General features: G+C 41.1%; 2 protein-coding genes across 2 annotated transcripts; one reads left to right on the top strand and one right to left on the bottom strand.

Annotated features, from left to right (window-relative positions):
- The first annotated feature begins 15,731 nt into the window (after positions 1–15,731).
- scg3 (secretogranin III) lies at positions 15,732–46,851 on the top strand. The gene is made up of 13 exons (XM_059952785.1): positions 15,732–15,828; positions 16,804–16,856; positions 17,031–17,037; positions 17,262–17,282; positions 17,382–17,597; positions 17,787–17,929; positions 20,372–20,536; positions 25,881–26,064; positions 28,100–28,216; positions 38,372–38,455; positions 38,566–38,679; positions 45,130–45,213; positions 46,573–46,851. The coding sequence occupies exons 1-13, from the start codon at positions 15,732–15,734 to the stop codon at positions 46,689–46,691; spliced, it is 1,404 nt and encodes a 467-aa protein (XP_059808768.1). The 3' UTR covers positions 46,692–46,851.
- Positions 46,852–52,157: 5,306 nt separating this feature from the next.
- On the bottom strand, positions 52,158–108,002 carry lysmd2 (LysM, putative peptidoglycan-binding, domain containing 2). The gene is made up of 3 exons (XM_059952786.1): positions 107,632–108,002; positions 71,447–71,778; positions 52,158–56,864 (listed from the first exon to the last, which is right to left on the bottom strand). The coding sequence occupies exons 1-3, from the start codon at positions 107,824–107,826 to the stop codon at positions 56,801–56,803; spliced, it is 591 nt and encodes a 196-aa protein (XP_059808769.1). The 5' UTR covers positions 107,827–108,002; the 3' UTR covers positions 52,158–56,800.
- Between the last annotated feature and the right edge of the window lie 17,394 nt (positions 108,003–125,396).

The raw sequence follows: 125,396 nt of genomic DNA, 5'->3' as shown, positions 1-125,396 counted from the left end.
TGCATTAATTAAAGAGGAAATCAGTATAAGCTGCAGGGAGAATAGGCACACACACACATCAAAAATATCAGCAGAATAATGACTGAATAACAGTTTTTAATTTCTTGAAAATCAAAAGATCTGTAGATGATGACATTAAGATACTGGAAATGCTCAGGTCAGGCAGCATCGGTGAAAGGAGAAAACGAAGTTAATGTTTCAGGTTAGAGAGTTCTGTCAGAACTGGGAGAGTGAGAAAACATTAGCTTTCATTTGCAGAGATGATTGAGGGAAAGAGGGGTTAAGGGTGGATTGGAGAAAGAGAATATCTCTGATCAGATAAGACCAGGATATAGAGGTTGACTCCAGTGACCTCACAGCTGATTGGCTATTGGCTTTATGTATGAAGCTGCAGAGGAAACAAAGGAAGGATCATATTAGAGCTGAGAACGGCAAGTCAGAGCTATTAACCCTGAAAGAGAAAAAGGCTGGAAACGCCCTATAGATCAGGAAATGTCTGTGGAGAGAGAGAAATCTGAACTGATGTTTCAGATGAAAACCTTACAGTAGAAACAGTGCAAACAGAAATCAGAATCAGGTTTATTATCACCAGCATGTGATGTGAACTTTTTAAACTTAGCAGCAGCAGTTCAATGCAATACATAATCTAGCAGAGAGAGAGAAAAAATAAAACATAATAAATAAACAAGTAAATCAATTACGTATGTTGAATAGATTATTTTTTAAAATGTGTAAAAACAGAAATACTGTACATTAAAAAAAAGTGAGGTAGTGTCCAAAGCTTCAAAGTCCATTTAGGAATCGGGTGGCAGAGGGGAAGAAGCTGTTCCTGAATCGCTGAGTGCGTGCCTTCATGCTGGTGCAACTATGGAAGATTTTGAGTATATTTGTTGACATGGCAAATCGCTTCAAACTCCTAATAAAATAGAGCTGCTGTTTTGCCTTCTTTATGACTACATCAATATGCTGAGACCAGGTTAGATCCTCTGAGATCTTGACACCCAGGAACTTGAAGCTCTCTCCACTTCTGATCCCTCTATGAGGATTGGTATGTGTTCCTTCGTCTTACCCTTCCTGAAGTCCACAATCAGCTCTTTCATCTTACTGATGTTGAGTGCCGGGTTGTTGCTGCAGCATCGCTCCACTAGTTGGCATATCTCACACCTGTACGCCCTTTCATCACCACCTGAGTTTCTACCAACAATGGTTGTATCATCAGCAAATTTATAGATGGTATTTGAGCTATACTTAGCCATGCAGTCATGTGTATACAGAGAGTAGAGCAGTCGGCTAAGTACACACCCCTGAGGTGAGCCAGTGTTGTTAGTCAGCAAGGAGAATATGTTATCACCAATCCGCACAGATTGTGGTGTACTGGTTAGGAAGTCAAGGATCCAATTGCGGAGGGAGGTATAGAGGCCCAGGTTCTGCAACTTCTCAATCAGGGTTGTACGAATGATGGTATTAAATGCTGAGCTATAGTCGATGAACAGCATCCTAACGTAAGTGTTTGTGTTGTCCAGGTGGTCTAAAGCCATGTGGACAGCCATTGAGATTGCATCTGCCATTGACCTATTGTGACGATAGGCAAATTGCAATGGGTTCAGGTCCTTGCTGAGGCAGGAGTTCAGTCTAGTCATAACCAACCTCTCAAAGCATTTCATCACTGTTGATGTGAGTGCTACCGGGTGATAGCGGTTAAGGCAGTCCACATTATTCTTCTTTGGCACTAGTATAATTGTGGCCATTTTAAAGCAAGTGGGAACTTTTGCCTGTAGCAGTGAGAGGTTGAAAATGTCCTTGGATACTCCCACCAGTTGGTTGGCACAAGTTTTCAGAGTCATACCAGGTACTCCACCTGGATCTTCCGCCTTGCGAGGGTTCACTCTCTTTAAAGACAGCCTAACATCGGCCTCTGAGACAGAGATCACAGGGTCACTGGGTGCAGCAGGGATCTTCACAGCTGTAGTTGTGTTCTCCCTTTCAAAGCGGGCATAGAAGGCTTTGAGTTCATCTGGTAGTGAAGCATCACTGCCATTCATGCTACTGGGTTTCACTTTGTAGGAAGTAATGTCTTGCAAACCCTGCCAGAATTGCCGTGTATCCGTTGTCGACTCCAACTTTGTTCGAAATTGTCTCTTCGCTCTTGAAATAGCCCTCTGCAAATCATACCTGGTTTCTGGAACAGGCCTGGGTCACCAGACATGAATGCCACAGATCTAGCCTTCAGCAGATGATGTACCTCCTGGTTCATCCACGACTTTTGGTTTGGGAATGTACAGTAAGTCTTTGAAGCCACACACTCATCCACACAAGTTTTAATGAAGTTGGTATCAACTGTAGCGTACTCATCCAGGTTCAAAGATGAATCCCTAAATACAGTCCAGTCCACCAATTCAAAGCAGTCCTGTAGTCACTCCTGTGCTTCCCTTGTCCAAACTTTCTTGATCCTCACTGCTGGTGCTGCAGTCTTCAGTCTCTGCCTATACTCAGGGAGTAGAAGTACAGCCAGGTGATCAGACTTCCCAAAGTGAGGGCGTGGAATAGCACAGTAGACATTCTTGATGGTGGTGTAACAATGATCCAGTGTGTTGTTTCCTCTGGTATTGCAAGAGATCTGTTGATAGAATCAGAGATATTAGATCTTTTGTACTTCAGCATTGGGTCCCAAAGGTAGGAGATGACCAGAGAGGGGAAAAGTCAAAGTCAAGTTATTGTCAGAGGCACACGTATGCAGAGGTGTAATGAAAATTTTACTTGCAGCATCACAGACACAGATACACAACTTTCACAAAAAAACCATGAACTAAATGTTTATCTTTCAAACATTCTGTTCAGAACAAAATTATGAGGGGCATAGATAGAGTAAATGCAAGCAGGCTGTTTCCACTGAAGTTAGGTGAGACTACAACTAGACATCAAGGGTGAAAGGTGAAATATTAAAGGGGAACATCAGAGTAATGAGACTGTGGAACGAACTGTCAGTACATGTGCTGGACGCGATTTTGATTTCAATGATTAATTGAAGTTTGGATTGGTACATGGATGGCAGGGGTATGAAGGGTATTGGTCCAAATGCTGGTTGATGGGACTAGGCAACTTAAATTGTTTGGCATGGACTAGATGGGCTGAAGGGTCTGTTTCTATGCTGTAATTTTCTATGACTCTACAAACATAATACAAACAAACATCGAACGTTTATTCCGCTCCATAGATGCTGCCTGACTTGCTAAGTTCCTCCAGCACTTTGAATGTGCTGTTCAAGGTTTCTAGCATCTGCAGAATCTCTTGTGTTCCATTGTAAAGTGAAGTATCAAAGTGGTCACAGTGTTGCTATACTGAGGTGGCGGAGTTCGGTGCTTGAAAGTAAATAGCTATTCTTGGACCTGGTGTTGTGAGAATTCAAGGTATTGCACTTTCTAGTAACTGCAAGGAGATAGAATAGTCCAGATGGTGGACCTCTTTCATATTGCCTCCTTGAGGAAGAGCCTTCTGATGTGATGGAGAGATGTGCACATGATGTATTGGGTCACGTTCACTACTATGCGTATGCAAGCATCTGCTGTTTAACCTTATCCCTTCCCACCATACTCCTCAGGAAGTAGAAATTGACTTGCACTTCTTTCAATGGAATCTATTACATCCATTGGGGATGTATCTACAGTGGAGAATCCAGAACTGATCAGGTGTCCACTCTGCAGAACGCTTTCAAGGAGACTCCGGAAGTCAGGGGGTGTGTTGCAAGTTGGGCCACGCCTGGAGTATTGCATAGAGTTCTGGTCACCCCACTATAGGAAGGCTGTTGAGGCTTTGGAGAGGGTGAAAAAGAGGTTCACCAGAATGCTGCCTGGTTTAGAGGGCAAGTGCTCTCATGAGAGGCTGGATAAACTTGGGTTGTTTTCTCTGGAGCGCCGGAGGCTGAGGGGAAGATACGATTGAGGTTTACAAGATTATGAGAGACATAGATAGAGTGGACGGACAGAATCCATTTCCCAGGGTTGAAATATCTAATAACAGGAAGCATGCATTGAAAAGAGAGGAGGTAGGTTCAAGGGGAACATGAGGGATGCCTGGAATGCGCTGCCTAGTGTGGTGGTAGACACAAATACAATTGAGGCTTTTACGAGATGTTTGGATAAGCACCTGGATATAAGGAAGATGGAGGGATATGGACATGGTAGAGATAGGAGGGATTAGTGTTGGGGTGTTTTTGATTTGCTCTTCAGCTGGTTTGGCACAACCTTGTCGACAGAATGGCCAGCTCCTGTGCTGGACTCTTCCATGTCCTGGCGGGATACTTGGTAGTGTGGAGGAGCAGAGAGATCTGGGGGTACATGTCCACAGATCACTGAAAGTTGCCTCACAGGTAGATAGGGTAGTTAAGAAAGCTTATGGGGTGTTAGCTTTCATAAGTCGAGGGATAGAGTTTAAGAGTAGCAGAGTAATGATACAGCTCTATAAAACTCTGGTTAGGCCACACTTGGAGTACTGTGTCCAGTTCTGGTCGCCTCACTATAGGAAGGATGTGGAAGCATTGGAAAGGGTACAGAGGAGATTTACCAGGATGCTGCCTGGTTTAGAGAGTATGGATTATGATCAGAGATTAAGGGAGCTGTGGCTTTACTCTTTGGAGAGAAGGAGGATGAGAGGAGACATGATAGAGGTGTACAAGATATTAAGAGGAATAGACAGAGTGGACAGCCAGTGCCTCTTCCCCAGGGCACCACTGCTCAGTACAAGAGGGCATGGCTTTAAGATAAAGGGAGGGAAGTTCAAGGGGGATATTAGAGGAAGGTTTTTTACTCAGAGAGTAGTTGGTGCGTGGAATGCACTGCCTGAGTCTGTGGTGGAGGCAGATACACTAGTGAAATTTAAGAGACTACTAGACAGGTATATGGAGGAATTTAAGGTGGGGTGGGATGTATGGGAGGCAGGGTTTAAGGGTCGGCACAACATAGTGGGCTGAAGGGCCTGTACTGTGCTGTACTATTCTATGTTCTATTTCCAGTTACCTCTCAATTAGATTCTCCAACACGCACACATGCACGCTAAATATAAGGTAGCTAACATTCTTTATTTGATTTCTGCTGGTAGATTTGCCTTCTCTAATATTAACTTTATTTCCTTCTCTCTCCAACACTGATCTGGTTGGCATTTCTTGCGTGCTCATTTTGGTTTAAGCAACAGCTCTGACCTGCACTTCACAACTTTAACTATTCCCTTTGTTTTCTCTCTATGACTACTCTTGTCAGAATCAGAGTCACGTTTAATATCGCCAGCATATTTCACGAAATTTTTTAACTTTGTAGCAGCAGTACGATGCAATACACGATAATATAGGGGAAAGACTGAATTACATGAAGTATATCTATATCAAATAATTAAATTAGTGCAAAAACAGAAATAAAAAAGTAGTGTTCATGGGTTCAATGTCCATTTGAGTCACTGAGTGTGTGCCTTCAGACTCCTGTACCTCCTTCCCGAAGGTAATAATGAGAATAGGGCATGTCCTGGATGTGGGGGTCCTTAATGATGGACACCTCCGTCTTGAGGCATGTCCTGGATACTATGGAGGCCAGTGCCCATGATGGAGCTGACCAATTTTACATCTCTCTGCCGCTTACTTGGATCCCGTATAGTAGACCCTACACCAGACGGTGATGCAGCCAGTTAGAATGCTCTCCATGTAGACATTTTTGAAGTGTTTTAGGTGACAATCAAAATATTTTCAAATACCTAATGATACAGCCACTGTCTTGCCTTTATCTATTAAACAAACAGCTTTGTAGACACTGGGATCCACTGGACAGCATTAGACTCATCCACTCAGAGATGCATTCATCTTCCTCTCTGTTCCCAATCCCCCTCCTTCCTCACCCTCTGAAATTGAAAACCACTTTCTCACTTTCCCAGTTATGATGAGGAAACATCAACTCTTCAAAGGATTCCAAGTACATTTATTATCAAAGCATTTACAACCCTGAGGTTCTATGCTAGAGTCGGTTATCAAAGATGTAATAACAGCACATTTGGAAAGAGGTGAAATCATCGGACAAAGTCAGCATGGATTTGTGAAAGGAAAATCATGTCTGACGAATCTTATAGAATTTTTTGAAGATGTAACTAGTAGAGTGGATAGGGGAGAGCCAGTGGATGTGGTATATTTAGAGTTTCAAAAGGCTTTTGACAAGGTCCTACACAGGAGATTAGTGTGCAAACTTAAAACACACGGTATTAGGGGTATGGTATTGATGTGGATAGAGAATTGTTTGGCAGACAGGAAACAAAGAGTGGGAGTAAACAGGACCTTTTCAGAATAGCAGCCAGTGACTAGTGGGGTACCGCAAGGCTCTGTGCTGGGACCCCAGTTGTTCACAATATATATTAATGATTTAGACGATTAAATGCAGCATCTCCAAGTTTGCGGATGACGCGAAGCTGGGCGACAGTGTTAGCTGTGAGGAGAATGCTAAAAGGATGCAGGGTGACTTGGATAGGTTAGGGGAGTGGGCAAATTCATGGCAGATGCAATTTAATGTGGATAAATGTGAGGTTATCCACTTTGGTTGCAAGAACAGGAAAACAGATTATTATCTGAACGGTGGCCGGTTAGGAAAAGGGGAGATGCAACGAGACCTGGGTGTCATTGTACACAAGTCATTGAAAGTGGGCATGCAGGTACAGCAGGCAGTGAAAAAGACAAATGGTGTGTTGACATTCATAGCAAAATGATTTGAGTACAGGAGCAGGGAGGTTCTACTGCAGTTGTACAAGGCCTTGGTGAGACCGCACCTAGAATATTGTGTGCAGTTTTGGTCCCCTAATCTGAGGAAAGACACTCTTGCCATAGAGGGAGTACAGAGAAGGTTCACCAGATTGATTCCTGGGATGGCAGGACTTTCATATGAAGAAAGACTGGATCGACTAGGCTTATACTCACTGGAATTTAGAAGATTGAGGGGGGGTTCTTATTGAAACGCATAAAATTCTAAAGGAATTGGTCAAGCTAGATGCAGGAAGATTGTTTCCAATGTTAGGGAAGTCCAGAATGAGGGGTCACAGTTTAAGGATAATGGGGAAGCCTTTTAGGACCGAGATGAGGAAAAACTTCTTCACACAGAGAGTGGTGAATCTGTGGAATTCTCTGGCACAGGAAACAGTTGAGGCTGGTTCATTGGCTATATTTAAGAGGAAGTTAGATATGGCTCTTGTGGCTAAAGGGATCAGGGGGTATGGAGAGAAAGCAGGTACAGGGTTCTGAGTTGGATGATCAGCCATGATCATACTGAATGGCGGTGCAGGCTCGAAGGGCCGAATGGCCTACTCCTGCACCTATTTTCTATGTGTCTATGTTTGCCTTCCCACAGACAGCCACGAAACAAGGTAAGCTATAGAACCTGTACAAAGAAAAACATCAAACCCCCCCCCCTCCCGCCCCAATTCTGGCACTAAAAACAAATCACACAAATGGCAACAAAAAAGAATGAGCAAAACCACAGAATATTAACACAAAAAAGAAGGAGTCCATGTTCAGTTCAGCTCAGTGTTCATGCCATCACCCTGATTCCAAGTCACCCAGAAATAGCAACAGAAAGAGGAGTGACCAGAACTGGAAAACATGTCGTCATGCAAACCACGTCCAGTCCACAAACTGCTTGCTCCAGCACCACCTTCAGACAGCATCGACAGAGAGAGAGACCATTTGAAAGCAGGGAGCTTCATTCAGGAACAGCCAACAAGAGGGAAAGAGAGAGAGAGAGAGAGAGAGAGACCGACCATCGCACGTGGACGCCTTCTCTGGCGGCAGCGAGCAAGAGGTTGTTCAACGATGCTGAACACTCACTCGTCTCGATGTTTTCAGTCTTCCTTGACACTTTAATCAGCAAGAAATCTTTCTCTTGCCGCAGATACTGCCTGACCTAGTGAGAGTCCATGCCATTTTCTGGATTTTTATTTGATCATTTCTTTGTTGTTGATAATATAGGAGTATCTGGCCAAATTTCTTCCCCATTGCTAAGTGATGTAGGAAGTGCTACAAGATGAAAGTGCTTCTACAGTGCTGTTGGATAGGATAAGAAATAATAAAAGACAAGAGATGATAGGATGGTGTGGTGCTCCCATGGTTTCACGTGACCCTGATTGGGGGGCAAAGTAGGTGCTACTCTTTGCCCGAGGGTGACCTGCAGGCTAGAAGAGGGAAGAAATGCCTTGCAGAAGAGACATATCCACCACCCACCTCCCAGAATAGCTTGGACAAATGACTCCAGCATGTTTAACTGTTACTCCCTGCAGCCAGTGTGCTGGAAGGGATAAATGTTTAGTCATGTCATTGGGGAAACTAGCTAGGTGAGCTGCTTTGTGCTGGATGATGTCAAACTTCTTGAGAGTTGCTGGCATAATGCTCATCCAGGTGAGAGAAGAGTATTCCTCACACTCCCAACTTGTGACCTGTAAATGGTGGAAAGGCCTTTGAATGGCTGTTCAGATTCACGAGTTCCCTGAGTTAAGACAGAAGACATTCATTACAGGTAACTAAGTTAACTATTTATTTACAGGACCAGACAAGCACTAAGCATTCGGTAAACCCTTCAAATTACACCCAGTTACAAATACTTAGTTAAAATGTGTGCTCGGAAATTTTCTCACTGCAGCACCCTTCACCAGTCGCGACCCAGTCGATCGGTGACCCAGGGAGCAAAAAATTCGACTGAATGCTTTCGGCCCGCTGCATTTATACTGTGCCGGTTCCCTGATGTCATCAAACAGCAGCCAGTGGAAGGGCTGCAACCCCCCTGAAATGGGCCAGCTCCTAGCTAGCACAGGGAAGCAGCTTTCAATGAACAGTAAGGTTGCCAACTCACTGCAACATACCACCCCTCGAAAGGCGCAATACCGTGACATTTGGCCGCGGGCTAGTATAGTCACTGCAGTTGCCCCAATACAATACACACACAACGTAACTCAATGATACTCAGAATTATCAGCCTACCTGTTGCTACCCAGTGTATGATAATAGCCCATCAGCCTCCAATGCCCCAAAAGGCCACTGACTACCCCCTGGGATATGGTAGCTATGGAGCTGGTCCTCCACTCTCCTGATCTTATTTACTGACTGCTGGAATGACCAGCCAGGCAAATTACACTCTCAGACCCATCGGGGATGTAGGTGTCACATTCCTGACCAGTCACAGCACAGGTACCGCCTTTCCCTGTGAGCGGGTAGCCCACGCCATCCAATCACGCAATAGCCACCGTGTCAGCTGACACGCTGGTCAGTGTGTCCTTTATACGCTTGAGCACCACGGCCGCCTTGCTGGCCAGCATCTCCATCGCAGAGGCCATGCATATCCGCTCCTGGAACAGGGGGTGCCTATCACCCAGAGCCTTTCTGCCACTGTGATACGCACCTGACTGTGCCGACCCTCGTGGACAGGGTGCTATGTGTATGGTACCACTCACCTTGGATAGCAGCAGTCATACCGTCCCGTGGGGAGCCACGGACAGGCCCAGGAGCCGCATGGCCAGTGTTCAGAGAGTAGCCACTTCCACAGCACAGTTCGGTGTTGACACAGTCATCCCAGGATAGTCTCCCGCTCACACTCGCTGTGCCCACTGACTGCTTGGACTTGAGCTCCTCATACCTCCTGCACCAACACTTCCCCTTCCCTGCTGGCAGACAGATTACTCTGAGCTGGGACCACAGGATTAGACAAGTCATGGGCAGGGGAGCACCAGCCCTTAAAACACTTTAATCCACCAGAAATCACTGATACTCGAGTTCTTTAAGGCCACTCTCAGACGATGGGGTGAGGTTGGCTGGAGAAGACTACTCCCTCTCGGCTTCCCCAAAACAAGATGCTGAAGCCCAAGAGGCTGAACAAGTTCCTCCTACAGTCCTGTTCTCCTTCGTTAAAAGCGATCGGCACCAGCGGTGTCCCTTTCGCAGTGTGGGCTGGCACCCTCACGCAGATCCAACACTCTGAAGCTTTGGTGGGATGACGCAATCGATAGGAATGTGATGTATGATCTGACACCAACCTCCACCATCAGTACCCACCATGTTGCCATTCTGTAATGTAGGGAGCCACACACTCACTCCCTCCTGGTTACTTGCTAGGTATTTGGACAAGTTATCCCCTTACCCCAGTAATGCCACCCATCATGTACTCCCTATTCTGTGCACCACAATCTCTCTTTCCCGCCCCCCCCCCCCCCCACTTTGGCGGCCCTTCCCTGATTCCTCCTCCAACTCCGCAGCTCCACCTCTTCCACCTTTGAAGGACCTTACAAAGCTGGCACTGCCGGGACAACGTGGACGCTCCCGGGCCTGCTGGCTGCCAGTTTGGGACGTCCACCGCCTGCTGCAGCACACTCAGCCACCCCTGAAAGATGGGGTGCGGGGGCCAATAACTTCCTTTGTTGTCTCAACGGCCTGTCCATATGCTCAGTCACCCTGGTAATATGGGACGTGGAACAACCCTGCAGCCCGCTTCTGGAAATGTGAGCCCTTGTCTGACTGGGTCTGCCCGAGCAATCCCATACACGGATGACAAGGGCCTCAAACCTTTCACTGTGCTTTCCTGGTTGACTCTTGAATTTGTGTGCGCCATTGTGAGCACTGACTGTTTCTTGTTCTGTGTGGCAGAGGACATATAGTCCACTTGCCATACCTGACCAACCCTCGTGCCCTTTTGGAAGCATCCCCAGGACGATGGGCTGGCGACCCCCATGCCGGGTCTGGCCTGTTCTGCCACTGCTGCATAGTCGGGAGGATCCCCAAGGCTCTCATCGACCTTTTCTTCCCCATCCTCACTATCCAGCCAAACCTCCCCCTCCATCAGGTTCACTAGGGCTCGGATCCTCACAGGGTCTGGTCGCTAGTTAGCCCTGCAGGCAGCCTCTAACTGCTACCCCTTTACAAGTGGACACACCGTGTCTGTACTTCCAACGCTTTAGCTTGAGCCTGTGCTGACCGGGCGGACTCCCCCCCCCCCCCCCCCCCGGGAACACATCACTGGTTTAACATTTCCACTTCATTTCTCGATCTAACTTTTCTTCCTCCTTCGCTGAGATTGTCTTGTACTGCCACTTTACTAAGGCTTCCAGCAGACCTCTGGCTCCCCTTCCACTCAGGGGACCCTCCCTTAATAAGTACAGGCGCGGTTTGGTGTCCCATTTTCACCTCGCGAGAGTCAAGCTTATCTGACCAGTCTATTGGCTTAATGTGGTCCACCAGTAGGTTGGCAAGACTCCCAAATCCTGCACTGTTGGTCCACCCTGGGACCCAGGACTCAACATTCCTCACATATGGGGGGGTGGGGGTGAACCAAATCAGGTTCACGGATTTGGTGACTGGAGCCAGATGACACTCAATACCAGTAAGTAGGTTAACTATTTCCTTATAGGACAAGTCAGACATTAAATGTTAAAGCCTTCAATTTACACACTGTCACAAAAAATTATCTAAAGTGTGTACTCGGCTTGTCTCTCTCTGTACCACGCTTCCACAGCTCTCGTGGTATTTGTCGCAACCCAGCCCATTGGCAACTCAGAGAGCAAAGAAAAAGACCAGGTACTTACAGTGCACTTGATCTTTACCCTACCAATGCTGTGACATCATCAACTGGCAGTGGTTATCAAACACCAGCCATTCGAAGGGCAAAGTTTCCCAGTCCTGACTTTATGATGAAAGGAAGGTCATTGATGAAGCCGCTGAAGATGGTTGTACCAAGGACTCCAGCTTAACAAACTCCTGTTCTGAGGCTGGGATGACAATACCAACAACCACGACTATCTACTTTTGTGTGACTTGTGACTCATTCCACTAGAATGTTTGTTATTCCCACTTCTTGGCGTTTTTAGTCATTTAGCTCAGCCTGTTGGTCAGGTTGCATTGACATTCCTAAGCTGTTCATTATTTCATTTGTGCATCACATAACCCATTGAAGAAATAGAAATACATTTCCTGGTAAGAATGGTGAGTGACATGGAGTGGACCTGGGGGGAGTAATATTCCTAAAGATAAAAATGAACCAAAGGTCAGGCCATTTTCATTTCCTCTGTAAATATCAATAGAGTCTTTACATTCCAGTTTTCTCTGCTGAAACAAAAAGCATTCTGGGGATCCTTCTAACATGACCAAATAGCTCTTCTCTCCTGATTCTAAGCAGTAAGTTATGACAGAATTTGAGGACATGTCACATTTGAGTTTGATCCTGTTTGTGGATTTACATTTCAAGTACAGGGCTTTGGACAGTAATTAAAACAGGGAATACAGATTGGTTCCAGTCACCTTCACTGAAAGATGGCAACTGTAATCACAATGTGCTGTCATGATGCTTTAGTTTTTTTAAAATATAATAATACATTGAGCATGGAATGAATCCATCTTCAATAATCTTTAGACTTGTCAACATGGGTAATGCCAACAGGCTCAATAAATTGATTAGAAAGTCTGCCTGTGTTATAGGAGTCAAACTGGACACACTAGAGTCTGTGGTAGAACAAAGGAACCTAGAGAGAACCTTGGCAATTCTAGACAATGTTTCTCATCCTTTGCATGCCACCTTGGCTGAACAGAGGAGCACTTTTAGTAATAGACTGAGACAACTGCGCTGATCCAAAGAGCGCTATATGAGGTCATTCTTACCCTTGACCATTAGGCTCTATAATGAGTCAACCAAGGAAGTGATGACCCCCCCTCCTGTTAGACTGTTTGAGGGAACTTTTTTTTAAAATTCTTTCTTACTTCTCTTCTAATATTTGTATATTTGCATATCTGTGCACTTGTAATGCTACTATGACACTATAATTTCCTTTGGGATCGATAGAGTATCTATCTATTTCCTTTGGGATCAGTAAAGTATATATCTATCTATCTTATTAATTTCACTCAGTTGCAGTTCACTCAGTAACATGAATTTTAAAATTTCCATTATTTCCTGTATTTTAAAGATCCGTTTTCAGATGCTGGGGGTGCAGCATTGGTGCTGGTGATGAAAAAAGACTAAATAACCTCATCAAAAAGGCTGGATTCATCCTTGGCTACAACCCAGACACTTCTGAGTTAGTGGGGAGGAGGTCACAAAACAAACTATTATCCATTCTGGACAATCAGGCACATCCTCTCCATGACCGACTGAATAAGCAATGGAGCCCCCTTTCAAACAGGCTCACTCAGCTCTGCTGTCACAAGGATCATTACAGAAAATTGTTCTGACTAAATGCAATATCCATATACAACAGTTCATCTCTGTGTACCAGGAGAACAAACATTATAGTACAATAGTCTCTGTTTTATTATTTGTTCATTACTATTGCACATTGAGAAATTATTGTATATATTATTCTGTACTTTATTAGTTATTATTATTATTGCTAAATGTGTTTTTAAATGTTGATCCCAAGTGGGAAATTGTCAGTAAACAACTTATTATTATTTTTAAGCTGATGAAATCCTTATTCATGACAAATTGTTTTAAAATCTGCCATCACCTTCCTGCATTTGTTTCCATCATAACCAATGATTCTGACATTGATACGTACAACAGAAAGCAATGTGGATGAAATATCTCATGTGTTACAGAGAGTTACCAAAATGTTCTCCTTTTTTGTATATTAAACAGTTCCATGTAAGTTTTGTGACATAATAGAACATAATTGTGCTCGGATTTCCAGTGGATTTCCGAAAATTTTATTTTTTCTTTTTTTCTGCTGACTAATGTTATATACTGTAGTTATACTTTTAGTTTTCAGAACATCTGTTACATTGATTTTGTGCATTACATGTGGTTGATGAAAATTTGTAATCGTTCCTTAAGAATATAATGTATTTTACTATGAAGTTATTCTTAAATGCAGTCTTTTTGTTTCAGAATACTTTTAACAGGTAGGTGGTTGATAAAATATTACAGTATTTATTGCCTTAAGTAAGTTTGCCTTGGAGTGTCTGCCAATTTGTTAGATTTACTGAAATCAAAATAAAACTAACGAAAAAAAGATGTTTAATCTACAAACGTTGGCTCATTAAACAGCCCTTTATTTCCACATAAGACATACAGTACTGTGCAAAATATATATAAAACTATGGTGCCTAAGACATTTGCTTTGTACTGTGTTTGTCAATGTGGAGTGCAGGGATGTAGGACAGGTGTCTAGGAGTGCCAGGTGTGGGGGTGTGGTGTGGGTGCAGACACACCCAGTCCTAAAACACCAGGCAATGTCATTTGATTCCAAACAATTGGTTAATTGATCTTTACAGAATGTCTCTTTGGTGCTTCCTGTTCCCTCCTCTCTCCTTTCCCCTTTTCCCAACCATGATTTCCCTCTTCCTACTCCCTTCACTCTCTCAGTCCACAATAGAGGCCTATATCAGAATCAGGTTTACCATCATTCACAAATGTCATGAAGTTTGTTGGTTTTTGTGGCAGCAGTATAGTTCAATACATAAAATTACTATAGTTCTGTACAAAAGTCTTGGGCACCCTAGCTCTATATATATGAGTCTAAGACTTTTACACCTTACTGTAGAAGCAGAATTAGGCCATTTGGCCCATCAAGTATGTGCCACCATTCCATCATGGCTGATTAATTTCCCATCTTAACCCCATTCCTCTGCTTTCTCCCCATTACCTTTGATGACATGACTAATCAAGAGCCTATCCCACCGACAATTTTTTTTTTGCCTTAGTTCAGTTCCTTTTATTATTTAATCACCTCCATCTCCTACCTTCCACCATGCTCAGACTACCACCATTTCAGAAAGTTTCCCATGTTGTTTCGCTACCCTCAGTTCCTTCCTTAACTCCAGTACCATGAAAGCTGCTCATCTCTAACAGCATCTACTTTCTGATAAAGATCATCAATCTGAAACTTTACCTCTCTTTCCTTCTCAGCGAGGACTGCTTGTCCCGCTGGGTGTTACCATCGCTTTCTGGTTCTATTTCAGATTTGGAACAATGTTTTGATCTTGTTGGAAACATTACACCTGTCCCTAAAACAAACGTTTCAAAATGTATAATGTTTTTTGAAACTGAGACTACATACTACTATTACGTGTGCATGGTCTATGAAATGTATCCGACAATTGTTTTCTACTGGAACCCTTTACGAGGAGCATTACTTGTGTTATAGCCGATATGAAAGAGTTGGGCTTGAGGAGAATCGTATCAGTATCGTTTTATTCACTTATGCTACTCCTTTCGATTACAGATAGCAACTGACTAATAAGATTTCAGCAATTGTAGTTATTAATCATCGCCAGTTAAATATATTGACCGAAGAATAATCAAGGGCGCGCTGTCAAGGAAGTGTTTCTAATTTGATTTATTACGTGCGGCATCTTTTGTCACGGATTTGTCTTTGCAAATATGGAAAATTAATAAAGGTGGCTTGACTGCAGGAAATATTGAGGTGGACAGAGAGTGAAATGGAAATATCTGATCTCTTTCCATGGACCAGCTGAGCTGAATTGTGTGTGTGTGTGTGTGTGTGTGTTGAGTGACGCAGGTTGGGAGGGAGCTGACGCACGAGCTCAGATTTGCATGGAGTCCACCTCCTGTGAACTGTCAAAGAGACCAGCGCCAGTATCCAGGTCCGCCCATCGCCATAATAGGTCCTTGTCGCTGTCCAGGGTGCTGAATCGGACGCTGGGTTTTCTGCACGAAGACTTCCTACTGGAAAGCGCCGGCGAGGCACCTCCGTACCCCTCTGTTCAGCCAAAATCTTCCACAATGCCTTCCAAATACACCGCATATATACTCTTCTTGCAGACAATTGCATTGGTGGTACATCAGATCAATGCATTTCCGATGCCTGAAGGACCGCAAGGTAAGAACCATTACAGATGCGGTAAAAAAAAAATTCTGATCAAATAGAGGAATACGAATCGAGAGTATAAATGATCACTATAGTGGCTTAAAACACCAAAGTTAAACTCACCGGGTACGTTTTCTTTAAATGTTGCGTCCAATCAAGTCCTTTGTGTCTTGTTGGTAGAACGGTGCTGAAATACCGTACCCTAGGGTGTCATTGTTTGCGATTTTTTTTCTCGGTAAATCTAGTCAGATTACTCCCTTCCTGTCCTGTGTTGTGAGTTATAATAGCACTTATTTCAAATGAAATTATCAGGAGTTTTTTTTTACTGGTTGATAAATATTTCAGCCTATTCCATTTTCGGTACGGTTCGTGGAATCTTGGAAAATTTATAATTTCAAAAGAGACCGTTCGGACCGCTCTATTCGTGCCGGTCGGATTGAGGTATCAATTCGTCGACGCGACTCACCGCATTGGAAATATTTCAGTTGCATCGTCGAACAAATTGAGGATTTGTAAGGGTTAGTAATTCACAGTCAGTACTGGACTATCAGTTCGCAGTGAATTGAGGCCAACGGCTGTGGGATATGATTCTCTGTTAATCTTAAACTAATTAAAAATCGCTGAACCAGCCTATGACAAGCATCGCTGACAAAGTGAATACTCTAATCAGTAGAACCGCCACGGTATAAACTAATATGCAAATAGGCTAAAAGTTAACAGTCACACTAATGCCAGTAACATCTATAGGTAGTATTAGGGCTTGGTGACAGTTTCTACATGTCAAACCAGTGGTAAGGACGTGTTTAAATCAGATTTACATGCATTTCAGTTGTTTCCAGCTATCGCCAATATTTGCTCCATTTATCTATAACCAACATAAATTATACCTTGTACTTTAATAATTAACATCTTTAGGATCTGTTGGCTATCCCGGGAGATATACAGTTTATCCAGATATTCTGCTCACATTTGTTCTATCCATTTCAGACAAAGCAGTGTCTAACCGGGAATTGTCAGCCGAAAGACCGGTCGAAGAACAGGTAAAACATACACTTTTGCTTAAGCATGAGGTTTGATTCTCGGTTCATCTACTACATAGAGAAATGCTTTCGTAATTATTTCATTGACGACGCTGTCCCCCATTCTAAAAAAAAATAACTGATTTTAAATTATCCCTTGAAATCGTTAATAGTAACACACACAAAACGATGGAGGAACTCTGCAGGTCGGGCAGAGTCTCTGGAAATTAATAAACAGTCGACGTTTCGAACCGCGACCTTCTCCAAATAAATTAAATCAAGTCCTTTAGAGATAACTAACGCCACGTGATGATGATATTCTACATAAATTTTTGTTTTGGAATTCCTTGAATTTGTTTGGGAGAATCTGCTGACACATTGTAAGTGTTACATTTCTCTTCCTCTAGATAGCGGAGGCTGCACGAGTCGGTCAATCCACGTCTATAGGTGAGCGCAATGTTGCTGAAATCACTGTGCAACGCGCAGCAGACATCGTCTTCTTTCCCGCTCGTTCCCTGCTCAACGATCCATTTCATATCTTTACAGAGGACAAGGTCCCGCTGCAGAATAATTCGTTTGCAGATGACTTCATGCTGCTGAAATCGTTGGCGGAAAAAGAGAGAGAGATGGAAGATTACATCACCAAAAACTCTCCAAGCGACCCCTCTCCTTCCCCGGTCAATGTCGATTCCACCAAGAGCAGGAGACTGGCGGAGGATTATGACGATTCCACAAAAAATGCAATGGATTACAAAGATGAAGGTCTCATCCTATTACCGTCTCTTCATTCGCCTTTAATGATATATAGTGTTATCTTCTCTTCTGGATTAATTTAGTCTATATATGGTCTCGACTTGCTGGTTATATACTTACAATTACTATTTAGTAGTTTCTATAAATAGACACTGCCTTAAAATATAATATGTGATCCAAAGTTGTTTCTCCTTGCAGATGACCCAGATGGTCTACACCAACTGGATGGGACACCCTTAACAGCTGAAGATATTGTCCAGAAAATCGCCAGTAGGATCTATGAAGAGAACGATAGAGGGGTGTTTGACAGGATCGTTTCCAAGCTCCTAAATTTAGGACTGGTAGAGTTCAAAAATTTGAGAATACATTTACAATGCTGTCAAAAAAGAGAATGCATTTAATAGCCTTTCCTTTTGCAGGCAGAAATTAACAGGGGATTGAGCAGTAGGGTAATTATGCATCAATTCTAATGCCTGATTGAAAATCATACCAGAAGACCATTGTTGCCTCCCTGACCGTTCATTAGTGTGCTACGTGTGCCTCAAGGAATTTAGCAGAAAGCTGCAAGTAAATCATAGTTACATTACAAATTGAGAAGACAAGAACAATATAAGCTATACAAGGAACAAGACCATAGAAAAGTTCATTAACCCTCCCTGCCCTTCCCCCTCTCCATGATTTAACATTAACAGCTGAGTTTTAATTATTATAAGTTAGGTGGATACCAACATTGCAATAGTACAATTACATTTAAACATTTTCAGGGTATGGTTTTTCTTGTATTTTGTTTTCTGCTTTAAGATATTAGACTAAGAAAATTGTAAACATGTACCGTGCTCACAGTACACAACTAAAAGGAAAGTGATATTGTGGTTTTGCAACTTTTTCTCTATTCCACTTTTCAGCTCTGAGTAATTTCTGGGCTCTTCTCAATATTTTTCTTCCTTCTCTCTCTGTCCTAAAACAGCTTTATGTAAAATGCATTCTCATCTGCCTTTCTGTTCTTTCCCCCTCTTTGAGTGTTTGCTACCTGCCCCTTTCATTCTCTTTCAGAGATTACAGGTACTTCCTGGAGTATAGGAGAATGAGAGGAAATTTGGTAGTGGTATACAAAATTTTGAGAGGTATAGATAGGGCAAAGGCAAGCAGGCTTTTTCCACTGAGGTTGGATAAGACTAGAACTAGAAGTTGTGGATTAAGGCGGAAAGGTGAAAAGTTTAAGGGGAACATGAGGGGGAACTTATTCACTTGGAGGATGTTAAGTGTGGAATGAGCTGCTGGTAGATGCGGATTCAATTACAAAATTTAAGAGAAATTTGGGATGGATGGGAGAGGTATGGAAGGCTATGGTCCTGGTGCAGGTCGATGGGACTAGGCAGATTAATAGTTCTGCCAGACTAGATGGGCCAAAGGGCCTGTTTCTGTGCTGTAGTGGTCTATGACTCTATCAGTGGATTTCTCGATTTTCTTGTCTGTGCCTGGTTTCATTTAAGTAAAAGAAAAATTAATAATATCAATATCTTTAGCACTAATTGAATTGAATAGCAATAAGATTTTGACCAGAGCCATTTCAAATGTACTAATAATAATTATAGGAACCAGCTTCACACTGTCACAATTTAATATAGATCCCTCAGTTTAATTGCAGCTGGAAGTCGCTCATATCCCCAGTTTTTAATCATGGAAAAATACCACAATATGCACTAAATAAGAAAATCCAGGATTCAGCTCTGCTTTCTGCTGAAATGGGAGCAGAGACGTAACTGGAAATATTGGCCAAGAATACAGTATTAACAGCCTCATATGATAACCAGTCCACAGATAACTAGCTGTTCAAGTTTCACAAGTCTGTTGAAATCTAATACATTAAAAACAGACCTACGAAATGTGAACAGCTTTGTTCTCATACATGATAGAACTTTACAGCACAGCATAGGCCCTTTGGCTCACAAAATTGCACTGACCCTTTATGCTACTCCAAGATCAATCTAACCCTTCCCTCTCAGATGGCCTTCTGTTTTTCTTTCATCCATTTGCCTCTCTATGAGTCTCATAAATGTTCCTAATGTATCTGCCCCAACACCACCCCTAGCAGCACATTCCATGCACCTACCACTCTCTGGAAACAACCTGCCTCTGACATCACTCCTAATCTTTCCTCCCAGCACCTTAAAATTATACCCCCTTACTTAGCCATTCCCCCTGGGAAAATGTCCATGGCCATCCACTCGACCTATGCCTCATCATCCTGTACATTTCCACTAAGTTGCCTCTCACCCTCCTTTCCGAGGAGAAAATCTCTAGCTTGCTCACCCTATCACCTTTCCAATCTAGGCTTCAACCTGATAAAAAAGAGAAAATCTGCAGATGCTGGAAATCCAAGCAACACACACAAAATGCTGGAGGAACTTGGCAGGCCAGGCAACATCTATGGAACAAGGTGCAGTCGACGTTTCGGGTCTCGCTCCTGGCCTGCTCAGCTCCTCCAGCATTTTAGGTGTGTTGTGTCAACCTGATTAATCTCCCCCGCACCCTCACTAAAGCTTCAAGATCCTTCCTATAATGAGGCAACCAGAACTGAATATAATATTTCAAGTGTGGTCTAATTGAGATGTTACTGTGCTGCAACATTACCTCACCTTCTGCCGAAGTGCTGTTAGTTTGTGCCACAGAATGCCACAGCACAGACTAATTCTATATACACATGAAACAATTGGGGCAAAATAGGAAATAAAGAAGTATTGATATTTATACCTGAATGTGTTGATATGCTCTTCTAACAGATAACAGAAAATCAGGCTAACAATCTGGAGGAAGAAGTTGCTGTTGCTCTGCAAAAAATTATTACCAATGAAGCTCGTAAGAACAAAGTGAGGGTTGAAAATGATGATTACCCTGTTGAGAAGACAAATGAAGACTTGAGTGAAGGAGAAGGGGAGAAGGAAGTGGTAAGTTCATTAAATTAACAAGATACAACCTCACCTATGTACAACCTCCCATATAAATGGTATTTATGCACTCAGTGACCATTTAATTAGTACTTCCTGAGTGTATGTTCATGGTTAGTACACCTGTTTGTTAGTATAATTATCTAATTAGCCAATCATGTTGCAGCAACTCATTGCAGACATGATCAAGGGGTTCAGTTGTTATTCAGACTAAACATCAGAATGGGGAAGAAATGTGATCTAAGTGTTGTTGACCAGAAGGTGTAGTTTGAGTATCTCAGAAACTGATGATCTCCTGGGACTTTCATGCACAGCAGTCTAGAGTTTACAGAGAATGGTGTAATAAACAAAAAGCATCTAGTGAGCGGCAGTTCTGTGGCCGACAATACCGTGTAATGAGAGAGATCGGAGGAGAACGGCCAGACTGGTTAAAACACAACAGCGGTGTGTGGAAGAGCATCTCTGAACGCACGACACGTCAAACCTTGAAGTGGATGTACTACAGCAGCAGAAGTCCATATACACTCAGTGGCCACTTTATTGGGTACAGAAGGGTACCACTGAATGTAAATTGTCATAATAGTGAAAAATAGTACTTGTTTGATAGCATCTATCTATCCATGATATTTGCAGAAAAATCAGTAGAGCAGATTTTAATATTTACACGGAAAAGGTGAGATCAAAAAGCATCAGTTATTGGGCGCTGTTAGAATTTAGGAGAAGACGCTTTTACAAAAGTAGAACAGTTTGTTCATCAAGGGAGCCACATGTTTTACACCTTAGGTTTGGCAAGAAACCACAAAGGACGTTTTCATTCACGAGTCCTTGGCAAGTAGATAGTGCAAATTCTATCATCCTTGAAGTTTGCATAATTATCCTCATAAATTACAGAACACAGGAAATATATTAAAGTAACATTAAAAAACATGAAAGCATACCCTGATTAATTAGTTTGACATAAAATGTTAGGTATCAGCCATGGCTCAGTGGGAAGTACTCTCACATCCTGGGTTATACATACATTCAAGCTGCTCTCATTAACTCAGGCATACCTTCTGAGGCATTATCTGTCCCGGATAGCAACTAAAAAATATTCTATACAGCTGTTTAGAAGAGGAGCCATTTTTTCCTGCTCTCCCTTAATCAACTTCGGTGAACGGATTACCGAATAATTTTTCCCTGCAGTTAGTTGCAGGACTTTGAACGGTATCCTTCAACTGTGATCACATTTCTGAAAATATGCACAACATGGAGTGTGGTGCACTCCAGGACATCAAAGAGACTGTGAACTTACCCTAAAGGTATCTTTTCTTAACTTATGTCTTCAATACTGTTAAATGGTATGGAAAAGAAAAACACTGCAACACTAACGTGACAGGCAGAATAGATAAAGGAGAGTCAGTGGCTGCTGCTTATTTGGATTTTTAGAAGGCCTGTGACAAGGAGCCACACATGAATGCTTAACAAAATAAGAGCCTTGGTATTATAGGAAAACTACTTAGAATGGATAGAAGATTGGCTGAATGGCAGGAAGCAAAGAGTGGGAATAAAGTGGGCCTTTTCTGGTTGGCTGTGCCTCTGGGGCCGGTGTTGGGGCCATAACTTTTCACATTTTATGTCAATGATTTGGATGGAGGTTTTGGCTTTGTGGCCAGGTTTTGCAAATGATACAAAGATGGGTAGAAGGCCAGGTAGTGTTGAGGAGCAGGGGGACTTGGGCATATTGGGAGAATCGGCAAAGAAGTGGTAGATGGAATACAGAGCAGAGAAATGCATGGTCTTGCTCTTCGGGAAAAGGAATAAAGGTATGGAATATTTTCGAATGGAATGAGGAGACAATTTTTTAAAAATCAGAGGTGCTGGGCTTGTACTTGCCGGCATTTAGAAGAATAAGGGATGATCTTATTGAAACCTATTGAATATTGAAAGGACTTATAGAGTGTATATGGAGGGCATGCTTCCTTTTGTGGGTGAGTCTGGCTCCCGAGGGCACAGCCTCAGAACAGAGGGACATCCATTTGGAATACAGATGAGGAAGACATTTTTTAGCCAAAGGGTGGTGAATCTGAGGAATTCATTGCCACAAGCAGCTCTGTAGGCCAAGTCATTGGGTATATTTAAGGTAGAGGTTGATAGGTTCTTTACTTACCAGGGTGTCAAAGGTTACAGGGACAAGGCAGTAAAATGGGTTTGAGAGTGATATCAAATTAGCCTTGATGAAATGGCGGAGCAGACTCTGTGATCCAAATGGCCTAATTCTGCTCCTTTGTCTTATAGTCTTATGACTCCTCTCTGAGCCAATTCAATGCAGAGAGCTGATGAACAAAGCTAACAAATCCCTCATAGGAATGGAAGAAATATTGACATTAGACTTACTGCATTTCTGTACAGGTCATTTTTGGGTGGGAGAAACTTCAAAACAGTTATTGCCTTCCTTAATGAAAATAGTGACCGTGTAATAGTATCTATCAAAAAACATGCCAGTATTTTATTTATGTTCTGATATTAAAGCATTACCATCTGCATTTATATGCACTTTCTACTGCTGATATCCAATAAAAACCTATGCATGATTTTGCATTCAACTTGAATTGGAGTATAATGTCAGCTTTCATTTGGGAAATAGTGCAGTGGTTTAAAGGAAACATGAAACTACTCTTCAAAGGAGCTCTGCTATTTTTATACTTCCTGAGTTAGAGCCTTGTTTGTGTCTGAGAAAGAGTAAGTCACACAGTTACTCTCAAGATTCAAATTTCAAAGGACAATAGTCACCAAAGTACTTAACTTGACTCATCCCCAAGCCATGGAGTGCATCCAGCCAGTTTATTACTTCTCCACGATGACCTGATTAGGTTAGTATCATCTGGGGAAAATTGCAGATATGTACCCAAGTAAAACCATTCTGTCATACTTTGTTCAACCAGCTGCCCAAGATCATTCTTAAAAATTATTTATTTTATGGGATGTGGGCAAGACTACTGAAACAAGCATTTATTCACCATCCCTAATTGCCCCTGAGAAGGTGGTGAGAACCCAGTTTGTTGAAGTTCTCTAGTCCTTCTGGTGAAGGTGGTCCCACAAAGCTGTTGGGTGTAGAGTTCTGGGATTTAGACTGAGTGACAATGAAGCTACAAGGTTTTACTTCAGAGTTAGCGCCGATGGGTCCTGGAGGGAAATCTGTCTGTGTTCCTGTCCTAGCGTATCTGCTGCCCTTGATATTCTTGCTTGTAGGGAATTGGGCAGAAGTCACACACACAAAATGCTGCAGGTCAGGCAGCATCCATGGAAGTGAACAAACAGTCGCCGTTTCGGGCCGAGACTCTTCTTCAGGACCGGAACGGAAGGGGGAAGATGCCAGAATAACAAGGTGGAGAGAGGGAAAGGAGGAGGAAAAGGTAAAAGGCTGGAGAGGAAGGAATCTGATGGGAGAGGAGAGTGGAGTATTGGAGAATGGGAAGGAGGAGGGGATCCAGGGGGAGTGATAGGCAGTTGAGAAGAGGTAAGGGGCCAGAGTGGGGAAAAGAAGATGAGTGGAGGGTGAGAGAGTTTTTTTTACCAGAAGGTCGGGGGCTTCCCAGATGGAATATAAGGTGTTGCTCCTCCACCCTGAGGGTGGCCTCCTTGTGGCACAAGAGAAAACTGTGGATCGACATGTCGGAACAGGAATGAGAATGGCAATGAAGTGTTTGGCCCCTTTGGGAAGGGCAGATGCTGGGATATGGAGCAATAAAACCTGGCTGCTGGAAGAATTCAGTGTGTCAGGCAACATCTGTGGAGGTAAAGGGATAGCGAATATTTCAGGTCAAGTCTCTGCATCAGGGCAGAGTGTGTAGAGGGGAGATGGCTAATGTATGGAGATAGGTGAGGCAGGATCTACCAAACTTTTCCCTTACCTCTTTATCCTGATCATCTCTCATTTAAAGTCTCACTCTGATGCAGAGCCCTGACCATACTTTTGCCTCTACAGCTGCTGCCTGGCTCACAGAGATCATCCAACAATTTATTTTCTGCTTTGCACTAGCCCAGTGAGGAAATGCAGTGAACTTTGGAGATGGCACTCCTTGTGGTTTTGGTGTGGCAAAACTGAGGAGAATGAATATTTATTGTGTCGATCAAACAGAACGCTTTGACCAGCGTGGTGTCAAACTTCTTAACTGTTGGTGGAGCTGCTCTTGCCTTGTGCTTGGTTAATTGAGTGCCAGGAGATATATCATTCATTGCAAGAGTCCTGATACAGGATTTTGACCTGAAACAGCCTCAACGTCTTTCTTCCCCCAGGTGCTGTGGGAACCAATTGAGTTCCTCCAGTGGATAATCTGTTGCTCCAGCTTTTTGACCTGCTCTTGTAACCACCGCCTTTATGCAAAGAGTTCCTGTTGAATTTCTGTTCAATGGCAGCCCTTAGGATGTTTATACTGAGGAAATTAGTGGGACTACTGCAATTAAACATCAAAAATAGTTGCTTAGACTTGGAGATGGTCATTGCCAGGCAAAAGCACAAGACATGGTTCTCATTTTCTGAGGAGATGTGGATGGAGTTGAACATCATTTAACTAAAAATAAACATCCCCATTTCTGATCTTATGATAGAAGGAAGAAAGAAGCAGCCATTGAGTTGAGGATGCCGCTATGAGGAAGTTCTGGTCTGGGATTATTATGGTTTGACCTTTCAAAACCATAACCACCTGCCTGTCCGCGAGATACATATATTTCTAATCATTGGAATAATTTCTCCATGATTCCCATTGACTTCAGTTTAACTCAGTTGATGCCACAGACAGTTCAGTGCTGCCATATCAAAGTAAATCTCTCTAACCTCACCTCAGGAATTCAGTGCTTTGATCCACAGTTGGCTGTGATAAGGTTTCGAGCTCTGATGAAATACAACCAGACCATTAGGTTTATAATCATTTTCCATGATTTAAATGCTTTCTGATTTTACTCTAGGTGTCGGCCTCCGTTAGTCTCAATAGACCATGGATTTGCACCTTGGAAAGTTAACAGGGCGCAAGCTTGTTTTTTTTTAAGCAGTGTTTTTTTTATGGAAGACCGGCAGTTGCCCAAGCTCCCCTCTCCACACCACCAATGTTGTCCGAGGGAAGGGCACTAGGACCCATACAGCTTGGCACCAGTGTCATTGCAGAGCAATGTGTGGTTAAGTGCCTTGCTCAAGGATATACACACAAGCCTCAGCCAAGGCTCGAACTAGCGACCTTCAGATAACTAGAACAATGCCTTAGCCACTTGGTCAACGCACCAACACACAACTCTGGGTAGCCTTGTGTTGATACCATACGTTTTTCATCAGAGTACAGCTAATTCCTATTTTTTCACCTTTTCACAGAGAAAAACAAAACCTACAAAGAAACAAAATAAGTCTGTGAAGGGGGAGAGCAACAGTGCTCCAGACTATGGCTGGGACTTGGACAGTAACAAGAACCAAAGAGGGAATGAATTCACTGCTGAAGGCATGGAAGATCTTCAATACTTTCCAAACTTCTACAACCTGCTGCAAAGTTTGAACACAGGTAATTCCATAGATATACATTCAGGGTTAGTGAGTTATGGGCTTGCAATGTTGGCACTGGAAGAGTGGCAACACTCATGGGCTGCCCAGCACAATCCTCACCGATTTGATTTGACACAATGACGCGTTTCACTGTTTGCTTCAATATTTTGATGTACATGTGACAAATAAAGGTAAAATTTATCCTTATCTTTATGTTTGAGATATCAGGGTGGATTTTGTAATGGAATTAATAGCGAACAAAGCGTGTTCACTGTTGTTAATTGGCAAACGAGGCAGCAAATTCAAACCAAAGGATATGCATAGTTAAAGTGCAAATATGGGCTTGCTGATTGAGAACCCTGATCAAGCAAGAACGCTACTTGCACTAACAGACACCAATGTCTTCTTTCTTGTTTGAATTTCTAATTCCTCAGAAAAATCATACCTTGTCCAATGTAAGCAAATGTTTTTATGAACGTGCTTTCATTTCCTGCCCATGGTCTCTGTTGTACTGAAAATTAACTTCAGAAATATGGTCTTTACTTATTATGATATAATTTTTAAAAAAACAAAAATGTAAGTAACTTTGTTTTCTTGTTTCCTATCCCACTCCTTTACACTTCTACTAATTTCATGTTCTCTACTTGATTTGAATTGAAGTAAACACTCTGCACCTCAATAATTATTTTTCAACACACACACACACAAAGTGCTAGAGGATCTCTGCAGAACAGGAAAAGAGTAGGTGCTCCATCTGCCAGAAAAGAACAGGATCTCCTAGTAGCCATCCATTTCAATTCTACTTCCCATTCCCATTTCAACATGCTAGCCACAGCCTCCTCTACTGCCGTGAAGAGGCTTCTCTCAGGTTGGAGGAGGACACCTTATATTCTGTCTTGGTAGCCTCCAACCTGATGGCATGAACATTGATTTTCCAGAACATCCAGTAATTGTCCCCCCCCCCCCTTCACCATTCACTATTCCTGTTTCCCTCTCTCAACTTATCTCCTTACTTTCCCTTTATCTCCCTCTGGTGCTCCTCCCCTTTCCCTTTCTTCTTTGGTCTTCTGCCTTCTCCTATCACATTCCCCCTTCTCCAGTCTTTTATTTCTTTCACCAATAAACTTCCCAGCTCTTTACTTCACCCTTTCTCACTCTGCAGGTTTCTCCTATCACCTACCATTTTGTACTTCTTCCTCCCCTCCCCCACTTTCTTACTCTTACTTCATCATTTTTTCCCGTCCTGATGAAGGGTCTCAGCCCAAAATGACGACTGTTTACTCTATTCCGTAGATGCTGCCCGGCCTGCTGAGTTCCCTCCGCATTTTGAGTGTGTTGCTTTGGATTTCCAGCATTTGCAGATTCTCTCATGTTTCTAATTATTCTTCAATCTGGTTGCTTAAAGATGTATGCAGGTGCTCAGATTGTTTGGTCCAGGATCCCTTCCTCAGCGTGCTACAAGTTTTTCACATATTGGCACATGGAGCCCACTGAAGGTTAAAGTCAAGTGCAAGCTGAATTAATGCCTAGTACCATTCATTTACTGCCAAGCCCCAATATGTGATTCATTAAACTCAAAATTCATGTCACTGATTCAATTATTTAAGAAATGCAGTATTAACGTCAAATTGTTATGCAGCTACTTGAGCTAGCTCTGGGAAGTGATCACACAATTGCTGAAAGGATTTAACAACCTTTTCACAAAAGTGGAGTTCTGTCACTATCACTATGACCACATAAAAATTGATAGTCAACTTTACGATACATTCCAGTATTAAAAAGGAAGCAATATATTCTAGAATCAATACATTTGTGATCTATAATCACAATATTATCTTAGGCACCAGCCTTCGGCTATTTTATTTCTGTATCAACAGCTTTTTAATTCCTGTATCAAAAGCAATTAAATAATTTCAATTTAAATAACCCTTTTCTGGTCAAAATATTGACTTGCATAATTGAAAACTACATCAATATTTCTTCTGAATTGGTTTCAAAATTTTTCAGTTCATACATTGCGGATTTAACACAGCACACATTTTTATTTATAACAGAGCAAGATGCAAAGGAAAAGGAAACTCTGGTAACTATCATGAAAACGCTGATTGATTTTGTGAAGATGATGGTAAAATATGGAACAATAAAACCAGAAGAAGGCGTTTCATACTTGGGTGAGAATACTTATAAAATTATACATTGATGACATTGTATCTTTGTGTTCGGGAAAACAATGGAACAGCACTTGTAAGTGCAGTGAGAATATGATGTCAGTCTGCTCTGTAATGAGCCTTGGCTGAAATATATAACGTTGGTCCTTTCTTGTTTACACATGAGGGTCAGTGAGAATTTTTGTAAAGTTTCCTCTTAAAGATTTCGTATTTCTCCCAGGAAACTAAACGGGCCCATTAATGTTAATTGTATAGAGCCTGTTCAAACAACTGTGGTGAATGGCTCAATAATCCTTAGACCATTTATGTTTGGATTCTATCTGATGTTTTCATAAACAAGCATAGAATGCTAAATTCACTCTCACAATAATTTTCATCTTAAATTCTAAGGTTCCAGAATTTGTTCCAAAATGAAGCATGATCAGTTCATTTCCATGGCCTGCTTCTCTTGCGAGAGGTTGTGCACAGTTCTATGCAAATATTATAGCTTTTCCCTTAGTACAGATACTCCTCAGGGACCTTAGACTGTTCAGAATATATACTAGTGACAGTGAAGACAAGACACGGTTTAATTTGCCCAGGGTTGCTGATTATTGACAGGGAGCTGGTAAATGAAGAAGTGTGGGTGTTGTGAGGAGTCTGCAAAGAGATATAGATAGGTTTTGCAAGCAATCAAAAAGTTGGCAGATTGAGTAAAATGTGAGGCTATAGAGACTGGCAGGAAGACAAGTGAAGACAGAACATTTTCTGATTAGTGCTTATGTACAAAGAGATCTTGTTTTGATTATTCATTAAAGGGAATTAAACATTAGGGTGCAGTGATAAATTGTGAGGTAGGGTGGTATATGGCCTTTATTGAAATAGAAATAAAGTGCATAAGTAAGGAAGTCTTATTGAGATTTTACAGGGCTCTGATGAGACCTCATTTTGAAAGTAGTGTGCAAATTTGGTTTACTTATCTAGGAAGGATATATTAAATCCAGGGATGAAAGGATTGTCTATAAGGAAAGATTAAGAAAGCCCTGTACTTACCAGAGTTTTAGAGATGATCACACTGAGACCTACAACGGGACTCAGAGAGTCTAGCATTGCCTCTGGATACAACGTCACGTTGAGATGAGATTTTTTTTAAACACAGAAAATTATAATTCTTTGGAGCTCCTTTACCTCAAGGGGCTATAGATGGGCAATTATTTATAACTTTCAAGGACAACATCAATACATTTCCTGGATTAGCCAGGAAAGTGGATTTGAGACAGAGAACCGGTCTTATCATGTGATGAAATAGACCCAAGGGAACTTCCCACAGCTGCTTCTATCTCTTATGTTCTTATAATTCAGACAAAATGTTAAATAGCATAAGTTAAGCAATGGCGAATAATTGCTTTAAAGTCATAAGGGGCAACAACAACATGGAGAGGGATTGGTGGAAGGGGTTGAGATAGTGGATGGGTTGTGTGCCTAAGGAACGACCTAGCTTACAGATTTTGAAAAACATTTGCGTGCAGCGAAAGAACTACTCTTGTCATAACTAAAGTATAATCTTATAACCAACAATTATTTTCAAAAATGTAATTTTTTACATCATTGTAAACTGCAAAAGCCAATCTTAAGTGAAACCTCATTTTTATTTCTTTATTTAGCCTTAAATTTGCTGAGTAATACATGCATTGTTTTCAATGGATCCCTGCCTGTTCTTTATTATTTCGAGCTTCCAGTGTAATAGATCAAAGTAATGTGAAGTACTTGGCAAATGCTATTATTAAAAATACTGCATTTATGGATCCTGTTTACATATAACCATTATGAGCAAACATTTGTATTATGATTGGCCTTACTAATGCCACAATAACTGCAACACATTCAGTAATAATTCACGTTTTGCTTCAAATTGTGCTGGCAATTGAAACTACTTTAGCATTTGTCATGTTCAATTAATTAATTTTTATGCATAACATTTGACACAGTCAATATATATTAATGGAAGTCTTTTGTTGAAATTGGGAAAATTGAGATGAGCAGGGAGGTCCCAATGGAAATAGTGCAAAACCTCACAGGTGTTGAACACTGTAAAAGGCAAATCGGAGGCAAGCAGCAAAATTAAGCTTTCAAGGCCTAGAAGTTATAGAAGAGAAGAAACAATAAGCTGGGCAACATAACTTTAAAGCATTGAGATCAAACAAGTTACTGTAATAAGGTTGGGTTTATATTCTACTACAGTGAAGAGCAAGGGCACAAGCCTGGATATTAGCAACATTAAAGAGCAGTGAAGGTTATGCTTTAAGTGGTATCAAACTCTAGTGAAACTCAGAACATATGCTTATGCAGTCTGTTGAGTCAGGGTAAAATAACTTACACTCCAGCATTTTGATGCTTATGTTTGATTTCTTTAAATGCTTAACTCTTCCTTTTGGAGAGTGAAGTCTTGATCTAGTGGCTAGGTGGTTGAAGATAATTAGAGGGCAAGATCAGCTGCATGAACTTAGCATGTGCAGGAGCACACAAACACACACACACAGGCAGACACACACGCACACAGACAGACAGACAGACACACACACACACACGCACACAGACACACACACACACACGCACACAGACACAGTCTCATGCCTGTACCACACCAACCACACATGCACATAGATTACATACATTGACACAACAACCCTCTTATACCCCAACCCCCTCCCACTGCCCCATCCTCATAGTTTCCCTCCTCCAGATAACTCTACCCCTCAAAACCCTCCTTCAATCCAGGTTCTGTAATATCTCTTTCTCTTCTTCCTTTCCACCTCCCACCCCACCCACTCTTTTCTCTAACCAAGTATGACTTACCGGATGAAGCCCTTTTTTTCCCTCTCAAAGCTATGACAGATATGAATGGGCATGGGTGTGCAGTAGAGGGACATTCAGAAGTTCAAAGTAAATTTATTATTGAAGACCATATATGTCACCGCATACAAACCTGAGATTCAGTTCGTACTCAATAAATCTAATGAAAGGGCACACCAACAGGGTGGACAACTAATGTGTAAAAGACAACAAACTGTGTAAATACAATAAAAAGGAAATAATAATAAATAAATTTATTGAGTTACAGTGTGGAGTAAGCCCTTCTGTCCCTTTGAACCACACTGCCCAGCAACCCCTCAATTTAACTCTAGCTTAATCACAGGACAATTAACACTGCCCAAATTAACCTACTAACTGGTACGTCTTTGAACTGTGGGAGAAAACACACATGATGCCTGGGAGAATGTAGAAACTTCTTACAGGCAGCAGTGGGAATTGAAACTGGGCCATTTGTAAATCATTGTGTTGACTTCTATGCTTCCATACTGCCCTAAAGTAAGCAACAAATATTGAGAACATGAGTCCTTGAAAGTGAGCCTGAACATATCAGGATAAAGAGAAGAAAGCCCCTGAAGGTAACAAGTCTAAATTAATTGCACAACTTTCATTAAAATAAGAGAAAGGCTAGAAAGTGTGGTCTTGACGAAGGGTCTCGGCCCGAAACATCAACAGTGCTTCTTCCTACAGATGCTGCCTGGCCTGCTGTGTTCCACCAGCATTTTGTGTGTGTTGCTTGAATTTCCAGCATCTGCAGATTTCCTCGTGTTTGCTCATACATTTACTGCTCCTTTGAAATTTTCAGACACTTGGGACATTAAATGATGGCCAGAAATCCTTTTCACCTGTATAAAAACAGAAAATGCTGGTGATACCCTGCTGGTCAAGCAGTATCTGTGAAGAAAGAGAGAGTGGAGCATTCAGCATTTGACTGTTTCTCAATCTTTAGCCAATAGTAGTCTCTTTTTTTTCTGCGTTTTAAATCTCTTCTTATTCCAATCACATTCAATCAAAGCAAACATCATGTGGCTGAAATCATTTACTGATCTATACGCGTTAGAGTGGTATGTTAGTTTAGTGGTTAGCACAACGCTTTACAGTACCAGCAACGCGGGTTCAATTCCCACATCTGCCTGTAAGGAATTTGTACGTTCCACGTGGGTTTCCTTCGGGTGCTTCAGTTTCCTCCCACAGTCTAAATACGTACTGGTTGGTAGGTTAATTGGTCATTGTAAATTGACTAGGGTTAAGTCGAGGGCAGCTTGGTGGCACAGTTCAGAGGCCCAGAAGAGCCTGCTCCACACTGTATCTCAATAAATAATAAAATCAGCAAGGATAATTCCATTGTTAACTGCTAAGTAATTGTATTGTTAAGTAAAAGAATTATCCCAGCTGATTCAGAAAGCTGAGGGTTCACCCATCCGTTATCATTGGTGGTTTCTTCCTCAGAATGGGATTCGGGTTACAATTAAATTCAGATCAGCAACACTCTTTGTTATAGTGATTTGCTCACTCTTTGTAATAGATGCATCCTCCAGCAGGTCGAGCAGCAGCTATGGGAGGAAGGGAATTGGCAAATTTAACTTGAACATTTCAGGTGGAAGACCAGTCCTAATACAGGACTGTGACAGATCCACTGAGTTCCTCCAGCTGATTGTTTGCTGCTTTGTTTAAAATCCTATCGTGTATCTCTGGCAAGTGCAACTAAAACAAGGCATTGCATTGCCAGAAATTAACTGCAGTGTTCATCTGTACCGGGGAGGGGGGGATGGGGTGTGGGAACAGCTATTTCCTTACAGTCTACTTACCACATACGGCTGCAGTTTCATTTTGATTCGGAAGATTTACAGCTTAATACATCAAACCCCATAAAAGCCGATCATTTGAGGAACGTAAAGAATTATTTGACATTAATTCCAATTAGCATCCAGCATATCGCTTTAAAATTCAACCCCAGAGCACACAGGCATATTAAGCTATCATTGGTAAATATAAAGCAGGCATATATTACTGGAATAGATAGCAAGTTCATATTAAATATTAATTTTATCAATACATATGCTTTGCAGTTAACTCTTAAACCAAAGGACTTTACAAGAGCTATCTTTCCTTAACCATTATAAAATGTAATGTTTTAAAGCAAACAATGCTATATTGTAATTTACAATTGTTTGCAACTTCTAAGCTAATTATTGAAAAGAGATGAAAGAAACATTATATAAAAAGTTTAAAAGATAACAAATAACAAAACATGAACTATTTCATCCTATACGTAAGTAGGAAGATTTCCCCATCATAGCTATCCCCTGACATAGGATAGCCATGATGATTTTTGTTATATTGTGTTCTTTATGCTTACAGTGTTGTACTTTTTAATACTGTATCAGATCTGGAGTAAAATCATTTTGTTCTCCTGTACACCCGTTGATGCACCATCAATAACTCTCGGAGACGGGAGGAGAATGATAGGCTTTTATTAGCTGCAAGAAACGACCACACAACATCCTGGAGACTGAGGGAGGAGCGGTGCCTCCAATCGCCTTTATACCGGGGTCTGTGGGAGGGGCCACAGGAGCAGTCAGCAGAGGGGCATGTCCAGACAGGTATATGTACTTCACCACACCCATTTAGTGAAGAACGACAATAAACTATCCTGAATCTTAGACACCAATTATCAGTTTTACCCAGTTGGTAGTACTGCCATTTAGGCTAATTTTAGGAATTTGAGCTCGAGATCTGACCTGACAAAGTAATGGATTATGCAGCAAGGCTGCATTTTTGGAGAGACCTTAATGCAGGAAAGACTTTAATCCGAAGTATAAAATACTTTGTCTAGCATCTGAGCACAAAATAACACTCACAATTGACAAAACAACGTCATGCATTGTACTTCAAAGATTTTAAGTGCTGCTTTTGAGAAGGAGAAGTGATGCCCTTGCATACACAAGAGTGCCATTGATGAGATACCACACAGGGGACAGATGGAGAAGATTAAGTCCCATGTAATGAGATGTGCAGCGCATGTAATTACCAGTAGATTGAAGGTAGGAAACAGAGAAAGGCATTTAAAAGCAATTTTTCCTTCAGGTTGTAAATAGATACAGGTTTTGCACATCACTCTACGCCACATGCTTACAGGATAAGGGCATTGTTAGCTAGTACAGCAGATATTGCCCATCTCTAATTAATGCCCAGAGAGGCTTCAGATCTGATACAATGCCACACAGATGGAAACAGACTGTCAGGGATCTAGAATGATAATATATTAGATGTACAATATAATGAAAAAATGGAGCAGAAGAGACTTTATTTCCATTAAAGGCTGTGAACATGTGAAATATTCATCTAGAGCTTGTCAACAGGGGTAGACAATGTGTCACCACAGCGATAAATTAGATAGATAGATATAGGGAAAAGGAGAAAAATGATCGTGGAGCAGGGAGGACAAATGCTTGTGTGATGGCTATCCGCATAAACCAAAGTGGCAGTATCAATACTGCAATTTATATTCAATTCTAAGTAGGTGAACTGCAGAGATGGTTGACAGAGCATTAGATAAGAACTTATTACTATTTATTTAAATGAACTTATTTTATTTTGTGTTTATTATTGTAATTTATAGTTTATGTATTGCACTGTACTGCTGCTGCAAAACAATACATTTCATGAACATTTACCAGTGATATTAAACATGATTCCGAATCATATCTAAATGTAAATCTTACCTTAAATATCTTCCATGTGCATTCGTGCCTGATAATGGGCCAATGCATTTTAAAACATTGTTTAGGTACATCAGAGTGACAGAGAATGGAATACTTTTGATTTCCTGCACCAAGAATCAAGAAAGCATTTCCAACCCAGCCAACGGACAAGTTCACAATGACTAACCGTGTGCCTCAGGCACCATACCAGACACCCACATACTCAGCAATTCAATACTCTCAACACCAATCACCTTAGCAATTTCACTCTGAAATTCAATACTTAGTAAAAATTTGAAACAGGCTTGTTTTGTAGCCCCACATCCCCAGAAACTTGATATGATTCAACCAGCGCCTTCAAGTGCCTGTTTGGGCAGCACAGTCATACAGCAGGTAGCTTAACACTATTACAGCACCAGCAACCCAGGTTCAATTCCTACTCCTGTCATTCTCCAATGACTGTGTGGATTTCCTCTGATTGCTCAGGTTTCCTCCCCCATTCCAAAGACGTATGGGTTAGCAGGTTAATTGCTCCTATGCTGTGGTGTAATTGGGTGGCACAGGCTCATTTGGCCAGAAGGGCCTGTGACTCTAAAATCTCAATCTGAATCTAAAAGGTAAAGTAAAATAACAAGTTGAGCAGTAATGTAGAAGCCATTTGGCCCATCAAACATCAGCTTCTTGAATAGTAACTATGTCCATTTTTATTTATTTACTTATTGGGATACAGCACGGAACTGACCCCTCTGGCCTTCCCAGCCACACCACCCAGCAATTCCCCAATTTTAATCCTAGCCCGATCACGGGACGATTTACAATGACCATTTAACCAACTATCTATTACGTCTTTGGACTGTGGAGAAAACTGGAGCATGCAGAGAAAACCCATACAGTCATGGGGAGAATGTACAAACTCCTTACAGACAGTGGTGGGAACTGAACGCGGGTCGCTGATACTATCAAACATTGTTCTAACCACTACACTACCATGCTGCCCTGTTTGATTTAAGTTTGAATGTTACACTGTAACTTATGCCAAATACTGAACTACCCAAAAGCCAATCTTCTTTCTTTGTAGAGTTCAATCAGCCAGAAGATACAAGTCTTTTATCTTATTCCTGAATTTATTTTCAACACCGACATCAATAATGATAATACTATCTGCAAATATTAACCATATACATCTTCACACAGATTTAATTGATTCCTGTATCATGATTGCATAACCCAATGAATACAAGTTAGTTGAATCTACTAGCTGTGAGATTCCTAATATTTTGCTTATGTTGGAATAAACTTGTATACTAAGATGTCAAGCTAACATTACACATTTATGAACTCATTGTCTGAATGACAAGTTATTGTTGTCTTATACACAGTAGCATATTTTCAGTAACGGTTTTTGGAGATCAATAGTAATCAAGGAAGGTTTATATTTAAATCTTGAAGCACCACAACCTTGACTGAGGTCAGAGTAGACTCCATAGGTCAAATGACCTGATTCTGCTCCTGGGTCTTATGAACAGAATGCAGGTTTTGGCAAAATGGAAGGAAATGGCTGGGAACAATACTCTTTAGAAACCCTCTTTGTAATCAGCAAACATGAATAACATCGGCTCTGACTATCAACACAGCCCAAATAGGTGCTATCAGAATTGGTTGAGCAAGGTCAGCAACTTGCACTGCAATTGCTAAATGGTCAAACAACCGTTTTACCATGGGATGCTGGTTGCTATGGGAACCAATGTGCACGGCATGGTCTTACCAGGAATCAGCAAATAAAAAGCATTAGTTGCCAAGGTACTGGTCCTTTATTTATCTTCATACAAACCTTCTATTTAAGATTCAGCCGGTACTGAATAACAACAGTGACTCACCTGCTATCTGAGGTTTCAATGTCCACTCTTTAAACAATTACTTTTATTTCATTTTGTGGCAGTGACATTTACACCAGCACTTTCCAAACTTGTTAGTTTACTCATAAGGTTAACCTGAAACTGAAATGTGAGGCTTGAAAATGACTTTGAAATGCTATCCCTCATCGTGGTCAATTAGCCTTCAGCTCTCACAAATTTGCAAAACATGAGTTAAGATTTAACTTTTGTACCCTTGCTAGATAAAGTAAAAGGGATATTTATTTTAACTTAGAGCAGGGTACTAGAAACCTCAACATGATGACAGATAATATGTTAGAGCAGGGGGCTGGACTGTTATTTGAGATAGATGGTGGAGGAGTTGTTCCTCCTTAGGAACTGGCATTGGAGAGGGTTCAGAAGAGTTTCACAAGAGTAACCCTTGGAATGAAAAGGTCGACATATGAGGAGCTTTTGATGGCTCTGGGCCTGTACTAGCTGGAGCTTAGAAGAATGAAGGGAAATCTCATTGAAATCTATCAAATATTGAAAGGTCTAGATGGAGTGTATGTGGAGAGCATGTTTCAAATAGTGAGGGAGTCTAGGACCGGAGGGCATAACCTTAGAGTGCAAAGATGACCCTTTAGAATAGAGATGGGGAGAAACCTTTTCAGCTAGAGGGTGGTGAATTTATGAAATACATTGCCACATATGGCAGAGGAGGCCAAGTCATTGGGTATATTTAAGACCATCGTCCATAAGGCATAGGAGCAGAATTAGGTTATATGGCCCATTGAATCTGCTCTATCATTCCATCAAGGCTGATTTATTACTCCTTTCAACCCCATTCTCCTGCCTTCTCCCCACAATCTTTGATGCCTTACTAATCAAGAATCTATCAACTTCTGCTTTAAATATACTCAAAGGCGGCCTCCACAGCTATCTGTGGCAATGAATTCACCACCCTCTGGCTATTGAAATTCCTCCTCATCTCTGTTCTAATGAGATGTTCCTCTGTTCTGAGACTGTGCCCTATGATCCTAGACTCCCCCACTAAAGGAAACATCCAAAGCAGAGGTTGATAAGTTCTTGATTAGTAAGGACATCAAAAACAGAGAAGGCAGGAGAATGGGGTTGAGACCGATAATAAATCAGCCATGATGGAATGGCAGAGAGATTCAATCCTATGCCTTTTTGTCTTATGCAAGTGAACGTTTGTAGGGGAAAAGGACCCCAATGTAATTCATTGTCTGGAAGAATGTGTGTGCTACATTGTCAGGATAACTGGAGCTGAACAAAGTCTGCATCTTGGACCCTTGAGTATTAATCAGAAGCCTGGAATCTCTATTTGCATCAGCCTGGTCAATCAATCTAGAAGCTTATGGTGCTGTTACTGTAAAGCCGGGCCATTTATTCCTGAAGATCTGGGAAAGGCATCAAGATGGCATTAACATCATGTAACTCTAAATGCAAAGATGCAGATTATGAGTCGGTAACAAAGCAACTACAAAACTTGAATGCGATCCAGAATCAATTTTTCATGTTTCACTGGGATTACGTAAAAGGATCTATTTTTAGACAAGGGTAGAAGAAAAAGAAACTGAAAATATTGTACAAGGTATCATCTTTGTCTAACATTCAAACCAGACCATTCATCCCAAATTGAACGAGTTTGTACACGGTTATATTGTTTTGAATAAGATATGGATGATTTGGCATTTATGGCCAAACTCATTCTCCCTTTTCTGCAGAGAATTTGGATGCCATGATTGCCTTGCAGACAAAGAGCAAGCTTGGTAAAGTCAAACCTTACGCCACAAGCAAGGCAGCAGCAGGTAAATCTGGGATCTAGATCTAAACCTATTTTTGTACAATAGTTAAAAGTATTTCTTCAAGGATTGCTTACCGTCCAAACATTCTTTAATTATTTCTTCGCTTACCACAGGTGTCACGGATGACTTGGATAGCACAAAGAGCTACTTTGTAAAGCAGGACAAAGAGAATGCAAATTCTGAAGACTCCACAAAAGAGGAAATGGATAAACCAGAAAACTCAAAAGGTACACAGTGCACGGTTACTCATTCCAACAAGGCCTGTCATACTATACATGGTGACTGAACCTGCCCAAATGATTGGTTTCTCTTGTCATGTCTATTGAAGAGGCAGATAGAGAATGGTTACATAGGAGATTGCAAGCACATTATTACAATAGGCTTGAATACATTTTGTCATCTTGTTAAGTCACTGATGTACTACACACACAAGTCTTACTATAAGATGTATCATGATCAAGATCCTTTCACATCACCCTGGTATAACATAAAATCGCATTTTTTACTACTGTGAGATTATCAACTCTTCACCTTATCTCCTTCATTTGAGAAAATGAACGGAATTCTCCATGCTAAACAACAGATGGAATGTGAAAATACCAAGGCTGACAGAATAATAAACAGAATGATTTTTCAGGGATCTCACCTGTACTACTAGATAGTATAGAACAATGCAGAGATAACTTCATGAGAAAGGACTCCTTTCTCATCAGATTATCTGTTTTTTGAATAACCCGCTATCAAAATCTCTCAATAATTCTGAGCTAGAAGTCAATGTTAGTAATTCTCTGCAGTACTGGTTCTGATCTATTGCATTCAATCTTCAAACTATAAGCTCAAATAAAGGATAGATCTTTTAATGCACAGGCGATACTAGGCTTCAGAGACAGCTTTCTGTGGGAGATGGCTGCAAGTGACTTTGAAATTAAAAATAAGCTAATGCTTAACGCTCTTGATTGGCAAGTCCTGGGTTAGTCAGAGGCCTGATGTCTGAGAGTCCAGGCCGGGGGCTGGACGTTAGATGCCTAAAAGTCAGAGAGTCTGGTGCCAATGGTAGGGAGGTGGCTTGCACTGGGGTTGGAGGCCTGACTGTGTTTGTGTATGTGTGGGTGTGCTGGCAAAGGGCTTGTTCTGTTGCATTTTTGTTCTTGCTGCAACTTGTGTTGTTCTGCTGAACGCTGTGGGCGTGCTAACGTTGGCTCCGGAATGTGTGACGACACTTGTGGGCTGCCCCCAGCGCAACCTCGCACGTCAGTTTCAGGCCGAGACCCTTCATCAGGCCCTGATAAAGGGTCTCAGCCCAAAATGTCGACTGTTTTCTCTTTTCCATAGATGCTGCCTGGCCCGCTGAGTTCCTTCAGCGTTTTGTGTTTGTTGCACAGGCATAGTGTTTTATTTGTTTTCCTGAACAGAGTTCTAGGTGATGATATAAGTACTCTGTGATATAATGGACAGGCACTACCACCACCATCACCATCTTACTGTAGTGCATGGAATGAGTGATCACGTTCTGATTATGACATCCAGGTGGAAAGTAAAATTCAGTTGTGAATAGTAAACAGCTTTATTCTCACTGAGAATGCAAAGGTTTTAGTAACTTACAAATCTTGTTAGAAACGTGAACAAGGTCATCACATAGACACTGAAGCCGATAGATACTGAAGCCAGTGGACACACAAGTATTTTATTCAACAAAATGAGACACTCTCTGAGGAAGAGGCCTGTTTGACCCAATATTACATGATATTTTCTATGTTAAAGATCAAAGACAGCAGCAGGACAATTCTACAGCTACAATGTATCTGCTGTAAACTGTGTCCTTATAGTTTTCACACACCTCCTTCTTTGCACCCACACTCCAGACACCCAAAATTAATGTTTATCAGCATTGTCTGGTCTGCAGTCAACTCCAGTCTAGAGTTTCAGGAAACTATTGTCCAGAACTGCATTTTAAATTTAATCTACAATCCATGTTCAGGTCTAAAGATTGGTTGTAGTTAACATTTGCTATATATCTAACTTGAGAATACACCCTAACAACAAATACAAGTGAAATTTACTATTGCCTATCCTGTAGCACTTTTAGAAATAACAATAGTGAATTGGGAATCAGAATAGGGGATTGTTTGCCACATTCCCTATTCTGATTCTCATTTAGCTCTGTACATCTGAATCTGAAAACATGATAAAGAGAAAGAGTCCCATGACAAGCTATGTAATACAATATACTCCTCTGAGTTCTATCAGTCTGTGACTCATCAAAAAATTCAACTGCATAAACAGTTTTCAGTGTATTACAGTCAAGTTATATAGGCATCTGTAAGTCTCGTGAGACCATGGATTTGCGCCTTGGAAGGTTTCCAGGGTGCAGGCCTGGGCAGGGTTGTATGGGAGACCGGCAGTTGCCCAAGCTGCAAGTCTTCCCCTCTCCATGCCACCAGTGTTGTCCAAGGGAAGGGCACTAGGACACGTGCAGCTTGGCACCGGTGTCGTCGCAGAGCAATGTGTTGTTGAGTGCCTTGCTCAAGGACACAACATGCTGCCTCAGCTGAGGCTCGAACCAGTGACCTTCAAATCACTAGACCGATGCCTTATCCACTAGGCAACACGCCAACACATTACACTGACGACACTGGTCTCCATGTTCTCACGAGACTAACAGATGCCTACAGGCAAGTGTAAAGTCAGTTTCAGCAATGGATATTAAAAAAAGAGCTGGAGTAACTTCACTGGATTGTAAATTATAGTGATAAAATTTGGAAACTACTTTTTCTCCATTAATGTTGATTCCACTCCTTATGTAATAGAATTCTCTTAAACAGGAAGTAAGCGAGGAAGGGTAAATATTCTGGAGGAATGGTTAATTACTTGAGACCAAATGGTTAAATGAATGATACAGTTCGCAATGGGGCAGGTTGTAAATCAGCTGGCAAAGGAACTGGTGTGTTGGGTCACAGCTTCAGCATGGTTGTGATGATATCCTTAAAAAACATTGTGTGGTTGGTTTGCTCAATGGTGTCAGATGGCAGTATCTCCAAGATTTCAGATTCAGATTTATTTATTTATACATTGAAACATGCAGTGAAAATGTATCAATTGGATTATCAACCAACACAACCTATGGATGTGCTGGGGGCAGCGTGCAAGAGTCGCCCCAAGAATTAAGATGCACGTGTATAGTAATTACTTACTAAACAGAAGATCCAGATTAAGTAACTACTATACAATTGCATCTTAATTCTTTGTGAAGTTTTGTGAATGAAGCCATTAGTAACTCCACTACGGAGTTTGGACAGACCCATGTGATTGAGAACTTGAAAGAGTTGATGGCATAAGCTAAAAGAAATTATCATACCTACTTTGAGCCCACATGAAAGGTCTTGACCCGAAACATCAATTTGCCTTTACAAATGCTGACTGACCTGCTGACTTCCTCTATTTTCCAGCACATACAGTCTCCAATGTGCCAATGCTTTTGACTCACAGAAGGCAGTTCATTTGATTGGAATGAGCAGAGAATCGATACAACTGTTGTGATTTAATTGTGAGGTATAGATGAAAAAAAAATGACTGTTCAATGCTTTTTACCTGCTGCATTCATTATGTATATCAGAAGGCTGAAATAAAATCAAAAATTGCTTTTAGCACACAGACCAGTCGGCATGTGAATTACTGTAAGGGAGTCTCTCTGCCCAAAGCCAACTTAGTCGTTTTGTAAGTATTGTCATAGACACACGGCATAGAAACAGGCCCTTCTAAATGTTTATAACTAAAATGTATTTCTAGCACTTTTTCCATTTAATGTCATTATAATCTGTCACAAACTTGTTCTCTAGAAGCTCATTTGACCTTTAATCGATGCAATTCTGTAATAATTCATTATTCAAGACAGTCCTTATATTTGTTTTCTAGCACATGCAGTTAATAGATGCCCATTGCACACATTCTGTAATGAGGACATTCACTTCTAAAAGCAACATTTCTTGAGTAATAATAATTCCCTGAGCATTCCTCACAATAAATAGGAGTGAACTTTCTCTGGACAATTGTATGAGGCTGGATTTTTTGTAGTGGTCATTATTACACGAACTGGAGAACAAAATGGGTCTTGCTTGGCGTGCTGCTTCTGGCTGACCGAAGCAATCCCTGTTAGATGCACTCCATCCAACACCCTGAGGAGCTTACCATCTGCTTTCAGGACAGAAGCAGTTCTACTGTGGCAGCTAGAAGGTCACAACGGCTGTTTATGAAAATACGCACAGATTTTAAATTCCCTTCAGAGACACCACTGCCACTAATGCAAGAAGTTGGAATTGACAATTGTAAATTCTCACATTATTAAAAGGTAGAGTTGCGTTGCTACATCTTTCACGAGCTGTTTCATTATGTACCTGAAATCTATTAAAACATTGATATTTGTACATATTTACTCTCACATCAAAACAGAAAATATGGGAAATACCTGGTATATCAAACAGCAGTTGAAAGAAAAAAATACAATTTTTGATAAATAAGATTATTTATCCCTCAATTCTATTCTGTCAAGACTGCCAATAATAACTGGGTTGGCATGGACGATTTGGGCTAGATGGCATAATTCTATGACTCCAACAAACCTGCATTTGAATAGCACCTAGTGCATCCAAGGTATAATAAAGCATTGCATCATTTTTCATATGTTTGTCATGGAAGCAAATGCACCAGTCATTTTGATCACAGGGTCCTGCGAGCAGCGAGCAAGATTATCTGTTAAATTATATCAGTCATATAGATCAAAGTATATATGACACTCTTGCACTTATTCAAATACTTCTGTATGGTTTTTTTCATCTACCTGGATCGGTAAATGGGCATCAACTGATTGCCTAATCTAAAAGCATCTTAAAAATACTAAAATATCTAATTTCTGCTTTCAATCTGCATTGTCTTAAATCTGCTAATATACAGATTCTAAAATGGATCTTGAATCCCCAACCTTCAGAAATGTGGTAACTGTGATACCATTGACTTAAACAAACAAATAAAATCTGGTAACCTTGTACTATTTGAATAATGATGACTGGAGTTGTCTATCATCTAGAAACTGACTAAAGTTGTATTGGGATCAAACATAAACCCACATAAAAGTAATTTAAATTATTAAAATGTAAAAACTGCATAATATCAATAGAACTGATTGTTTTTCTTGCATTGACCATAAGATATAGGATCAGAGTTAGGCCATTTGGCCCATCGAGTCTGCTCCGCCATTTCAACATGGCTGATCTATTTTCTCTCTCAGCGCCAATCCTGCCTTCTCCCCATGTCTCTTCATGCTAGACTATTAAAGAATCTATCAACTTCTGCCTTAAATATACCCAATAACCTGGCCTCCACAGCCACCTGTGGCAATGAATTCCACAGATTCACCACTCTCTGGCTAAAGAAATTCCTCCTCATTGCCATCCTAAAAGGACACCCCTCAATTTCGAGGCTGAGTCCTCTGGTCTTAGACTCCCTCACCATCAGAAGCATCCTCTCCACATCCACTCTACTGAGGCCTTTCAAAATTCAATAGGCATCAATAACGTCTCATCCTTCTGAATTCCAATGAGTGCAGGCTCAGAGTAATCAAATGCTTCTCATAAGATAAGCCTTTCATTAGCTTATGAACCTTCTGGAGCATCAGATCATATTTAATAATCAAATGTTTATTCATAAACGAAGATCCTAATCAAAGCACCATCAGGAGCAAAGGGATAGCACTGTTGAATAATGAAATGTACAATAAAGAATTCTGCGTACCTCTGCAGGGTCTGAGGTACATAGCTCACAGAATAAAATATTTTACAAATCAAACACGTACAGAAGGAAGACTTTGTTTACATAGGTTGGATTTGTTTTGAACCTAACATAGATTTGACGCACAGGGTCTGTTCCTTTATCACTAGAAATGCACGAAGGGCAGGGAGCCAGCGGATGAACTACTCAGGTTAGTGCCTGTACCAACATAAGTGGCCATTTATAATGCATACCGCCAGTGGATGACGCCAGACTAGGGACGAACTGGTGTTTGCAATTTTCTGTTCGCTACCCAGTTTATCAGCAACATCTCTTAAAACTGTTAATTATTTATAGTTTCAGGTAACACATTATCATTCCAATTATTCCCTCTGGAAGTGCCATGGTGATGTGTTTGCAAGCTGGTCCCAATGTTTGAGAGTATTTCTGAAAAGCTGTATCAAAGAAAACTGTGCAGTAATGTTGAAAACACTGAAATGAATGTTGCTGTACCCACTCCTATTTTACTACTCCAGCCTCTTCGCTCGGGGCAGTAACCTAAGCAGAGCAGATTGGTGGTGGATTAGAAGCAGAGGTACAGTCAATGGATATTTTATGAGGTACAGGAATGTACCTAATAAAGAGCCTAATAAGGAGTGGAACCCAGTAGGTGCTGTAACCCCTCTGTAAGCATTGAGTTGCTGCCGCATGTTTGGCTGATTAGATATTTGCACTAACGAGGTGTACCTAATAAAGTGGCCACTCCATCACTGACATTATTTGCGTGTGATGATGTAGTATTTGTTTTATCTGACTTGGGTCAAATGATTTATGAGTACAAACATTTAATGCAGGTTCCTGGCCGTTTAAACACCAGTAATGACAAATGCTCATGAAGCTTCCCTTTTGATCACCAGGTTTTGACAAAACAGAGTCTTACCTTTCAGCAATCAGAAAGAATATTGAGTGGCTGAAGAAACACAAGCAGGAGAATGGGGAAGGTAAAATTTAAAAGTATTTAGGTTAATATTTGCATTCAGCAGATGAAGGAATAAACTTTAAACTCTGTTTAAAAACAAATTGTAGAACAATGAAATGTTTAATTATACCATATAGAGTAAGTTGCCTAAAGTAGAAGTGCAGTAATATTTTAAGTCTATTCATCAAACATTAACATTTCTCTCATAGGAGCTATCTAAGTATTTTCTGTATTTTATGGTTGATTTCATATTTCCACACCTGCAAAATTTTACATTTGGCAATGAGATGACGTGGTTAAGGGCAACATTGCAAATCAAATTACTTTTGAAGATCCCTTCATGAGAAGAACTATTTAGTTTAAGTTATGGATATACTGAATCACAACCCCTTTTATACATTGCATGCTGCACCTCATTAGTTAATTGGCAATTCTTAATGAACTCTGAACCATCAAAGCACCATGCTTACCTCTGGGCACTACCTGTTGTAATGCCTCCATTAAACTTCATACTCATTAATGAATCAAGCCATACAACAAGAGAAATCCAAAGAAATACACTCTCTTCCTCCCCCCTAAGAAATTTGTAACCATATTCCCAATGTCTTCTTTGTATTGCTTCCCTTAAAAATGTTATATTGTTATTTTCTGACTGCAGGAGGCTTCTAAACCAATGTTTTAAACAATCAGTTCAGACATTTCATTCTGTTTATATCCCTGCCAAAATATCAACAGTACAGCTATTAAAACAAGCATTTACTAATTGGCAGTGCTTAAACACAACTGTTATGAATATGGTCGACTTTGCCCTCTCAGTGGTTAGGTGTAGGTGCCACTGCTCAGTAAACATGGGTCCTAACTCCCTGTTTCCTCAGCACCACTCTTCCTTCATCTCAGGCATTGAGTGAGCTCAGTATTTATAAGATACACTGTGGCCACTGTATTAGGTCTGTCCTGCACCTAATAAAGTGGCCACTGAGTGTATGCTCATGATCTTCTGCTGATCCACTTCAAGGTCAATGTGTTATGCATTCAGAGGTGCTCTTCTCCACACCACTGTTGTGGCGTGTGATTATTTGAGTGACTGTCATTGTCCTGTCAGTTTGAAGCAGTCTGAGACTCTGGTACATGAAAATCCCAGAAGATCAGCGGTTTCTGAGATACTCACACCACCCTGTCTGGCATCAACAATCATTTCGGAGTCGAAGTCACCTAGATCCCATTTCTTCCCCATTCTGATGCTTGGTCTGAATAGCAGCTGAACCTCTTAACCACGTCAGCGTGCTTTTATGCATTGAGTTGTGGCCACAAATGGCTGATTGGATAATTGTATTAATAAACAGATGTACATTGTGTGTATGTTCTCTATACTTTACTACAGGGTATGACCTTCAGAAGCTACGTGACATCATTGATCGGCAGGTTGACAACTATGTACAGAAAGGGATACTGGAGGAAGGAGAAGGAGATGTTATCAAAAGGATTTATAATAGCCTGTGAAATCCTCCAGTGCAAAGGGGAAGCGATCTTTTACCTTCAGTGATGGCCAACATTATAAATTCACTCAAATATAGTTTGTATTAGATTCTTTAATAAGCTTTATTTTTTCCTTGACTATTCTGTAGTGGCAAGCAGATTCCAAACTGGAAACGGGGACAAACTGGGCTGAAAGAAATAGCAGACAAGGTAGGGGTGGGAGTTGATCCCACATTCCTTGTGAAAATCACAAATAAGAGAAAGACTGCAGAAGCTGGAAATCCAAGCAACATGCACAAAATGCTGGAGGGACTCAGCAGGCCAGGCAACATCTATGGAAAAGAGTTAACAGTCGACTGGAGGAAAAAAGATTCTATGTCAGTTTCAGAGAACCTGATCCTCAAATGGCTCATCTTTTTTTTCCAGCCCTGATGAAGGGTTTCGGCCCAAAACATCCACTGTTTACTCTTTTCCATAGATGCTGCCTGGCCTGCTGAGTTCCTCCAGCATTTTGAGTGTGTTCCTTGGGGAGATGCCATGCTGTCTAGCAGAGAAAAGGCAAATGACCCTCCTTCAGTGTTGCCCTTAGCTGAAAGCACAGTTTTACAGCTTCACCACAGCCAATCTAGTTTCCCCTGCTTCTGAAAAGAAACTGCTAGGGCTACTGCATGTAGTAAAACGTTCAGATCCTAGTATCCATCTTTAAAATGAGTTATTATACCCACCAATTGTAAAGTCCATCATCTCTGGTGCACCTGACTGCTTGCTCCCTGTAAGGTTTGTCACATAAATGCAAGGCCCGCACTCACAGCAAATGATCTGTGTACTTTGCTTTTCTTTTCTAATTAAAATTAATCTCTGACCTCTATGTCCCCTCTTGCAGTGAAAATTCCCCGATGCATTTTCAAATTCGACCTTGACGCCTTCTCTTTTGCAGGAGCTGTGGTAAATTAATAAAGGATTGGAAGAGTTTCCTAAAAGTTTGTTTGGATGTAAATGGCTTGAATTGGTGTTTTTCCCCATGTAAATTGACTTGTATCAGAGAATTTGATTGGTATTTTTAAATTTCAAAATGAACACTGACTTTTCCTGCCCAGAGTGGTTTCTGTAAAAATTACAAAGGTCATTCAAATGGAAAACATCTCACCTCATTCTGACTTTCCAAGCTGATTCTTAAAGTATTGTGTTTGCATTACAAAATGACATTTACTGTATTGTGACTTCAGAGAATGGGGTGGGGAAAGTGTGATAAATTCACTCAGCTGAATGTATTACATATGGAATCTTGGATCCTTTGTAAATGATTCCTAATCGTAGTTGTCAGTAAATACAAGAAGTATTTGCTTCAGTGTAAATATATGTTTAATTTTCAAACTTGTGTAAAAAAAGGCAACAATTAAATGGTTGAGTTTTCTTTACAAACTTAATCTGTCCTGGAACAAGTGAAACTGATTGTCTCCACCATTCCATAAATCTAGAAAAAAAGGCTATTCTGAATCGGTAATACAGCAGATAGATTTTCATAATTGTCACTAATATCACAATTACTTAACGATACAAAAATGTTAATGGTAGCAATTCTTCAGAGAATGTTGGATAAAGACAAACTTTATCTTGGTCCAGGTTCCTGCTTTTTGGAGATTTAAAGGCTGGAGGTTATATGAAATGAGTCTAATAAACATCAATCCAATGCTAAATTAACATAAATTCATGTAGTAAAAGTCAAGTCAAAATGACAGATGTATTCTGTGGTTATGGGATGATGTTGGGAAATAGATGATATATCTAAAAACATGCCTTGAGTTTCTGCCATTAATTCACTGCTTGGAAGAGGGAAGTTTCTTTGCAATGAATTGTATTATACTTGACCAGTGTCTTATAATTTAGTGCCAGTCTCCACCTGTAAGACAGTTGTGATTTTGAAAAGTAATGCTCTTCACTTTCTCAAGATGTTAAATAGAATTTGAGAGCAAACTGAATACATTCTCAACATCATGCTTTCTTAGCGAAAAATTGAAAACAGAATCATGTACACAACTATTAGTTGATGCATATTTGGCAATTTAAAACTTAGGATGTTAGTTTCAGTGTGCAATAATTGTGAAATGGAAATTTGAAAAACTTTATTACTCAAGCTGTAAATAATATAGTATTACAAATCACAATGCATTAACTTAGGAATGGTGGCTTCAGACTAGAACATTATTTCTCCCATGATAGAATTGATGGCTTACAACAGAGACAGCAATGATTTGTTGGAAAAAGTATTAGATATTGTTCATATTCTGATTTGAAATTCCAACATCAGCAGCTTTTTCCCCCCACAACGGAAAGACAAAAAAAAACTCAAGCACAAATAGAAATTTTCTAAGAAACATTTGGTTACTATCTTGATTTAAAAAGGAAAAATGGGAAGAAACAATTACTACCATTGATTGAACATCATTGGTGTTGTGAATTGCCACATGGAATTTCAGAAAATTATTTGAGAGCATGTCAAAGAAGGAAAGAGGGATGGAATTATTTGAGGGTTTTCCAGAACTTTGTGACTTAACAGCTAAAAGTACAGCCAACACCAATAGTGAAACAACTAAAATTAGGGATACACAAGAGGTTAGAGGTGGAGGTACAAAGATCCTGGCAAATTGAATGAGGGGAACACTTGGGAATGAAATGGGCATGGAGGGATCTGGAACCAAAAATAAGTTTTAATATTGACAGGATGTCTGATGGGTCAACAAGCCAAGGGATGATGGATGAACAGGACTTAGTGTTAAAGTACAAGCAGCAGAGTTTTGAATGAGCTCAAAGTGTAGAATATGGAACACTGTTTTTCTGGAAATCAGTGACACAGCTAAAAGCTTTACAGTGAGCTGAAACATAGACAATTGGGCAGCATTAAGAGGAAGCTGCCAGACTCATTGATGGAGTGGATGCAATCAGAAGCTTATTTAATTTCCAAGTGAAGGACCAATTTTATAAATGGTCTGGTTCAACCTCAGACAGTTGTGAAGGAAAAGGATGGAGCTAGTGGTAAGGGAGAACAGTTTGTGGCAGGAGGGGAAACGGTTTGTCTTCTCAAGATCTATTTCTGCATGTTCATCGGGAAAACTGAGATGAACAGGGAACATTGTAAAAACTGACAGTGCAAGAGATGCAAGGTTCAAGGTAAATTTATCAAAGTACAAACATACCATCAAAGTACAAATATACCACCATATACAACCCTAAGATCCATTTTCTTGCTGGCATACACAGCAAATTCAAGAAACACTGTAGAATCAATGAAATATGAAATGGTGATGGTAGAGTTGGGTACTCTCAGTGTATGTGTGTGCGCCCTTGACTCCAAGTGGAGTTGTCGGGGCGCCGTCATGACAAGCTTCTTGCACCAAACTTTTTTTTGGCGACTGCTCATCGTCTTGGGCATCTGAAACCTGGTGGAGCCCATCCCTCTCCAAAGAGCATTGCGATGTTGAGAACGGGGAGGGAACATCAAAGTGAAAATTAGCCAAAGATCAAGGATAGGTCCTGAGGAAACGTTACCTAGTGGGGAGAGACAGAATAGATAAAAATGTAGTTGACCTAAATAGAGGAGAAATGCTGAAGGGAAATGGTTATCAAAGGCTGCAGACAGTTTGTGAATAAAAGACAGATAGATTACCTTGTCATTTTTTTAACGTTGTTATACTTAAAATCATTGTATCCAGGTTTCTTTTTGGACAGTGACTTAGATGATAATCATTTGCCGAAGAGTCTACAATAGCTCTTATAAATCCCACTTTCCCAGTTATTTCCCTGCGTCCTATTCTATCTCACACGACCATCAATTTTATTTTGTTTCTAATGCCCACTTACAGTAGAGGCAATTTACAACAGCCAAGTAACCTATCAACCACACTTCTGTGGCAAATGGGAGGAAATCAGACCACCAAAGGGAACGCCATGCAATAACAGAGAGAACGCGCTGAGTGCATACAGACAGCACTGGAGATCGGGATGGTACTTAGGATATTGTGTTGCGAGGATGCAGCTCTACTTGCTGCACCACTGTGCCAACTAATAACCTCAGTGTTATATGGAGGGCTGGTATTGCTCGGTTTGGGTAAATCAAACAGTTCGCAGCTGAACTGGTTTGCTACATTGCTTTCTCAAGGTCAGATTCTCAAGTGAAGACAGGACCATTCCTGGCATTAGACCTACAGCAAAGCCGTCAGTTCTTGAAAGCAGGGTATGCACGTTCAGTTACATTATTGTTTAGCCTCTACCCAACTGATTTCTATCATGGACAATTACTTCTAAATTTGGATTCATCATGGTCCCTTCTAAATTGAGAACTTAATTCTGACCCATCAACATTCTAACAAATTAAAATTACACGCATTGAGATCTCCAAGGGTGTACAGGATCTTCTTGTGTACCTTTGATATTGACACAATACGGAGCCTCACCATTCACAGCCACAATGAAGATGTTTGGGCTAGACCCACTGATCACCTGATGCGCCTGTGACGTTCTGCAAGTAAGTTTTCCATTGCTATCATACATGTACTTGTTTGTATGATAATAAACTCCAATTTGAAAATATCTGAAACTGTTGAATTTAATCAGCTATTCCAGTCTTCTATCTCATTTCGAGCACTAAGCTAAGATTTCTCTGCTCTCCTCGTTCCTGGTCTTTCAGGTTTCACTTCCTTCTCTTAATTCCACTTTCTCCTTTTGTTAGTCACCATGCTCTACCACCCTGTTACAGTAGCACCACCACCACTTATGCCTTTCAATCTGTGAGTCACCCCATTTGTCAATTACCTTCCTTTTCGATCTCTTCAGTGACACCTTACTTACGACCAAACCTTCTCTGCAACTTGTTTTATTTCTTAACTGTTCCGTTTTGATGGAAAACAATTGAGCTGAAATGGCTCATTTCTCTTTTTTTTGCCATAGATTTGCCACACTGAGCATGTGCAATCTTTTTTAATATTTCAAATTTCCAACAGTTGAAGTATTTGCTTTTGTTTAAACCTGGTGACTATACTGCTGTGAGCAACTGAGGCTGATTTTTTTTTCCACACAAGTTGCTATACAACAATTCTACATTAACTGCTTTTTTCTTAATAAATTATCTTAGTTCTATTTGGAAAAGCTGTTGCAGTTTGTATGAGAAGTTTTGTTCATTTACAATAGATAATTCTTTGAGTAAATTGGCATCTAGCTTGCAATTGTTTGCTGAGAGTTCAGTGAAAGAACTCGCCCTGCCGACAGTGCATGATTGACTATGCTGTCAGGCAGAAACCTTGCGTGCAATATGGCTATTGGAATCCCATCAAAAAGAGAATTGCTCACAGGTGTGCTTCACATTTCTTAAAAATTAAATAAACATTTTTGCAATCATACAGATTGAATGTTTTTGTTTTTGCAGATACACATTATACATAAAGACTGAATAAGTAGCAAATAAGAAAGTAAGAATAAATACAAGAAACACATAAATTCAGGTTGAAATTGTAACAAAAACTATTTATTGCAGATTTTCAAATGAAATAATAACCAGAGGAACACGTCCTCATTATCAATACATCAGTTAAAAAAATATCTAAGGCCACAACATACACACCCACACAAACAATTCATGCATTAAATGTTTACTGCACTAGTTATCCCATTTGGGTCTTCAACATGAAGCTGCAGACCACTGATGTACGGAATCACCATCTGTAGCAATATTCTTTCTAACAGTATTTACCCAATATTGGTCCTGAAGCAAAATAATCTAATGTAGGAATGTCAATAGAAAGCAAAATATATATAGTTTAATCTAATTTTAAAACTACAGCATTTTCACACAACTTACGGGCAGAAGCAGATTTTTCCACCCTCTCCGAAGTACATAGGCGGGATAACTATTACAGTACTCAGTGCTGTTTTGCAACGATGAATTTGAAATGCACATTTTATCAGTTCCATCCACTTCCACTCCAGTCTATGTGATTTTTTTTGTGAAAATCAAAACCAAATCTGAAGACTATAGGTGAGCAAATGCACATAAAATATTACTATCAGAAGTGATCCAAACCATGCCAAGTAATCCAAACAGTAACAATGGGTTAAACTTACAATGCAAGTTCTAGATAGATCAAAATTAAGGACAATAAAAATTAAGTAGTTTCTATAATGATCTGTCGGCTTGTAATTTCAGCCTAACAACTGGGTGGAAAGTCAGAAATCTCTATCTGATTACTATTTGGCCATCTAACAATGGTAGAAAAGAGGAAGAAGTGAATAACTATGTCAACTAAGCGGTCCTACTTGAAGGACATTTTCATCTGTGCTAAATATTTGTTAAAAAGCGCTCATAACCATCCTGCATTCTTTAATGAAAAGTAATTTGCTTTTTTATCAATAAGCTTTTCAGCCAGAGTTTAGTCAAAAGGAATTGATATTTTAGTTAAAAGCCACAGAAACACATTATTAGATAATAGTATTGATTAAAATAATACTGATGAGAAACAATTGTGAACAGCAAGAGTTGCTGCCCAGCACTTGATTGACCATAAATGTTCTTTATTCTTCCTCTGAGATTTAGACCATATATTTCAAACTTGATTTGAATAACTTCTCCATTTTTTTAAATTTAGAAAATGAAAAGATTCACACCACTTGAAAATGCATAGCCTGAAAGAAGGATTTTGACATATATTTATATGAAAATAATAGAAAACTACTTAACAGCAATAAAAAGAGTTGAAATGAAATGCATTAATCTGGAAGAAAAGTCAATGTTCACCTGAAAAATTATCTTATATTCAATATATGCTTAACATACTTTGCTGTTTTTGATAAATGGCCCATCTGAAATAATAAAATAATACCTTGCTTCTTCAGATGACAATGTAGGTGTGTATTTCTAGTATTATATAATCTGATATCTAGCAATTATGGATTATTTCAGTTATCCTGATGGCTACTAATTCACTTTATATCTATTCGTTATATTTAATGTTGCTTAAAAACGCAAATGCCTTCACGTTATAAAGCTGTTAGATGGATATGGTTCAGTTAACCATTTGCAAGGTAAAATAAAGTGAGCTTCCATGCTTAAAGCTCATACAACATTTGTAATCTTTCTACGTTAATACCTGAAATGTTATCAAAACATCAATACATTCATGTATGGAGAAAAACAGGATAAATTGTCAGAAGTCCTTTCAGTATGCTAATGTTCACCTGAATGAATGCATTTAAGATAGCTCTTTGTTCCTACTGAGTAATAAAGACTCCCTCTACAGACTCAACAGCAGCCAAAAGCCTCAAGGGATGAACATAGCAAATACCTCCACCATTCATAGACAAATCTTTCAAAACAGACAGATATGAAGATATCTTAGAAAATGTATGCTTGGAGATTAACGACAAGCACTTAGCCTGTTCGCAGAATGCTCATCTTTAAACTAGTTTCATTGTGCTCCTTTGAGCAGCTGTTACCAAGATGAAGATCTAAGAGCACTATGTGTCTCCATTTTCTTGCAACATTTTGAGGCACAGTACTCATTTTGCAAGATGTCGTGGTACTAGATTTTAGTAAATGCTGTAACAATGCATTTGGTAGTTTGAAGATAGATCAAATCCTGAGAAGCAATATTTCTTTTTGTTTGAAGTGACATTTTCCTATGAAATTATGAAGTTTGCCTGGGATAGGAAGGTTGGGGCAAACCCATGATTTGGAAAATCTGTCAATGATTGCTTTCACGGTTCTTATGTTACAATTACTTATTTTGGTGCAGGTCTATCAGGGATCCTATTCCAACATGAAAGACCACTTTCCAAAGCAAAGTACCTACAACATCCCCGATACACACTGTGGATCTTCTTCCATTGTCTCCATCATCGGTCCATTGATAACAATTCATGCCAGCTTTTATGAAGTTGCATGGTGGGGAATTTGCATTGCCTTAAAGAATAGCTTACAGCAGCTGATTGTTCAGCATGAAATTATATACTAACCGTTAACCCATCTACCTGAGAATACCAGTGCTTTAACATAATTGATGCTGCTCTCTCAATATAGGTTTAAATCAATTCTTTATAAATCTGGTATACTTCTTTCATTTGGTTCATTGTTCATAGGTTCTGTGTTCAACCAATACTCACAGAAGGGTGCTCCCCATTGCAAGTACGTTCACAGTACAGATTCTGTGGTTCTATTCCAACAGTTCAGTTGTTGCCTCACTAATAAGAAGCATCCTCCTTGATGGTCCTGAGCAAATTACCCGGTAAACACAACACTAACCAAGTGCACATGGGAGGTGAATAAGACAAATGGAAATTAGATCAATCAAAGAAAAATAAACAGGAATAAAAGCTAATTTGATTGAGCTCTTAAATCTGCTAACAAAAAGGCCAAACTAGATGATTTATATAATTGTAACGCCAAATAATCCCTCACAAATTTTCATTTAAAAAAATCTATCTGAATGGGCATTTGGCATAATGTTCTCCACGGAAAGAAAACACTCAACCTGTGGGGTGTAATTAGATACTGAGCAGATAGCTCGAATGACAGAGCCCATGTGAGCTTGAATTATTTAACAGATCTTTGCAACTTCATCAAAAGGTAAAAAAAATATATCTTATTAGGCTTCTCAATTCCAGTTTAGTAGGTGCACAATTAGTCTTATTTAAAAAGTAAAATACCTTCTCTCAGAAGAGTCTGAAGGAGCTGGCTAGCTAAAAATATCACATATGACTTCGTGTGTACTGACGGACTGCATTCCCGTATGTAATGCTTTAGCCAGCTTTGGCAATTTAAAAACCGTAAAGATGGGAAGAGGGATAAAATCTCCTCTCATCTCCCTAATCTAAATGGAGAAAAGCTCCACAATTGAATCAGCAAATCACTTTTTAAAAGAAAGTAAATGTGCACGTCTAGAGGCAGAAACCCACTCAGAGCACATGGTGTTCAGCCATTACAGAGTGGGAGGCCAGAGCTCAAGGGGAGAGCAGTGGTCAGCCGGCAACGGTTGAAACTCAGACTTAGAGAAGGGAGTGAGAGAAAAAGGCAGCCTTGCTCACTAGAATAGCGTAACGCTGGCGCTAACTGGCAATGAGAAAACATGCCACTCTCACAACTGCAGTGGTCATCTGTATCCAGTGGCGCAACATTACTTTTACATCAAGTTGCGCAGACCCAACTAGCCAATTCAAGAGTCAGCCCCTCCTCCTCACTCCAACACTGAAGGCAACTTGGTTCTGAAGTTTGGAGAATCTTCCTGTGCACTGCCCATGTATTAAATAAAATGGCTGCATGTGAGAACATCTGCCATTGTTCCCTTTAAAAGCAAGTGGTTAAATTTGACTTAAGTTTAGTTTTCATACCCGCACATTTGAGTTTAACTTTATAAAAGTGAGATGATTCCAATTCTTTTTTAAAAAGAAAAGTTTGCAACTAATTCACTATCTTAATCACTGAAAGTATTCTTATTATTTTTGGTTTCAATTTGAAGATTTCAAACAAATATGTTCTTCAACCCACTCTACTAAAGTCTATTACCAATCTCATCAGTAATCAAACAGAACAGCCAAATAATGATCTAAAGTGAGATCTTTCAATTTAATTTTGCAAAAGGAAGTTATAAGGTCCAATAACTGGTTCAGATTTCATTATTTTGACTGAACTTAATTATGTTTACCTCTGCCCCAGATCCATACATGTGCCAGATGGTAGGAAAAAGCACAGCAGCCCACACATGACAGTGAGATTACAGGTTTGAAATCAGGTCGTTTACACCCAATTTCAGGCCAAAAAGACAAGCATTTCCTGTGAACTAGGAATGCAACAAATAAGCACGCACCGCAAATCAGCAGAAAACTTGCTGTGGTATTACAAAACAGCGAGTCGAGATGGCATAAGGGAACAAACGTAGTAGCAGCTCACACTTCACACCAAAGATGCACAAGGTACTATGCTGCCATTTGCTTCTCGTACTCGTGCCCCGGCACGCCAAAGTATACAATGAAACCGCTTAGATTTAAAGCAAAAACAGAACCCAGAATCGAAATGATGTCACTCAGTCTTATCCATTCATAACTGGAAAAACAATCTTTCGACATCCTGCAAGTGTGGATTCCATTACGATTTAATGAAGGCTCTGGTAGGAAGATGCTGCATAGGGGTTATCTTTGTGTCCGGGTTCACCAGCTCTGTGGGAAGTAAAGAATTTGATCATTGCTTTGCAGAGGTTAAGATTCTTTAAGCAGTATATACACTTTTAAAAACAATACATTTTTAGAAGCAAAACTTTTAAAAGAAAGCATGTTAAAATGATTCATTCCTCATCATATACCCTTGTTAACCACTGGATATCTTGTTAAATGCAGGCAAACACAAGGAGCCTGGTGGTATACAGCTCAAACTATACAATAAATGAATGACTAGATCCTTCAATTCTCATGTACATTGTTTGATGCAGGAATATCAGCCAGTTTATGAGTAAATTCCTGCATCTGGAATGCTCCCATGCAATCCCATCCACTATCTGACTAGGCATCTCCCCAAAAGAAGATGCACTCACATTGCATTTACTCAGCTGAACTGATGCATGAAAGCCTGCTGTTAATCTGCAAGATGTAATCGGTTGGGTCAAAGAAAAGTGATTTATACCATCAACCAAGGATTTAAGTCACGTGCCTTTCTATTTTTAGGGCAGCATATTATAAGTAGTATGCACAGGGAAATGCGTGTTTTCCCTGCCCATCTCCCTGAGCTACAAATCGTGATGATGTCACATGGGAGCAAATAAGGAAAGGCATGCGTGCGTGCGTGTGTGTGTGTGTGTGTGTGTGTGTGTGCGCACGCGCGTGCGTCTGTGCGCTGTACAAGCGGGGGATTTGGACACAAACAATAATGTATCAACATTTCCACTGTCGATTCTTATACTCGTAAGTTGGCAGGGACATGAAATAGAAGATCCTCCTTTCCATGAAAATATTCATGCAGTAATGAGGAATTACTCAAAATGGTTATCACACTTCAGAATTTTAATCTGCTGTAGATGATACTTACCCTTTTGGGTTGTGGTTTTAAAAGTAAGAAGGGAATGGAACACAAGACCGGGAAGGTGAAGTGTCAATGAAATTAAGGACATAATGAAAAGACTTGAAAGGCAATGCTTTAAGCAGGCCTTTGAAGTAGGAAGTCTCAGTGTAGTTGCTTTTGGGAAAGAGTAGGGTAAAAAGGGAGGGGTAAGAGTAGTCAGAGTGTGTTTCTAAAAAGAGCAGCATAAACACGGAGTGAGTTACCACTGTAGATAACTATCACTCAGATAAAACTTAATAACCTTCTCTTTCAGCCCAGACGACGCAAGTTCATTAAAACGAACTGTTCAATATCACATCAATATGGTCACTCACCTTGATGTGTCACTGACACTGATACCATTGAATAAAGCTCTAGAAAATCCAAACTCTTCCTATAACTCCTATATAATTATAAAAGAGGAAATTACGACACATTTGGATGGCAGTAGAAGGATCAGTCCCGGTCAGCATGGATTTATGAAGGGAAAATCATGCTTGACTAATCTTCTGGAGTTTTTTGAGGATGTAACTATGAAAATGGACAAGGGAGAGCCAGTGGATGTAGTGTACCTGGACTTCCAGAAAGCTTTTGATAAAGTCCCACATAGGAGATTAGTGGGCAAAATCAGGGCACATGGTATTGGGGGCAGAGTACTGACATGGATTGAAAATTGGCTGGCTGACAGGAAACAAAGAGTAGCGATTAACGGGTCCCTTTCGCAATAGCAGGCTGTGACCAGTGGGGTACCGCAAGGTTCGGTGCTGGGACCGCAGCTGTTTACAATATACATTAATGATTTAGATGAAGGGATTAAAAGTAACATTAGCAAATTTGCTGATGACACAAAGTTGTGTGGCAGTGTGAAATGTCAGGAGGATGTTATGAGAATGCAGGGTGACTTGGACAGGCTGGATGAGTGGGCAGATGCAGCTTAATGTGGATAAATGTGAGGTTATCCACTTTGGTGGCAAGAACAGGAAGGCAGATTACTATCTGAATGGTGTCAAGTTAGGAAAAGGGGAAGTACAACGAGATCTAGGTGTCTGTTCATCAGTCACTGAAAGTAAGCATGCAGGTCAAACAAGCAATGTAAAAAGTTAATGGCATGTTGGCCTTCATAACAAGAGGAGTTGCACATAGGAGCAAAGAGATCCTTCTGCAGTTGTACTGGGCCCTGGTGAGACCACACCTGGAGTATTGGTTCAGTTTTGGTCTCCAAATTTGAGGAAGAACATTCTTGCTATTGAGGGAGGTCAGTGTAGGTTCACAAGGTTGATTCCCGGGATGGTGGGACTGTCATATGTTGAAAGATTGGAGCGACTGGGTTTGTATACACTGGAATTTAGAAGGATGAGAGGGGATCTGATTGAAATATATAAGATTATTAAGGGATTGGACACGCTGGAGGCAGGAAGCATGTTCCCGCTGATGGGTGAGTCCAGAACTAGAGGCCACAGTTTAAGAATAAGGGGTAGGCCATTTAGAACAGAGATGCGGAAAAACTTTTTCACCGAGAGAGTGATGGATATGTGGAATGCTCTGCCCCAGAAGGCAGTGGAGGCCAAGTCTCTGGATGCATTCAAGAGAGAGTTGGATAGAGCTCTTATAGATAGCGGGGTCAAGGGATATGGGGAGAGGGCAGGAACGGGGTACTGATTGTGTATGATCAGCCATGATCACAGTGAATGGCGGTGCTGGCTAGTAGGGCCGAATGGCCTACACCTGCACCTACTGTCTATTGTCTATTACTCAGGTTCTGGAGACCCAGCAACATTCTTATAAATCTCCTTTGTAATCTTTCCAGTTTCATGTCATCCTTGGTAATGTTAAGGTAACCAAAACTGCACACAGTACTCCAAGTGCAACCTCACCAATATCTTGTACAATTGCAACACAATGTCCTACCTCAACTGATGAAGGGCAGCTTGCCAAACACTTTGCACTACCCTGTCTGCCTGTGATGGTGCTTTCAAGGAAAGCCTCCCCCTGCACGAAGGCACCATCCACCTATTACCCCCATTCTTGTTACCAATACTCTTCTACCATAACACATTCTCTCTTGTTAAGCAGTATCCTGATTTTAAACAACACATACAACATTCTGGAAGTCAGGCAGCATCTATAAAGGAGAGTAACAGTCGACATTTTGTGTGAGACCCTTCAGTAGTCACGTTTATTCCCCTCCATATGTGCTGCCTTACCTGCTGACTTCCTCCAGCATTTCCTGTGTGTTGCTCAAGAATTTAAGCACCTGCAGAATCTTTTGTGTTTACTTTGACTTTAAGTTTCTCATCCTAGTTTTCAATCTAATCACAAAAAAAAGGATGCTAGAGGATGGGGCCAGGATAACCACCAGGCTACCGGGATGGTTAGCACAACACGTTATAGTACAGGCGACCCGGGTTCAATTACTGTTGCTGCCTGTAAGGAGCTTATATATTCACAGCTGTGACCGTGTGGGTTTCCTCCAGGTGCTCGGGTTTCCTCCCACAGTCCAAAGACAAACCAGATGGTAGGTTAATTGGACATTATAAATTGTTCCGTGATTAGGGGAATCGCTGGGCATTGTGGCTTGAGGGGCTGGAAAGGCCTGTTCCAAAAAAAGATAAATTCAATAAATAAATAAAAATAGACTGCAGAACAAACTCCAAAGATGAATGGCTATTGTTTATTTTTTTTGTTTGCAAGATCTGCTGCAGGATTGAAGGTTTTATCAGACAGATTCCTATGGGATTCTAGGAAACAGTGTATTTGTCAACACCAGATACAATTAGCTACTTATTACATCTCCAACTATTCGTTCTCTGCATAAAGTGTGGGATTGGCCCAACAAACTCTCTCCTCCATGAAATGCAAGCTCTATTTCCAGTGTCCTCTGCAGATTCTTGACAAGATTAAAAATAAAACTTCTGGTAATCCAAAACCTGGAGCTCCGAAATAGAAGCAAAATGTATTGCAGACACCAGCTGGAATCAATGTGTTGGAAGCAGACAGTGTTTTAGATCAACGATCATTCACTACCTGTTTCCGCAGACACTCCCTCACCTGCTGAATGTTTCCAGCATTTCCTGTTTTTATTTCAAAGACAGTTCTGGACTATTCATTTGACCTAGATCACCAATTAGATTCAGTTTTATTCTGACAAACAAGAACACACAGTGCATGTAAAAGTGTTACGAATAAAAGCTTACATATATACAGTACTGTGCAAAAGTCCTCGGCACATTGATATAGCTCGGGCACCTAAGACTTTTGTATAGTACTGCATTTGTCAACATGGAGCAGAGTGAGGAAATTTGTAACAAAAACATGATAAAATCTGCAGATACTGGAAATCCGAGCAACACATAAATTTCAGGAGGAACTCAGCAGGCCAGGCAGTGCCTATGGAAAAGAGTAAACAGTTGACATTTCGAACAGAGTTCAGGAAAAACTTTTTCACTCAGAGAGTTGTGGCTCTATGGAATGCTCTGCCTCAGAAGGCAGTGGAGGCCATTTCTCTGGATGCTTTTGAGAAAGAGTTAGATAGAGCTCTTAAAGATAGTGGAGTCAAGGGATACGGGGAGAAGGCAGGAATGGGGTACTGATTGTGGATGATCAGCCATGATTACATTGAATGGCTGTGCTGGCTCGAAGGGCTGAATGGCCTACTCCTGCACCTATTGTCTATTGACATTTCTGGCCGAGACTCTTCACTTGAAAAAAAAGATGATAAGTCAGAGCAAGAAGGTGAGGGAGGGGAAGAAGTATAAAGAGTAGGTGATAGGTGAAACTGGGAGAGGGGCAGGGAAGAGATGAAGTACAGAGCTGGGAATTTGATTGGTGGAAGAAATAAAGGGCTAGAAAAGGGGGAATCTGATAGGAGAGTGTAGAAGACCATGGAGGAAAGGGAAGGGGGAGATGTAGCAATTGGAGGAGATGGACAATTAAGGAGATAAGGTGGGAAACAAGAAATCAATGTGCATGCCATTAGCTTGGAGGCTACCCAGACAGAATATAAGGTGTTACTCTTCTAAACTGAGTGTAGCCTCATCAATGCAAGGAGGCCAGGAACTGACATGTCTGAATGAGAATGGGAAGTAGAATTGAAATGGGTGGACAGAGGGAGATCCCACTTTTTCTGGTGGACTCTGGCAGGTGCTCTACGAAGTGGTCTCCCAATCTATGTAAGGCCTCATACCGGAGGCCACACTGGGAGCACCAGATACAGTCGACGACCCCAGAAGTCTCACAGGTGAAGTGCTGTCTCAACTGGAAGGACAGTCTGTGGCCCTGAATCGTAGTGAGGGAGGAGGTGTAGGGGCAGGTACGGCACTTGTTTCACTCGCAAGGGTAAGTACCAGGAGGAAGATCAGCGGGGAGGGACAAATGGACAAGGGTGTTGCATAGGGAGCAATCCCTGCGGAAAGTGGGAGGGAAGGAAAGAAGTGCCTAGTGGTGGGATCCTGTTGGATATGGCGGAAGTTACAGAGAATTATGTGTTGGACGCAGAGGCTAGTGGGGCGGCAGGTGAGGACAAGAGAAACCTTGTCCCTGTTAGGGTGGCAGGAGGATGGGGTGAGGGCAACATCGATGGTGCAGGAGCGAGTTTGTAAATCTGACAGTAGAAAAGGATGTTGGGAATAGTGAGGGTGGAGCCACGCAAGGGGTGTAGGACAGGTGGCAGAGGAATGCCAGAGGCAGGGGTAGCACAGGTGCAGACACACCCAGCCCTGGTACACCAGGCAAGGTCATTTGACTGCAAACAATTGGTTTAATAATCATTGAAGAATGTCTCTCTGATGCTCCCCACTCCCTCCCTCCTCCTTTTCCCAACTATGATTCCCTCTCCCCGCCCCCTTCCCACTCTCAGTCTACTATAGAAACCCACATCAGAATCAGGTTTATCATCACTCCCAAAGCCATGAAATTTGCTTTTTATTGCTGCAGCAGTACAGTGTAAAACATGAAATCACTTCAGTACTATGCAAAAGTCTTAGGCACACTGGCTATTGCATATATTTGTTCCTCAGACTTTTACAGAGTACAGCAATGCTTCAGAAATAGAAACAGAATAACAGAATCAGCCTATGAACAGCTGAGATCAATGTTTTTGAACGACGTGCTTCTTTCCTCCACAGATACCAATTATGCTCCTGTGCTTTAGCAACCTGCGAAAATTAGCGCTTGGATTCTAATCTTGTAGCTGGCCTGTCAATCCAATTATAATGCACAGAGATGGTGATAACTTCTGTCATGGAAAATTTCCCAGCCGAGACAATGCAGGATTCAATACATCAAAATTACAAACTCCCGGTGTTGTTATTCAACTGATTAACAACATACTCACAAACTTGAGTGAAGACATGCCAAGGCTGTGGAATTATTTAAGCTCGTCTTAAATTGTTCTTACTAAAAACGTCTGCAACAACAGACATTGTAAACAAGGATATAAACATAAGTCGTTCATCTATGGAGCTTGTACTGTTCCTTAAGTACCAATTATCTGTTTGGCCTGTACACTTAATATCAAGCATTTATCTTCCTTTCAGGTACTTTGGTTTATATCTACATCTCCTTGCAATACACTGTGAAATGAAGAGAAGGTAGAGCCTATTATAACATTTTTCTATAATCACTATAGGATGCTTTGACAAAGCTCTACAGGACACAAGCAAGACTGCACCTACAGCACTGTGAAACAAGTTTGGCCTCCCAGTTTAAAGAACAATATACCTCCTTCCAGGTGGTGCAGAGGAGATTCACTCAGTTATTTGCTAGGATGAAAGTGTCAAAGACATCTTCAAGGAGCAGTGCCTTAGCTAGGTGGCGACCATCACTAAAGATTCCCCACAACCCAGGACATGCCCTCTTCTCATTGTTATCATTGGGAAGAAGACACAGAAGCCTGAAGGCACACACTCAGTGATTCAGGAACAGCTTCTACCCCTCCGCCATCTGATTTCTAAATGGACATTGAACCCATGAACACTACCTCACTACTTTTTTGGGGGGTTTTTATGCACTAGCTTCAACTTAACTCTGTAATCACAGCACGTGTATATCTACTGTAATTCAGTTTTTTTCCTCTATATCTATTTATCATGTACTGCACTGTACTGCTGCCATAAAGTTAACAAATTTCACGATATATGCCGGTGATATTAAACCTGATTCCAATTGATGAATGGTAAAATAAATTGAGTGTGTTGAGCCTACACTCATTGGAACATAGAACATTTAAATGCAGCCACAAAGTTCAAAGTAAATTTATTATGACTGTACGTATATGACAGCATAAACTACCTTGAGATTCATTTTCTTGCAGGCATTCACAGAAGAGCAAAGAAATACAACAGCAACAATAAAAAAAACCTACACAAAAACACTGACAAACTATGTGCAAAAAACCCCCAAAATAATAATAAATAAATAATACTGAGAACATGAGTTGTAGAGTCCCTTGAAAGTGAACCCATAGCTTGTGGAATAGGTTCCGGTTTAGAATGAGTGTAGTTACCCACTCTGGTTCAGATAGATGAAGAGTAATAACTGTTCCTCAACCTGCAGGCATGGGACCTAAGGCTCCTGTGCCTCCTTCCTGAAGGCAACAGCAAGAAGAGAGCATCTTACTGAAATCTATGTTTTAAATGGGAATTGACAGGGTGAATGTAGAGATGTTTCTCCTAGTGGAGGTATCTAGAATTAGGTGCATAGTTCCAAATAAGCAGTTGACAATTTAAGATATAGATAAGGAAGAATTTCTTCCCTCCACCTCATGTAACTGCGAATATGGAGCTTTTTAAGGCAAAGATTGATGGACATTGGAACTACAAGTCCTGATGAAGGGTCTCGGCCCAAAACATCGTCTGTTTACTCTTTTCCATAGATGCTGCCTGACATGCTGAGTTCCTCCAGCATTTTGTGTGTGTTGTTTGGATTTCCAGCACCTGTAGCTGTTTTCATTATGGAACCACAAGGGAGTAGAAAAGTATGAGAAGAGAATGGGAAAGCAATGTTGAGGCCAAGTTTGATCAGTAATGGTCTTTATGGAATTGCCAACCAGGCTTGAGGAGCCAGTTTCTTAATTTTTAGTGTTCTACTTTATTTTGAACATGCCAACCATCTCAGCTCAGTTGTGAGATGTATACTAAGTAAATCTATTTTTTTTTTTATCGTAACTGCTTTATCCTATGCATCAACATGATACTTCATAGAATCTCTCCTAGGCCTGTATATCCTTTCTACAGTGCAACACTCAAATGCAGAGAATATACCAAATGAGAATCAGCAAATTTCTACATCACTGCATCAAGTGAACCCAGCAGCCCAGTTCTTAATGATTTATAGATTTGTAAAATTAATCCAGGAGAAGAAAGTGCTTCATTATTAACACTGCAAACCCTTCTGCATGAATTATACACAATGTGTACCATCATATACTTGTACCAAATAGAGTCATAGAAAAGTACACCACAGGCACAGGCCCTTTGGTTCAACTAGCTAATAAACTGCCTACTCCCATCAACCTGCATCGGGACCACAGCCTACTATCCTTGTACCTATCCAAACTTCTCTTAAACATTGAAATTAAGCTTGCATGCACCACTGGTGTTGGCAGCTACAAACTGTGCTTACATTGAACTCTGCACTACTTACACAGAATATGTTGATGAAATATAACTCAGTGGGCTTAAAAAACAAAGTACTATTATAGGGGCCACCAACCCTTTCCAATGAATAGAGAGCCATTCAGCTCCCTCATTCATTCATTTGGTTTAATTTGATTGCACTGTTTGAATTCAAACTGTAACTTCGAAGCTGTGAAAATAATCACCTCAATTAAAATGTGTGAAAAACTGTTTTTGCTAGCTCAGATGTTGAGAGGATATGCCTTTTTCAAAATTAACTTGGTAATGGTTAATGGACTTCCAACAGTGCCCAGCATTTCCACCCAATAGTGTTCTGGGGAAACAAACTGAACAACCCACCTAACCCCAACTTATGTAATCACAGATTCAAAGTTTGAACAATTGCACTAAACAGAGTTGCTATTGTGCTTCCAAATTCATCACCATTATATGCCATGTCGTATAACATGGGCGATCATGGTCTTTCCATGACCATGATTGTTCTTGGCAAATTCTTCTACAGAACTGGTTTTCCATTGCCTTCTTCTAGACAGTGTCTTTAAAAAATGGGTGACCCCAGCCATTATCAAGAATCTTCAGATTGTTTGCCTGGAGTAGGTGGTCACATAACCAGGACTTGTTATATGCACCGGCTGCTCGTAGGACCTTGCACCACCCACTCCCATGGTTCACGTGACCCTGACTAAGGGGCTAAGTAGGTGCTACACTTTGCCCAAGGGTGACCTGCAGGCTAGTGGGTTGGGGGGAGGAAGGAGTGCTTTACACTTCCTTTGGCAGAGACACATCTCCATCCCGCCACCCAGTTTCCACCCCAGATTTCCATTTATTCCCACACAATTTCTCTCCTTGACATGCACTCTTGATAAGCGTGAGGTTGAGGTTACAAAGGTCGGTGGAGTATGGTATTGATGTCACCATCATATTGATTGGTAGAGAAGGGTGAGTGACCTACTCCTGCTCCTAATCTGAATGCAAGTTTGCAATTATTTCTGGAATGCATGTTGCATTTCATGGTGCCGTAGAAAACCACATCTCAGGGGTTTTGCTGATAATAAAACTTGATAAAAAGCCAAAACTAACAAAACTTTTCTAACTTGAGTGTAAAATCGCGGCAAATGATAGGGCTGCAGAGTATTTTGTGCTTTATGCAGATGTGAAACTGACATACAATTTCTTTAACCAAAAATAAACATTATGATCAATGTTGGCAAATTCTCAAGTTCAGAAGGTGGGCAGCAACATGCTGTTAAATTTACATTCAGAGCAACACAAGAAAATATCACTTTGCTGGTTCACTACACACTACAACAAATTATATTTTAGTTTTGCAAGCTACATGTGCCATGAGGACAAACGCTCAAAAGCAATACCTATCCTCTATTTAGAGACCTTTAGCGGGTGGGGTGGGGTGTGGTAGGGAGAAAAAAAGAGAGAGGACTTTGTTTAGCAAATGCGGAAGAAAATACATGATAAGTAAACAGTGGCAAGGTTAACTAATCAAACTCCATACAGCTTGAACCTAATGTAAAGCAGTTTTCTGACTCATTTCAAAATTTACTCCTTACAGGTGACACACACAGACACAACATTATTTTGTAACTGCAGCAGAATTTCAAAGTCAATACCAAGTGCATTGAACAGCAGGAAATAAGGAAGTGTTAATGAAGTTCAGAATGTCACAAGCAATGCGAAAATTGATTGGCTGTCAGCCAGATTGTTTTCACTGTATGATAAAATTTTAGTGTATAATTTAGATTTTGTGTTGTTGTTAGTGTCTACATGCCTGTGTTGTTGCTGCAAACAAATGTTCATTGTACTGTACCTCACTGTACTTGTGCACATGATGATAAACTAGACTTGATCTGGGTACAAAGTGAATAAATCTTTAAAAAACTTGATACACTCATTAGAACACTAGAAAATAGGAGCATAAATAGCCCACTTGCCCCACTATTCAGGATGAATATGACTGATCTTCCCCAGATCTCCTCTTCTGTACTGACTCCCCATAGCTTTAATTTCCCTGACCTTGCACTGTTGAGATTACTGTGGAGTTATGAAAGTATGGATATGAATTAAAATGAGTACTAGTCTTCGGGAAATAAAACTTGTTCACAATTTAACTTCAGCTGATACTTCAAGGCTACTGAAACCCTTCACTGGACGTGGGACAATCTGATTTCATCCTTAACTGTGCAGGGGGAGACAATAGATGAATGCTTTAGTTAAGTCACCTCTCAAGTCTTCTAAATTCAAAAGAATGTAGATGTAATTTTTTTACCCTCTTGTGATGGGTGAATGAATTTCTTTATGACTACCTCAAAAGTATATATGCTTCTTTAATACGGGGACCAAAACTGTGCTCTGTGCTCCTGATACAAGGTACAGCCTTAATAGTACCTGATACAATTATAATAATACTTTCAGATTTCTAAATACCTCATTCCTTGCATTAAAGGCAAATATGCCATTACTTTCCTAAACATTTGCTGTAACTGCCTGGTTACTTCTTATGGTTCATATACAAGCACATCAAGATCCCTATGTATTTTGCTCATTCACAATCTTTCTCCACTTAGTTAATAGACTGATTTGAAATTCCTCCTTACAGAAATCCATAGCCACATTAAAGTGCATTTGTTATATTTAACCCATTCATCCTATTATAATCTCAATATCTTAAAATGCTATGTAATAACATAAGAACATAAGAAATAGGAGCAGGAGTAGGCCATCTGGCCCATCGAGTCTGCTCCACCATTAAATAAGATCATGGCTGATCTGTCCATAAAATCAGCTCCATCGACCTGCCTTTTCCCCATAACCCTTAATTCCCTTGTAAAATCCTATCTAACTCTTTCTTAAATATAAAATATTTAAAATAAAATAAAATAATAATAAATCTTCAACCTATGCTGTCAAAGTACAGGTGTCTCCCCCCCACTTTACAAAAGTAGAACGTTCCTATGAAACTCTTCTTAAGCCGAAATGGCGTAAAGTGAAGAACCATTAATTTATATGGGAAAAATTTTCGTAAAAGCGAAAATCCTCTTTGTAATGTGAAAACAGATTACTAACGTAGGTCTTTTGTAGAAGCGAAGTGGCGTAAAGCAAACATTCATAAAGTGGGGGACACCTGTACCCCCAAATATAGTGTATCCTGAACATATGCAGCAGCCTTTTATGTGGCACCTTATCAACTGCTTTCTGAAAACTAAATATATTACATCTACAGATTCTCCCATATCAACCCTGCTTCTAACATCCTCAAAGAGCTATAACAAATTTGCTAATCATTTATTAATTCAAAGTTCCTTTTATAACACTTTCTTGTCTTTGCTTGATTACACCAAGCTTCTTTAAGTAACTAGCTACTTTTTCTTCAATTATAGATCCAGCATCTTGTCACAATAAACTTCCAGCTAACGGACCCTTTCATCTACCTTTTGTAACCTTATCAAAAAATTCAATCAGATTAGTCAAACATAATTTACGCAATCTCTTCCATCTTTCCTTTATTAACATATTTTATTTTATGCTCTTAATTATTTCAAAAGGCTTCCCACTACCCAGGATAAAATCAACTTGCCTATCATCCATACCCTTGCACCCCTTTTCTGAATAAGGCCGTAACCACCATTTCCCAGTCTTCTGTCCCATAGGGTAGGGGGTCTAAAATATTTTAGCAATTATCCATCCTCAACAACCTATTGTAAACCAGGTAACCAGCCTTTATAGTATCTCTTCATCATTATTTCCATTTTTCCTCCCAAGAGATTTTCGCAGCATATTCTTCCTTGGTAGAAACTGAAACTGTGAAATCTTTAATTATCTCAACCACATCCTCCCCCTCTCCAAGGTCAACTCTTTGGATCTTTTTTGTACTTTGCTCTCCTTAAACCACCCATTTACTGCCTGCAAGTTTAGTCATCCATCCTCTTTTATTGTTTCAACATTCCCAATCCTTTCTGAATAACTTGTACTCAAGAATTTTGAGTATCTCATCCCAATTCTTCTCCTATGAAGAGGTCATCACCTCAACAATCAAATCATGTGAAATAATGTTTGTAATTTTTTTTTTAACAGAGATTATCCCAATTTATTGAAGAATTTGGATGACATGGGTCAAAACTAACATGAGGATCCAGGAATTTCATGGAATGCTTTAAGCTGAAACATCAGGCACACCATAGAATTTATATCTGACATGTGCATCACAGGGTCACTTCTAAGAATTCTGAAATGCCTTGATTGGTTTTGGCACCAATCTGATATTTGTCACATGCAAATGTTTATAATCATCTCCCAAATTGAATTCTTGTGACCTTAGCCCTCCACAACAGAAAGTGAACCTTGGTACACTAGGATTTCCTCAAGTCACAACTTCAGACTGATTGAGTAATGCCCTGCTGGCTGCTTCTGTGGCAGGAAAAAATTAAAACAATGCAAAATGATGCTGTCACAGAAAGGGGAATAAATGGACAGTGATTTAGAACTAATGTTCTGTCATAAAGAAGCTGCAGTCCCTTCTGATTTTTGCCATTCTGCATATACAAATTGAACAATACAAATTGCAACTGGCACATCAGGTTTCCAATCTTTCATCTTGGGGAACTGTCAGTCTATGAGATGAAATTGCTGAAAGCTGCAAAAATCTTGTATAAAAATAACTAGATTAAATCCTGGTCAAAAGCTAAATATGGATGAGTAAGGGCATATGGCCAATTGTAATTAATTCCTAGAAGAGTCAGTCCCGCATATGGGAAAGCTGAGGATACATTACATTGCAACTTTCTGTAATTCAAAGTAGAGTTATCTACTCATGCATCAAGTTGAAAAGAATGTGTAGATTTTACATAAACTTTCTGAGCAAATTTTGTTCTGTATCACAATTTTTAGGTAATGATTTGTGAATTACGCAAGGTCAATTTTTTGTAAACTGAATTGGTCTTAATGCCGGAGTTGCCTGTAGATAAATCCACCGCCATATCTGTTGAGGGCAAAGGCTTCCAAAATTAACTGTTTAATACAGTGAGATCCTTATTCAAACTATAGGACCTATTGGGATGAGGAGGAAGTGGCAGGAAAAGTGGAGAAAGAAAATATTTTCATATTTTTCTAGGTCTTTTCCCAGCATTGACAACCTCATTTCCACAGTAATGAAATATTAATCCTAAAATATATGTACTACTGCTCAACAAAATAATTATATATAATTGGTAGATAGGAAATATTTTTAACAACCAAAAGGGTGGGCCAGTGTTAGCAAATTAGGTAAAAACCTTTTTACTTAAGAAACAAAGTTTAGAGCTGATCCTCTTAACATGAAAAGGATGGTACAGATTGCCTATACTTTGTAAAGCAGAAAATATTCAAGAGGTTGGGCAGCGTGCGTGAAGGGAAAACAAAGTTCTTGTTTCCGGACATCAGTCTGACCTTTTATTTCAGATTTTCAATATTTGCAGCTGTTTGCTTCTCAACAATCAAAGCCAAGGCATCATTTTTTTATCCCTTTACCCTTTCAAACCCTTCACCTTGGAGAGAAGATTCTTTTTAACCAAAAGTATTGATCTGCAGTACAGGTGGGTGTAAGGACTTCCATCAATTGGCCAAATTTCACTGAAAATGCAAAATGTCCCATCCTTGTTTCCATAATCCTCATTGTTGACTTATTTGTAGTCTGGCTTAAACAAATACTAATTTAACCAATTATTTGAAAATGTCATCCTCAATGTCACTTAACGTCTAAAAGGTCAACTACTAACATCTGTATTAAATAGCTTTGATATGCTTTTTGAGAAATGAAAAGGCAACAAAAGTCATTTCAGTAACAACCTCTATTAAAAATGGTTCCGTGCTGAACATATTACTAATAATCAATGGCCAAGGGATATATAATTACATAGCACGACATATATCTGTTAAAAATATAAGAATTTTCTCTACTAGAGCCTAAAACATATCATTTACAAAATATCTCAACAGCTTATTTCTAACATCTATACAAGGGATAACATCAAAATAACTGCAGTCCAGTTACACGTATATTATGCTACTACTTAAAAGACAATTACCCATATTCGTCCTCCTGTATTGTTTTAGCAGCCGCTTGCGTTGACAGTTTAATCTGCAAATCCAGTCTTTGCAAGTAGTCTTTAGCGGAAAGTTCCTCAGGCTGGATGGGCCTAGTGTCGGGATCTTCTGGACTCGGAGACGAAGAGCTTTCTTCCTCTATATTCAGCGGCCTCTCATTACTGAAAGCATACGTCTCATTCTCAGGAGAGTCCAATGAGTTCAGTCCATTAAACAGAGACCCCTTCTCTGATATGACCGGGATAAGGAGGGTTTTCCTCAGGAATATGCAATCGCTTGTGAAGAGTTTATTTGCCCTTTTTATTTGCTCCGTCTAGAACAGAATCACGATAAATGTTAACTTAGCTGCACATGTTTTACAATACTATATCCTTCCCATGTTGTGACATCTACAGAATAAATTATGACTCAAGAGGAGAGCACGGTTTTGGTCCAATTGCATACTGGAATAAATTTAGTCAGTATTCAATGCATATTAAGTTGTAAAACAGTCAAGGTATATTAGACACTTTTTTTAACCTTGGAAGCCAGACTCAAAAGCAGATTTTATATTTAGATTCAGAAATACGGCATGGTAGATACATCTTCAGGCCCAATGACCTGTGCCACTCAAATACGCTCATGTGGCCAGTGTCTTTGGAATATGGGAGGAAACTGGAGCACTCGGAGGAAGTCCACACAATCACATGGAGAATGTCCTTACAGGCAGTGGCAGAGTTGAACCTGGGTCACTGGCAATGTAGTAATGTTACACTACTGTTACCCTACCTAGCAGCACAAGATTGATAGGATGAAACTGGTGCTTAGCTGTAAACCTTCCTAATGGATGCAAATTGAGCTACTGGGGAGGGAGAGGCCAGTTTTGGTGAGGAAGCCCCTTAATTATTGTAGTAAAGTCCCTCAGTAGTAAAAGTCCTCAATTATGCATGTGGTCTATTTAGTGGCAGACCACCTCAATACAATGATCATGTCACCACCTCCAGCTGTTGGCTGCTCTCGTCTTTGTTTGGATGCAACAACTGAAAGGGCAGCAATCATCATCAAACCCACTGAATCCCGCAGGAGTGAGGAGAGAGACCACAGGGTCCAGGCAGTCTGTCAGTACCTGAAACAGCAGCTGCCAGTCAATGGTCACAGTCCACAACTCGATGCTGAGGGACCACACAACTTGCCTCTCATAAGCAGCCTCTCCACACCAATCTGTGTGCGATTCACTAGGTACTGGATATTCACCTTCCAAGCCCAAAAGGGCGTTTTGCTAACGTCAGTTATTTTTAGCAGAAACTGTCCAAAAATCAGCGTTTGTTGTTCAGAGGTAAACTCCTACTCAGCGCACCAGCAGAAAGTGCTCAACTTTCAAAATATTTGTTATCCAACCTCTATAATATCCTTTGCTCACCCTCTTGACCTCTAACCAGTACACTTTGCTCATCCTTTTGATTTAAGCACGATAAACAATGGGGTTCATGTTGGCCTAGTTAAACTATGACCCGGTGACAAAAAACAACAGGGTCCACACTGACCTATTTCAACACTCCATCCGCCTGGCCAAATAAAGTAGTTGAGAAACATCATATACCATTAATGCCAATTAATAGAAAAACAGTATAAATTTTAGAAGGAAGTCAGGGTTGGTAGGTGTGACAATGAGAAGATACTAAGGCTAATTTATTCCTTAGCCTTGGATTGTTCATTCTTTGGTATATCTTTCTAGTTTGCAAGAATGGTACTTTTGCTTGGAAATCTTTGTAAGTTATGATTATGTCAAAAATTACTCCTCAGAAACTAAATGTGCTTCACTTAAAAATAAACTATGCTTTGTCATCTTCTTTAGCTGGAAGTATCTTCTCCTTGGTAGGAGTGGGGCACCCATCGCTCGAAATAGTGCTTATTGACAACTAGACTGCTTCAGGAAGACACATAAGTGAAGTAAACTAGTCTTTGAAGTGTAGATTGATACAGTATAATCTCCCTAAAATTAGGGTACTACTCCTAACTACTTCTACCAGATGAGGCTTAAAATCTTGACGTAAGCTTAGCACTCACAAATGCGTTCATTCAATATCATCACAATCGCTCGATAAGTGCCAAGAACCTTACACTCAATGTCGGGAAGACAAAAGAACTGATTGTGGACTTCAGGAAGTGTAAGACAAGGCATCAGAAGTGGAGAGAGTGAGCAGTTTCAAGTTCCCGAGTGTCAAGATCTCTGAGGACCTAACCTGGTCCCAACATATCATTGCAGCTATAAAGAAGGCAAGACAGCGACTATACTTCATTATGAGTTTGAAGACATTCACAAACACTCAAAAACTTCTATAGATGTACAGTGGAGAGCATTCTGACAGACTGCATCACTGTCTGGTATTGTTGGGGGGAGCACTACTGCACAGGACCCAGGACATCTTCAAGTAGCAGTGTCTCAGAAGGGTAGTGTCCATTATTAAGGACCCCCAGCACCAGACGTGCCCTTTTCTCAGGTTTGAGGTACAAAAGCCTGAAGGGACACACTCAGTGATTCAGGAACAGCTTCTTCCCCTCTGCCATCCGATTCCTAAATGGACATTGAACCCATGAACACTACCTCACTTTCTTAATATATTTCTGTTATTTTGCACTATTTTTAAACTATTCAACGTACATATACTGTAACTGATTTACCCATTTATTTTTTCCTCTTCTATATTATGTATTGCATCGAACTGCTGCTGCCAAATTAACTAATTTCAAGACCTATGCTGGTGATAATAAACCTGATTCTGATTCTGATCTTCCTGGCATAGCAGTGCAGACAGTAATGGATTTCTATGTATAAAACAATCATCTGACTGTTGTACATTGATTCCATTAGTATTCCAGCTCACAGGAATGTAGGTTGGGTGCTAAGATATCAGAGTATTGAGTATATGGCAAGCAAGTAAAGTAAAAAGAAACTTATGGAAGTATGAATAATTTATCTACTGGAAGAACAGGGTACTGAATAACAACTCCTGCTCCATATCATAGAATTATAAAAGTAAAGTCATAAAAACAATTAGACTGTAATTTTATATTTTGGAGGAGGAGACAATATTGAAAAAAATCTTTGTTCTTACATCACCCAAACTCCATTCATCTTGGCTGTTGGGCAATTCAACATCAGAAACATCTCCACATCCAGATTCTGACCTCTTCCTTCTTCCTTACTATTCCTGATGAACAGTCTCAACCCAAAACATTGGTTCTTTACTCCTCTCCTAGATGCTGCCTGACCTGCTGAACCCCTCCAGCATTTTGTGTGTGTTACTGGGAATTTCCAGCATCCATTCTGTAGAATCTCTTATATCCCTGTATCCATTTGTGGTCTGGATTACCAAACATCTCAAGAAGCCAAAAGGCACATTACACTAACCTGACTTTCTCATGCGGCTTTCCTGCCCTTGAAATGAAGCCGACGATGAATTCAGCTAATATTTGATAACAACCAAGCAATGAACAAGTGACACTGCTTATGACAGCAGCAATTTAACAGAGTAAATATGATAAAACTGCTGCCTGGCAGTCCATTCCCACTCATGCAGTGCTTCTCTGCAGACATTCCAGCGCATTAATCATATCCTGCAGTTTCAAATAAATTGGATATTCTCAATATCAGGGAAAGTAATAGAGAATTTCTAAGCTTTGACAGCCCTCAAGTGCAATGGCATTTCTGCAAGGGCAGTTTCAAAAAGCAAGTGGAGTGGCTGCAGTGAAAAAAAAAACACAGGTATATAGAAGAAAGCTTGCTAAGCTTGCGGGTTAGATTAGACTGACACAGTCATATCATGTACAGCAAACTTTTAACATAAACTATCTCACAAATACATGGTAGAGCTCACCATGGACATAAATGAGCTGGTAAATGACTTCAAGAAGCGGGGTGGAATACATGCCCCTGTCTGTATCACTGGTGCTGAGGTGAAGACAGTCGAGAGCTTCAAGTTCTGAGATGTAAGTATCTCCAAGGATGTGTCTTGGTCCAGGCATGTAGACACTATGGCCAGAGAAAAAGCACACCAGCACCTCTACTGCTTTAGAAGGGTAAGGAAAATACCCTGATGACCAATTTTTATTGATGCACCATCATTAGGGACCCCCACCACAAAGGACGTGCCCTCTTCTCAATACTACCATCTCACAGGAGGTACAGCAGCCTGAAGGTACACACACACAATGCTTGGGGAACAGCTTCTTCCCCTACACTCTCAGATTTCTCAACAGTCAATGAACCCATGAACGCAACCTCACTACCTTTACTCTCTGAGGTAGCTCAAAGAAAACAGAATGCAGATTATAGTATTGCAATTGCAGAGAGTACAGTGCGGGTATTAGAATTGGAATTGGTTTATTATTGTCAAACGTACCAAGATACAGTGAAAAGCTTGCATTGCATTTTGCTCATACCGATCAAGTCACTGAGGTAGAACAAGGTAAAACAGTAACAATGCAAAATAAAGTGTGGCAGCTGCAGAGAAAGTGCAGCACAGTTAAACAATGAAGTGAAAGATCATCACAAAAATGTCGGAGGAACTCAGCAGGCCAGGCAGCATCTTTGGAAAAGAGTAAACAGTTGACGTTTTGGGCCGAGACCCTTTTTCCAAACTGATAAGGAAGGGGAAGATGTCTGAATAAAAAAATGGGAGGGGGAGGGAAAAGAGGCTAGTTGGATAGTGACAGGTGAAGCCAAATGGGTGGGAAAGAATCTGATAGGAGAGGAGAGTGGACAATAGCAGAAAGGAAGGAGGAAGGTACCCAGGGGAAGTAATAGGCAAGTGAGAAGAAGTGAAAGGTCCGAAGGGGGAATAAAGGGATGGAGGGGGGTAATATGTTCACTGGAAGGATAAATTAGTACTCTTTCCATCAGGTTGGAGGGTACCCAGACGGATTACAAGGTGTTGCTCCTCCACCCTGAGGTAATCATGAGCTAGACTGTGAGAGAAATGAAGCTGTGAGGATTATGATGCGGAGATTGGGAGTTCAAGAGTACACCTTTTAGCATATGGATGGTTCATTCTCTTAAGTTTTTATACCTTCTGCCCTATGGGAAAGTGGAGAAGAGAGAATGACCAAGGTGGAAGGGGTCCTTGATTAAGTTCACTGCTTTCCAATGCAGCAGGCATTGACAAAGTTAATGAAGGGGAGGCTGGTTTGCACAATGGCCTGGGATGCATTCTCATTTTTCAGCCCATTATTCTAGCCCATTATTCAGCCCATTTTTCAGCCCATTATTTAGATCCCACTGCAAGCTCTGATAGTCTTCCTCACTGTCCAGCACACCCCCAAACTTGGTGTCATCTAGAGACTTGCTGATCCAGTGAACCATATTATCATGCAGATCATTGATGTAGATGACAAACAATAACAGATCCAACACCGATCACCGTGGCACTCCACTAGTCACAGGCTTTCAATCAAAGAGGTGTCTACTACCACTCTCTGGCCTCTCCCACAAAGCCAATATTTAATGCAATTTACTACTTCATCTTGAATGCCGAGCGGCTGAACTATCTTGATCAACCTCCCATGCAGGACCCGTAAAATACCTTGCTGAAGTTCATATAGACAACATCCATTGCCTTACTTTCATCAACTTTCTCAGTAAATTCCTCAAAAACCCCTGTAAGATTAGCTAGACATGAACTACCACATACAATGCCATGCTGACTATCCCTAGTCCATATCTATCCAAATACTCATATATCCGGTCCCTCAGAATACCTTTCAATAATTTCCCCACTACTGATATCAAGTTCACAGGACTTTAATTTCCTGGTTTATTTTTAGAGCCAATCATCCAAACCTCCAGTACCTCACCTGCAATTTCTAGTGGTCTTGGGCAGAACAGTCATAGCAAGCTGAAATGCAACCGGACAGAATGCTTTCTACAATCAAAATCAGGTTTATTATTCCCATCATACCTGTATGTCGTAAAATGTTATTTTGCGACAGCAGTACAATGCAATAGATAAAATATACTCTAAATTAAAACAAGAAATATGTATCTATAAAAATTAAGTAACAAGAACCCACCCCAAATAAAGCATTTCTATCAATAATGGAGGTTGGATTGATGCAATGGATGCTTTTACTTTGTCAGAACAAGAATGATATACTTTATTTTTACTGCTTTATTACTCAGAGAAAGTTGACTAGCTAGTTCTCTCACTACCTGCAGCAGCTGATCACTACAGACACCAAACAGTAAAGTTACCAGAACAATACAAGCTTAAGCAGTTGTTTTATTATCAGTAAATATTAAGTGTGACATTATTACGCTTTACATACATAGAGTGTATAATCACAAGAGATTCTGCAGATGATGGAAATCCAAAGCAACAGGCACAAAGTGCTGGAGGATCTGAACAGGACAGGCAGCATCTTTGGTAATTAACAAACTGTCAATGTTTCAGGACGAGACCCTTCTTCAGGACTGGAAAGGAAGCGGGACAATGCTTGAATAAAAAAACGAGGGGGGAGGATAGCTAGAAGATGATAGCTGAAGCCAGGTGAGTGGGTAAAAGTAAAGGGCTGATGAAGAAGGAATCTGATAGGAGAGGAGAGTGGACTTTGGGAGAAAGGGAAAGAGGAGGGACAACAAGGGGAGATGACAGGTAGAAAGAGGCCTGTCTGGAGGCTACACGGACATGTCAGTCCATGGCTTCCTCTTTTGCTGCAATAAGGTCTCAGGATTGAGGACCAACACCTCATATTCAGTCTGGATAGCCTCCAAAGTGATGGCATAAACATCGATTTCTCCTTCTGGTAAAATTTTTCTCCTTCCCTCTTCCCTCTTCTTTTATTCCCCACTGTGGCCTCTTCTCCTCACCTGCCTATCACCTTCCCCTGGTGCCCCTCGTCCTTCCCCTTCTCCAATGGTCCACTCTCCTCTCCTATGAGATTCTTTCTTCTCCAGCTCTTGATTTTTCTAACCTACCTGGCTTTACCTGTCACTTTCCAGCTAGTCCACCTTCCCCTCCCCCACTATCTCTTTATTCTGGCATCTTCCCCCTTCCTTTCCAGTCCTGAAGAAGGGTTTCGGCCCAAAGCATCAACTGTTTATTCATTTCCATAGATGCTGCCTGACCTGCTGAGCTCCTCCAGCATTTTGTATGTGCTACAGTACTTAAATTTTGTTTTTGACTTCCATACTATGATACAAATGTTACTCATGGTGTTCAGCCATTAGTGGAATGTATTCCCGTGAAGGTTAAGGGTTTACTGTAAATTGAGCAGGGTGTATGCCTCCCTCGGTACTTATCTACCCATTTCAATGTAAGGTGCCTGGAAGTGTTCATTTAAAAAAAATCTTCTACCTTAAAGTTTGATAGGCTCACAATACAAGCTCTGAAATAAGAGTAGTCATTTCCAATGAGGTCTATCCCTGAACCTTGCCCTCATTACCCTGAACTCATGCCTTTCAGAGTCTGAATCAGGTTTACTGTCACTAACATAAGTCGCAAAATTTGTTGTTTATGGCAGCAGTACAATGCAGGCATAAATTACTGTGTTACATTATAAATAAATATTTCAAAAGAGGGATAAGGGGCAAGTGTTCATGGGTTCATAGAACATTTAGAAATCTGATGGTAGAGGGGAAGATGCTGCACCGAAAACATCTGGCTGTTTGTTGTCTCTGAGGGAGTTCGGTGAGGTTTAGAGTGGAGCGTGTGGCCTGGAGACCAATTGCAAGCCCGTGATTGACATCATTTCTTCCCGATCAAAGCATCAAGCAAGAACAAGGACCAGAGGGGAAGGGGAGCAGCCGCTCAGCACTGTCTGCCTGTATTTGACGCTCTCTCTCTCTCTCCCACCCCCCCCCCTCCCTTGCTCACTGCTGCCAGAAGAAGCTGTGTCTGACTGGTCTCTCTCCTTCTCGCTCAGTGCTGCCAGAGGATTGTGTCTGGGGTCTTGGGCAAGGTTCAATCAATGCAGTTTGTGGATTGGACTCCGCAGTTCATGTTGAGCGTGCTTCTGGTTTCTGTTATTCCTTTTTTTAAATTGCAATTTTGATCAGGTTGGACTGACTGTGCGACTTGCAGTTAACAAACGCCACAGAATTAAATTGAACTGAACTTAATTAAACTGAACATCCCTAGCCTGTTTCAATGACTTTGCAGTTTAATGTTTTATACTCTGCGTTTTTCACTCAATTTTTGCTGTTTGCACGACTTTTGTTTTGTGTGTTAGGTGTTTGATGTTTTCTTTGAATGGGGTCCATGGCGTTTCTGTTTCATGGCGGACTGTGGAAAGACTCAATCTTAAGATTGCATATTGCATTCAAACTTGGAATATAAATGTACTTTGAATCTTTGAGTGTATGTCTTCATGCTCCTGTACCTCCTCACTAATGGTGGTCAGAAGAGAGCATGTCCTGGATGGTGAGGGTCCATAATAATGTTTGATATTTACCTGAGCTGGTGGAGAGGCTAGTGCCATGATGGGGCTGGCTAAGTTTACAACCTTTTGAAGCTCTTTTGCTGCAAACTAACTTCAGATTTCAGTCCTGGTATTCCAGCTGATTTCTCCCTTTCCAAAACAGATTTCGAAAAAAGCCTTCAGATGCCAAGCTACTGAGGGCAACACGGTGCTTAAAAACAGCAGCCTTCTGCTGCTGAGAATGATATATGGAGTATACACGAGTCTGAAACACTACCCCATTGTTGGACCAGCATTAGAATGATTCGCATTCATAGTCCTCAAACCCTGACTTCATAAATTCACTGTTCATTAAACAGATTTTAAAAAGTCACAGTTCTTTAAAGTTCATTGCTAGCCCATATCTCCAATGTTTAAAGTACAAGTGAATATTAATGTAATGAACACCATGATTTTACCTATAAATTTACCAATCTTAATAAAGAATTCTTTACAACATCCATTTCCCACTTCTAATCTTTTGGAATAATTGAATAAAACTCTACGATTTCACATCATAAATAAGATGCATCTTCCAGACTCCGTTCTCACATGATTAGTTGACTATTAGCATATTACTGTGGGAATTTGTTGCACACAAGTTGGCTGCTGTGTTTCTTCCATTATAACTGAGGCTACACTTCCAAGTTCCTCTGAAGACTGCAAAGCATTGGTGGGAATGGGAGAAGATAAAAGTTGATGTTGGGAAAGACAAACTTTCTATGGCACAAGGGGATGGCTAATTGGCCTATCACATCCATGCCAGCTCCCAGCACAACATCCCATTAATCCTAATCCCATTCTCCTTAATTTCCTGCAGCCCTCATAAAAAAAACAATTTCTTTTGGTTCTATTGGCAGTAACGAGGCAATTTTCTATGAACCTTACTGAAGATTTAGAGTAAATTAACCTACCAGCATGTTTTTAGAAGGAAAGCAACCACCAAGAAACTCAAATAAAATTCAAAAATCAAATTCAAGTTTAATTATCATTCAACCATACATACGTGAATACAACTGAGCAAAACAGCCTTCCTCAGGGGCGAAGGTGCAAAATGTACACAGCACGTTCAAAATAACAAGCAAAAAAAAACTTATATATAGCCCAAGTCCCTGAGGGTCATATCCTGTAAGTTAATGGTACAGTTCCCAGCAGTGTACAGACGCACATAATCCAGCCTGGAGAGCATCACCAACATGAGAGGACCAGCCCCAACCAAGCATGGACAAGGTACTATACCAACTTCCAGCATCTCCTCTTCTGGACTGCAACACCAGGAAAGCCCACGGCTTGAGGCCCAGTCCTTGCTACGACCGAGGCCTTGCAGCACCCCAGCCACCTGTCGCACCATCAAACACGATAAATGGGCTGGTGGCATCTTACATTATCAATGCCCAACAGGGTCTTGCGATTGCAAGAGAAATGTTCAGGACAATCACCTACAGTTACACTGCATGCTACCTTCGTCCACCAACTTCGGTGACTTCCTGTAGCAGGCAACAACATTTTGTGCACCAAGTCCAGCACCTCCGCTGAAGAGCAACTCACTGATGGGGCAGACCTGCAGTAACCCAAAGTTCTTGGAGTCCAGCATTGTCTTGGTATTGTAAAAAAGACTCTTAACAAAGAAAAAATACTCCTTTGGTTGGTCCCCAAGAGGCTGCGTCCGAATGAGTCACCATCTTACTGGAACTCATACACTTACAGAGAAAACTCCAAACACATACTGAAGTCAGGAGTAAACTCATGAATATGCAGCTGTGAGACAACAACATTGACTGTCCTCTGTACTCAGTATAAAGTATTAAAAGTTCAAGCTCTATATATGCAAACAATATTTCAAGCAATTTTCTTCAAGAAACTACAGTTAAGGTGTCTTCATTAGCAAATCCAGTGCCAAGCATTCATTTGGGTCTGCTGTAACAAAGTTCAAGTTCTTGGTTTCTGCTTGGAAGCCGCGCTCCTTAAAAGTTCTCAAACAATTCCACATAGAAAAACCACATGCAAGCACAAGATCAGACACAGCCTCTACGTTTCCAAAGGTGGGACAGTTTGTTGTCATATATTTGTGGTTCACATATGAATTGGCATTTTGGTGTTTTTTGCCTGGTGCCAATATTGTCACACGACTCAGTGCCTTCTATTCTTGCAAAGTAGTTCACGTGGGAAGAGAGATACAATGGCTTAACTGGAAGGAACGGAAATACTGGCACTACGTTGGAATTTCAAGATGTTGAATATTGTGAACAGACAGCCCAAACAGTGTCACATATGGGGTATCCTACTAAGACTGAGAACAACATTTTCTGATTATGATTATAACTAATTAAGCATGTTACTATCCACATTAGCAATCAGAAATCATGGATCTCACAGACAGTCATAAAGTTGCCAGCTCCAATGTGATCATATCTCAAAATTAGAGAATAAGTAAATAACTTCAAGGTATGAAATGATCTTGTCAGTAAGAAATGTCATGTCCCTGGTGTCGGCATACCATCTACAGCTACAGATTTTCATCTTGAGCTTGTAATGCCTTCTGTTCATGTAACTGTCTCAAGCTTCACAAATCAATGTCACAAATTACATTATTTGTGCCTTCATAGATAAAATATACAATATCAGAGTTCACTGGTTCAACACTATATAAATTGAAATTCACACTAAGGTGTTATTTTACATGCCCACAATGATATATGCTAATCCAGTGAGTAGAATTATATATTTAAAATTGAGCTTGGTCAAGTGGCTCTGTCTCACTAACCAATCTGGCAAGCATTCTGTTACAATACTATAAATGTAAGCTTTGGAATTGTAATGCCACACATAAAAGTCATATTACTGCATATAAACAGGCCATTCAGCCCAACTCACCAAATCCAACCAAGCAACTAGACCTGTGTTCCATGTGGGGACAGGAGAGTTTAAGGGTCGATGATACTGTTGCCGTTATTTTTTATGCAGGGGGGTTGGTCTGCTGTTTCTCTCTGAATTGACTTCCATGTTTTGTCTTTGTTTCATGGCTATCAAGAGAAGACGAATCTCAGAGTTGTATGCTTTGTACGCTGCATACATACTTTGATAACAAATGAACTTTTGAATCTTTTGACCCATTTTCTTGCGAGCCCAGAAGATCAATACATACTCAATTATATCCCTTTTTCAGCCCAACACATCACAACTGTACATTATGACCTTTCTTCTCCCACACCCCAGGGATATGAACACACACTAAAAACTGAACAGGACCATGAGACACCAGATCTGATGCCGAGTCTGCAGAATGTGCACTTACCTGTACTTAGGTGTGGAGCCCAGACTCACAGGGTATCTACTCTCCAGAGTTCCATAGCATGTCCTGGATGGCTACTTAGCCTCAGATTGTGAGCTAGCACTCCAGAAATTGCCCATCAGCAATAAGGAGTGGATAGGTTCTTTCCCAGCTCTTAACATTAAGAGATATTTAAAACTTATCTCAAATGAAGTAAACAAATCAATTAAAGATCATATTTTTAAAATATACACAAGCCTAGATTGAAAGCACACAAAAATAAAAAAATAAAAATATTGAAGAGAGAATTATTTTCCCCTTTGCCTCCCAATGCTCACTGAAATTAAAGTGGTCTTAGTTCTAATGCGAGGGCAGCCCTGGCACAAGGTTGTGACAAGATCCCTTCATTTAGTTTGTCCAACACCACCAAAGGGAAACTACATTCAGTAATGCCTGAATCTCCAAATATTTCACTTGCTTTGTAAAAAGAACAGAAGATTGATTACAAATGTAAACAAATTCAATAAAATCGTCAACTAAGTTGCATCCAAAAACAGTGGTAGAATTCAAAATGAGCCTCGACAGAGTTTGCCAGGATATTCAAAAGATATTTTCATATCCATTATATTCTAAAGCTATTCAAGATGCAATTGTTTCCAGATCAATTGGATGAAAATTTTCTACATCACAAGAGTGCAATGAAATTAGACAGGGGCTATAAATAAAAATGCTTAACTCAGAAATGGTAAATTGCAGTAGTCAGTGAAGGTGTAATAATCGAAACAGAACAGGGTGAGATGTTAAATTATTTGAGTGCTGATAATCCATCACCTTGAAGTTCACAGAACAGAAATATTTAAAACTAGATAGTCAATTACAAATTATTTTATTGTCAAAATTTATTCATTACCTTACATAAATCAATGTTGTGGTGGTATTTCTAAGAATCAAATGCAGAACTTGGGAGGAATCAAGGCAAATTCCAAACAGATCCATGGTACAGCAGACGACACGGTAATTAGTATTGACCCAAGTCTGAAAGCTATGCTGAAGACTGCTCCACCAATATTATCTTGAAGGGAAGAAGTCAATAGCAATGCTCACTTGAACTTCACAATTATTCCTGTATCTAATACCGTCTATGCAAATTAGTCATTTAAACCAGTTAGCCGTAGCAAGGCAGTTGTCAGCCACCATTTTGCTCTCAACTTTACAAAATAAAGGTCAATAAATTAAGCAATTGTGTTCATATAAATTTGTCCTTCTGATTATTAAAACCCAAAACTGGAGTGACTCGTCTAGGGTTCTTCACTAACCTTTAACAATCTCCAAATTCTCTCAGATCTTTTCCAGGCAAAAAAAATAGACTGACTAACTTCCCTCTGATCAAGTCAGGAATCTTGCAGAATTCAACAAATATGCACAATCTGCAGTGATTATTTTCATATCAAACCTGTGCCAATGCTAAGTCTTTTGCAACGACCTTGAATAAACTTGAACAAACCCAGCCATTCAATACACATCCACAATTAACATAATCATTTGCCCAATCCATTTATTCCATTTCACATTGTAATTTTCTCATTGCAATAATAGACTTCTTAGTCAGCAATCATTTCCTGAATCCCCATGTGCAAAACAGGCTCACATCACCCACCCACCACTCTCTCATACTCCAACTTCACTTTAAACTCAAATAACTTGCCCATTGTTATAACTTCAAAACTTACCTGTTAAAGCTGGAATCGTGAATCTTAACCAATTTAATCTTAACCAACAATTCAGGATCAGCTTCTTCCTGACTGCCATCCACCTTCTGAATGGGCAATGAACCCATGAACACAACCTCACTACTTTGCTTATTTGTTTTTTCTTTGCACTACTTACTTAACTAGTTAATACATACATATGTATATATACATACACACACACACACACACACTTGCTGCAATTCACCGTTTTTTCTATATTATTATAGACAATAGACAATAGGTGCAGAAGTAGATCATTCGGCCCCTCGAGCCTGCACCGCCATTATGTATTACATTGTAATGTTGCTGCAAAGTTAACAAGTTTCATGAAATATGCCAGTGATATTAAACCTAATTCTGATCTTAAACTCCAATATATCTTATATCTTATTCTTTAAACCACAGTTCTGCCTCCAATACTGTTATTCCAAGCAAGCTCATCACAGATCTCTGGACTCTGGGAGATAAAGCCTCCCTCTGCAACTGGGTCCTTGACTTTCTAATCAAAAGCCTGTAAACAGTAAGGAAAGGCAGCAACATCGCTACCATGATTATTCTAAATACTGGTGCTTCAGAAGGTTATGTCCTCACTCCTCTGACTGCGTGGACAAATTCCACTCTGACTCATCTACGGTTGCAAGAAAACATTTGTGAACCCTTTGCAATTACCCGGTTTTCTGTATTAATTACTCATAAAACGTGGTCTTATCTTCATCCAGGTCACAATAATATGCAAACACAATCTGCCTAAACTAATAACATACAACCAGTTGTACTTCTTCTGATCAATACTGAGCACACCATTTAAACAAACAGTCTAGATACAAACAAAGTATGTGAACCTCTGGGGTAATGCCGTGTGCAAAAGCTATTTAGAGTCAGGTGTTCCAATCAATGAATGCTAAATGAAGTTAAAAAGAACCCAAGGGTAACAGCAAAAGACCTGCAGAAATCTCTCGCTAAAATCTCTGTTCACTCTAAGAAAAACACTGAACAAGAACTATTCATGGAAGGACAACATGGAGGAAACCACTGCTCTCCAATAAAAAACAACACTGCTGCATGTAAAAGGCTAGCTGGATGTTCCACAACATTTCTGGGGCAATATTCTGTGGACAGATGAGACAAACGTAGAACCTTTTGACAGAAATGCATGCCGCTATGTTTGGAGGAAAAGGGGCACTGCACACCAACACCAAAACCTCATCCCAACTGTGAAGCATGGTGGAAGGATCATGATGGTTTGGGACTGCTTTGCTGCCTCAGAGCCTGGACAGTTTGCAGTCATTAAGGGAAACAAATTCAAAATTGTATCAAGACAATTTACAGGAGAATGTCAGGATAGCAATCTGTCACCTAAAGCTTAATAGAAATTGGATGATGCAACAAGATCTGAAAACACAAGGGTAAATCAGCAACAGGATACTTTAAAAAGAAGAAAATGTGTGTTTTGGAATGGCAAAGTCAGAGTTCAGACCTTAATCCAATTGAGATGCTGTGGCATGACTTGAAGAGGGCTGTTCATGTAAGGTACCCCAGAACCGAATGAACTGAAACAGTTTTGAAAGGAGGAATGGTCTAAAATTCTTCCTCACCATTGTGCAAGTCTGATCAGCAGCTGCAGGAAATGCTTGGTGGAGGTTATTGCTGCTAAATGAGGTTCTACCAGTTATTAAATACAAGGGTTCACATACTTTTTCCAGTCTAGACTGTCAATGAATAAACAATGTTCAAAAAATGTGTTAATAGCTTAGGCAGATTGTGCTTGTCTATTATTGTGACTTAGATGAAGATCAGACCACATTTTATAAGTAACTAATGCAAAAAAAACAGGTAATTCTAAAGATTTACAAACTTTTTCTTGCAACTTAACTTGCTTGCAGATGATACCACTGTAGTAGGCCATATCTCAAATGATAATGAGTCAGAGTACAGGAAGGAGAAGAGGTAATTCCCTTGTTTTAAATTTTCAATTTACTCTGGAAAAACCTCTGTATATTTAATTGAATCGAGTCTATTTAAATTTACATCCATCCTACAACGTGAGTGAGTAAAAGTCTTTGCATTATGACTCCGTCGCAATGTACATTAGACAGGTAAATGTACGACATTTACAAGTTTAATGGCTTGTAGAAAGAAGCTGTCCCTTAGCCTGTTGGTCCCGGCTTTAATGCTGAGGTACCGTTTGCCAGATGGAAACAGCTGAAACAGTTTATGGTTGGGGTGGCTCGTGTCCCTGATGATCTTCCAGGCCTTCTTTCTACACCTGCTGCTATTAATGTTCACAATGGAGGGAAGTTTGCACCCACAGATGCGCTAGGCTGTCTGTACCACTCTCGTACCAGGTGGTGATACAGTTAGTCAGGGTGCTTTCAATGGTATCCCTCTAGAAAGTCTTGAGGTTCTGGGGGCTCATAACAAACTTCTTCAGTTGCCTGAGGTGGGAGAGACTCTGTTGTGCTTTTTTTTTGCCATACAGGCAGTATGCAGAGTCCAGGTGAGATCGTTGGTGATGTGTATACCGAGGAACTTGAAACTATTCATTCTTTCAACTGCAGTCCCATTGATGTTGATCAGGGCAAGCCTGCCTCCGTTCCTCTCATAATCCACAATCAGCTCTTTTGTTTCTTGGAAACTGCGGGATAGGTTCCTTTCTTGGTACAACTGTGTCAGGGTGTCAACTTCTCCTCTGCAGGTTGTCTCGTCACTGTTAGAAATAAGGCCGATCAATGTCACGTTATCTGTGAATTTGATCGGCAGATTGGAGCTCTGTATGGCAGTACAGTCGTGGGTGTAAAGGGAGTAGAGGAGGGGGCTCAGAACACAACCCTGGGGGGCACCTGTGTTGAGGGTCAATGGGGCAGAGGTGAGGGAGCCCATCCTTACCACCTGTCAGCGATCTGATAGGAAGTCTAGGATCCAGCTGCACAAGGTGGGGTGCAGGCCGAGGTCTCTGAGCTTCCTGTCAAGTCTGGAGGGAATTATGGTGTTAAATGCTGAACTGTAGTCCAGGAACAGCATTCTAATGAAAGTATCCCTCTCCTCCAGGTAAGTGAGGACGGTGTGTAGTGCTGTGGCTAAGGCGTCACCAGTAGGTGAGCTGTAGGGGGTCCAGTGTGGTTGGTCGCATGCTGCAGATGTACTCTTTAACCAGCCTCACAAAGTATTTGCTTATAATTAAGGTGAGTGCGACAGAGTGGCAATTGTTCAGGCATGCTACCTTGGTTTTCTTAGTCTTATTATATCCGGGCAGTTTTTATGGATTATCCTATCTGTAATAACTGATCAGTCATAACATAATTTGGTGGTATTCTGACTAAGACTCGATCAGGCTGTACTTATAGTAAGATATGATTTCTTTTAAGATTTTGTATTTTAAAGCAAGATTTTGATGAACGATGTTTGCCTCTTGATTGTGCCTGTGTAAGTAATCAGATTGAGTTAAACTCTCTGGGATCCTGTAATGTGTTGAATAGTTTCTGGTTTTTCTTGGTATTTTCTAAATTTATCGTCTTGAATTTGTTGATCTTTTATTATGTTTTTTTGATAATTTTTTGGTGTTAACCGTCTGATCCTCTATTGCCACAAAAAAAAAACCCTTCTATTTCTGGGAAGAGGTCTCCAACCCCGAGCCAGGTATTCAATGCTTCCTTGTGGACATCTAGTCTGCTCAGATTATGGGGATGTCTTCCATGGAGTGTCATGCCCTTCCGTTGGTTAACTTTTACTTCAATAGTGATAATGCCTTCATTTTTCTGTGTTGTACTCTCAATTAAAGTTTAGTGGAGTATACTTCTTATCAGAATTGCATATGCCTGCACAGAGTGTTAATTCCTGTCTTCATTGATGAGGGTATATCCTTAGAATTTTTATCTGACTGTTGTGTGGACTTTTAAAGTCTGTTGTTTCTCGTTCTCCTTCTGTCCTAGGTAATGGATGTATATAGTGTTTTTTGAAATTTGTCATTTCATTTCTAATTTTAATTTGCAAATTTTAGAATGAAAGGGGAAGCTGAAGGGAAACTTATTCACTCAGAGGGTGATGTAGAAGGAGCTGCCAACAGAAGTGGTAAGTGATGATTCAATTGTTACATTTATTATAATTATTATTTTTTTGTGTTCTTTATCTTATTATGTTTTTGTGTACTGCATTGGATCTGGAGTAACAATTATTTCACTCTCTTTTACACTTGTGTAATGACATTAAGCGATCTTGAGTCAAGTGATACAGGTACTCCAGTAGGAGCAGAACACATTACTTGCCATTAAATACCTAATGATTTCATACCGTAATAAAGCACTACAGCACTGAAACAGGCCCTTGGCCCCTGCAGTCCATGCTGAACTGATCTTTTGCATAGATCTATTTACTTGCACCCAGACCATATCCCTCCAAACTTTTTCCATCCATGTACTTATCCAAACTTCTCTTAAATGTAACAACTGAACCCTTATCTACCACTTCCACTGGCAGCTCGTTCCACACTCACAGTTTCCCCTTTCCCTTCATATCTATCATCGCCAGTTTGGGTCTCAGTCAACTGGCGTGAAAAAGCCTGCAGCATGCATTCACCATATCTATAGCCTCATAATTATGCCTCCCTCTATAAGATTGCCCCTCATTCTCCTGCACTCCTGGGAATAAAATCTTAAAATCTTAACCTATTCAAGCTTTCCCCATAACCCAGGTCTTCAAGAACCAGCAACATGATAGGGAGAAGTCACCTTGATATATACGCACAAAAGGCTAGAATCTTGAGCTACACACACAAAATGCTGGCCTGAAACGTCATATGTTCATCCCCTCCATATCGATGCTGCTTGACTCGCTTAGTTCTTCTAATATTTTGTGTGTGTTGAGCTTGATACATACAAGGGCTTCATATAAATGTCTGCTTTACTATGCCATTTAAGAGACAACAGTATTGCTGTAGATCTACAAGACAGACACAGGATTTCCTTCCTCAAGGACATTAATGAACTAAATAGATTTTATGACAATCCAGAGAATAAAGTTGCCATTAATGATACTCTGGTGATCAACAGAAACCAGTGCAAGGACAAGCAAAACTATCAGCAGATCTATGTATGATTTTTTAAGAGTGAAAGAGTGATTTTTTAATGGAAAACAATCAGGTACATAACCCTTCTAAATGATGCACTACAAAAATATAAATACTTTACTCATGACTAAAAAGTATCAATAGCTTTGTGACAGAAGTGAATACAAAGTTGAGTAAGGGAAAATGTTATTCAAAGCGTGAATACAGTTGATAAAACTGTTGCCTCCATCACACATGAAAAAATCTGCAGATGCTGGAAATCCAAAGCAACACACAAACAATGCTGGAGGGACTCCTGGTGACCTGATGAAGGGTGTCAGCCCGAAACGTCGACTATTCACTCTTTTCCACGGATGCTGCCTGGCCTGCTGAGTTCCTCCAGAATCTTGTGTGTGTTACTCTGCCTCCATCACACTGTTTCTTCTCTTACACAGTCCTTCTGGATCAAGGTGAGTTGGTCCTACTCTGGTTCCGTGTATTGTGATGGATGAGACCCACAAACCAGCCCAAAGATGGGGCAGAGCTTGTGAAGCAGTATGATCTATCTCCCGTTTACACTTGGCTTCTGTTCACTCCAGAAGCATGGATTAGAGCTACTTATTACCATTCCATATAGTCCTTTCCCACTTTGGACAATCATGAGCCTGGAGTAGAGGAGGAGGGGTTTATCTTTCAACAACTCGGCTTTGAGAATGTGCTTGCACTTGCAGTTCACCTGGCAATCTCCCTTTGTGAAGGAGCTCAAAGTAAAATGCCTGTTTCAGGAATTTCGGATTGAGTATGCCCATTTGTGCCAATTAGGCCTCAATCCTAGGGAGGCTAATGTGGGAAAAGATGACACTGACTGACTTATCCATCCAGTAGCTTTGAACGATACCATGGAGGCGGCATTGGTGATCTCCCTCCAGTGCCCTGAGATGTCTGCTGTAAATAGTCAAACTCTCAGAGGTAAAGAAGAAAGAGAAAAAGAACGATGCAGCTGTCCACATTGGTGGATCAGCAGTGGAATGGGTCAACAACTTGGAATTTCTAGGTGTTAACTATCTGTTTATCTGCCCTGGGCCCAACTCATAAATGCAATGATAAGGAAGTAAAGCCAGGGTTTTTACTTTCTTAGAAGGTTAAGGTTTAGCATGTCACTGAACACTCTAAGAAACTTCCACAGTATCCTAAATGTTTGGTTCATAGTCTGATATGGCAACTCAAATGTGCAGGAATGCAGATTAGTGGACTCAGCCAGTTATATCATGGGTGTATCTCATGGATATCATCATCTGGGTCACGTCATCTTCTCAAAGCTACTATCCAACGAGAGGCATAGAACTCTGAGGTCCCATTCCACCAGGTACAAGCAGAGCTACTGCCCTTCAATTATTATGATCTTGAATCAATTTGCACAACCTCTAATCACCACCTCAGTATAGCAATGTTATGACCACTTTGCACTACAACGGATGTTATTTTGTTTTTATTTTGTTCTTTCCTATATAACTTACGTGTTAATTTATGGTTCTTCTTGTGAGAGTATCTGATGTCATGTGCCTGTGCTGATGCTGCAACTGAGTTTTTCATTACACTTGTGCATGTGACAATACACAACTTCCTTATTTCTGTGCTGAGAGGTGCCTCCTGAAATTTGGGATACAGTCCGTGTTTTCCAGGATCACGTCCCAAACCATTAACATTATCTAGCCATAATCCAAAGGACACAGTAACTACATGAACTTGTTGCTTAGATTTTCCAAAGATTATTTAAGACTTTTATAATTTATAGAAGTAGCAACCTTTACTAGCTCAATACTACTCAGTGCATTGAACAAAATAGAATACAGAATATTACAGCGCTAGACAAGGCCTTTGGCCAATGATGTTGTGTTGATCTTTTAACCTAAAGATCAATCTAACCCTTCCCTCTCACAAAGCCCTCCATTTTTCTTTCATCCCTGTGCTTTTCTAAGAGTCTCTTAAATGTCCATAATGTACTTGCCTCCGCCACCGCTCGTGGCTATGGGTTCCCTGCACCTGCCACTCTGTGTATAAAAAAACCCTACCTCTGACATCTCTCTACAGGAGCGGGTAAAAAAAAATCAAACTGCTTTCTTTTAAAAAAAAGAAATTCCCATAGGAAAAGCAGTGTTCATGAGTTTAATAAGATAATTTCTGAAGTACATTTAAGGAAGAAGTTCAAGAGGCAACAAAATACATTTGTTGAGTGCGAATGCTTCAAGTTCCATTTGAATTACCTGACATTTCTAGATTCTTTTGAATCAATGGATTCTAAATAAGCATTTCTGCAACTGGATCAGTAATAAGAGCATAAGTGTTTCCTTTGCTGAATTAGCCAATTGAAATATCATAGGGCAGTTGGCCAAATGCCATTCAACATGTTCAAACAGACAAGTGAGTTTTCCTCTTTCACAAAATGCTTCAAATGTATGCACAATCGACAGTGTAGTAACCTTAACTACCTACAGTAAGAACATTGCATTCCTGGGCAGCTGCAGTCACCTACTCAATGGTGTTACACAAAGATCTTCCTCGAAAGCAACGCTAAAAGTGTTATGTGCAAAAGCTGTATCTCAGATTAAAGGTTGTGATAGAACTCAAGAGTCGTAGAGCGATCGAGTAAAGAGAAAAATGCCTTCCTCTTCATGCTCCAGACGCAAAGTCTGAATAGCCAACCTTTGGACATTCAGCCTCAGATAAAATGCCATGGTTTACGCGTATTACAAACCCTGTGAGCATCAGTAGAAAATACAGTCATTCAAACAATTAGATTCATTAGGAAGGAAAATTCAATATGTGCGCAGCTGGGCATTTATTTAATCTCTGGCTGCCCAGGGAAAATTTATGGGTTTTCCCCTTCATAGTGCCACAGATGATAACATGATAGTTCTCCCACAGTTATGTTACATAGGAACTTACAGAAAAATATCCAGTGACAGTGCTCTAACTTGTAACAAATATAACTTTTTGTTTATTCACACAACACACACAAAATGCTGGTGGAACACAGCAGGCCAGGCAGCATCTATAAGGAGAAACACTGTCGACGTTTTGGGCCGAGACAGTGGGCTACGAGAACCTGATGTCGTTAGTCAGTGCAGTAACATTACTCTACTGCTATTGGCTCCCACTGGCAGCGAGCACCACTGCAAACATGCTCCCATGCAATCAAAGTGCATGGTGAAAATCAGGCCCCTGGACTGCCTTGTTCCCAACAATCCTGAAGGCATCAATTTAGATATTTCATTGATTTCACTGAAAACAATAACATTCCTAAAAAATCCTGACAGGCTAGATTGAAGGAGGAGGATCCCTCTGGGAATCTAGGACCTGGAGAAAAGTAAGGGGTAGGCATTTAAAACCTGAGATGATTTTTAATTCTCCACACTAGTCAATTGTGGAAACTCATTTGTTTCTGTGCATTGAGACACCAATGCATATGGCAAACGACACAAGATGGAAAATCAACTATACTTCTGGCAAATGGCAGAGCAGACTTGGCCACGAGGTCTACTCTTGCTCCTAATTATGCATTTTTAAAAAAAGATATGTCTGCTCTCTTTAACTAATCTCCTTTTATGGTCCATAGAGACTTCCCAGCAGTGCGAATGCAAATTCCCCTAAACCCTGTGCCTCGTTGTCTGCCAAATAATCCCTTCAATCCCTTTTGCGGTAAGTACAATTTTCACTGACCAAGACAGGATACGAGAGCATCCAATGGAAACCTGTAAACACAAGAGATGCTGGAAATCCCAAGCATCACACACAAAATGCTGGAGGAACTCAGCAGACCAGGCCACATCTATGGAAATGAAGACAGTCAACGTTTCCGGCCGAGACCCTTCATCAGGGCTGAGAAGGGTGATGATGCCAGAATAAAAAGGTGGGGCAAGGGGAAGGCAGCTAGCTGGGAGGTGATAGGTGAAGCCAGATGGGCGGGAAAGGTCAAGGGCTGGAGAACAAGGAATCTGATAGGAGAGGAGAGTGGAGTATAGGAGAAAGGCAAGAAGGAGGGGAACCCAAGGGGAAGAAATTGGCAGGGGAGAAGAGGTAAAAGGCCAGAGTGGGGAATAGAGGAAGGGGGGATATTTGTTTATTGGTAGGAGAAATTAATATTCATGCCATTAGATTGGAGTCTACCTAGACGGAATATAAGTGTTGCTCCTCCACCCTGAGGGTGTGGTCACATTAAGGCCAACTTATACTTGTGAGTCGCTTCTATGCCTAAGGTAACGCATACCCTACACCGTACCCTATGCCGTAGGGTGACGTGCACCTCTCCAGAAAAGTTACTCACACGTCGCGGCGATGCAGACCGCAACAACTGTGATTGGTCTGCTTGGTAGCATCGCATCTCCTTCTTTGCATTTCCGGTTGCTTCCTGTCTGTCGGCTGTGTGTACACCGATGTGAAATAGATGAACCAAATTGTCAAATCTACCCGCCGACACGCAGAAATGTTTGAAATGCATTTCCTTGTCCAATTTGCTCACGAAGAAACTCAACACAGTGGCACAGAAACCCCACCACCAACTAGTGTTTTGGCGCACACCAACACATGCTCACTATGGCGTAGAGCGATGCAGAAGTGAAAATCAGGGTTGCGGCGTAGCCCGTATGGACAAGTATAAATCAGCCTTGAGAACATGCAAATTCCATACAGGCAGCATCCAAGATTAGGATTGGATCTAAACTCGTGAGATGAGAGGCAGGAGCTCTGAATGCTGCAGCTCCTTCTGACACTGAATTCCATTAATATTTATTTATCATGCAAATCCTTTTCAAATTGCAGCACCACAGCACTGAAAAACACCAGGCCAAAGATTCATGGCTCCAAGTAACATGATATCATTGTGCTGCCATCTGTCCTGTTGCTTTACACAGCTAAATTTTATCAATCCACTACAAAGCAACAAGTTGCGGGCTTCCAATGTGGACAGCAGACATCGTGCATTTTTCGGTAATAGAATTACAGAACAGTGCCTTCAGACTAGTGCCTAAAGTAATTATAATGTCGTATTAAACCCAACTCTGTGAATAAAATGAAACAGAAAATGGCAGATACGCTCAGCAACCCTGGCAGCAATCGCAGAGACAGAAAGGTCAATAATGATTAAGGCCAAAGACTTTTTTTATCAGAGTTGGAAATCAAACCTGTTTTAAGCTACAGGGAAGGAGAAACTGGGCCGTGAGAAGGAAGCAAATGTCTGTGATAAAATGGAGACCAAACGAGAAGTGGCACATGTGGTGATGGTACCGACTTGTTAATCCCAGCTGATCTGTCTGCAGGAAATGAAAATGGGTTATGAGAAGAGAGGAGGATAAAAAGTAATATCAACATTGAGATAAAACAAATACAATATGTGCTGAGAATGCAAAAGAAATTTTGGAAATGCTCTATGGATCTGGAAAAACAGAATTAAAATTAAACACAAGTTCCAGAACAATCCAAAGTTCAAAGTAAAATTTATTATCAGAGTACATACATGTCATCACACACAGTGTCTATAAAAAGTATTCAGCACCTCCCCTGGAAGTTTTCATGTTTTATTGCTTTACAACATAAAAATCACAGTGGATTTAATTTAGCTTTGTTGACACTGATCTTTCATATCAAAGTGAAAACAAATTAGGCGATCTAAATTAACTACAAATATAAAACACAAAACAATTGATTGCTTAAGTATTCATTCCCCTGCCCCCTTTAATATGACACACCAAATCATCACTGGTGCAGCCAGTTGGTTTTAGAAGTCACATAAATTAATTAAATGGAGATCTGTTTTTGGAGACTGGTGTGTAGTCAAGGTGTTTCAATTGATTGTAGTAAAAATACACCAGTATCCTGGCAAAAACCATGAAAACAAAAGAACACTCCGAGCAACTCTGCGAAAAGGTTATTGAAAAGCACAAGTCAGGAGATTGATACAAGAAAATTTCTAGGTCACTGAATATCCCCTTGAAGTACAGCTAAGACAATTATCAAGAAATGGAAAGAATATAGCACAATTGTAAATCTGCCTAGAGCAGACCGTGCAAGAAGGGGACTAGTGAGGGAGGCCACCAAGAGACCTTTGACAACTCTAGAGGAATTACAAGCTTCAGTGGCTGAGATGGGAGAGACTGCACAAACAACTACTGCCTGGGTCCTTCGCCAGTTGCAGCTTTATGGAAGAGTGGTAAAGAGAAAGCCACTGTTGAAAAAAACTGACATGAAATCTCGGCTAGAGTTTGCCAGAAGGCATGTGGGAGACTCTGAAGTCAGCTGGAAGAAGATTCTAGATCTGATGAAACCAAAATCGAGCTTTTTAGTCAACAGCTCATCACATCATCAAAAACACACCATCTCTACCGTGAAACATGGTGGTGGCTGCATCACGCTGTGGGGATGCTTCACTGCAGCAGGCCCTGGAAGGCTTGTGAAGGTAGAGGGTAAAATGAACGCAGCAAAATATAGGGAAATCCTGGAGGAAAACCTGACACAGTCTGCAAGAGAACTGCAACTTGGAAGAAGATTTGTGTTCCAGCAAGGCAATGACATCAAGCACAAATCCAAAGCTGCACAGGAATGGCTCAAAAACAAGCAGCTAACGTCCTGGAGTGGCCAAGTCAGAGTCCAGACCTCAATCCAACTAAAAGTTTGTGGCTGGACTTGAAAAGGGCTGTTCACTCATGATCCCCATGCAATCTGACAGAGAATGGAGGAAAATTGTAGTGTCCTGATGTGCAAAACTGATAGAGACCTATCCACACAGACTCAAGGCTGCCAAATTGCTGCCAAAGGTGCATCTACTAAATACTGACTTGAAGAGGGTGAATGCTTATACAATCAATTACTGTGCTTTACATTTGTAATTAATTTAGATCACCTTGTAGAAATCTGTTTTCCACTTTGACACGAAAGAGAATTTTTCTGCTGATCAGTGTCAAAAAAGCCAAATTAAATCCACTAAGATTCAATGTTGTAAAACAATAAAACAAGAAAACTTCAGGGGTGGGGGGTGAATCCGTTTTCTAGGCACTGTAAGGAGATAAGGTGAAAGAGGTAAATGGGAATGGGGAATTGTGGAGGGGGGGAGGGGGGAGATTTAATGGAAGTTTGAGAAATCGATGTTCATGCCACCAGGATGGAGGGTACCCAGATGAAGTAGAAGTCCTCATAATTCTAAGAGAAGGGGAGCAATGGTTGTGGAAGCAGGGGCACCTCATTGAAAGCGGAAGAATTTACAGAGGATGATCCAATGGAAGGCAAGAATGAGGGGACTTTATCCCTGGTGTGGGGAGTGGCGTTGGAAGTAGCAGTGTGGGAAATGGGCAAATGCAATTGAAAATCCCATCAAGTATAGCATAATGGAAACCATAGTAAGGGAAAATGAAGACATTTCGGAAATCCTGGAGGGGACGGTGTCAATTTCAGAACAGACACAGGAAAACCGAGGAAAATGGGAGAATGAAATTAAATTCTTACAGGAAGCAATGGCGGGGGGGGGGGGGGGGGGAAGAAGGTGTAGTCAAGGTGGCTGTGGGAATCTGTGAACTTATACTGAACACTGGTCACTAAATTAGCCCCTAGATGCATTAAGGTAAGAGGATCAGAAATGGGCCACATAGAAATTAGAACAGGGTGGAAATTGGCAGCAAACACACTGAAACATCTACGGTTTGTACAGAATAGGCAGCAGTATCAATTCAGCCACCTTCAGATTAGCACAACGCTATTACAGCTCAGGGTGTCAGAATTTGGAGCTCATTTCCGGTGCTGTCTGTAAGGAGTTTGCACATTCTCTCCGTGACCGTGTGGGTTTCCTCCGGGTGCGCCATTTTTCTTCCACAGTCCAAAGACTTACCAGTTATTAGGTCACTGTAGATTGTCCTGTGATTGGGCTAGTGTTAAATAGGGGATTTGCTGGTGTGGCTCATTGCTCCATGCTGCATCTCCAATTAAAATTAATAATTAAATTTTTGTTCATAGCTCATCTCCTGAGATGGAAGCAGAGACCCAGTAAAGGGAGAGAAAATTCAGAGTAGTGCAAGTGAAGTTGAGAGCAGTGTGGAAGTTATTAGCGTAGGTGATAAAGTTGATGAACTCTGCAGAGGGTGCAGGAAGCAGCACCTTGAATAATGGAGAAAGAATTGGGAAGTGGTACCTGAGAAGGTTTGGAACAAAGACCGTTCCACGTGGCCACTGAAAAGACTGGCATAGCTAAGGCCCAAGTGAGTGGCCATGGTTACATCCTTGATCTAAAAAAGAAGTGAGAGGAGTCAAAAGAGAAGTCGCTCAGGGTAAGAACAAGTTCTGTCCTGCAGACTAATCTGAGGTGATCTGATAGCAAGTTAGACAAGGCAGAGAGATTTTAAAAAATGAAAACAATGCCGCACTTGTGAAATGCAGAACAGAAAGCACAGGAGTTACTGGAAACTTGAAAGCAGAAATGACTCAGAAAGCAAAAACAACATCTATAGAAAAAACAGCTAATGTTTCAAGATTCACCGTTCATCTGATATAGATCTCTGTTGTGGAGGGAGAGTGGGAAGAGAGCAGGGAGAGAGGGGAATCGTGGTTGGGGAAAGGGGAAGGGAGAGGAGTGAGAGTGGAAAGGACCAGAGAGACATTCTGTAATGATCAATAAAGCAATTGTTTGGAATCAAGTGACCTTGCCTCAGGGCTAGGTGTGTCTGCACCTGCACCACCCTCCACCCTGGCACTCCCTCTCTGCCACCAGTCCCACGGTGCTCCACCCTCATCATTCCCAGCATCCTTTGCTCCCGTCAGATTTTCAGACTCACTCCCCGCTCCCAATTACAGTACTGTGCAAAAGTCTCAGGAACCCAGGATGTATACAGCATATATCTAAGATTCTTCCACAGTTCTCTACGTCAATTAGTCTTTTCTGATATCTACCCTATCACAGACATTGGAGACCAAAGAGACTGCAGATGCTGGAATCTGAAGCAACAAATAATATGCTGGCAGAATGCTTGAGGTTGAAGGATTGCAACCAGGAACATCAACGATCTCTTTCTTCCCATAGATACTGCCTGAGCCGCTGAGTACTTCCAGCAGGTCATTTGTCCCCGTCTTTTTGCTTCACTACTCTGCATCTTAAAACACTGAGTTCTAACTTTTTCCAGTTCTGATGAAAAGGTTACCAATCCAGATATTAACCCTGAATCTCCCTCTACTGATGCTGCCTAGATTTGTTCAATGTTTCTCATATTTTTGTTCTTTTACATTATAAACTTTGGTTTAATATAATGCTAAAACTACTTTAGACACAAGATATATTGCGTGACCAGTCTGGTGGCAATATAAACAATAATTCTATTTACAGAGAAATGTAAAATGCCTGCTGTCCACAGTGAAGCCTGCAACATGTTGCCTCCCAGCCAATCGATAGAATCTAGCTGATGCATGATATCACGGTATATCATGTTACTTTGAGTCAGGCAGCTCCAGCTTTGTGGTTTTCGGGACTGTGGTGCTGAAATTGTATCAGCAAGGGCTACTGACTAGATAAAATGTACAGGACTTTCACAGTAAATAACTAGGAAGATATGTGGTAAAGAGAGAGCAGATCAAAGCAACAGTAACACCAAAGCAAACAAATATAATACTATAGAGGAAAGTAAACAATCAACATTCCGGGCAGAGTCCTTTCTGAAGTGTTAAGGAAAACAACTACTAAAAATTAGCCAACTATAGCAGTAGTTCACTACCTTGTGAGGCTGAACAATTAACAGGTTAGAATAAAAACCCTAATCCAAGCATATTCAATTGGTATTAGATGACAGAGTCTTTGGTCTATTTTGCTTATTTTCAGTTTGAAAGACTTGCCCAATTCGTCCCATTGTTAGCACTTCCCAGGATGATGCACCACCAGGATGAAGAACAGCTTCTATCCTGTTGTTAACAATTCCTAAACGGATTTCTTCAATATTAAAGATAAACTCTTGACACCACAACCGACTTCATTACAGCTCTTGCACCTTATTGTCCACCAACACTGCACTTTCTCTGTAACTGCAACATTATATATTCTGTATTCTGTTATTGCTTTTCCTTTGTACTATCTCAGTGTTAGCACGGCACTATTTCAACCTGGGGCGTCCGAGTTCGGAATTCATTCCAATGCCTTCTAGTTTGTACTTCCTTCCCAGAAGTACACGGTCTTCCTCTGGGTGTTCCAGTTAGCCCCACATCCCAAAGATGAAGGGCCTCGGCCCGAAACATCAACTGTTTACTCTTTTTCATAGATGCTGCCTCGCCAACTGAGCTCCCCCAGCATTTTGTGTGTATTAGGGTGTGTTGCTGGTTGGTATGGTTCACTGGGCTCAATGGGCCTGTTCCACACAGTCTCTCTAAATAAAAATAAAGTACTCGTGTTTTGAAATGAACTGTATGGTTTGCAGAACTAAGTTGTTCACTGTATCTCAGTATCTGTGACAAAAATAAATCAAAACTAGTACTCCCCCCACCCAAAGCACTGAAAACCTTACACTTGAAGTCAACCTCCAATTCCTCTTTAACAGCTTCCTTGCCTCTTTAAAGCTAAAACTCATCACCTTTCACCCCATTCAGAAGTTGATGAATAAGAACATTTACCAGTTCACTTTGAACATGGGCAACATCCTAGTGAAATGCAGGCAGCAGCACCAATTATTAGATATGGCCATTTCTAATTCCACCTCAGTAAAGTCATCAAATTAATGGAACATCCTCCCCAAATTTGGCTGCCCACAGAAATCCATCTCCATCTTTTGTTTGCTTCATGATAGCATGCAAGCTGTGACCAATCATGAGAGATGGGCTTTACACTTAAGTCAAGTCACTTTTTATTGTCATTTTGACCATAACTGCTGGTACAGTACACAGTAAAAACAAGACAACATTTTTCAGGACCATGGTGCTACATGAAACATACAAAAAACTACAGTGAACTACATTAAACAACACAAAAAACTACACTAGACTACAGACCTACCCAGGACTGCATAAAGTACACAAAACAGTGCAGGCATTACAATAAATAATAAACAAGACAATAGGGCAGTAAGTTGGTGTCAGTCCAGGCTCTGGGTATTGAGGAGCCTGATAGCTTGGGGGAAGAAACTGTTACATAGTCTGGTCATGAGAGCCCAAATGCTTCTGTGCCTTTTCCCAGATGGCAGGAGGGAGAAGAGTTTGTATGAGGGGTGTGTGGGGTCCTTCATAATGCTGTTTGCTCTGTGTAACACTTGTAAAGCAAGTGTCTCTACCAGATGCACAACCATAAAACTCCATGGGAAGTCCTTGAAAATCATGGGGATCACTTCTCCTATCTCAGAAGTTGCCTTTTAGTTAAGGCTGACATTTTCAGCAACATTCATCAGAGCTGTCAGTAAACCAGCACAACCAACCTGCCTTTTCCCCTAAACCCTTACTTAATTCTGCTACTATGAAAAAATATATCCAACCTTGTCTTAAATATATTTACTGAGGTAGCCTCCCCTGCTTTATTGGGCAGAGAATTCCACAGTTTCACCACTCTTTGGGATCAGTCTAATCCTTCCCACCAACATAACCCTCCATGTTTCTATTACTCATGTGGCTAGGTAAGTTTCTTAAATGTCCCTAATGTAACTGCTTCTACGCTTCTACTACTCTCCCAGCCCCCCATGCCAGGGCATTCCATTCACCCAGCATTCTCTGTGTAAAAACCCTACACCTAACATCTCCCAATACATTCCTCCAATTACCTTAAAATTACGCCCTTTCTTATTAACCATTTCCACCCTGGGAAACAGTCACTTGCTACCCATTCAGCATATGCCTCATCATCTTGTACACCTCCATCAAGTCACCTCTCACCCTCCTTCATTCCAAAGAGAAAAGCCTATGCTTGCTCAACTGATTCAGGCCTGCTTTCTAATGCAGGCAGTGTCCTCTGCGCCCTCTCTAAAGATGAGGCAATCAGAACTGAACATAATATTCCAAGTGTGGTCTAACCAGGGTTTTACGACCTCATGCTCTTAAACTCAATTCCTCAACTAATGAAGGCCAACACACTGTACACTTTCTTAAACCACCTTTTCAACTTGTGGGTTCAACAGCCATTTGAGAACCTATAAAACTGAAAAGGAAGCAAAATACCTTCAACCTCTGGTGTGGTTGCGGGGAGCGGGGAAGGTGGGGAGACCCAAGAGCAATTTTAGCCAATCTCAATTCAATTCAGGAAATAAAATCAAATATTTAAATAAAGGCTCTTAACTCCAAGTCAACAATTTTCATTATAATAAGAAAATCCACTAACAGGAGCATCCTTCAATATAATTAATCTGTATTTATAAAAGATATCAAAATATATTTAAAACAAATCCCTCTTTAAAGTTGGCCAACAAAAACTTGTCATGTTGGTAGATTTCAACCAATTTTCTGCTTGAGTAAGTTTCTACTAATTTCTTCATGTTGCAAAATTGAAATATTCAACGAGGTTGGAAAGAAAGTATTTGTCATTTAGTGTTTTTGAATTCAGCAAAGTAGACTATAGGTACGTACTGATTACATTGTCTATGTCCCTCCCTGTATTATCATTTAAATCTACTATGTCACAGAGTCTCTCTGCTGTGTGTCCATCTCATCAACCAAGAAAAAGCAAAACCTAAACTCCACTCCTTCAAACAAGATTCTAAAAAAAATGTACATTAATAATACATAACTGTAACGTTGTCTCCCCGGCAACATATGGCTGGCACTGATCAGCTTGTTGGTGGCATTCAGTCTACACTTTGCCCTGACAATCAGACACTCACTGAATGTTCCTGCTTTAATCCTCATGAAATGTTATGAATCAAGGGCAGAAAGCCTATGCAATCACATAGATTAAAATTCCACTTAAAAGTTGAAACCATTCAAATTATTTATGTCAAAAGCTGAATTAAGATAGTAATTTATATCATGATAGTCACAAACCACTTGAATTTAACTCAAATTTTATGGGCCCATAGTTAAATATTACCAATCAAGGTAGGTTTTACAGAAGCCATCGTCTTCAAATGCAGCAAATGAAAAAAAGATGACTTAGTTGGAAATGTTAATTAAATAAAACTGAACAAACCTTCCATCTGTGAAAGCATAGATAAAAAAGTAAATGGCTAAAGTGCGGCAATAGGCCTCATTCAGATATTTGGTTGGTTCAAATGATTTGAATTAAGAGTCATGTTACGAAATGAACTAAATAGTACCATTGTTTTTAAACATCACGGTATAGTTGATTTTAAACATCAACATGCAGAAGGAGCTTAAATTTTAACATTTTAACACAATGCCAGCATTTTAAAATCTTTCTAGAATTGCTCTTATCATACAAAATACTCCTGACAAATTAAATTACTAACATATATGAGGGGTGATTGATAAGTTCGTAGCCTAAGGTAAAAAAGTCAATTTTAGAAAACCTAACACGTTTATTTTTCAACATAGTCCCCTCCTACAGACCCTCCTGACGAAGGGTCTCGGCCCAAAACGTTGACAGTGCTTCTCCTATAGATGCTGCCTGGCCTGCTGTGTTCCACCAGCATTTTGTGTGTGTTGCTCCCCTCCTACATTTACACACTTAATCCAGCAGTTATGGAGCATACGGATCTTGGACCTCCAGAAAGTGTCCACAGATGGGTGATTGATAAGTTTGTGGCCTGAGGTAGAAGGAGATTAGTTATACAGCTCTCGTTACATGCACATGCAGGTCAACTCTTCAAGTGATTATCCAGAAAGATTTCAGTTAATAACTCATCTCCTTCTACCTTAGGCCACAAACCTATCAATCACCCCTGATGAGTTATTCAAACTTTCTGCAGAATCACTCAGAGTTGAACTGCATGTGCATGTAACGAGAGCTGTATAACTCAACTCCTTCTACCCTAGGCCACGAACTTATCAATCACCAATCTGTGGGCACTTTCTGGAGGTCCAAGATCCATATGCTCCACAACCGCTGGACTAAGTGTGTAAATGTAGGAGGGGACTATGTTGAAATATAAATGTGCTAGGTTTTCTAAAATTGACTCCTTCTACCTTAGGCCACGAACTTATCAATCACTTCTGTACATTCACTATTTTATGTTATCAGCTGTTTACCAGACATTGTCGTTTAACTTGCCTCTGATTCTAATGTTGAGTTTCACAATAATGGACATCATATTCAAGTTGTACTTTGAATACTCTGAACTTATGATTGCTAGTGATGTATTAATTAAGATACAGTTTTCAACAAAAAAGAACAACTTACTCGAGATTTGCTAGATTCTGGACATCTTGAGCAACACACCCTAACTGCTACAGCAACTCATCCAGTCAGGCAGCATCAATGGCAAGGAATAAGGCAGTCAACGTTTAAGGTGGAGATTCTTCATTAGGATTGGAAAGGGGGCAGAAGCCAGAATAAGGTGGTTGAGGAAGGGGAAGGAACACAAGGTGGCAGGCGATAGGTGAGGGGGAAGGTGGGGCGCAGGGAAGGGAAGATGGAATAAGCAGCTGCATGAGGATAGGTGGAAAGTGTAAAGGGCTGAAGAAGGAATCAAACAGGAGACAGTGGAGCATGGAAGAAAGGTAAAGAGGAGGGGAAACAGAGGGAGGTAAAAGGGAGCTGAACAAGGATCCAGAATGTAGAATGGAAAAAGAGAAAAGGAGGGTGGGGGGAAATTACCAGAAGCTGGAGAAATCAATGTTCATGTCATCAGGTTGGAGGCCACCCATACAGAATATGAGTTGTTGCTCCTGTTGTGTGAGTGGTAGGATCCCGTTGGAGATGGCAGAAATTACACAGAATGATGTGCTAGATATGAGGAGATAGGCAAGGACAAGGTGAAGCCTATCCCGGTATTAGAGTGAGGCAGATGAAGTGAATATGGGTGAGGACAGTACCAATGGTAGTGGAAGAGAAACCCGTTATTGGAAAAAAAAGAGGACTTCTCAGATGTTCTAGAATGGAAAGCCTCATCCTGAGAGTACACAGCAGAGACAGGAAAGGGAATAGCATCTTTAGAAGTGACAAGGTGGAAGAGGTATAGTCGAGATATAGTCGAGATAACCAAGAGTCAGTAAGTTTGTAAAAATGTCAATGGATAGTCTGTCTCCAGAGATGGAAACAGAGAGATCGAGTAAGTGGAGAGAGGTGTTGGAAATGGAGTAAGTAAATTTGAGGGCAGAGAGGACGTTGGAGGCAAAATTGATGAAATTAACAAGCTCTTCATGGACGCATGAAGCAACACCACCAAAGCACTTATCAATGTAGCTCAGGAAAAGTTGGACAGCCTTACCAAGGTAGGCCTGGAACATGGACTGTTCCACATAACTGATGAAAACGAACTTAACTCAACAGGAATCTAGTGCATTTTGGACAAACGTTGAATCAAAATTAGCAATTGGATTAGCCCTTTGCTTCATTCAAGTAGATGATTCATTGAAAGCAATCTGACTTTTTGTATCCTTCCCTTCTTTAAGGAAAGTAACACACTGGAATGGTCAAATCTCCTTTTCTTTTTGTACAGATGCCAAAGATGGCCCCAATAAGCTACAACTATTCCTGCAAAGTATTTTCATTTTTGAAGAAGTCCCACATTTATATCGTTTCTGTCACATTCCCTTCATGGTCCTCCCTATGAACAGTTCGCCAATAGGAAATGCAGCCATGAACTGAGTTCCCATGAGTCAAAAGATGCCAGCAGCCCAGAGGAAGCTGACAAAACCTAGTCACCATTATCCCAACAGCAAGTACGTCTGCTGGTCTTAAACTGTATCCCAAAGTGTAAATATTTTGAAATACAGTAAGCTACATTCTAAAGCACAGGAAATCAGCTTCCACAGGTAAATCCAACAGGCCACTAAGTAAATAGGTTTCTCCCCAATCCCACAGATGACGTCAAGTTCAACTCTGGCAAATCTCCTTAGGACATGAGGGTGCAAACTTGACCACAGAACAAATCTGAAAGCAAGATTAAAAAGGGAAATGGACTATATCTGAACCACATCCAATAACGTACTGTACTCAGAGAATATCTTTGAGAAGCAACAAGCCGAAGATGGTGGGGTGGGGTGAGGGTGGGTAAGTACTGGATAAAGATGGATCAGAGAGAACAAGGGGCTGAATGTGGACAGACCAGAGAGCAGGGGCAGGGGAGGTACATGGATGGGTCAGGGACTGGGGGAACATTTGACATAACAGGGTGTGAGTGGGGAACATGTTCGGGTAAGGAACTGGGAGGACGTGGATGGGTCAAGGTGTGACTGCGGGCATGGACGGGTCAGGGAGTTGGGGGATTGTGGACGTGTTGAGGGGGATGTGGACTGATCACGGAGTAGGGGGACAAGGATGGGTCAGGGGGTGGGGGGACAAGGATGGATCGGGGTTGAGGGGGACAAGGAAGGGTAAGAGGTTGAGGACAAGGACGGATCATGGGGTTGGGGGCAAGGAAGGGTCAGGGGTTGAGAGGGACAAGGTGTACGGTCAGGGGGTTGGGGACAAGGAAGGGTAAGAGGTTGAGGACAAGGACGGATCACGGGGTTGGGGGCAAGGAAGGGTCAGGGGTTGAGAGGGACAAGGTGTACAGTCAGGGGGTTGGGGACAAGGAAGGGTAAGAGGTTGAGGACAAGGACGGATCACGGGGTTGGGGGCAAGGAAGGGTCAGGGGTTGAGAGGGACAAGGTGTACGGTCAGGGGGTTGGGGACAAGGAAGGGTAAGAGGTTGAGGACAAGGATGGATCACGGGGTTGGGGGCAAGGAAGGGTCAGGGGGTGGGGGGACAAGGATGGGTCGGGGTTGAGGGGGACAAGGAAGGGTAAGAGGTTGAGGACAAGGATGGGTCAGGGGGTGGGGGGACAAGGATGGGTCGGGGTTGAGGGGGACAAGGAAGGGTAAGAGGTTGAGGACAAGGACGGATCATGGGGTTGGGGGCAAGGAAGGGTCAGGGGTTGAGAGGGTCAAGGTGTACAGTCAGGGGGTTGGGGACAAGGAAGGGTAAGAGGTTGAGGACAAGGACGGATCATGGGGTTGGGGGCAAGGAAGGGTCAGGGGTTGAGAGGGACAAGGTGTACGGTCAGGGGGTTGGGGACAAGGAAGGGTAAGAGGTTGAGGACAAGGACGGATCACGGGGTTGGGGGCAAGGAAGGGTCAGGGGTTGAGAGGGACAAGGTGTACGGTCAGGGGGTTGGAGACAAGGAAGGGTAAGAGGTTGAGGACAAGGACGGATCACGGGGTTGGGGGCAAGGAAGGGTCAGGGGTTGAGAGGGACAAGGTGTACGGTCAGGGGGTTGGGGACAAGGAAGGGTAAGAGGTTGAGGACAAGGACGGATCACGGGGTTGGGGGCAAGGAAGGGTCAGGGGTTAAGAGGGACAAGGTGTACGGTCAGGGGGTTGGGGACAAAGAAGGGTCAGGGACTGGGGGAACATGTACGGGTCACGGCGTTGGGGACAAGGAAGGGTCAGGGACTGGGGGAACATGTACGGGTCACGGCGTTGGGGACAAGGAAGGGTCAGGGGTTGAGGGGGGACAAGGAAGGGTCAGGGAGTTGGGGACGGATCAGTGGTAAAGTGGATATGGTACGGGGAGGGGATGTTTGGGACATCCTTCTCCCGGGCCTACTCGGTCTCGCTCTCGGCTTCGGACTCACCGTGACTCCGTAGCGCAGGGCAAGGCCCTGCAGCGTGTCGCCTTCTCCCACCGGGTGATGGATGTAGCGCTCGGCCAGAGGCGCCGACACGCTGGCCGTACTGCCGTACGAGCGCGTCTTGGTCCGGGCCAGACTCTGCGACAGCTCGGCCTCCGACTCGTCTAGCCCCGCGGCCGCCAGCTGCGCCTCCGCCATCCTCCGCCCAGCGCCAGTCGCTCCGGCAGGAGAGGCAGCTGCTGCTCCCGGACCGCGTGTGGTGCAGCGGCCGCCGCTCCTCCAGCTCCCAGTGACGGGAGGAGCCTGCGAGTTCGGGCAGACTCCCCTCGCCGGCTGCCTGCCACCGCTCGGGAGCAAACTTCCCTCCCCCGGTGTGAGGGACGGAGGCGAAGGCGGGGAGGATGGCAACAAAATTTGGCATTAACCTCGGGGCAGCATCGACGCGACGGGCCGAATTGCCTGGTACTGTTGTGCACAGGGTGCAAATATTGTAGCGAGACTCTGATATTTAATTCCGATATTGAGCACTGTACCCAACAGGAGACCAATTTAGGCCTGAGTCAAACAGTAGTTTTGTGAGTGTTTTGATTGCACCTGTGCATACCTGTACTTGGGCATTGATAATAAATATCAAACTTTAACTTTGACATCTACCCAGTGTTATAGTGCTTGGAAACAGGCCCTTTGTCAAGGTGCATTCCAGTGCTAATTCTATTTGCCTTTAGTCCTGAATCCCTCTAGCTTTTCCAAATATCTTTTACAATTATACCCTCCTCAATTACTTCCTCTAGCCACTGGTTCTGCATACCATCCTCTGTGTGAAAAACAACTTGCCCCTCAGACCTTCTTTTCCCTTCTCACCCTTTACTGACTCCCCTGCCATGAAAGAAAACTGTGACCACCCAGTTTATGTCTGCTGTTCATGATTTTATAAAGCTCCATGATAACCCTCAGCCGACTTTGTTCCAGGGAAAACAGCCCCAACGTATTTGGTCTCCCATAGAGTTATAGAGAAGTACAGCACAGAAATAGGTCCTTTGGCCCACCTAGTCCATGCCAAAACTGCCTACTCCCATCAACCAGCATCAGGACCATAGCCGTCCATATCCCTACTATCCATGTACGTATCCAAACTTCTCTTAAATGTTGTAATCGAGCTCGCATGCACCACTTGTGCTGGCAGCTCATTCCACACTCTGAGCAGAGAAGTTCCCCCTCATGTTCCCCTTAAAATTCTCACCTTTCACCCTTAACCCACAACCTCTGGTTGTAGTCCCACCCAACCTCAGAGGAAAAAACCTGCTTGCATTTACCCCATCTATACCCCTCATAAATCTCCTCTCAATCTTTTACATTCTAAAAAATACAGTCCTATTCAATCTCCGCTTATAACTCAGGTAATCCAAGCTGCATCCTTGTCTGCACTCTTTCAACCTTGTTTACATCTTTCCTATAGGAACGTGACCAAATCTGCTAAACAATACTCCAACTTAGGTCTCACCAACGTCTTATACAACTTCAATATAAGATCCCATCTCCTTAATTTATGAAGCCTCATTCTAACTCATGCCCTTCATCTTGTTAACATCCTTGCTATAGTTTGACAATCAGAACGGTGCACAATATTCCAGGTGAGGTTACACCTTTGTCTTCTTTAGCTATTTAAATAAAATCTTGGAGGGACAAGACCATCATCACAAGGAGGGTTCAGCTGCTCTTTGCATTGAAGCCCAATTTTACCCTCTAGTGAAATCAGCTGGAAAGAAAAAAAGTAATGTTCTACCTGAATCCACAGTGTTAACATTATATCCATTTACATATGTAAGAATTATAGATTGGGTTTGCTTGTAGAAACCCAGTTTACTTCTCCTCATGGGGAAAATTAAAGGGCAAGTAAGTACAGAAATCCAAAATCAGTGGTTCTTGTGCCTTGAAGGAATGACACCTAAAAATGTTCAAATGCATGCAAGTTGGAAGGTGAGGTTTTACATGTTGAAGATGATAATGTAACTGAATTTCATAAAGTTTCCCACAAAACCACCTAATGACCAAAGTCTACACTGCCCAATGAATGAATGCCTCAAAAGACAGCATCCATCACTAGGGACCCTCACCATCCTGAGCAGGCCCACTTCTTACTACGACCATAGGGGAAAAGGCATAGGAGTCAAAGATCCAGTCACTGACTCAGGAACAGTTTATTCCCCTTCACCGTCCAGATTCCTGAATGGTCCATGAGGCCATGAAAACTACCTCACTCGCTATTGGTGTATCTTCACACTGTACTGCTGCTGCAAAACAATAAATATAAGTCAGTGATAATAAGCCTGATTCTGGATTCTGCTATGATATAAAGATATAAATGTTCATGCTACCATATTGCTGTAAATATTGGCACAACAGCTGACCAAATATAATGGCAAGTAAAAAGAGAACTAGCCTTTACCTAATGCTTATGTAAAGGGGGTTTCTTATTTTTCCTTTGTTACTGTGTATGTAATCAAAATGGCTTCTTTGTTTTGTTAAAAGCAGGAATGCTTCTTTGTTGCGAGAGAGCGCTGAAACTTGTTTGGGTTAAAATTTACTGATAACGAGAATTGTATTCCTTTGTAAACCAATTGGGATTAATGTTGCTTTTTCTTCTGAGTCTGTAAGCTATTGTTGGCGGGCATTTTGGGCAGTCGGCGCAAGGGGGTGAGAGAGAGAGGACGCAATACTGGAAACTGGGCGATGGAACGGACCCCGAACGGGGCTACGAGGCCCAGGGTTTTCAGTGAGGAGAGGAGACGAAGACAGATTCGTGTGGAGTGTCTGGTCGACCACCGTGGTTGGTCCCAGGCGGCGGGTCGAGGAATTCGGAGGGGATCGAATGGTGGCCAGAAGACTTCAGTAATTGAGCTCCAACGGTTGTGCATGAAGTGGTTTGGACTTTGATAAGTTTGGCGCCTTTTCTTTATTTTTTTCCCTTCATATATACTGTATCGTTATTAATCACTTAGTTATAGTAACCTTTATAAATTGTACTCATTTAATCACATATGGTGTACTGTCTGTTTTCTCGGCGAGACGGGGACATCACACAGCGTCCACACCAGCAGATTACCCAGTTTGGCGGGGCCGAAGGCTGCTCCCCCTAGACGAGAACGAGCTGAGCGAGCCTGAGGTGACCCAGGGGGTTACACTTACTAATATTTTATATAAGGAGGTAACATTTATACATATAATAAAGTCAATTTTATTTTTGTTCAATTAAGTAATTTGGATGTTAACAGGAATGGCAACAACACATTTAGATGTAAGAATATGAGGTAATAATGTAATTTGGTTGAATTCTGTTCCTTAATTGGAATTTCATTAAAATTAACTGTATGCCATTGTCAGTTACAAATATACAGAGAAGTAGCTGGAAACCTGAAATTAATTAAACTCCACCCAGAATCTTTATTTAAACAAAACTTCCCATTTGCTTTAATAAAACAATTAACACCCAAGAAAGAATAGTTCACTAAAATGGAATTAATATGTCATGTACCTGACCCAGTGTAAAATTCTATTCTAAAGCTATACCAAAGTTCAAAATAAATTGATTATTAAGTTAAATATACATTGCCATTTATTTAATATATGTTATCTGAGATTATTTTTCTTGTGGGCATACTCAATAAATCCAAAAGCCATAATAAAAGTAATGAAAAACTGCGCCGAATGGGTGTACAACCAGTGTGCAAAAGACAATAAACTGTGCAAGTACAAAAAGAGAGAATACATAAAAATAATAATAACAACAACAATAAATATTGAGAGCATGAAATGAAGAGTCCTTGAAAGTGTCCTTAGGTTGTGGGAGCATTCGGTGATAGGGCAAGTGAAGCTGAGTGAAGTTATCCCCTTTGTTTCAAGAGCCTGATGGTTGAGGAGTAATAACTGTTCCATTAACTTTGATTATTTTCTCCTGAATGTGTACACAACTGTCAATAGTCTTTAGCGCCAAAAGAATTAAAAGCTTTAAAACACATCACATAGATTGATTACTTATGGAGAAAGGGGATTTTCTTTGCAATTAGGGTACAATAAAAATGCTAGCCTCTTTCTCTTTACCTTTAAAGACACGAGATTCTACAGATTCTAGAATTCTTGAGCAATATAGCTTTGTGTGTGTTGTTCTCTTGTCTTGGTTCAGTGTTATGACCTAGAATTTTTATTTTCTATTGCAGTGTTATTTAATACGCCAGACAATGGAATTTTAACAAGAGCACATTCATCAAACACGATTGATTATTTAGTGGGCCTATATTATACTTATAGAATATTGTTCCAAGTCTTTGATAACATTTGCTATACATCTGCAGAGTCCAGCAGTCATCTACATGGCATCAGATGAAATGCGTTACTGGTATGGGCTTCACAATACTGCAGCATATAGGGTAATGTTTCACAGTGCCAGCAACCTGGGATCAATTACTGCCACTGTATGTAAGGAGTCTGTATGTTGTCTCTTCCAGGTGCTCCACTTTCCCCCTACGTTCCAAAGACGATCGCGAGTGGAAGCATGGCAACAATCCCAAGCTGTCCCCAGCGCACCTTCAGATTTTGTTGGTTGTTGACAGAAACAACACTTCTCACTCTATGTTTCGATGTACATGTGACAAAGTTAATTTTTAAAGCAATTCACCAGGTTACAAACGCCCAACTTATGTACCACAAACAAGTACTTGGGGGCAGGTGACTCAGCTGCTGTCAGACCAGGAATCTTGTGCCATGTGAGAACTCAGTTTGCAGCCATATTTTTGACATGGACGTGAACTGTTTTCAGAATTAAATCCTGATCCTACAGCTAGTATTGAAAGTATTACACTACCATAGACTCTTATCTTTAATGCACTCAACACATCCCCTTAATTCCCCCAGCTGATCTTATCTCCTACACCTTTGTGTCTTTCCCCTTCCTGATCTTCTTCCCTCCCTCATCCATTGTTCAACGTCTTCTGTGCACTCCACTCTCTGCTGCAGAGGGAGCTGAGAAGTGAAGCACCCTTTAGGTTGGTGGGGGGAATGGTGAGGGGCTGGCGATGAGGTAGAACGGGGGAGTCAATGTGAGAGAATACAGCAATGCAAGCCAGACTCCCTTGGAATTGCTTGAATTTTTAATGCAACACAATTTCTAAATGGATATCTGTTTGGTAGACACAGATATTCTCTTTGTCTGCTGCAGTAGCTTTTACAACAGAAGCAGAAAGTAAGCTTTGCTAGCGGAATCCAAATCCAGCAAGTCAAATTGTACTGCAAAATCAACATAAGATTTGTGTCTAGCTTTACCAGAAGGATTTGTGAATTAAAGCAGCCAATATAACTTGAGGTCTGTAAAGTGGAGCAGAATATATAACTAGATTGGGTAAATCTACAAAAAAAGTTTCATTACCTCAGTGTTCTAGAGCACCAGTGACCGACACGACGAATGGCGGTGACCTGCCGACAGTTCACAAAACTACTTTTTCTTTTAAATAAACTTCTACTCCAAACCTGTGTGATAATGTGTTTTTGGGCGGACTGAGCGATCTGGTTCTTTAGCTGCCTCCAAGGGAATTTAGTATGGTTGAGAGCGAGATTGAGAATGGAGCATGCAGTCTAATTGCCCAGCGCAAACCCATGTTCGGCTCCATTACTCACCAATCTCACCGATCAAAGCGTTTAGCAAGATTGAAATCAACGAGGGTGAAGGTGGAAGGTGAGCAGGTGTTTGGCACCGTCTGTCTGCACAGCTTTGTGCACCAAAGAGTCTGTATTGTGCTGTAGGTTTTCTATGTTTCTGTGTTTCAATGCAGAAGTCTTGGGTCTTGAGCAACGTCTGATCGACACGGTTTGTGGATAAGGCTTGTTTTTAGAGGACTCTACAGTTCATGTTATATGTGTTTTTGGTTTCTGGTTACTATTGCTATTTTGTACTATTTTGATCAGGGCACTTCAATGCTGATTGGCTCTGCAGTCTACAGCCAATAGGTGACACAGCGCTAAATTGAATTGAACTGAGCTATACTGAACATTCCTAGACCGTTTCAAGGACTTTGTGGTTTGAAGTTTAATATCCTGTGTGTTATTCGCTCAATTTTTGCTGTTTGCATGACTTGCAATGCTGGACGTTTGATATTTTCTTTATATAGGTTCCATATTGTTTCCTTGTTACGTGGCTGCCCGCTGGAAGACAAATCTCAGGGTTGAATACTGCATGCATACTTTGATCATAATAATCTTAAAATCTTTACAGCTAACAAGATAATAGATGCTCTGTTAACAGTTAATCACTCAATTCTATTCAGTAGATTGTCTAACCATTAGTATTAATGTCAATTATCTAAAGTGTTCACTTCTAAAATGATCTCACCCATCTGCAATAAACCTGGGCAATTACAATTAAATAGTCAATAATTCCAAAATGCTAAATTCCAAGTGGATGAAATTGTACTATGCACATATGTGGCCGTTCGAATATTGAAAGGTCTAAATAGAGTGAAAGCGGAGAGGATGTTTTCATAGTTGGTATAGCCAGAGGGCACAGCTTCAGAATAGAAGGACGTCCATTTAGAACAGAGAGAAGGACACAATTCTTTAGTCAGAGGCTAGTGAATCTGTGGAATTAATTGCCAGAGATGGCTGTGGAGGCCAGGTCATTGAGTATATTTAAAGTAGAGGTTGATAGGTTCCTGATTAGTCACGGTGTCAGAGGTTACGGGAAGAAGGTAGAAGAATGGGATTGAGAGGGATAATAAATCAACCATGACAAAATGGTGGAGCAGACTCGATGGGCTGAATGGCCTCATTCTGCTCCTATGTCTTATGGTCTTATCTACACTCACGCCATTCTAGAGATGAGCAACAGAGAGCATCCTAACAAGCAACGTCACTGCCTGGTAGGAAACTGCACAGCGGCAGACACGAAGGATCTACCACTGCTAGTCAGAACTGCCCAATGCATCACCAGCCCACCCACCCTTAAGAACATATATACAGATGGATGCTGGAAAAGGGCCAGTATCTTCGTGAAAGATCCCATCCACCCTGCTCATGGATTATTTGTCTCACTCACATCAGCGAGGAGGCTACATAACATCCATGCCCGGACCACGAGACTCAAAACAGTTACTTTTCCCAAGCAGTAAGACTGATCAACATCTATAGCCACTAACCTACCGCTCCACACTCCCAACCACCACTATTTTATCATTTTCTGCCAATCTTGTGTCTACCGTCACTTTAGATAGATAGATAAATACTCTTTTGATCCCAAAGGAAATTACAGTGTCACTCTAGCATTACAAGTGCACAGATATAAATATTAGAATAGAAGTAGAACTAATAAAATATAAGTTATAAAAAATTGTACTGGTGACAACAGACAGGTAGAACACATGAAGGAGAGGCCTTCACATGCATTGACATACAATTTATGGACATACAATCAGTCGATGTAAATAAGCTCCCTTATCTATTAATATTTATTGTGTTTTCTTATGATTATCATTGTACTCTTTATCTTCATTATGTTTATTTGTGCTGCGCCAGATCCAGAGTGACAAATATTTCATTCTCCTTTACACTTGTGTAATGGCAATGATAGTGAACAATCTTGAATATACACAAGAAGTCCAAGCAGACAGTACTTAACAACTGATATTTCTTGCATTTGGGCAGTTAACAGTCATGGTAGTAAATCTATTGCTGGAGTCTTATCAAGCTTACTAAACTTTAAGAAGAGCATAAGCAGATATATATGCCTTATTCCTCACCAATACAAATACAAAGATAATCTATGAAGAATGTACAGAATAAACTTGCCATTTGAATGTCAGCAGAGGAAAATGGTAAGGCAACAATTGTTTAATGATCCCAATTTCAACAAGAGAACTACTCATGCTAATGAAAGAGTTTTTACTGACATGTCTGTAAACGGGAGTTGGGACAGTGCATTTGACAGACAGTAATGTTGTATAAAACAAGCAATGTCAATTCACTCAGAAACCTGAGTCCATTTAAAGAGCAGCAGAATCAAACTATATTATCCAAAATGGGCTGGCCCCCTCCTACATCGCAGACCTTCTTATCTCTTATTCTATTTCCTCCTCAGGTCAGTTGACTTGGGGCTCCTGGCTGTCCCGCGATCTAAATTGAAGCTCAGGGGTGACCGGGCCTTTGCTGTTGCAGCCCCTAGACTGTGGAACAGCATTCCCCTCCCTATCAGATCTGCCCCCTCCATCGACTCTTTTAAGTCCAGGCTCAAAACTTACCATTGACCAGCGTTTGAATCTTCCTGATGTGGCTGATTTTTGGCTTGTGGCTAGGCTCATGTGTTATTTATTTTGTGCCTATAAGCTGAGTGCCTTGTTATTTATATCTGCTTCTTGTATTTGTGATTTTAACTACCTGTTATGGTTTGTACAGCACTTTGGTCAACATGAGTTATTTTTAAATGTGCTTTATAAATAAATTTGACTTGACTTGATCCCAGTTGAAGAAAGGTATTTTCTCCTGAAAGAAAACAATCAGAAATTATATTTAGACAGTACTGTGCAAAAGTCTTGGACACATATATCTAGGTGCCTAAGACATTTGTACAGTATGGTAGTAATTTTATGTATTGCACTGTACTGCTGCAAAAAAAAACTAATTTCATGACATATGTGAGTGATGATAAACCCGATCCTGCTATGGGCTCTATTGTCAGCTGAGAGTGGGAAGAGGGTAGGGAGAAGGATTTCATGGTTGGAAAAAAGGGAAGGGAGCCGGAAGCACCAGAGATTCATTCTGTAACGATCAAAAAGCCAGTTGTTTAGAATCAAATGACATTGCCTGGTTTCTCAGGGCTGGGTGTGTCTGCACCAGCGCCACACCTCCCCCACCCCAACCCTTGGCCTCCATCTCTGCCACCTGTCCCACACCCTCCCACGGCGCTCCACCCTCACCATTCCCAACATCCATTGCTCCTGCCAGGTTTAAAAACCTGCGTTCCACTCCATGTTGACAAATACTGTAACACGCAAAAATCTTAGGCATCCCAGCTATACGTATGTGCCCAAGAATTTCGCATAGTGCAGACACCAGGCTTGATCAGCAGTGAGACAAAAGAGACTGAATACATAGATGGGAGGGATGTAGAGGTGTGGGTTGATGGAACTAGGCAGAATAACAATTTACCATGACTAAATGCACTGGAGGGCCTGTTTCTCTATAACTCTCTGGCTACAGATGCTGGCATCTACAGCAGCAACTCAGCACACTGACATACGGCTTCGACCCAAAATGCCAACAGTTCCTTTCCTCCAGTACAATGTTGATTAACAGAGTCACTTAATCCTCTGCATTGTTGCTAAATGAAAATACAATCATCTCTCCTGTGAATGATCAATGCTATGGATCAGACAGCTTAAGAAGAGTGATCGATAAGTGAGAGAATGAAAATCAGATAAAGGCCAGGCGCAGCAGCCAATCTCTGCTGGGTATGTGGTCTTCCTATAACAGAGAGTCTGGTGCGAGAGGTTGCAGATGGCTGTCATCAAGGCAAGCAGGAAAGGTTCAAGGAAGGGAAGAGTGTGGAAAGAAGAAGCAGAACATTTGGACTTACTGAAGGAAACAATGCAAGCTGCTGCTCAAGGGTAAAAGTGCCTACACAGAAGTAGTGGACACAGACCAGTCCATCACAGACAAAGGCCTCTCCCACCTGTGAGCACATCTACACGGAGTGCAGCCACAAGAAAGCAGCATTCAACATCAAGGGCCCATGCCATCCAGGTCACACTCCCTTGTCGCTGCTGCCACCAGGAAGGAGGTACAGGATATTTTGCATCCATACCACTAAGTTCAGGATCAGTTTTTACTCTTTATCATCTCCTGAACCAGCGTGGATAGCTTCACTCACCTCAATTCACAACCGATCCCACAACCTGTGGATTCACTGTCAAGGACTCTACAACTCATGTTCTTTGTGTGACTTATTTATTTTATTGTTAGTGTTTTTTTTGCACAAATCACCTCCTTTTGCACATTGCTTGTTTGTTAGAATTTGTATGGCGTCTTCCATAGATTCTATTGTATTCTTTTGTTTTACTGTGAATGCCTGCAAGAAAATGCATCTCAGGGTAGTATAGGTGACAGACTGTATATTTGTTTTGATGATATATATATATATATCATCATTTACTACCCTGAGATTTATTTTTACTTTGAATTTTGAACGTTTGTCAGAACCAGAAAGTGTGGGTGATGTAATGCAATTAAGGAAGGATAAAATGAAGTGGCAAGTTCGAGATGAGAGGGGAGATTCAACAACAAAGGATCAGTGCAGGGACCTCTGTTGTTCATGATATTGAGCACTGTAGCACAGACACGGGCCCTTCGGACCATCTAGTTCATGCTGTCCCAGTCCCAGGCTAGACCCACACCTGTATCCAGTCCATAGGCCTATTAACCTCTCCCAGCCATGTACAGTAGCTATCGAAACATCTCCTAAATGTTGCAAGTGAATCTGCATCCACCAATTCCACCGGCGATCTTTCCACATTTGCACCACCCTCTGAGTGATGAAGATCCCCCTCAGTTTCCCTTTAAATATTTCACCTTTCATCCTTAACCTGTGCCCTCTAGTTCAAATCTTACCCAAGCACAGGGGAAAAGCCCTGGGAGCATACGACACAGGAGCAGAAGATGGCCCCTGGAGCCTGTGGCACCATTCCATCATGGCCAACTTATCATCCCTCTCAACCCCATTAACCTGCCTTCTCCCTGTAACCTTTGTCACCCTTACTAATCAAGGACTTATCAACCTCTGCTTTAAATGACTTGTCAACCACAGCCATACGTGGCTATGAATTCCACAGACTCTGGCTAAAGAAATTCCTCCTCAGCTCTGTTCTTGGATTCTGAGGCTGTACCAGGCCACAGAACTACTCCTTCTTCTAAACTTGAATGAAACTGGTCGATTAAAGCTTTGCCCTAGTGTACTGCAAAGTTTATTCCTTTATATTCTAGGTATAAAGAACAAAATCCCACAAACCTTCACGATTAATGTCTTTACTTGCCCATGGCTTTCCAAAAGCAAGCATCCCAAGTCTGCTTGTAGATCCAGTGCGTCTAATTGTCTATCATTCAGAACATGGCTCCCAAGGTGGATGATATCATTACCCCTCCTGGGGGCAGCAGAGGTTTCTCAGTGAGTGATAAAGGTTACTGGGGTAGGGAGGCACTCAGTCGCAAGAGAGACAGCTGAGGAATTACAGGTTTAATTTAAGAAACTAATTACTTATAAGCATTTGATCCTTATTGCCTCATAATTGATTACAATGATAAAGTAATCTCATCTCTTGCTAGTCCAGCCTTCTTGGGGGATTCGCTCGATGTGCATTATAGCTGCTGAAAAGCAATGTGACACTTCCGAATTTGGCAGCTCATCAGAAATCTGGACTAAAGAAATTGTGTTATTTCTGGACCCAGTTCGTGTATTATTGCTATTCATGACTGTATTACAGAGTTAATGCAGCTAGAATGATTCCCATGTTCTAATCACGCAGAGACACAGTTCCTGTGAATTACGGTATGACATTCAATGGGGTAAAGTTCAAAATCTGCCATTTTGAGTGGTCTTCTTATGTACCTTCAGGCAGCCTTGTACCTTCAGCTCAAGCTTTACCTGAGCTATAATGGCAACATAACCTCTCCCTTATTAATTACAGCACTTGCGGTTGGATTTATTGGCCGTGGTTGTTAGTCCGTAAGGAAAATGGCAGAAGCAGACCAAATGAAGAAGTGCAGACAGTGTAGTGTGGTGTATCAGAAATATGGACTTAATACCAGCACCAAGCAACCAACAATAGCCAATGTGTCTGCTGGGTGATAAAGATTTCTTCAAATGAAGCAATGAAACCGTCCGGCCTCCTTGAGTATTTGAAGAGAATACACTGTAATATTGCAAACATGGCTTATTTTCAGTCATTTTGTGAAAACTTTCAGAAACAGAAAACACTACAAAACATTTGCCAGCACCTCACAACAAAACAGTGATGGTTTGCGTGCTTCATTTGACTTTTCAGTGCTCATTGCTAAATCTGAAAAGCCCCATAAAATTGGAGAAGAACTGATTCTGCCAACAGTAAAGGGGATTCTGAGTACAGTTTTGCATAAGCCCAGGCCAAATAATTAAAGTGATTCTCCTTGGCCACAGCTCTGTTCAAATATGAATAGATGAAATGTCTGAGAACGTGGAAGACACATTGTGCAACATACTTAGGACAAAATAATTTGCTCTGCAGTTGGATGAGACAATTTTGAAAGGCAATGAATCTGTACTTCTTGGTTTTGTTTGCTTCCTAAAAGATGAAAGGATGGTTCAAATATTGTTATCTGCAAGGGGACTTAGAAACAGATATGAACGGGGAGTCACCATTTCATGTTGTTGAGCAATGTTTCTAAGAGAAGGATATTCTGCTCACCAACATTCTTGCTTGTGAAACAGATGGGGGGCCATCAATGACAGGATCCCACCTTGAGGGTATTACTATCTTGAAAAAAGCTGTACCCAACATATTTACCATACACTGATTAATTCATAGACAGCATCTTGTTGCAAAAAACTTAAGTGATCGGCTGCACAAATCAGTAAATAGTGCTATCACAGTGGTAAATAAAGTCAAGTCTCTTGCTCTCAATTCTCATCTACTTCAAGAGCTCTGTATTGAAAATGATGAATAGTTTGAACATGATTGAAAATGATGAATAGTTTGAACATTTGCTGTTGCACAGAGAAGTCAGATTGCTCTCACCTGAGATCTATTTATGTGCTTTTTGAAACTGTGATGAAATTCTTTCAGTAAACTACTCCAGAACATTAGGCGTGGCATTGCTTATCTATCGAAATATTCACCAATTTCAATGAAATAAATCTTCAATTGCAAAGGAATGATGTGAATCTTAACAAAGCCAAACCCGTCGCCTCCATATTTCTGTCTGAGTTAACCTTATTTAAGCGTTGGCCATCATAACCTTTTCCAATGTCCAAACCTCTTTGAGTTGGAAGAGAAAGAAAGAATACCTGATGATGATCTTCAAGTATGCTGTGCCCACTTGAGTGAGCTGCATAAAGCCATGTCAGAGAGATTCCAGGATCTTCTCTCAATGTAAATTCCAGATTGGGTAATAAATTCATTCTTGAACGCTAATAATGAAGAGTTAACAGGAAGGATTGAGGAAGAACTGATCTCGCTACAAAATGACTTTGATTTGAACCCAAGGTTCAAATAAATCATATCAAGACATTTGGTTGCAGAAAGAAATCTCTGAGCTCTATCCTGCGCTGTGGAAAAAGGTCAAGGTCTTCTTTATTGCCTTTCCAACATCATATTTAGTGCAGTACGTTTTCAATGCAGTCACCAACATCTTTCAAAGCAATGAAACAAGCTGCAAATTACAGTAATGAACTTGGGGATCTGAGTGGCATTCAGCCTGATGTTGAAAAGCTGATATTACTGCACAAAGGACACCCATCTCTTTGAAAGATGATAAAGCAGGGAGCCAAGGTGGCGGTAAGGCAAAAAACTTTGGGAAATATGGTTTAAAGGGATATGGGTCAGATGTGCCACCATTGAGCACATCTACAAGGAGCGCCATTGCAGGAAAGCAGCATCCGTCATCAAGGACCCCCACCTTCCAGGCCATGCTCTTTACTCACTGCTGCCATCAGGAAGGAGGTGCAAGATTCTTTGGTCCCTTGCCACCACGTTCAGGAACAGTAATTACCTCTCAGCCATCAGGCTCCTGAACCAGAGGGGATAATTTCAATTGCCCCAATACTGCACTGTCCCTACAAGCTATGGACTCACTTTCAAGGACTTATCTTCTCGATATTTATTGCTTATTTTTAAAAATTCTTTTTGCACTTATACAGTCTGTTGCCTTTTGCACATAAGTTGTGTTTCGGTCTCTGCTGTGTGCAGCTTTTCATTGATGCTATTGTGCTCTTTGCATTTACCGTGAACACCCGTAAGGAAATAAATCTCAGGATAGTATCTGGTGACGTGTGTGTTCTTTGGTAATAAATTTAGTTGAATTTTGAATATTTGAACTTTGAAATACACGCAATAGAATTAGCACAGATGGGCATGTTGGTTGGCATGAACTTGGTGGGCAAAAGGGCCTCTTCCCATGCCCTTTTCGTGGGTGGTGGGGTGAAGATATGGCTCTAACAAAGGAGGTGTAAGGTGACTAGCCTGCAGGTCACCCTTGGGCAAGGAGTAGTTGTTCTTAGCCCACCCCCGATCCGGGTCATGTACAACCATGGGAACAGGAGGTAGATCATCTTATGAGCAGCCAGGGCATATCACAAGTCCTGGTTGCGTGACCACTGACGCCAGGCAGACAATCTCTGAAGAGCATCAACAACAAAAGCTTTGACCAGCGGCCAATCTGGACTTCGGAAGTTTTGAGAGGAGGGGACCCCAATCAGTTCCACTGCCTGAGGGTAAAAGGCAGCGGCGGGTCAGGAGAGAGAAATAGAGCTTTGAACAGCGACCAGCTGGCCCTTGGGATTGATTAGCCAGAGCAAATCAAAGGAAGAGAGAGGCAAGCGTAGTAGCCGACGTCTGAGTGGACAGAGGTGGAGACTGAGTGGAGTAGTGGAGAGGTGAGCTTGAGGCTTCAGCTCTTCGAGTTTCAATAAAGAGAGGTTCCAGTCAGAGAAAGCAAAGGGAAAAAAGCTCAAGTTTTTTCATTCTCTTCTTTATATCTGCTCAGCTAGGACAGTAGGGATGGCAGACAGGATAGTAGAATGCTCCTCTTGTGGGATGTCGGTTGACAGGGAGACCGCCAGTGCCCCCGACAACTACAACTGCAAGAAGTGCATCTGGCTGCAGACTCTTAAAAGACAGCGTTAAGGAGCTGGAGCTGGAACTGAATGCAATCTAGATCATTCGGGAGGCTGAGGGAGTGATAGACAGGACATATAGAGAGGTAGTTACACCCAAGATGTAGGACACAGGAAACTCAGTGACATTTGGGAAGGGGAAAGGGGGTGTGGGGCCAGTGCAGAGCACCCCTGTGGCCATCCCCTCAACAACAGGTGTATCACTTTAGAAACTTTCGTGGGGTGGGGGATTACATAACAGAGGAAAGTCAAAGTGGTTGAGTCTCTGGCACTGACAATAGACAATAGGAGCAGGAGTAGGCCATTAAGCCCTTCTAGCCAGCACCGCTATTCACTGTGATCATGGCTGATCATACACAATCAGTACCCCGTTCCTGCCCTCTCCCCATATCCCTTGACCCCGCTATCTAGAAAAGCTCTATCTAATTCTCTCTTGAAAGCATCCAGAGACTTGGCCTCCACTGCCTTCTGGGGCAGAGCATCCACATATCCACCACTCTCTGGGTGAAAAAGTTTTTCCACATCTCTGTTCTAAATGGCCTCCCCCTTATTCTTAAACTGTGGCCTCTAGTTCTGGACTCATCCATCAGCGGGAATATGCTTCCTGCCTCCAGTGTGTCCAATCCCTTAATAATCTTATATGTCTCAATCAGATCCCCTCTCATCCTTATAAATTGCAGTGTGTACAAGCCCAGTCACTCCAATCTTTCAACATATGACAGAACCGCCATTCTGGGATTTAACCTTGTGAACCTACGCTGCACTCCCTCAATAGCAAGAATGTCCTTCCTCAAATTTGGAGACCAAAACTGCACACAATACTCCAGATGGGGTCTCACCAGGGCCCTGTACAGCTGCAGAAGGACCTCTTTATTCCTGTACTTAATTCCTCTTGTTATAAAGGCCAGCATGCCATTAGCTTTCTTCACTGCCTGCTGTGCCTGCGTGCTTGCTTTCATTGACTGATGTACAAGAACACCTAGATGTCGTTGTAAGTCAGAAGTGAAGGGGCGAGAAGAAGCATGCTGTGGTGATAGGGGATTCATTAGTTAGGGGAACTGATAGGTGGTTCTGTAGGTGAGAACACGATTCCCGAACAGTATGTTGCCTCCCAGCTGCGAGGGTCCGGGATATGTCGGATCGAGTCCTCAGCATTCTTGAATGGGAGGGTGACCGCCTAGAAGTCATGGTCCATGTAGGTACCAATGACATGAATAGGATGAGTGATGATGTTCTGCGTAAGGAGTTCAGGGAGTTAGGTGCTAAGTTAAAGAGCAGGACCTCCAGGGTTGTGATCTCAGGATTGTTAGCTGCGCCTCGTGCTATTGAGGCCAGAACTAGGAAGATTATACAGTTTAATACGTGACAAAGAAGTTGGTGTGCGAGGGAGGGCATAAGATTTTTGGATCACTGTGTTCTCTTTCAGGGAAGGTGGGGCCTGCACAGAAATGACAGTCTGCACCTGAACTGGAGGGGGACTAATATCCTAGTGAAAAGGTTTGTTAATGCTGCAAAGTGGGGTTTAAACTGTTTGCAGAGGAGTGGGAATGAGGGTGCCAGAACAGTTAGTGGAGAGGTTGTGGATGCAGATATTGGTAAGACATCAGATAAAGTTATGGATCAGAAAGTTGAGCATGGTGCAGCTAGCATCCTGAGCTGCAGATATTTCAATGCAAGAAGTATTGTAGGAAAAGTAGATAACAGCACTGAAGACGAGGTAGATGGTTTACAGAAAGAGGCAATGAGTAGTGAGGAGAGGCTGTGATAGGGCTAAATTGCAATCAACAGGATGAGTTGCAACGTAAAAGACAGACAACTTGAAAAGTGCGATTGTGTGTCCTGCAATGAACCAGAATTGATTGGAGACCTTAAGGTAAAAGAACCTTTAGGGGCAAGTGATCATAATATGATCAAGTTCATCCTGAAATTTAAGAAGGAGAAGCAGATGTTTCAGTGTTACATTGGAGTAAAGGGAATTACAGAGGCATAAAAGAGGAGTGATCTCTCAAAGGAGAATCTGTTGATGTTGTGTACTTGGATTTTCTGAAGGCTTTGACAAGGTGCCACACATGAAGCTGCTTAACAAGCTACAAGCCCATGGTATTACAGGAAAGATTCTATCATGGATAAAGCAGTGGTTGATTGGCGGGAAGCAAAGAGTAGGAATAAAGGGTGTCTTTCTTAGCAGGCTGTCAGTGACTAGTGGTGTTCCATAGGGGTCTGTGTTGGGACCGATTCTTTTTACATTATACGTCAATAATTTGGATGATGGAATTTATGGCTTTGTTGCAAAGTTTGCAGACAGTATGAAGACAGTTGGAAGAGCAGATAGTTTTGAGGAAATAGAGAGGTTACAGGAGGACCTAGACAGATTAGGAGAATGGGCAAAGAAATGGCAGATGGAATACAGTGTCAGGAATTCTATGGTCATGCACTTTGGTTGAAACAATGAAAGGTTTGACTACTTTCTACATGGAGAGAAAATACAAAACAACTGAGATGCTCAGGGTCTTGGGAGCCCTTGTGCAGGATTCCCTAAAGGTTAGTTTACAGGTTGAGTCTGTGGTGAGGAAGACAAATGAGATGATAACATTTATTTCAAGAGGACTAGAATATAACAGCAAGGATGTAATGTTGAGACTTTATAAAGCACTGGTGAGGCCTCACTTGGAGTATTGTGAGCAGTTTTATGAACTTTATCTCAAAAAGGATGTGCTGAAACTGGAGTGTGTTAAAAGGGATTCATGAAAATGATTCCAGGTTTGAACGGTTTGTCATATGAAGGGTGTTTGATGGCTCTGGGTCTATATTCATTGGAATTCAGAAGAGTGAGGGGGGTGACCTAATTGAAACCTATCAAATGTTTCCT

Source organism: Hypanus sabinus, chromosome 28 (assembly GCF_030144855.1).
Source record: "Hypanus sabinus isolate sHypSab1 chromosome 28, sHypSab1.hap1, whole genome shotgun sequence".
In the NCBI taxonomy this organism is placed as follows: domain Eukaryota; kingdom Metazoa; phylum Chordata; class Chondrichthyes; order Myliobatiformes; family Dasyatidae; genus Hypanus; species Hypanus sabinus.
The sequence above is the reverse complement of the archived record's forward strand: the minus strand, read 5'-3'. Positions and strand labels throughout refer to the sequence as shown.

What these genes read in the sequence shown, in the direction of transcription:
- scg3 (XM_059952785.1), top strand. Translation starts at nt 15,732, where the DNA reads ATGCCTTCCAAATACACCGCATATATACTCTTCTTGCAGACAATTGCA. An exon ending in GAGAAGGGGAGAAGGAAGTG is followed by an intron (nt 20,537 to 25,880) that starts GTAAGTTCATTA and finishes ACCTTTTCACAG; the next exon opens with AGAAAAACAAAACCTACAAA. An exon ending in GCTGCAAAGTTTGAACACAG is followed by an intron (nt 26,065 to 28,099) that starts GTAATTCCATAG and finishes TATTTATAACAG; the next exon opens with AGCAAGATGCAAAGGAAAAG.
- lysmd2 (XM_059952786.1), bottom strand. Translation starts at nt 107,826, where the DNA reads ATGGCGGAGGCGCAGCTGGCGGCCGCGGGGCTAGACGAGTCGGAGGCC. An exon ending in CCCTGCGCTACGGAGTCACG is followed by an intron (nt 71,779 to 107,631) that starts GTGAGTCCGAAG and finishes ATTCTGTTCTAG; the next exon opens with ACGGAGCAAATAAAAAGGGC. An exon ending in ATACAGGAGGACGAATATGG is followed by an intron (nt 56,865 to 71,446) that starts GTAATTGTCTTT and finishes TACTTCCCACAG; the next exon opens with AGCTGGTGAACCCGGACACA.